At 41.4% G+C, this 144,179-nt stretch overlaps 4 protein-coding genes and 1 non-coding gene across 6 annotated transcripts; 2 read left to right on the plus strand and 3 right to left on the minus strand.

The window, feature by feature from the left end:
- Window positions 1-9,987: 9,987 nt before the first annotated feature.
- On the minus strand, window positions 9,988-35,773 carry LOC136399331 (zinc finger protein 420-like). The gene is made up of 5 exons (XM_066374389.1): window positions 35,658-35,773; window positions 31,116-31,331; window positions 20,761-20,887; window positions 15,266-15,339; window positions 9,988-12,708 (listed from the first exon to the last, which is right to left on the minus strand). Exons 2-5 carry the CDS (start codon window positions 31,128-31,130, stop codon window positions 10,513-10,515), a joined length of 2,412 nt encoding a protein of 803 aa, XP_066230486.1. The 5' UTR covers window positions 31,131-31,331; window positions 35,658-35,773; the 3' UTR covers window positions 9,988-10,512.
- Window positions 35,774-68,027: 32,254 nt separating this feature from the next.
- Window positions 68,028-90,008, plus strand: LOC136399341 (zinc finger protein 420-like). Its single transcript, XM_066374419.1, is given in 4 exon segments — window positions 68,028-68,136; window positions 79,457-79,598; window positions 84,571-84,644; window positions 86,533-90,008. Coding segments are annotated over 4 exon segments (1,932 nt in total). The 5' UTR covers window positions 68,028-68,121; the 3' UTR covers window positions 88,234-90,008.
- Window positions 68,098-107,839, plus strand: LOC136399330 (zinc finger protein 420-like). 2 transcript variants are annotated; one of them, XM_066374387.1, is made up of 4 exons: window positions 68,098-68,136; window positions 97,136-97,262; window positions 102,092-102,150; window positions 104,462-107,838. In XM_066374387.1, the coding sequence occupies exons 1-4, from the start codon at window positions 68,122-68,124 to the stop codon at window positions 106,748-106,750; spliced, it is 2,490 nt and encodes an 829-aa protein (XP_066230484.1). In that variant the 5' UTR covers window positions 68,098-68,121; the 3' UTR covers window positions 106,751-107,838. The 2 variants fall into 2 exon arrangements, with proteins under 2 accessions (XP_066230484.1, XP_066230485.1); XM_066374388.1 differs by lacking the exon at window positions 68,098-68,136 and adding an exon at window positions 104,054-104,110 and having other exon boundaries at window positions 97,245-97,262; window positions 104,462-107,839.
- On the minus strand, window positions 98,159-98,289 carry LOC136402057 (small nucleolar RNA SNORA63). Its single transcript, XR_010750954.1, has one exon. It is a non-coding gene; the product is annotated as a small nucleolar RNA SNORA63 (small nucleolar RNA).
- Window positions 107,840-127,117: 19,278 nt separating the features above from the next.
- Window positions 127,118-128,497, minus strand: LOC136397454 (transcription initiation factor TFIID subunit 9-like). Its single transcript, XM_066371949.1, has one exon. It carries the CDS (start codon window positions 128,103-128,105, stop codon window positions 127,320-127,322), a length of 786 nt encoding a protein of 261 aa, XP_066228046.1. The 5' UTR covers window positions 128,106-128,497; the 3' UTR covers window positions 127,118-127,319.
- Between the last annotated feature and the right edge of the window lie 15,682 nt (window positions 128,498-144,179).

Here is a 144,179-nt window from a genome sequence, read left to right on the forward strand (position 1 = left end):
GAGTGGGGGCTTTCTCGTGATAAATTCTCTCATCTTTTCTGTATTTGTGAATGTTTTTATATCTCCTTCATACTTGAAGGATAGCTTTGATGGGTATAGTATTCTTGGCTGAAAGTTCCTCTCTTTCAGGGCTTTAAATATTGGGGTCCACTCTCTTCTAGCTTGTAGAGTTTCTGCTGAGAAATCTGATGATAATCTAATAGGCCTTCCTTTATATGTTGTACTCTTCTTTTCCCTGGCTGCCTTGAGAATTTTTTCTTTGTCATTGGTTTGTGTCATCTTTATTATGATGTGCCTTGGAGTGGGTTTGTTGGGGTTAAGAAAACTCGGTGTTCTGTTTGCTTCTTGAATTTGAGGCTTTAGTTCTTTCTACAGGCTTGGGAAGTTCTCGTCTATTATTTGTTTGAGTATATTCTCCATTCCATTTTCTTTCTCTTTTCCCTCTGATATACCTATTATTCTTATGTTATTCTTTCTGATGGAGTCAGATAATTCCTGTAGGGCTTTCTCGTTTTTTATTATTTTTGAGTCTCTTTCTTCTTCTCTCTGTTGTGCCTCAAGTTGTTTGTCTTCTATTTCACTAATCCTATCTTCAATCTGGGTTGTTCTGCTAGCTAAGCTTGTTACCTCGTTTTTCAGCTCGTGAATTGAGTTTTTCATTTCTGTTTGATTTGTTTTTATAGTTTCAATTTCCTTGGTAATATATTCTTTGTGTTCATTGAGTTGTTTTCTGATCTCCCTATATTGCCTTTCTGTGTTTTCTTGTATATCTCTGAGTATTTTTAAGATTTCTATTTTAAATTCTCTGTCATTTAGCTCCAAGGCTTCCAATATGTTAAGTCTTTTCTCCATAGATTTTTCCACATCTATTTGTGTTACCTCTCTTTCTTTTGTATCCATAATATTCGATTTCCTCTTTCTTATTGGCATCTGAGGGTGGTCTTGTTGATAGCACACAGGCGCACTTCCTCGCGGCTTGAATGAACGTCCCTGCGGTAGCTTCCTCCACACCCTCGTCTCTCAGATTCAAGTGATAACAGTCCTTTTGCTTTCAGTTTGTGTGGAACTCCGTAATGCTCCGAAGATAAATTTTCCTGTTTCTAGTTGATAAGTTTGTTGTGATTTTGGGGAGATCTGTTGGACGCGCTGCTCATGGCGCCATTTTCGTGACGTCACTCCGCAAAGCTCTTTTTATTTAGAAAAAAAAGTTTTTTAGGTGGATTATGGTCTACACATTTTTATAACATTAGGTGAAATACAGTAAACCAGAAAAAAATTTCTCATGTCATTTAAATATCTTTATTATAATTATACTTGACAGTTTTTGAATGATTTGAATGCATTGTCTGTGAAAATTTTCTGCTGTATAATGTCATGGTGCAAAATTTTGCTGTTTGATGGTACACTCAGTTATAAAGTTTAGTTGATATAATAGGATTTTTGATCACTGGAACATTTATATAATTTTCAGAATTCGACAAATTAATTTTCTTGGTTTGCATTTTATTTTTTATTCAGTACTCTTTTGAACTAGTTTCAGATGTACAGTATAGTGGTTAGACCTTAATATACTTTATAAAATCTGACAGTATTCCCCATGATATTTCCAGGACCCAGTATGGATAATACAGTATTATTTACTATACTTTCCATGCTGTACTTTACACCCATGACTGTTCTGTTACTACCAATGTGTTCTTCTCAATGTTCCAAATTCTTGCTCTCCAACTCCCCTGCCCTCTGACACCCATCACTCTGTTTACTATATCTGTCTCTTTTTGTTTATTCATTTATATTGTTCTTTAGATTCCAAATATAATTGACATTACATGGTACATGTGTTTTTCTGCCAGTCTTATTTCTCTTAGCACAATACCTTCTAAGTGTATTCATGCTTCTGCATATGCTATGCTTTTCTTTATTATAATCCATTTATTTCTTTTATCTGTGGCAGAGACAGAGAGTCAGAGAGAGGGACAGATAGGGACAGACAGACAGGAAAGAAGAGAGATGAGAAATATCAATTCTTTGTTGTGGTTCCTTACTTGTTCATTGATTGATTTCTCATGTGCCTTGACCGGGGGGCTACAGCAGACCGAGTGACCCCTTGATGGAGCCAGCGACCTTGGGTCAAGCTGGTGAGCCTTACTCAAACCAGATGAGCCCGCACTCAAGCTGGTGACCTTGGGGTCTCAAACCTGGGTCTTCCACATCCCAGTCCTACGCTCTATCCACTGCGCAACCGCCCGGTCAGGCTCAGGATTTTAATGTAAATTACTTTTTGTACTTTACTTTTTGTTTTTTCCTTAAAATTCATAAATCGTTGACTGACCTGGTGGTGGCGCAGTGGATAAAGCATTAGACTTGGATGCAGTGAATCCATGTTTGAGACCCCGAGGTCACCAGGTTTAGCGTGGGCTCATCTGGTTTGAGCAAGGCTCACCAGCCCAAGGTCACTGGCTTGAGCAAGTGGTCACTTGGTCTTCTGTAGCCCCCTCCTCCGGTCAAAGCACATGTGAGACAGCATCAATGAACTGGGATGCCTCAGTGAAGCATTGATGTTTCTCATCTCTCCCTGTCTGTCCCTCTCTAGGACATTCTGTGTCATAAAAAAAACCCCACAAGCCCTGGCCGGTTGGCTCAGTGGTAGAGCGTCGGCCTAGCGTGCGGAGGACCCGGGTTCGATTCCCGGCCAGGACACACAGGAGAAGCGCCCATTTGCTTCTCCACCCCTCCGCCGTGCTTTCCTCTGTCTCTCTCTTCCCCTCCCACAGCCAAGGCTCCATTGGAGCAAAGATCGCCCGGGCGCTGGGGATGGCTCTGTGGCCTCTGCCCCAGGCGCTGGAGTGGCTCTGGTCGCAACATGGCGACGCCCAGGATGGGCAGAGCATCGCCCAGGATGGGCAGAGCATCGCCCCCTGGTGGGCAGAGCATCGCCCCTGGTGGGCGTGCCGGGTGGATCTCGGTCGGGCGCATGCTGGAGTCTGTCTGACTGTCTCTCCCTGTTTCCAGCTTTAGAAAAATGAAAAAAAAAACAAAACCCCACAAAAAAACCCCATAAATCTTTGTTAGAAAAAGTCACAATGCAGTTATTCTTTTTACTTTTTTTGTTTAATATAGAGCCTACTATAGTACTTCCTTGTTTCACTGGTCATTAAATGTTGAGTATATGAAATGCTCAGATTTTAAGAATGGTTTCTGCAGAATGTAGTGGCATTCAGAAATCACCTGTAAAATGCAGGTAATTTCAAAGATCACAGAAAGTTTCATTTCATTTAGTATATTCCATTTTTCCATTGGAGAATAACACTAGTACATCAATGTTTTAAAATTATTCTCTTTTGGTAAGCAATGTCCTCCAAGTATGGAGGAAAAGTATACATGTGTGTAAATTAGAACTCAATTGAACATGATAAAAAAAAAAAGGGTCACAAAAAATGGTTGCAGGAAAGACTGACATCTACTCAGGGTGGGATAAGACTTTCTGCTGCAGTTTCCCCTGAATCCAGGAAGAAAGGTCTGAAGACAGGTTTCCCTGAAGCCAGGGAGGATGTGACTACTGGATTGCCAGCTTAAGCTAATTATTTCAGAATGTGGTGACCCTTTCTTTTTCCCTAGAAGTCATGCATGAAGGACTGTTGTGTAATAATGTCCAGCCCAAATTTTTCCATAAATGTAGGTATGATCCAGAGAACTAGATCTCTAGAGAACTCTTTCTGGTTGATGCACATGGTATAAAGCTTCCAATTGTGGTAATGTGTCCCTCCATGGTTTTGTGAGATTTGTACATACTCATTATTCTTTTTTTCTTTGTCTATTGTTTTATTAGCTATTACAGTGGTACTTTGACACACGAGTTTACTTCGTTTCATGGCCGATTTTGAGACTCAATTTGCTTGTGTGGCAAATTGAATTTCCTCATTTAAATTAATGGGAACATAATTAATCCGTTCTGGCCCCCCAAAACCACACATATTTCTTGTTTTATATGCTTTTAAATAAGAAAATATACTGTATAAATAACAAACACACATATATATTTATATATATATATTGTAATAAGAGAGAATATAAAATAATAAACTGGCTTATAAAGTGTATTTATTCAATATAAAGTCAGGTGCAGATGCCGGCTGAGGGGAAGGAGACTGGAGGAGGGGATTTTCATTTCATGCGGCATTTACTTAACATACTTACTTGTGACACTCTTATTGCTACATTTGACTGCAAAATTTAACTTACACACATTATATGTATTTTTATTGCTATTTTTTACTTTGCTTAATCATTTTCTTCACTGACTTTTGGCTTTTTTGCCACACTTTTCTCACTTTCACTGAGAGGCCTTTTCAACAAAAACCTTTCCATGGAAGTTTGTTTCTTCCTCCCTTTCAGAACATTTCAATAAAGGTGTGAAGCAAGTGTTGTTACACAACTCCAATGTACAACCTCTTGCATGTTTTTCTGGGTGTGACTTTTCAATAAACTTTCATTTTTTCCCAGTTCCCCAACATTTCCTTAATCTCACTTGTATTGATTCCTTCATTCACCTCTGGCTCCTCCCCACTAATTTCTTGCAGAACCTTCGTACACTGCTGAGGGTGTAACCTGTAAAACTGAACGTTCAATAGCCTATCTAGTGGAGGGTGGTGGAAACTCATGATTCAAATATCTGTTCATGACTTAAAGCAAAAAATCCCACACGTGACTGCTCATCTCTGAAACTGCTCATGATTTAAAGTACTCATGTATCAAGGTAACACTGTACTCTAGAATCCAAGCTGATGGTTCTTCATCTGGTGCTGTTATGTAGCTTACTGTGTTGATTTTTTTTTCTTTATTCTACTTTAGGTTGCATAAGTTGAAAACCATTTTAATTTTGACTTTTTTTTTCTTTTGGCAAGAGAGACAGAGAGAGGGACAGATAGGAATAGAGAAAGGGAGAGATGAGAAGCATCAGTTCTTTCTTGTGGCACCTTAGTTGTTGATCGCTTTCTCATATGTGCCTTGACCAGGAGGCTAAAGTTCAGCCAGTGACCCCTTACTCAAGTAAATGACGTTGGGCTTCAAGCCAGTGATTTCTGGGGTCATGCCATTGGTCACAAGGTCATGATTATGCTCCCCTGCTGAAGCTGGTTGAGCCTGCACTCAAGCCAGTGACCTTGGGCTTTTGAAGCTGGGTCCTCTGTGTCCCAGTCTGATGCTTTATATATTGCATCACTACCTGGTCAGGCTTGACTTTTTAATTTTTATTAATCATAATAAATTCCCCCCCTCTAATCCATTCATAAATAATTGCAACTCTGTACCATGAGTCCTGCAAAGCACACCAAGTCATTTCCTAGTTTCTGCCAATGTGTTCATCTGAACACTAGGTGATGTCCTGTCATTGTGTTCCTCTTACATTTAAATGAGGTGAACACACATAGGGCAGTGCGGTCACTCTAACAGATGCTTTCATAATGAAGAGACTTGAATTCCAGGGGCAATGATGCTGTAGCACCAGGTAGGAGATGACTAAGACCCAGGGTGCCGAGTTTACATGAACACTTCCTGTAGAGCACTGACACCTGTTCTCCGGCTGCACAGCTGGCTCAACTCAGGAAAATCAAGTTTATTTTCCACTTCCTGTTTCTTCTAGAGTCTTTTTATTCTCAACTGCAGACATCACAGCCATTCTTCTCTGAAGTGCTATGGCCACAGCTTCTCACTTCTTTCTCTCCTTGCCCTGGGCATGTTAGCACTGGGGGTTTTGAATTGTAATTTGAAGTCTTTCTAATGCAATGATACATCAGAATTTTATGAATATTTTACATTATATATTTCATAAAGTATGTAGCACACAACTCATTTTATGCTGAACTCTCCAAATATAAATATGGATTTTTGGATGAAATGGCATTTATGTGTTGAGGTGATTTTCCTGCTCTCAATTTTTATCACAGTTCTGAAGATTTTCTAAATTTTACATTACTACCTTCTGCTTTACTAAAGTGTAACCAGGACAAGTTGAACAGGTTTGATTCTCAGTTATGATGGTAGCCAACTGTTGATCATTCTTTCTAGAGGAATTTGGAGATCATAGCAGCCTTTGGGTTGAAATAATTTTTTATCTCTATTTTTGAAAGAGATAGGAAAGGGGAGAGTTGAGAAGCACCAACAAGTAGCTGTGTTTCGTTGCTCATCGATTGTTTCTACAGTGGTACCTTGAGATACAAATTTAATTCGTTTTGTAACCGAGCTCATAAGTCAGTCAACTCGTATATCAAACTGCTGATACTGGACCCGTGCGCCAATGCGCCAACTAGCGGCAGATTCCCAAATCACTATTTGTATCTCAAAACTTCACTCAGATCTCGAACAAAAATACAGACCAAGTCACAGCTCGTATCTTAAAAAAAAAAAATCGTATGTTGGTCTGTTCGTATCTCAAGGTACCACTGTAATAGGTGTCATGATCTTTGAGAATGGAGCTGATGCAGTGATCTCTTGCTCAAATCAATGACCATGGGAACCTTGGGATCATGTTGATCTCACACTCAAATCAGTGACCTCAGGATTTTGATACTGAAACCTCACTATCCCAGGTTGCTGCCTACCCACTTGACCAGCAACTATCAGGTGAACCATTTTCATTAGTGTTTGGATGCAAGGTTATTGTCTATGTTCACTACATGGCCAGAGGTAGATCTACTGACACCTGTTGTGCCTTGAGTGTATTTCAAGTAATTGTCACCATTACCAGGAATTCCTAGGGGGAAGGTTTGAAAATAAAACAACAAAGTTTGTTAGCTCTTTCAGTATCCTGTCCTGCATCAGTTTAAGCTGCTCAATATTAGCTCCTATGCACATGCCCATCCTAAAAATCAACAGCATTATAGAAACCAGGTATCGAATACAGCTCTCTTCTGCTTCCTACACTCACTGTATGCAGTGTTCATATTTATATGTATCTAAAGATGTTTTGTGTCTTGTAGTCATTACCTGCTGGTAATTTTGTTACAGCACAAACTACAGGGCTTCAGCTTGATGGGAGTTGTTCAGTTTCCAGGTAGTCTAGTGTGGAATGTTGAGGTGTATTGATGCACATTGTTTATATGTTGACTTTTCTTGTGGTCATTAGGAAGACAAATGAAACTGTGTCTCTAGGTTTAGAGAGCATTCTGTATTATGTCTAGAATGTATATACTTTTGCTTTGGGGTGAAATACTTCAATTAATGCAAATTTATCTTGTATAATATGTCACTGGAGACAGCTGTTTACTTGTCGATTTTCTGTCTGGGAGATCTAGCCATTGATGTCAATTGAAAGTTAAAATCCCCTTCTATGACTATAATACTGTTTTTCAAAATGCCAAAAACTATATAACTTTTAATAATCTAAAATGAAAATAAATGCTTCACTTAAGACCCTGGTCGATTGGTTCAGTTGTAGAGCATCAGCCCTGTGTGTGGATGCCCCACATTGGACTCTCGGTCACGGTACACAAAAGGAACCATCCTCCTTCTCCACCCCTACCCCTCTCTTCTATCATTGTATATTACACTCCCTCAGTCATGACTCAGTTGGTTTGGTCACATCAGCCCCAGGCACTGAGTATATCTTTGTGGAGCCTCTTTCTCAGGCTCTAAAAATAGGTTGGTTGTGAGCATGGCCCTAGATGGGCAGAGCATAAGCCCCAGAGTTTGCCAGGTGGATCCCAGTGAGGGTGAATGTGGCAGTCTACCTATTTCCCCTTCTCTCACTTTGGAAAAAAGAAATGCTTCAATTAAATGTCATAGGGGCCTGATCAGGTGATGACACAGTGGAGAAAGCTTCGGCCTTGCATATAGAGGAACAAAGTTTGAAACCCTGCGGCCACTAGCTTGAGCATGGGATAGTGGACGGAACCCTATGGTCTCTGTCTTAAGCCTAGGGTCGCTGGTTTGCATCCAATGTCTCTGGATTTAGCGCAAGGGCTCAAGGTGTCACTCGCTCTGCTGTATCCTCCTCAGTGAAGGTACATGTGAGAAAGCAATTGATAAGCTAAGGTGCCACAAAAAGGAATTGATGCCTTTCATCTTTTTCCTTTCCTATCTTGTTTTCCCCTACCTGTCACTCTGTCCCTCTCTTGCAAAACTAAAAAATAGAAACAAAAAGTCACAGGTTCCTAAATAGATATGAGAACAAGAACTATCCATATGCTATGTACAAAAGACCCTCTCCAGATCAAAGGACAGGATGAAAGTAAAGGGGAAATGTTCTTTTACCGATTTGTGTAGGGCCTGTGGAACTTACTCTGCAGAGAATTGTGCTGCAGTGAGAGGTCTCATGGTGGACTGTGTACATAGAAAAGCCATGAGAATAACTGCTCATATTTAGAATCCTCATGTGGTCCAGGTGACGTTCAATGGAGTCAGCACCGAAAACAGTCTGTAGACACTCAGGAACTCAGTTTGAATGTGGTCAGGCAGGTCAGAGCAGGTGTGATGGGAAACTCAGTAAAGATGCTTCTGTTTTATGTGAACCACGTAAGAAGCAGATGGGCACTTTTCCTTTCTGTCCTGAGTCGTAATAAAACCCTAGACATTCACATGCCAGGTAGATATTCTAACACCAAGGCAACAAGCCAGGGCCGAGAATACTTTTAAAACCTTGATATAATGTTGTTATTCTCCAATAAAAAAATGAAATACACTAAACAAGATGAAACGTTGTGTGATCTCTGCAAAATTACGTGCATTTTCCAGTTGATTTCTCTATGCCACTACATTCCAAGGAAGTCAGTCTTAAACTCTCTAAGCAGGTCATATAAGTAACATTCTATGACCATAAAAAGAAGAAATAACTATAGTGGGTTCTTTATTAAAATAAAAGAGATAACTGCATAGTGAGTTTCTATAACCAAGAGTGGTGATTTGGGGGAAAGTTTAAGTATACAGACATGCAATGTATAGAAAATTATTCACCTTTAAATATGTGAGATTTCTACCTGTTAAGTAACTTTATCAGCTTTGTTGAATTACCTATGTTGATGCATTATTTCCCTACCCTAATGAAGACATGCACACACATTTCTTTACTTCTCAGTTCTCTCACTCCTACATTACATCTTCAGGTTACTAATATACGTAATGCATTTTTGTGTATCAAACCATGGAAATTTTTTACGTTGACTCATATAAAGAAAGATGTAAAATAATACACATAGGCTCAACAGTTAAAAAGAACTTCCTAATTATACTAGAGTGGATTCTTTTCAATTACTAGAATTTGTGAAGCAGAGCACTGTGATACAGGAGGGTGAGCAGCAGTTACAGAAGAGACCACAAGGCAGATAAAACAGACACATGGATGACTCACAAGCCCTGGAGGAACAGCACAGCCTGCCTGAGTCTACCCGTGGAGGCCATGGCAGAATGCCTGAAGAGAGAAGCAGGACCCAGAGCACAAGCCTTTAGTAGGATCCATCTGCAAACTCTTCAGCGTTCTAAAGTTAACTTTAGGTTGTTAAAAATAAAGCATAAAAAGCAACTACACAAAGAACACAGCTAAGGGTTAAACATGGTGAAAGCCAGAGGTGGGATAAATTCTATTGCTCACAGGGGTATCAAGTAAGTCAAGTATTTAAATACCATGTAAAGCTTTCCCATGTTTTTTATGTCTGTTACTCTTCTATACACTCTTAGCAGATGTTGATTAAGAAATCAGGACAAACACTTTGGAACATAAATTGCCTTTTAACACTTAATTCTCTGATGGTCAAAAAGGTTTTAAGAAAAGTTCAGCCTGACCTGTGGTGGTGCAGTGGATAAAGCATTGACCTGGAATGCTGAAGTTGCTGGTTCAAAACCCTGGGCTTGCCTGGTCAAGGCACATATGGGAGTTGAAGCTTCCTGCTCCTCCCCCCCTTCTCTCTCTCTCTCTCTCTCTCTCCCCCCCCTCTAAAAAAATGAATAAATAAATAAAAATAATTTAAAAAAAAAAAAGAAAAGTTCAATGTTTTGCCAAATTACTGACATTTTTACTGTTTCTCTCCGTCATGAATTCTGCGATGTGCAGCATGTTTTCAGTAAAGATAAAAGTCTTTGCCACATACTTCACATTTGCAAAGTGCTTCTCTGGTATGTATTCTCTTGTTTAGGAAGGTGAAAGCAGTCATTTCATGATTTGCCACAACCTACAAATTTGTAACGCTTCTCTTGATAACGAATTCTTGAATGTTTACTAAGATTCCCCTGCTAAGCAAAAACCTTAATACAATTCCTATAAATGTATGGTTTCTGTTCAGAATGAGGTTTAAGATGAGTGATGTTTCAGGACAGGCAAAAGGCTTTTCCACATTCTCTTCGTTAGTAACTCTTCTCTCCAGTTTGAGTCCTCTGATGTTGAATAAGGTATGAGGAGTAATTAAAGGCTGTGCCACATTCTGGGCATTGATAGAACTTCTCTCCGATGTGAACTCTTTGATGTTTAATAAGACTTGATGAAATCCTAAAGGCTTTGCCACATTCCCTACATTTCTATGGTTTCTACATCACATGAATTCTTTGATGTACAGTAAGGTTTGATTTCCGGATAAAGGTTTTGCCACATTCTAAACATTTATGAGACCTCTCTCCAGTATGAATTTTTTGATGCTCAGTAAGATTTGAGGAACGACTAAAGGCTTTCCCACACTCTATACATTTGTATGGTTTCTCTTCTGTGTGAGTTCTTTGATGTTTAGTAAGAATGGAGGGGTGAGTAAAAGCTTTACCACATTGACTGCATTTGTATGGTTTCTCTTCTGTGTGAGTTCTTTGATGTTTAGTAAGGATGGAGGGGTGAGTAAAAGCTTTACCACATTGACTGCATTTGTATGGTTTCTCTTTTGTGTGAGTTGCTTGATGTGTAGTAAGACCTGAGATTTGAGTAAAAGCTTTGCCACACTGATTGCATTTGTATGGTTTGTCTCTTGTGTGAGTTGTTTGATGTATAGTAAGACCTGAGAGTTGAGTAAAAGCTTTGCCACATTGACTGCATTTGTGTGGCTTCTCTCCTGTGTGAGTTCTTTGATGTACAGTAAGACCTGAGAGTTGAGTAAAAGCTTTGCCACAGTGTCTGCATTTGTATGGTTTCTCTCCTGTGTGAACTCTTTGATGTTTAGTAAGAGTTGAGGGGTGAGTAAAAGCTTTGCCACATTGTCTACATTTATATGGTTTCTCTCCTGTGTGAGTTCTTTGATGTATAATGAGAGTTGAGGAACATCTAAAAGCTTTGCCACATTGTTTGCATTCATATGGTTTCTCTCCTGTGTGAATTCTCTGATGTACAGTAAGACCTGAGGCTTGAGTATAAGCTTTATCACATTGTGTGCATTTGTATGGTTTCTCTCCTGTGTGAGTTCTTTGATGTGTAGTAAGAGATGAGGAACAGCTAAAGGCTTTGCCACAATCTAAACATTTATGAGACCTCTCTCCAGTATGAATTCTCTGATGTACAGTAAGAGTTGAGGAACAGCTAAAGGCTTTGCCACATTGTCTGCATTTGTATGGTTTCTCTCCTGTGTGAGTTCTTTGATGTTTAGTAAGGCCTGAGGGTTGACTAAAACCTTTGCCACATTGTCTGCATTTGTATGGTTTCTCTCCCATGTGAGTTCTTTGATGTGCAGTAAGAGTAGAGGAATCTTTAAAGGCTTTGCCACATTCTCTACATTTATATGGTTTTTCTCCTGTGTGAGTTCTTTTATGTACAGTAAGAGCTGAGGAACGATTAAAGGCTTTGCCACATTGCCTGCAATTGTACTGTCTCTCTCCTGTATGAATTCTTTGATGTTGAATAAGGTGTGATTTACGGATAAAGGTTTTGCCACATTCTAAACATTTAAAAGACCTCTCTCCAGTATGAATTTTCTGATGGTAAGTAAGTGTTGAGGAATGCCTAAAGGCTTTGCCACATTCGGTACATTTGTAGGGTTTCTCTCCTGTGTGAGTTCTTTGATGTGTAGTATGAGCAGAGAAACAGCTAAAGGCTTTACCACACTGTATGCATTTGTATGGTTTTTCTTTTTTGTGAGTTTCTTGATGTATAGCAAGAGCTGAAGAAAAGCTAAAGGCTGTGTCACATTCTCTGCATTTATACAGTTTCTCTCCCATGTGAATTCTTTGATGTATATTAAGCTTTGATTTCCCGGTAAAGGATTTGCCATGTTCTAAATATTTATGAGACCTCTGTCTAGTATGAATTTTCTGACAATTAAAAAGTGTTGAGAAATGGCTAAAGGCTTTGCCACACTGTCTGCATGTGTGAGGTCTCCGTTTGTTGTGAATATTTCTCTCATGTAAACTAAGACACGAATGACAATTAAATGTCTTACCAGATTTTTCATATTTATAAAGCTTTTCTATACTATTGTCTTTCTTAAATATATTCCTATCAAATATTTCACTGAAAGCTCTAGTACATAAATTATAAGTGTAAGCTTCCTCTTCAGTATGAATATTCTCTTCTTCAGTATGATCTGTAGATTGTTTAAAGGAGTTGACACATTTACTGTGTTCGTTTGTTATCTCTACAACATGAATAAGCTGATAAATATTAGAATGTAACATCTGGTCAAACACTTTTCCATGTTCATAATGGTTCTTGGGAAACGGAGTTTTCTCATTTTGACTACAAATTGATTCTTCTTTAATGGTTCTCCAATGTTCACTGCATTGATAACTTCTGTCTTCATTATGTATACTCTGGTAATTATCAAAGATAGATATACTTTTACTGAAAGGTATAATTCATTTAACATTTACATTTATTCCCAAACAACTACACTTTGATACCTATTAAACCATGTTTACTGTATAAGATTGGCTCCAAAATTAATGAATATTATAGATCTTGAAATGGAAAAACAAATTGAATGATTATTTACTCCAGAGATAACATAACTTCCTGACTTTTCCAGATTTACTTTTCAAAAACATGTAATAGTAAAAGTATAGTTTTTGGTCTTCTGGGCAAGCCCACAAACGGTTAATATTCTGATCATGTGGGACCACTGCTCCATGGCTCAGCAATGGAGCCATTTTTTTATTGCCTGGAGAAGAGACCACAGAGCCGTTCTCAGTTCCTGTGGGCAGCTCACTCGACTAATCCACTCATGGGTGTGTGAGGGGTAGAGAGAGAGAGAGAGAAGCAAGAGGGGGACACGTAAAGAAGATGGTTACTTTTCCTGTAGGCTATGACCCAGAATTGAACCCTCGACATCCACACTCTTGGCCACTCAAACACTGAGGAAATGAACCAGAGCCAATTTGCATTTTTAGAAACTAACTGATGACAATGTAGCTGATTTAAAGAGGGAGTTGTACAAATGTGTAATATTTTTTACCTGTTTAGAAAAAAACAAGTTAACCACAAATAATAGTCCTGCTCTGGCCAGATAGCTCAATTGGTTGGAGAAGCATCCTGAAGCACAGAAGTTGCTGCCTCGATTCCCAGCCAGGCCACATACAGGAGCAGATAGATGTTCCTGTCTCTCTCCACCTTTTTCTCCTCCTCTCTTTTGATAAAATCAATGCAATAAGTTGTTTTTTCTTTATTAAGAAGGGTAGGAAGAGATAGAAAACATTGATGTGCTCTTGTATGAACTTTGGGGAATCACACCAGCAATCTGCTCCAGGACAATCCTACAACCAACTGAGCTATCCAGGCGGGACTCAACTTCTTTTTTATTTTCAGAGAGACAGAGAGAGGCTGGGAAAGAGGAGTGAGAAGGGAAGCATTCACTGTTGCTCCAATATGTTGTCCATTCATTAGCTGCTTATCCTATGTGTCCTTATAAGTGATAAAATTCAGTGTTGTTGTTTCAGAACAATGCTCTAACCAACTGAGTGGTTAACAGGCCACAGAAGAATAAACACTTAAACAATTAATAATATTAATTGTCCCACCGTGGCCAATACCTTCCATTGGTTTCACTGTCATCCCACTATGCAAAGGTTGCAGGCTCAATCCCTGGTCAGGGCACATACTGGAAAAGATCAATATTTCTGATTGTCACTGTCTTCTCTCTCTCCTCATACCGCTCTCTCTAAATACAGTGGTATCTTGACATACGAACACTTTAAAGCAATTTAAAGCAAGTTGAGAGATGAGCAGTCACTCGTGGAATTTTTTGTTTTAAGTCACGAGCGGATATTTGAATTTTAAGTTTTTGCCACCCTTCACTAAATGGCCTGCTGAATGTTCTAGAAGGGAGAAAGAAACAAACTTTCATGGAAAGGTTTTTGTTGAAACGGCATCTACGTGAAAGTGTGGCAAAAAGCCAAAAGTCAGTGAAGAAATTGATAATAATTAAGCAAAGTTAAGAAAATAGCAATTAAATTTAGAAATATAGTTTCATATCATACATAGATGTAAGTTAAATTTTGCAATTAAATGTAGTGTTTAGTGTGTAGAGAGTAAGCTATGTTAAGCAACAGCATGAATTGAAAATCACCTACGACAGTCTCCTTCCCCTCTGCCAGCATCTTTGCCTGACCTTGAAGGTCAATACATTTCATGAACCAGCTTATATCTTTACATTCTTGTTTATTATGTGTGTGTGTGTGTGTGTGTGTGTGTGTGTGTGTGTGTGTATGTATGTATTTGTTATTAATAAAGAACAATTTCTTATTTAAAAGCATATACGTGGCCCTGGCTGGTTGGATCAGTGGTAGAGCATTGGCCTGGCATGTGGAAGTCCTGGGTTCAATTCCCGGTCAAGGCACACAAGAGAAGCAGCTATCTTCATCTCCACCCTTCCCTCTCTCTTTTCCATCTCTTCCCCTTCCACAGTCAAGGCTCCATTGTAGCAAAATTGGCCCGGGTGCTGAGGATGGCTCCATGGCCTTCGCCTCAGGTGCTAGAATGGCTCTGACCACAGTGGCGCAAGGCCCCAGATGGGCAGAGCATCGCCCCCTGGTGGGCATGCCGAGTGGATCCTGGTCGGGCACAAAAGGGAGTCTGTCTCTGCCTCCCTACTTCTCACTTCAGAAAAGTACAACAAAATAAAAACTAAAAAAAATTAAAGAATATACGTAAATCAAGAAATTCTTGCGGTTTTTGGAGGCCAGAACGGATTAATTTCATTCTCATTAATTTAAATGGGGAATTTGATTTGACACAAACTGAGTCACAAGATTGGTCATTAAACAAATTAAACTCATGTGCCAAAGTACCACTGTATATAAATAACAACAACAAAAAAATTACGGCAGGTTTTCATTACATTTACATGATGAAACCACACCTTCCATATCTTACCAATATTGTTTTAGAGAATAAATCCTCTATGCCTGGATTTTGTAACAAGGTCTGCTTGTCTTCAGATGGCATAGCTGAAAGATACAAAACATGACGTTTATGACACAAGGTAAATGAATATATCAGCAAGTATTGACAAAACTACATTTTAAGTACACGAAAGGCGGGTTAAGAGTTCAAGGTAGACTAAGAGACATGGACAAGAGTGTGGTAGTTATGGGGGGGAGGGAAGGAAGGAGAGGGGGAAGGGGAAGGGGAGGGGCACAAAGAAAACTAGATAGAAGTTGACAGGACAATCTGACTTTGGGTGATGGGTATGTAACATAATTGAATGACAAGATAAGCTGGACATGTTTACTTTGAATATATGTACCCTGATTTATTGATGTCACCCTATTAAAATTAATAAAACTTTAGGTATTAAAAAAAAAAGAGTTCAAGGTAACACCAAGAAAGGTAATAATCAAAATGTCACATCAGAGAGAAATAAAAACTTACATCTCATACTAACAATAGCTTCTGAAAAACCAAAGTGCACAAGGGAAATATGGTAAGAACATTTCCAAATACCAGTTTCAACTTAAGAAACACAGAAATGACAGTGCTGTATGTTCAATGAATTGGTTGCATAGCTGCTTCCTGAAAGATCATTTCTGTTTTGCATGATAGAGTGCCAAGAAAACGGCAGTACATGGTGAATGTACTGTAAAGGCCATTTTAAAAAAAGTAATGGTTCGCCTGACAAGGCGGTGGCGCAGCGGATAGAGCATCAGACTGGGATGCAGAGGGCCCAGGTTCGAGACCCCGAGGTCGCCAGCTTGAGCGGGGGTTCATCTGGTTTGAGCAAAAGCCCAGCAGCTTGAACCCAAGGTCGCTGGCTCCAGCAAGGGGTTACTTGGTCTGCTGAAGGCCTGCGGTCAAGGCACATATGAGAAAGCAATCAATGAACTACTAAGGTGTTGCAACACGCAATGAAAAACTAATAATTGATGCTTCTCATCTCTCTCCGTTCCTGTCTGTCTGTCCCTGTCTATCCCTCTCTCTGACTCACTCTGTCTCTGTAAAAAAAAAAAAAAGTAATGGTTCAAGCACACAGACTGCAGTACTGAAGACAGGTATCAAAAACAGAAACACCTTAAACTGGTGGTGCAGTGAATACAGTGTCAGCCTGGGATGCTGAGGTTCCAGGTCTCAATCCCTGAGGTCTCTGGCCTGAGCATGACCTCAGTTGCCTTGAGTGCAGGCTCAAAAGCTTAAGAGGAAGGACAACAGGCTTTAGCAGGTGGTGGCACAATTGTTGGCTGAGATGTTGAGGAACCAATTCAAAATCCCAAGGTCCCTGGCTAAAGTGCAGATATACCAGTTTATCTGTGGGGTCACTAGCTTAGGATTATCTATGCCCAGTAGGTCACTGGCATAGATATGACCCCATGGTCGCTGGCTTGTAGCCCAAGTTCACTGGCTGGAGCAAGGAGTCAGTGGCTCAGGTGGAGCTCCCTGTCAAGACACATATAAGAAAGCAATCAATGAACAACTAAGGAGCCCCAATAATGAGTTGATGTTTTTCTTTCTTTCTTTTTTTCTTTTCTTCAGAGACAGAAAGAGAGTCAGAGTGAGGGACAGATAGGGATAGACAGACAGGAACAAAGAGATGAGAAGCATCAATCATCAGTTTTTTGTTGCGACACCTTAGTTGTTCATTTACTGCCTTTCTCATACGTCCCTTGACCGCGGGCCTTCAGCAAACTGAGTAAATCACTGCTTGAGCCAGTGACCTTGGGTCCAAGCTGATGAGCTTTGCTAAAACCAGATGAGGCCCCACCCACTCAAGCTGGCAACCTCGGGGTCTCGAACCTGGGTCCTTTGCATCTTAGTCTGATGCTGTATCCACTGCGCCACTGCCTGGTCAGGCGATGTTTTTCTTATCACTCTCTTTCTGATTGTCCCTCTCTCTCTGTCACTAAAATAAATTAATTAATTAAAAATAAAACAATAATATCGAGGTCACCAGCTTGAGCATGGGATCGTCATGATTCTATGGTCACTAGATTAATTCGAAGTTTGCTGGCGTGAGCACGGTGTCACTGCCTCAAGTAAAGACCCTAAGTCAAGGCACATATAAGAAGTAGTGACTGAAAAACTAACTAAAGTGTCTCAACTACGAGTTGATCATTTTCATCTCTCTCCCTTGTTCTCTTAATGGGGGTGGGAAAATCATCTTAAAACAAACAAACAAAAAAATCAGGGTTATTGTAAAATGAAGAAAGAATATAAAAAATGAATATAAATGTTAAGAAATAAAAAGATAAGAAAGAATGAAACCATAGCATTTGCAGAAGCATGGATACATATACATAGAAGGTATTGTGCTAAGTGAAATAAGACTGTCAAAGAAACACATGTACCATTCGACGTCAATTATATTTGGAATCTAAAGAACAGTATAAATAAATAACCGGAAAGAGAGTCACAGGTTCAGTGAACAGAGTGACTACTGCCAGAGGGCAGGTAACTTGGAAGGCTGGGGCAGAAAGTAGAAGCACTTGAGAAGAACACATTAGTAGTTACAGAACAGTCATGGGATGTAAAGTGCAGCATGGGGACTATAGTAAATAATACTGTATTAACTATGCTGGGTCCCGGAAATATAACAGGGAACACTTTCAGATTTTATAAAGTATGTTAAGGTGTAACCACTATCCTGTACACTTGAAACTAGTTCAAAATAATACTGAATGGAAAATAAAAAGCAAATCAAGAACAAAAAACTGATCTTTAAAATTTTTAAAGTTATATACTGTATAAGTTTCAGTGATCAAAATCCTTTATTAACTATAATTTATAAGTGAATATACCCTCAAACAGCAATAATTTTTCATCATGACATTATACAGCAGAATAAATCATTAAAAAATAACTATCAAGTATAATTGTAATAAAGATATTTAAGTGACATGAGAAATTTTTCTGGTTTATGTATTTCAGCTACTCTTACAAAAATGTGTAGGCTGTAACCCACCTAAAAAAAATAACCTTCATTTCCAAAGAAAAAAAGTATTACAAAGTTCTGAAATATGGACAGACTAATGGAATCTTTAAACATTTCAGATTAAGCACACCATAAAAAGACACATGCTAAGAAAACAAATGAAAAATCTCATCATTGATTTTGCCTGAAATAAACTTGAATTAAGGAACAAAGCGCTTCCTAAATATTAAGTGCCCAATAATGCTGCATCCCACTTCTTACCAAAGGAGAACGATTCTGCATGTTATACCAGCACTTGTGAATCCAAAAGCACAAATATGGCATAAATCTCATCAAAAAGTAAAAACAGAAAAGGACACAGCCCCAGCAACTCTCAAGTGCACAAGAAAGAATTACAGAATGACGGTGATGAAAACAGGTACAGTGGGCACTTTTCCACCTCCTGGGCAAAACACTCTAAGGTCGCCTATGGCAGTAACTATTGAAGGACTCCATGAGATATGTAGAGACATGAATTACTCTAATGCGGACAATTAAAAAATAAGACTGGAAATATATTTTTCTTTTCTTTCAAGTTAAAGAAGGAAAGATAGACTTGTGCATGCATCTCAATGTGACGCACATGAAACCCCATCTGGAGCTGTTGTTTTATCCAACTGGGGCCACGGTCACAAGTCAGCTATTTTTAGTGCTGGAGGTAGAGACACCAGAGAGCTGTCTTCATCAGCCAAGATTAATACACTGGAACCAAACAAGAGATGGCTTTAGAAGGGAAAGAGAAAGAGAGTGAAAGAGGGAGAAGAGAGAGAGGAGTGAAGAGTGAAGAAGCAGATGGTCACTTCCCCTGTACGCCCTGAGTGGAATCCATCCCAGGACATGTGTATGCCAAGCTGACGCTCTCCCACTGAGACAAAGTGCTAGGGTCCAGACCAGAATTCTGTAACAAAAATTCATATTAAGCAAAAGAATATTTGAAATTAAAACAGAAATACATGCTCACACTTTGGTGAGATGATTTGTGTTTTGATGAAATCATTTAGCCTACACTCTGTAAGGTCTTGTGGGAAATGTCCATAGGATTAGAAATGATAAATCTGGCCTGACCACACAATGGCATAGTGGATAGATGTGAAACGGGGACATAGAAAACCCACTTTCAAAACACCAAGGTTGCCGGCTTGAGCGTGGGCTCACCAGCTTGAGTACAGGATTGCTGGCTTGAGCATAAGATCAAAGACAGGACCCCATGGTCACTGGCATGAGATAGGAATTACTCCCTGTGATGTAGCTCTCGACTAAGGCACATAAAAGAAAGCAATCAAAGACAACTACAGTGACACAACAAAAAACTGATGCTTCTTTTTTTTTTTTTTAATTTTTTACAGAGACAGAGAGTGAGTCAGAGAGAGGGATAGACAGGGACAGACAGACAGGAACTGAGAGAGATGAGAAGCATCAATCATTAGTTTTTCATTGCGCCTTGCAACACCTTAGTTGTTCATTGATTGCTTTCTTATACATGCCTTGACTGTGGGCCTTCAGCAGACCGAGTAACCCCTTGCTGGAGCCAGTGACCTTGGGTTCAAGCTGGTGGGCTCTTGCTCAAACCAGATGAGCCCACGCTCAAGCTGGCGACCTCAGGGTCTCGAACCTGGGTCCTCTGCATCCCAGTCCAACGCTCTATCCACTGCGCCACCACCTGGTCAGGCAAAACTGATGCTTCTTATCTCTCTCGCTTCCTGTCTCTCTGTCCGTGTCTATGTGTCTGTCACAAAAAAATAAAACAAAACACTCCAAATGAGAAAAAACAGCTTATCATGTAATTCCTCTGGTACGTGCACAGGTTTTCTGTGGTTCCCAAAGCTATGGAAGGGGCATCATCATGGCAGCTCTCAGTCCAAGAGGAAAACTTGGCCCCCACTGCTGATGTGATGATGGAGGTCACTAGAGCAAAAGCAGAGTCCTGAGAGGATGTGGGAACACGGGACATATTGGAGACCAGCTGTTCCTCTATGACAGCAACCAGAGTACACTTGGGCTTCTCACAGCCCTTTCCACTGCAGCAGCTTCCCAAACACACTGTAAGGTCTGGCTTCCTCCATGATCTTTAGGTCTCTTACCTGCCTCATCTGCTTCCTCATCCCACCTACCTGGGTGGAAGGATACGTCATTTTCCTTCACAGCTCCAATTCCTAATTCATTTTGTGCCCAGGTGAGAAGACATGGTACAAGATTACAATGTTCTAGAGAATAACTTCCCAAAATACGTGTTTTCTGATAACACCATAATTGTTCTAGAAACATGTAAGTTTTCATACACTGAGTTCTAATTAATGTGCATCATGAAGCCTTTGTTTCTACACCAGCACACCCCCATATTTGGTCCCTGATGGCAGAACTCTAAAATCTACCCTGCAAGGCAGGAGCTCCCATGTGATGTTCCCACTAATGAAGAAAACAAAAACCCACAGGTAGAGAATAAAGTCAGGAAGGAAGTCATCCTCACCCAGGGAGACCAGGTTCCTGCAGTTCTCCAACATCACATCCATGTACAGTTTCTGCTGAGCTGGGTCCAGGCTTTCCCACTCTTCCCGAGAGAAATCTACAGCCACATCCCTGAAGGTCAGTGGTTTCTGGAAGAAAAGACACATTAATAGAGGTCCATAGTGTCAGTTCATGATGCCATCCAACATGAAAACAGGGTTAGAAGTGGTCTTGTTCTAAGAGAAAATGATCCAGTAAGATCATTTTGCCCAGCAATATATATTTTTTCTGAGTGTGTGTGAGAAGAGGGTCAGACAAACTGATTTGACAGAGATGAGAAGCATCAACTGAAGATGTGGGGCTTTTAGTTGTTCATTCACTGCTTTCTGCTCTGTGCCTTGACCAGGTGGCTCTAGGTGAGCCAGTGACCCGTTGCTTAAGTCAGCCATCTTTGGGCTCCTGCCAGCACCCATGGGTTAACAAGTATAACCCCACTGTGAAGCCAGGGACCCTAGTTTGAAGTCAGTGACCTCGGGGCTTTGATTCTAATACCTGTGTCCCAGGCCAGTGTGCCTTATCTACTGTGCCACTACTTGGGTAGGCGACAATGCTCTTTCTCAAAAATTTTTTTGTTGTCCTTTGTTTTTTAATCTTTCACATAGAAATATTCTCTAACTTATTTTTTAACACTGAGTAATGACAATGCACATATCCAAAAATGCACTACGCAGACTTGACTTTACAAGAAGATTAATTTTAAAATTAAGGCATCACTGTGACCTGGTAGATCAGATGGATAGAGCATTCTCCTGATTTACCAATGTGGCAGGTTTGATTCCTGGTCAAGGCACATACAAGAAATCAACTAATATATAATAAATAAGTGCAACAAAAAGTTTATGTCTTTTCTCTCTCTGTCTCTAAAATTTATCAGTAGAATTAAGGTATCAACATAGGCATGTGGATTTGTCAGTGTTGTATGTGTATCACTCATGATCAGTTGTGTATATCATATTTGTCAGGTGGAAACGTCACAAGGTGGAAGTTTAAGTACTTCTTCATTTCTGACGTGGGCAACAGTGAACTGCACTTTCTAAAAATGCTGATTCTCATTGAGGAGTTCTGGGATGGGTCCTGTGTTTCCACACCTCTACCAAGCTCTCTTTTTACCAGTGACACCAATGTCTCCAGTCCACATGCCATACTCCTCAATAGCACAGAGAAAGAAAACAAAGAAAAATGCATACATAACTTCAAGCTAAAATTTTTTTTTCCATTTCAAGAAAAAAAATTTAATCTGGATGGCTAACATCAAGTGTTGACAAGAAAGGAAAGCAATCAGAACTCTCAGTCATTGCTGGTGGAAGTGCAGAGTGGAGCCACCAACTTTGGAATTCTCTGCAGATTCCAGCAATGGCTCCAGCAAACTCACTCCTAGGAATATGCTCCAAAGAAACACATGTTTATGCTTACCAGGAGTTATGCACAAGAAAGTTCATAGCACTGGAATGTATAATAGTGAGAAACTTAATACAGCCACCACAACAGTGAAGAGAAAAGGACTGCTGATCGACAGTATGACGTGGGTGAATCTCACAGACATGCTGAGCAAAACAGCAGACAGGAAAGAGCACATCTGTGTAATTCCATTTATATGAAATTCAAAACAGCAAAACTAATATGTGAGGATAAATATTGTCCTGCCTCTGAGAGGAGTCTATTATCAGACTTAATACCTGAGATCTGTGCACTTTGTTGAATAGAACTTATGCCTCAATAAAAATATAAAAGATATTTACTGTTTTCTTCTTTCTAGAATAACTCATTATCTATTCATTCTTCTCCTTCTCCTTCTCCTCCTCCTTCCTCTTTTCCTTCTTCTTCTTTAGAGAGAGAGGCAGGGAGAAACAAAGAGACTGTTCCTGTATGTGCCCTGACCAGGGATTGAACCAGTAGCCTCTGCACTTCAGGACAACACTCCAACCAACCGAGCTATCTGGCCAGGGCTGTCTGTCTTCTTTTGAAAAAGATTTAAGGTGTCTTACAAAGGTGTATGGTATTGAACTGTACTTATAAGTGAAGAATTCTGGGTGATTCTAAAATGAAGGCAGGAAAATGAAATGCAATGAGATGTGCAGGTAGTCCTCAGCACTAATGCCAAGCAGTTCTGCACTCTTTCTAGGGGTGAACTGAACAGAGCATCCTAGCAGTCAAGAGAAAGAAGAAACACCTCAATTCCACATCCAGAAACTGGTAGTCCAGCCGGTCAGAAGCACAGAGAGACCAGAGAGAAATTTCCCCTGTGCAGTCTCAGAAAAAGGCAACTATGCAATCAAACCTCTTTGTGCTGTTTAAACATCCTATTTGGGACCCCGGATCTCTGAGTTCCTTTTGGCTACATTTTCACTCCTATGCATGGCATATCCCCTCAGAGAACTTAGGGAGAGGCAGCAACCCTCTGACAGGCAAGGTCCCCCCTGGACCGTTCTGTGGGACCAGCACCAGACCCTGCTTACTTTCCTGGGTGTGGTTTGGGGGAAGCCCTGCTCATGACCGCTGGGTCTCTGTTCTTGGGGGTGCTTGGCTTGCCATCCTGGTTTCTAGACCCTGGGTGTGCCTCCTCAGCCTTTGCTTTGCCACGCAGCTGCTCTCCTTCCCTGTCGGTGCTCCTCGGTGGCCCAGTTCCTTCCACAGACACAGCTCTGCTTGGAGCAGCTCCGTGCGTGCTGGACTCATTCTGCTTTGGCATTTGCACTAAGGGATTTTTCCACTTTCTGGCTCCAGTTTTTGAGTTGAATCTGTATTTTGCCCCAGTAACTGGGTCTATGGCTTCACCATCAAAGACAGTGCTCATCTGGATGGTTTCCACCACAACTTCTCTATTTGCATTCTTCATTTCTCTGTTCTCCATCTCCTTCTCTCTGCACAAACTCTACACAAACTGGCTTCTCCTTCAGCACTCCACCATCTTGGCTGCTACTCCTCTCCTCCACGTGGCCTTTCTCTGCTCTCCTCCTAGAATGTCCAAGCTAAAATTTTAAAAGGATCTCTTGTTCTCAAGGAATAGGATGCATAGCAACCACAAATTTACTATACGTAATCTTAGAACTAGGTATTTCTTCTTTTTCCATGAGACTGCTTTGTGAAACAAACATACAGCGAAGAAAAGACATTGCGTTTTACTTGAAACCTTAATCTACAATTTCTCAAAAAACTGTACAAACACTGTCTAATACTCATAAGAAACCTCATAAACATCTCAAGACGTTTCCATAAGTGATAACAAAAACTTCTTAAGAAGAAAAAATAGCTCAAATCATGTTAACATGTTATGCACACAGGCATAATAGAAGAACTAGGTACAGTTTGATAGTGATAGACTCAGACCTGTGCTGGTGCAGTGGAAAGTGTCAACCTGGAAAAATGAGGTTGCCGGTTCAAGTCCCTAGCTTTCCTAATGAAGGCACAAATTGGAGTTTATGTTTTCTACTCCTACCTTTTCTCTCTCCCTACTTATTCATTCTTGCTTCCTCTCGTCTTTAAAATGAGTTAATAAAAATCTTAAAAATAAAGCAAAATAAAATGAAAGATATTGTGGTTCTGTAATTTCATAAATCACTTGTGAATGATACTCATTTTGTTTTTTTTTTCTCTGACACAGCGAGACAGAGAGAGGGACTGTCACGAAAAGAGAGGGAGGAAAAATATCAGTTCTTAGTTACGTCTCCTTAGTCGTTCATTGATTGTTTTCCCGTGTGTGCATTGACGAGAATGGGGGGGAACTACAGCAGAGCGAGCGACTCCATTGCTTACTGCTTGGGGCAAGCCAGCAACCTTGGGCTTCAAGCCAGAAAGCTTTGAGTTTAAGGAAGTGACCATGGGGTCATGTCTATGATTCCATGCTCAAGCTGGTGACGTCGGGGGTTTGAACCTGGGTCCTCTGGGTCTAGTCCAACGCTCTATCCACTGTGCCCCCTACTGGTCAGCTGATACTCGTTTTTAATAGACACAGTAGCAAGAACATCCATAATAACAGAAAAGAATTTAAAGGAATTGATTTTTTGTCTCTAATTTTTTGAAAAATTTTATACACATTTGTGGAGAGCTCTGCTGTGACACTGTAGGCACACAATATGAATAAGGAAATTATCTGAAAATGATCAGAAAAATAGTAATTTTTGCAAATGTCCATCTACATGTACGCTCCACATTCTGAACCTTAACACTCCCTAAAATGGCAAGATGTTCTCAGCAATCTAGTGAGCAAGTCTCTTCTAGCTGCTCTTCTCTGTCAGAACCTCCTCAGTTATTCTGACCTGTAGAAGGTGCATTTCCTTAATCCTGTCCCACAGAGGTGAAGCTGCAGCCATGTTAAACTGAAGCCTACATTCCCTTCTTACTGATTCTCAAGCCTCTGACTCATCCTCATAAGGATGTTGGACACAGTTACCGTCCCAACTTGATGTCACAAAGGAGATATTTCTTGTATTTGAAAGTGATTACAGAGTAATGGTGGGATGAGAGATACCCCTGATCTCTCCTTTTAAAATTACATCAAATTGAACAGCTTTAACACAGTAAAGTAACCCCAGCTGAGCTCACAGGGCACCTGCAAGATCCCCACACCAAATGAACTGAGTGAATGATGCACTGAAAATGGGAGTGGAAGATATAATGCCCCCAAGGTCAGCTGTGAATAGGAGAGGAACCAGCCTTACCAGTTTTTTGGTGGGTTTTTTTTTGCTGCTCTGTGGGAATGAATAAGGGCCATGTTGCCTGGGTCTTGTTTACTGTGAAATGAACAGTGAAGTCAGCAGTGCCTGAGTCTCCTTCAGATAGGAGAGGCAGAGAGGCAGAGAGGCAGAGAGGCAGAGGAGCAGGTGCTGAACTAAGGTGGGGAGAGGGGGCAGGCTGGGCTCAGGGTCCCAGCAACACTTTCTGTGGTCTGCCTGTGGCCTACTCTCAGCACCAAAACAAAGTGCAGCGCCCCAGCCTCCCAGATGACAACTCGCTCACCTCGCCCATGGGAAGAGTGGCAGTGCCAGACCCCACTTGCTAACTCTCCAGAGCTACTCTCTCCACTGAGAAACAGAGCTACTCCACATCAGGTCCCCTGGTTTCTTGAGACATGTGGAGGAGTGCCCAGAGACCTCAAATCGCCACTGCAAGAAACTTAAAACCACCAAGCCATAAAGCTGGACCTGTAAACCCTCACAACATACCACATACAGCAATGACTGCGGCCATGCCTACATCATTAACAGGAAGGTCACAGGAGTTCTTCCCAGGAATCTCAGAGCCAAAATTTGCAGTACAGCAACACCTACCACAAAATAATACTAATCTTGCCTGACCAGGCAGTGGCGCAGTGGATAGAGCATCAGACTGGGATGCCAAGGACACAGGTTCGAGACCCTGAGGTCACCAGCTTGAGTGTGGGCTGGTCAAGGCACATATGAGAAAGCAATCAAAAAACAACTAAGGTGTCACAATGTGCAATGAAAAACTAATGATTGATGCTTCTCATCTCTCCATTCCTATCTGTCTGTCCCTGTCTATCCCTCTCTCTGGCTCTCTCTCTGTCTCTGTAAAAAACAAACAAAAACTAACCTCATGAACTGAAAAAAAAAATTTATTTCTTTTCCTCATTTTATTTACTTTCATTTTACTTTTTTATCTCATTTGAATTTATCTTTAATTTTTATTCTTTTATTGCTGCTCTGTGGGAAAGAATAAGGGCCATGTTGCCTGGGTCTTGTTTACTGTGACATGAACAGTGAAGTCTGCAGTGCCTGAGCCTCCTTTAGATAGGAGAGGCAGAGAGGCAGAGGAGCAGGTGCTGAACTAAGGTGGGGAGAGGGGGTATTTATTTTTGTTTGTGATTTTTTTCTTTTTTTATATTTTTTCTTTTTTTCTGTGATTTTTTATTTTACTTATCAATATGTAAGTATCTGCCTGACTTGTGGTGGCACAGTGGATAAAGTGTCGACCTGGAAATACTGAGATCACCGGTTTGAAACCCTGGGCTTGCCTGGTCAAGGCACATATGGGAGTTGATGCTTCCAGCTCTTCCCCCCTTCTCTCTCTCTGTCTCTCCTCTGTCTCTCCTCTCTAAAATGAATAAAAAAAATTAAAATAAATAAAATATGTAAGTATCTAACATAATAAAGAGCATATATGAGAAACTATCAGCCAATATCATACTAAACGGAGAAAAACTGAAAGCTTTTAGAATAAAATCAGGAACAACACAAGGCTGCCCAGTCTCTTCACTCCTATTCAACACAGTGCTAGAAGTTTTAGCCAGAGCATCAGGGAAGAGAAAGAAAGAAAAGGGTTTCATATCGGGAAAGAAGAAGTAACAGTATCATTTTTCCAGATGATATGATCCTGTATATAGGACGCCCAACACCCTGCCAGTTGGCTCAGTGGTAGAGAGTTTGTCCAGCGTATAGATGTCCCGGTACAATTCCCTGTCAGTGCACACAGGAGATGCACCCATTTGCTTCTCTACTCTACCCCCTCACTCGCCCCTCTTTGCCTCCTGCAGCCATGGCTCGATTGAAGCCAGTTGGCACTAGGCACTGAAGACAGCTCCATGGTCTCTGCCTCAGGTGCTAAAAAATGTCTCCAGTTGCAATGAAGCAAGGTCCCCTGATGGGCAGAGCATCAGCTCCTAGTGGACTTGCCAGGTGCATCCTGGTCAGGGGCATCCATGGGTCTGTCTCTGCCTCCTCTCCTCTCACTGAAGAAAAAAGAAAGAAAACAAGAAAACCCCAAAAACTCCACCAAAAAAATATTGAAAAATATAAACCAATGCAATAAAGTTCCAGGATAGAAAGTCAACGTACAAAAGAATATTGCTCTCACATCTGCCAAAGATGAAACTTGAGAAAATGAACTGAAAAAAAAAAACTCCATTTACAGTTGCAACAACAAAAATAAATACCTTGGAATAAACTTAATAAACAATGTAAAGTTTCTGTATAGAGAAAACTACAAAGCATTATTAAAAGAAATTGAAAAGGACACTATGAAATGAAAAATTATTCCATGTTCATGGACTGGAAGGGTCAACATAGTAAAAATGGCCATATTACCCAAAGCAATATACAAATTTAATGCAATCCCCATCTACATCTCCAAGTCATTTTTTAAAGAAATGAAACAAAGAATCAACATGATTCTATGTACCCTTAAAAAAAAACCCTGAATAATAAAAGCTATCCTGAGAAAAAGAAAAACAAACCCAGAAGTATTTCAATACTTGACTTCAAATTATACTACCGCGCCATGATAATCAAAACAGATTTTTTAGGTAGAAAAATAGACCCACAGACCAATGGAAAAGAATTGTGAGCCAAAAAATAAAACTACATATATACATATGGACTAATCACCTTCACCAAAGGAGCCAAAACCACACAATGGAGAAAACAAAGCTTTTTCAAGGAATGGTGCTGGGAAAACTGAAAAGTCACATGCAATAGAATGAAACATTTTTGTCCCCCTGCACAGAAAGTAATTCAAAATAGATCAAAGAACTAAATGTAAGAGCTAAAACAGTAAATTACATAGAAGACAATATAGGTATTAAACTCATAGACCTTGGCCATACACAGCAATTTATGAATATGACCCCAATGGCAAGGGAAGTAAAGGTAAAAATAAGTGAATAAGACTGTATCAAACTAAAAAACTTCTACCCAGCAGAAGAAACAGACAACAGAACAAATAGGCAGCCAACGAAATGGGAGATGATACTTGCAAACAACAGTATTAGGGGTTAACATCCAAAATAAAAAAGACCTCAAAAAGCTCAGAAACAAAAAAGCGAACAACCCAATTAAAAAATAGGGAGAGGACCCTGGCCGGTTGGCTCAGTGGTAGAGCGTCGGCCTGGCGTGTAGGAGTCCTGGGTTTGATTCCCGGCCAGGGCACACAGGAGAAGCACCCATCTGCTTCTCCACCCCTCCCCCTCTCCTTCCTCTGTCTCTCTCTTCCCCTCCCGCAGCCAAGGCTCCACTGGAGCAAAGTTGGCCCGGACACTGAGGATGGCTCCATGGCCTCTGCCTCAGGTGCTAGAATGGCTCTGGTTGCAACAGAACTGCCTCCCAGATGGGCAGAGCATGGCCCCCTGGTGGGCGTGCCGGGTGGACCCCTGTCGGGAGCCTATGGGAGTCTGTCTGACTGCCTCCCCATTTCCAACTTCAGAAAAATACAAGAAAAAATAGGGAGAGGACCTGAACATATACTTCTAAAAAGACATACAAATGGCCAACAGATATATGAAAAGACGCTCATCTTCACTAACTAGTTGAGAAATGCAAATCAAAACTACAATGACATTAAACCTCACAATTGTTAGATTGCCTACTGTCAACAAGATAGGTAATAACAAATATTGGAGACGCTGTAGAGAAAAAGGAACCCTCATTCACTCCTAATAGGAATGTAAACTGTTACAGCCATTGTGGAAGAAAGTATGGAGATACTTCAAAACATAAAGAATAGAACTACCATGACCCAGCCATCTCTCTACTGGGTATCTACCCCAAAACTAAAAAATATTCATACATAAATATACATGCAGACCCAGGTCAATTGTTGCATAAGTCACAGTGACCAAGGCATGGAAACAAGCAAAATGTTTTTCAATAGAAGATAGGATAAAGATGATGTACAATGGAATACTACTGAGTCATAAGAAATGATAATAGCCTGACCAGGAAGTGGCGCAGTGGATAGAGCATCAAACTGGGACACAGAGGACCCAGGTTTGAAAACCTGAGGTTGCAGGCCTGAACACAGGCTCATCTGGTTTGAACACGGGGTCACTCGCTCTGCTGTAGCCCCGCAGTCAAGGCACGTATGAGAGAGTGGTCAATGAATAACTAATGTGCTGCAATGAAGAACTGATACTCTCATCTCTTTCTCTCCTGCCTGTCTGTCAGTATCTGTCTCTCTGTCTCTCTGTGTCTCTGTCACACACACACAAAAATAAATGATAATCTAGTGTCATTTACAACAACATGGGTGGACCCTGAGAACATTATGCTGAGTGAAATACGTGTATGAAACCTAAGAACTGTTTACAAACAGAGTTGGGATGTTAAACTGAAACTCAAGGACATAGAAAAAAGTGGTTACCAGGAGGGGAAGTGGGGAGAATAATAAGGGGAGGGGTGTGGTTAGGGTATAAAGAGGAAGGACAAATATAAGGCGAGGGAAAGTAATTGAACTCCGGGTGATAGGAATACAACATAATTCATAGTTCAAATGCTGTGAGGTGTTTTACTGAAACCTATGTCCTTTTTTTAAAAAAAAAAAACGAAGCTGGAAACGGGGAGAGACAGTTAGACTCCCGCATGCGCCTGACTGGGATCCACCCGGCACGCCCACCAGGGGGCAACGCTCTGCCCCTCCGGGGCGTCGCTCTGCCGTGACCAGAGCCACTCCAGCGTCTGGGGCAGAGGCCAAGGAGCCATCCCCAGCGCCCGGGCCATCCCTGCTCCAATGGAGCCTTGACTGCGGGAGGGGAAGAGAGAGACAGAGAGGAAGGAGGGGGGATGTGGAGAAGCAAATGGGCGCTTCTCCCATGTGCCCTGGCCGGGAATCGAACCTGGGTCCCCTGCACGCCAGGCCGACGCTCTACCGCTGAGCCAACCGGCCAGGGCCGAAACCTATGTCCTCTTATTGATCAATGTCACCCTACTAAATTAAACTGTCAAAATAATAATAAAAAAAGTGATTAATTCATGGTGGAAATTGTTCATGCCCTCAGAGAGCCTAAATGGAGAGAAGGCACAGAAGCCTCTGGGACAAAGAAGAAAAATATTTATATATAAGCTGATGACCCTGTCAATTGAGTAAAAAGAGCCTGGGCTCTGGCCGGGTAGCTCAGTAGGTTGGAGCACGGTCTTGAAGTGTAAAGGTTGCTGGTTTGATCCCTGCACAGGGCACATACAGGAACAGATCAGCATTCTCGCCTCTCTCTTGCTCTCTCACTGACTCTCTCTAAAATAAATAAAATAAACATTAAAAAAAAAAGAGAAAGAGCTAGTCTGGTGGCTCAGTTGATAAATCATCAACCTGGGATGCTGAGGTTGCTGGTTCAAAACCAGGGCTTACCCACTCAAGGTACATGAGGGAAACCCCTTCTAGAAGATGGTGCTTCCCATTTCTTCCCGCTCTTTCTGTGCTCCATTTTTCTCTCTCCTATCTAAAATCAATAAATAAAATTAAAAAAAAAAAGTAAATGGAAACAACCTCACTAGGCAGGAACATCAGAAATAGAGAATTAATGGTTGCGAGTCGTAAACCATTAAAGTTAAAAGGAAAAGCAAACACAGCCTCTGCCCAGGACACATCACTTACCTGAGAAGCAGCCATTCTGTCCTGGTCTGGTTCCTGCTTGTTTTCTCAGGCGACAATATGTTGAGAAGTCAAGTCTGCATTTAGAGAATGTGCCACCACAGGTGTCCTACACAGCCCTTTGTCCACTTCCACCACAGTCACAGACAGAAGGACCTAGAAATGCTGAAAAGGCCATACTCTCCTGTCCTTCCTCACTGGAGTCAGCCAAAAGTGCTCCTACAGGGAGACCACACTGTATTATTTTCCTGCCTTCACCTGTCTGTCCTCCCTCAGACGTCCACACATTCCCACAGCAATGAGAACGGGCGCTGCTCTCCTGAACGCCCAAACCCAACACAACACCCTGTCACCTCCCCTGACCATCCCTGCTCCCCACTCTCACTAATGCATCCCGGGTGCACTCTCCTCTCTGGAGCATGTCTGTGCCCCCCACTCACCTTTGCCTGTGTCTCTTCTAAGATTCCAGGATTCCTCTTTTGCTTCTGAAACCTGTTCCCTGAGCCCACTTCTATGATACTTCTGTCAGTTATTTTATTTGATGCGATAGAGGGGGGGACCGATACGTGCAGACAGTAAGGGAGAGAGATGAGAAGCATCAATTCTTCATTGTGGCACTTTGACTGTTCATTGATTGCTTTCTCATATGTGCCTTGATGGGGCAGGGGGGGTCTACAGCAGAGTGAATAACCCCTTGCTACACTCAGCAACCTTGGGCTTCAAGGCAGCAAACTTTGGGCTCCAGCCAGTGATCATAGGGTTATGTATTTGATCCCACACTCAAGCTGGCGACCCAGTGCTCAAGTGGGTGACCTCAGGGTTTCAAACCTAGGTCTTCTGCATCCCGGTCTGCAATTTTATCCACTGTGACAGCACCTGATCAGAATATTTCTGTGATTTCTAAATAAATTTTTTCGTACAAACAACAAAAAGAGAAAGCAAATACATCCAGGATCCTTCCTGCTAATCCCTAGGCTCACCCTGGAATCATCTGTAGCAGCTAATGAAAACAACAGTGCTACCTGACCTGCGGTGACACAGTGGATAAGGTGTCCACCGTGAGCACAGAGGTCGCTTGTTCAAAACCCTGGGCTTGCCTGATCAAGGAACAAATGAAAGTTGATGCCTCTTGCTCCTCCCTCAGTAATTGATTAAATAAAGAACTAAGTTGTGGTTCTGCAGGTCTGCAGTGGGGCCCATGATATGGCATCTTTATCTAAGTCCCTGGGAAGCAATCTTTCATAGTTTATGTGCTTTTCCCCTTAAAGCGACCTATAAAATTAAAAAATTCAGAATCCTGCTTTCTCAGAGAAGCCTCAAGCCCTAACAAGACTGTTAGAAACTCTACTGTACACACACCTCCCCAGTTGGGATGATTGCCAGCAGCTCTTAGTCACTCTGTTCATTACTAAGGCTAGGAAACAACTCAAAACTAAGGCGAAGAAAAAAGGCTGCTACATTAGGAATAAACTAAGGAGCTAAGGAAGACAACCAAGAACACCTCAACAAGGTGTTTCCGGTAGTCCAGTGTAGATAGGACCCTAACACTACAGCGGGATGGGAAGCCTTAAACACTTTTCACCAGTTTCTGTTAGCAGAGATCAAGGCAGCTGCTAAAAGCCCATAAATTTGTCTAAGGCGTCAGAAGATATTCAGGGTCCTCAAGAGACTTCTGCAACTTTCTTAAAGAGACTACCAAAAGCTTACAGGGTCTATATACCTCTAGCGTGAAGCGCCAGAAAATATTAGGGCAATTAACTTAGCCTTTATATCACAGTCAGTTTCAGACGTTAAAACAAAAGTGTACTACAAAAATTAGAAAACTTCCTGGGAATAAGCCTTTAAAAGGTAGAACCATCAGCTGCTAAAGAAAAAAGCTAAACATTTCACAAAGGACCTTGCCCCTCCCTCACTCACATCACCCTGTTTTGCCCCTCAGATGGCTGGCTAGCCAAAGACAGGTAAGATTCTTAAAGGCAGGAGCAACTTAAGACAGGCACAGTCGAAGAGGGGCCATCAGGAGAAGACTTCCAAACTAACGAAGGTAAGGCTCAAACCCTCACCCCAACAATGCAAAAGTCTGCTCCCCTAAAATCGTGGCTGTCACCTACTGTCCAAGGTACCAAAAGAGGGGGGAAATTCCCTAAAAGCTCAAGAAAAACCAAGCAGCTGATGCTACTACCAAGAAAGTAGCCCTACAACCAGTGGAGCCTTTAGAAAGTTTAGTAACTAGAAAAGGACAACTAAGCTTAAGAAAAAAACAGTTTAAAATGTCAAACAAAGGACTTTTCTTTCCTAAGCCCCAGTTGAAAAAAGCATAGTATCCAAGTGTTTAGTCTGTGCCCAAGTAAGTATTAAGCAAAATAGAGAAATTATAAAAATAGAAAAAGAGGAACTTTCCCAGGTAAACATTTAGAAATAAATTTTACTGAAGTAAAGCCCCCGGCACAGGGATATAAGTACCAATTAGTTTTTACTGACACCTTTTCAGGATAAATGGAAGCTGTCTCTACTAGAGATGAGACCACAGTAACAGTTGTTAAGAAATTACTACATAAAATTATTCCCAAATTTAGCTTGTCCATTAATATTAGGTCCAATAATGGGCCTGTATTTATATCCAAGGTCTCACAGCTAGTAGGAAAGGCACTCAATATTAATTAGAAATTACATTGTGCTTACAGACCTCAGTTTAGGACAAGTCAAAAAAATAAACCAAACTCTGAAAGAAGTCCTGATCAAATTCATTCTAAAAACTGGTGAAAACTGGACTAACTCCCCCTAATTGTATTAAAACCTAAATGCACCCCCTGCAAGGCAGGATTCACCCCATATAAAATTGTATCAGATAGGGCAACAACCCCTTCTCCCTAAGCTCCCTTAGAGACCCCCTTGGAGATGGTGCAAACAGATCCCACCAACCCTTGTAAGTTGACCCTGAGGACATGCCCTGCTCCAGCCACAAACCGGAAGCTGGCTAGTCTGTGAATACCTGAAGCCTGATTAATCTCACCTTAGGACTAGTTATAACTAAACTTTAAAAAAGGAAAAAAACTAGGGTCAGGAAAGGTCAAAACAAGTCATCATAAAATTTAATATATATGCCACTAAAGGTCATACAGGAGAGGGAGAACAACTCTACATAATAAATAAAAAATATATGTGCTTGTAGCTACCCCTGTAAAGTAACCTGTAAGTATTAGCTACTTAGGGAGAAGACACCTCCAAAAAGAAAGTATATTTTAAAGAAAAAATTGTTATAAAAGCTAAATATTTAAGGTTCATAAAAAACTAAAAATTTATGTTACAAAGGATTTATGCAAATTGTAAAGGTACAAAGAAAAAAAAACAAGTTTATAACAAAATAAGCCTCTATTATATATTCTAGTATATGTTATGCCTCAGGTTCATTTACATAGAGGAAATAGTTTTACAAAATAGGAAGGGACTAAACCTGCTGTTCCTTAAACAGGCAAGGCTTTGCGTAGCCCTCAGGGAAGCTGCTGCTTCTATGCCAACAGCTCAGGAGAAATTCAAGAAAGCTCATCACCAGTCCAGAAAATTTAGGCAAAAATTAGAGAAAAATCCAATTAATGGTTCCCCAAAGGACTTACACTCCCCTCCCTATAGAGGAAAATAAATCAAGGTTTTACACATATTATAAAAACCAGCGGGGAATGTGACAGGTGCCAAGAAACTAAAACTGTTAGTGTAAGCAAATGGCATTTCGTATGCCTTCTGTAATCACCACTTTACAATTTCTTATATTTTTCAGTGCAGACTTGCAAACTGAGCTAGAACCCAAGTCCCAACTGTCAGCAATAGTCAGGAAATTATGCAAAAGAAACTGATGAACTAATCGCAACTTCTGCTTCTGTGAAATGGCTTTTTGGCACTTGCTAAAACTTCCCTAACTGAATCCTGTAGCTTTTGCCTTTATAAACATTGAACACGGACCCCTAAGGACCGCATGATTTGAGCCTGTGAGCTCGATGCAACCAGCGGGTTCAATAAATCTCCCGTTTAAGGTCTCCTGTAACTCTAGTGTCTCTTTGGAACTCGGTGGTCACTTTACCACATTTTCCCTCTCCCCATTGCGGTCCCGTCCCCCCGCACCCCCACGTGGCCATCTCTTCATGGCCCCTCACTGACCTCTCCTCCCCTACGGTGTCTCTCTCCGTCCCGACCCCTCCCAGCCCCGCTCTGCGCGTCCCCGGGGCCCCTTCGCTGTCGCCGCTCCCACACAGCCCTCCGCGCGCGGGCCGGGGGCTCTTCTGGGGACCCCGCGTTCTCGCCTCGAATCCCCGCCCCATGGAGAGTGTGCTCTTCCTGAACTCGGGTCTCTTACTAAATGGGGGGGGGGGGTCTCAGAGCGGGACCGAGGCAAGAAACCCTACGGCAAGGGGGTCCCACGCCCGAAGACGGGGGCGGAGGAGGGGGGCACGGGCGGGGCGGCCTCAGAGTTTCCCCGAAACCGAGCGGAGCGCCTCACCCCCGCAGCGAAGCGGGCAGGCTCGGGGCTTCTCACCGGGACTCCGCACTCACCGCTGGGTGCTCAGGAGCGGGGCTCTCGGAGTCCACGGGGACCCTCAGGCTCCCCACGTGCAGGAATGGGAACGGGGAGGGTCAGGTTTAAACCGGGAAGCCCGTCACCGGATCCCGCGTGACATTCGCTATAGCGGCTGCCTGGTTTGTAAATTGGAACTGCGCGTGCGCCTCGCCTTTAAAGACCAATTGGTTACTGCCCAACTGAGCGCTTCGCTCAGCGAGTGGGGTTTTTTTTTTGTTTGTTTGTTTGTTTTTTGACAGAGACATTGTGAAAGTCAGTCAGGAAAAGCAGCGGCCTAGTCTGTGGCTCACTGCACCCTCGTGTTACATCCTAGCGAGAAAGACTACAGCAGACACAAAGTGAATTTTATAAGTTTTATTGCAGACCTGCACAGGGACTGCAGGCAACCCATGCAAGGGACCACTGCAGCCCCCCCTAACCTGTGCAGGGACTGCAGGCAACCCACGCCTCCGAAGAGACTGGAGCACTGCAGCCCCCCAAACCTGCGCAGGGACTGCAGGTAACCCACACAGGGGAACACTGCAGCCCCCCAAACCTGCGCAGGGACTGCAGGCAACCCACGCCTCCGAAGAGACTGGAGCACTGCAGCCCCGAGCTTCTAAAATGGCTCCTTTTTATAGGGTGGCTATCTAAGATGAACAAGCATCATACAGAAGCTGATGTGGCTGTTAGTCATTGGCTAGGGAGGTCGTGCGCAGTTACGGGGGGGGGGGGGTATTGCTCAGTGGAGAATTTCAAACATAAACTTCTGATAAGGGTCTCTGACTCAATGCAGGATGTTGCTGACTCATAAAATGCAGGATGTTGCTGAACTCTTTGTTTTCGGCATCACAGGGACCTTGTACACTCTTGGCAGCCCCAGCATGTCAGTATTCCCTGAATCTAACATTCCCCCATCTCTTCTGGGCATAAATAAAATCCTTGATTCTTCATCAGTGGGGAGAATGGCATAAGGCTGGGGCTCATGAGAACTTTCTACTTTAGCTGTAGCTATAAGCTAATTAGGTCAGGGGTCCTCCCTAGTATGTGCTGGCACGCTGATAGTGTGCCCTTAGTACTGCAAGCTTTACAGACTAATTTCTTTCTGCCTTCATTTTTCTTCTCTGTACTAACTTCTTACAACTTGCACAAACCTTCTGCAACTTATACAAACCTTCTGCAATTTACACAAACCTTCTGCAACTTACACAAACCTTCTGCAACTTACACAAACTTTCAACTTTTATGCACTTTCTTATCCAGGAATAACTGGCCTTCATAACAACTTACTTTTTCCTTTCCTTTTCAAAAGTACCTCTACACCTTATACCTTCTATTATTAAAACCATACAATTCCTTTCTAGTCAAAACTCTTGATTTTTAAAAACCTTGACCTTCAGCAAAGACTAAGTTAGTACTAAGTAATCCTCTTTTAAAGATTGCTTTTTGGAGGTGTCCCTTTCATAAGTAGCCTATTGGACACATGACCAATATTCACAGATTATTCTATAGTGGTAGCTATGAGCACATACATAATTTTCATTTACCTTGTAGCTTCTCTCTCAGCCAAGGGACTTACACTCCCTTTCTGTATGACTCATAGCAGTACATGCATCAAACCTTAAGATGACTTACTTGGCTTTCCTTTACCCTAGTTTCCCTCCCTCCCCAAAGTCTCCATGCGTGGACCAGTTAACTTCTGGTTTGTGGCTGAAGCAGGGCATGCTGTCCTTCTCAGGGTCAGCTTACAAGGGTTGGCGGGGTCAGTCTTCGCTGTCCACAAAGGTGTCTCTGCTGGGACTGCAAGCTTCAGCCGGCTGAGGTGGACCCAGGTGGGTATGCCTTCTACCTTGGCAGTAGTGGGAGTTGTCAGGATCATGGTGTCTGGACCCGTCTACGTGGGAGTCAGTCCTTGGGTGGTGTACTGTTAGAAGTGCCTCTTGGACAGTCTTTGAACAGTTTGCTGAGTAACCTATAAAACCTGCAAGTACTTAGGGAAAGGGTGTTACATTTCTACACTTTGCAGTTAAGAGTTTAAGTCCTAGTGACCACTGCTTCTAGCTAGAATTAGTAGCAGGTCCCAGCCTATAATAGGCATGGGGCATTGAGATAAGAGAAATAAAGGATACACTAAACATAAAGCAATAAAACCAGACTGTCAATACCCACAGTAGAGACCTTTGAGGGATAAATAAAACTTAAATATTCAAGCAAGGCATAGTAGATGGCCCTTGTGTTTACAAGAAATGAGATTAGCTTATGTGCTACTTGGAAGAAATACCTTAGGCTCGTGAACGATGTCCTTGGGCCTTCAGTGGCAATTCCCAGCACCCTGGGCAAGGTCAGGTCACAGGTAGCTGGAGCAGGGCTAGAAGAGACTGAACCCTCCCTCCATGGAGCAAGGGGGCAGCTTACCTTCTTATGTCCCTCTTTCCACAGCACAGGTGTGTCAACCGGTGGGACCGGGAAGGCTGGCAGGCTTCAGTCCAATGACCTTTCTTTCCACTCTGGAGCAGGGTCTTGATGACATGCTATGAAGCGCCTTAGGGCGCTGGAGCCAAAAGTTGGTATTTCCTGACTTCTTTTGGGCCTTATTTGCCTTTTCTGTTACTTCCTTGGTTATTATAGACCTTAAAAGCCATGCTCAGAAGATCTCACTGAGGGACTTGACTAAGAGAGCAAAATTGGGAATACAACAACAGATCCTTGGTACAAAAAGGAAGTCTTTGTACTTGACAGGCTATACAATTCTATTATGGCTAAAGCAGTGGGTTTAGAAGGGGCCGTATTCCCTAAATCTTCTCCTTGGGTCTGGCTCCAGATAGGAGGTGGGGATTCCCCGGAGCCAAAGCAGAAGAGGGCAGGGGCTGTAGCAAGGTGATGATAACCTCTAGCTTACTGCACTGTTATCTTTTGCCTCACTAAGTAGTGGCTCAGCCCTTGAGCCGGTGCCTAAGGAGGAGGGACAAGTGCCTGAAACTGTGAGAGGAGCCTGCCGCTTCTCCTGCAGCCAGCTGCAGCCTGGCTGCCTTTTCTTTCTCTACCTCTGCTGCTATACTGGGCTGCATACTGACTATGCCACCTGCCTGCAGGTGGGTGCTGGTGATAGTACGCTAAACTCTCTATGTTTTCTATGAGTCTAGCAATCCTTGGTTTGGCCAGTCTGCTCTTAACTTGGCCATTCTAGTAGCAGACAAACAAACCAAATATGCACACAAAACAAACAAAACTTCTAAACCAAAACCAAAGGGAGAAGGCAGCGTCCTGCGTTCCCCAACTGACCAGGTGGGGAGAAATCAGGTGGCGTCCCGGCTGCTCCACTACACCCTTTTCTAACCAGAGCTCTGTTTCCAAATATTCAAAGAGGAAGCTTCCTTACCAAACAGTCTCGAGACTCCAAATGTTTCAAATCAGCCAAATTCCGTTTCTAAACGGCAACTGCCGGAGGCTGGCCAGCTACCAACATCTGCTACAGCCCACTCCATGAGGAGGGGTCTTACACGGCCAATCTCGCTGGGGCCTCCATTTGTTACATCCTAGCGAGAAAGAGTACAGGAGACACAAAGTGAATTTTATAGGTTTTATTGCAGACCTGCACAGGGACTGCAGGCAACCCACGCCTCTGAAGAGACTGGAGCACTGCAGCCCCCCAAACCTGTGCAGGGACTGCAGGCAACCCACGCCTCTGAAGAGACTGGAGCACTGCAGCCCCGAGCTTCTAAAATGGCTCCTTTTTATAGGGTGGCTATCTAGGATGAGCAAGCATCATACAGAAGCTGATGTGGCTGTTAGTCATTGGCTAGGGAGGTCGTGTGCAGTTACGGGGGGGGGTATTGCTCAGTGGAGAATTTCAAACATAAACTTCTGATAAGGGTCTCTGACTCAATGCAGGATGTTGCTGACTCATAAAATGCAGGATGTTGCTGAACTCTTTGTTTTCGGCATCACAGGGACCTTGTACACTCTTGGCAGCCCCAGCATGTCAGTACTCCCTGAATCTAACACCTCGCATTTATGCATTCATTGCTTGCTTCTTGTATGTGCTCCATTGAATTAACCACAGCCCTAGTGGATCAGGAAGCCCCTAAGAAACTGAGCAATCCAGGCAGGGACTCATCATAATATTAACTCTGCGAGGAAAAATCTTACAAATTTTATTACCTTAGTGAAATTCCAAGACCTACAAAAAACCGGAACTGGTGAGAAAGGTGAAGGGGAGCCCACGATAGGGGCGTTATAGTCTCTCCCACCCCCACTGTCTCTACTCCTGATTGGTATTAATATCCCGCCCGAGCCTGACCAGGCGAAGGTGCAATGAGCATCAGACTGGGATGCTGAGGACCCAGGTTCCAAACCCCAAGGTCGCCAGCTTGATCCGGTGCTCCTCTGGCTTGAACAATGGGGTCATTCAGTCTGTTGTAGCCCCGGTCCCTCGGTGAAGGCACATATGAGAAAGCAATCAGTAAACAACTAAGGATCCGCAACGAAAAACGGATGCTTCTCATCTCTCTTCCATCAGGTCTGACTTTCACAGTGTCTCTGTCAAAAAAAAAAAAAAATCCCGCGCGCTGAGGGAAGTGCTCAGTTGGATGGTAACCCGCTGGCCTTTAGTGGGGATGCGCACGCGCAGTTGCTTACAGACCAGAAAAGTCAGGCTGGATCTGGGGGCAGTCTTACCGGTTTAAACCCGACCCTCCTGGTCCGCATTCTTGCACGCCAGGAGCCTGAGGGTCGCTGTGGACGAGAGCCCCCGCTTCCAAACCCCCAGCGGTGAGTGAAGAGTACCGGTGAGAGGCCCAGAGCCTGACCGCTTCGCTGCCGGGTGGAGGCTCCGTGACAGTTTCTCTTGAGGCCGCCTGCCCCTGTCCCCTGGTGTTGGGCGTGGGGCACGCCCTGCCCCGGGGTTTTCTGCCTGGGTCCCAAGGGGGCAGCTCCCTCCTCCCCCAGCTGTTTAAAATCCTGGGAGAGGGACCCCATTGCTGGGGACGGACACTGTGTGCCCCTCTCCCCACGTCCTGCCTCTCTCTGCCGGTAGAGCCTGGACTGCCCCTCCCACACCTGCAGACCCCCTCCTGAGACCCGCCCTCCCCAATTTAATAAGAGGCACATGGGTCCAGGAAGAGCACACTCTCCATGGGGCGGGGATTCCAGGTGAGAATGCAGGGTCCCCAGAAGAACTCCCCTCTGGGCGAGGGGCTGTGTGGGAGCTGCAACAGCGAAGGGGCCCCAGGGACAGAGAGAGACACGGGAGGGGGAGAAGTCAGTGAGGGGCCCTGAAGAGACAACAAAGTGGGGTTGCAGTGGAATGGGACCCAATGGGGAGAGTGACAGTAACTCGGGAAAGGACCTAGCGGGGGAGAGAGGGGAGAAACCTCGAGAGGGAGGGGCTTGTGGGTCAAGTAAGCTTTCAAATATCAGTGGTCCCCAATCTTTTCTGGGCCATGGACCGGTTTAATGTCAGAAAATATTTTCACGGACCAGCCTTTAGGGTGGGACAGATAAATGCACAAAATAAAATTATTCGACCGGCGTAAAAACTGGTATTTTTAATTTTTTTTTTTTTTTTTGTATTTTTCTGAAGCTGGAAACAGGGAGAGACAGTCAGACAGACTCCCGCATGCGCCCGACCGGGATCCACCCGGCAGGCCCACCAAGGGCGATGCTCTGCCCACCAGGGGGCAATGCTCTGCCCCTCCGGGGCATCGCTCTGCAGCAACCAGAGCCACTCTAGCGCCTGGGGCAGAGGCCAAGGAGCCATCCCCAGCGCCCGGGCCATCTTTGCTCCAATGGAACCTTGGCTGCGGGAAGGGAAGAGAGAGGTAGAGAGGAAGGAGGGGGGGGTGGAGAAGCAAATGGGCGCTTCTCCTATGTGCCCTGGCCGGGAATCGAACCCAGGTCCCCCGCATGCCAGGCTGACGCTCTACCGCTGAGCCAACCGGCCAGGGCAAAACTGGTATTTTTAAATATAATTGTCGAACTTATGATATTTATTGGGCTAAGTTAAAGGAGGAACAAGCATGTCATCATTATTGAGGCTGTATTTAAATTTGTTATTCAATTTGAATATGATAGGTTCAGGCTCACTACCAATCATGAACCTACGACATAAAAATAAACATGAATACACTGTGTATTAGAAGCGTCCTCTTAACATCACACCAAAAACATAACATGAGTAACATCCTCTCTGCCTCCAAACACTTTCCAGTCGCTATGGTAATGTTTAAACATGCCTTAAAAATAAGATACAACACAAAAACAAATATAAAGTGTATGAAAAATACAACTCACCATTGTTATGAATATTGTAAGGGTTATTTATTATGTTTTTATAGAACGAGAGATAGTAGCCTATCTCTTAACAACCATAATGCTAAATCAGTGGGAGCCCTGATTACAGAGCTTGTTTCTCTGTAACAAGACAGTCTCATCTAGGGGTAATGGGAGACAATGACTCCCGAAGTGTGTTGCTTATGTCCAGTCTATTCCATAATTTTGTTTTGGTTGCTGTCACTGCAGAAAATCCTGCTTCACACAAATAGGATGTCGGAAATGGCAACAGGGTTTTTAGTGCTTTTGTGGCAATCTCGGGGTATTCTGGCATGACTTTAATCCAGAACACCGGCAGAGTTGTAGTCTCGAACATACTTTTAAGGCCGCCGTCATTTGCGATCTCCAGAAGTTGATCCTCTTCTTGCATAGACACACTGGATTCACCTGGTTTGTTGATAAATGGATCGCGGATCCATTCTTTGGCAATTCGAGGGTCTTTGGTGGTTGGCAAGTAGCATTCAAACTCTTTTAAAAGCAAATATGGGCGATTGTGCACCAGCTGGGACAATGAAGGCTTGGGCTCAGTTTCTTCCAAAATTCCCACAAATGTTTGAAACATGTCAAATATACCCATTCACGCATCGTCCCCACAAATCAAGTTTGGCTTTAAATGCAGCTACTTTATCTGCCAACTTGAAGACAGTTGTCATTTTCCCCTGAAGTGACCGACTGAGTTCATTGAGGTTAAATATGTCGCACAAGTAGGCGAGTTTTGCGACCCATTCCTTGTCACTGAAATGTGCTGCTAGCGGTGACTTTTTTCCTGAGAGAAATCTGCAGCGGCTCAGTAATTCAAACACTCTGGCCAGGGACCTCCCTCAGGATAACCATCTTACTTCTGTGTATAAGAGAAGGTGTCTGTGCTCCGTGTTCATTTCCTCACAAAGCTGCTCAAACAGGCGCGAGTGAAGGGCGTGTGCTTTCATGTGGTTAATAACTTTAACGACATCATTCAATACGCTGTTAAGTTCCGGTGGTATACTTCGGCTAGCCAGCATTTCCCTGTGAATGACACAATGCATCGACTCGCATTCAGGTGCAACCTCCTTAATCCGAGTAGTTAAACCAGACATCCTTCTTGTCTTGGCAGCAGCTCCATCTGTGCATATGCTGACACAAAAAGACCATTTCAGTTTTCCTGATATGTAGTCATCCAGCAATTTAAATAGTTCTGCGGCTGTGGTTTTGGTTGGCAATGATAGTGCACATAACATATCCTCATGCACATCCTCTTGATAAAGATAACGCTGGTAAACATGTAGCATTGCCTTGTTGTCAATATCTGTAGATTCGTCAACTTGGAGAGCGTACCACGGTGATTTATTAATCCTTTCCAACAATTGTGATTCAATGTCCTCTGCTATTTCCTCAATGCGCCGTGTGACGGTGGTAGCCGAAAGAGGCATCTGTGCTATCTTTTTAGCCACAGCCTCTCCTAGAGTCCACAACAAATCTTTAGTGGCTGGAAGGATCAATTCTTCACCAATGGTGAATGGCTTCTTAGCCTTAGCAATACGATTAGCCACCAAGTATGATGCTCTCAGTGCACTCGCATTTGGTGTAGTGGCCACCAGTAATTGTTTCTGTCCTTCTTGTTCATGCTTTTTTCTTTCGAAATACTCAGAAGGCTTATCTTTTAAAGTAGGGTGCTTGGTCTCCAAGTGGCGAAGCAGTTTTGAAGACTTCATTGCCTCATTACTTAGCCAGTCACCACATATTATGCAAAGTGGCCTTGGTGCGCAAGACTCACCAGTTGCGATAAATCCAGACTTCAAGTAGGACTCCTGGTATTGACTGTTAACTGAGCCTTCTTTTTCTTCGAGATCGTAGGTTCTTCTTCTGTCTCCTCACTGGCCCTTTTCCACTTCACAAAAAAAGTATCGATGGGATTTTGTTTTTCACTCATTTTGCTAGTTTATGGGTTTAATTTTAGCGGCAACATATCACATGACCAAGACAAGCATCAAGAGTGAGTTTTAAGACGGATGTAACAGAGGGAATCTGGTCATTTTTAAAAAATAAAACATCGTTCAGACTTAAATATAAATAAAACAGAAATAATGTAAGTTATTTATTTTTCTCTGCGGACCGGCACCAAATGGCCCACGAACCGAAACTAGTCTGCAGCCCGGGGGTTGAGGACGACTGATATATATGTTTGCTTGCTAATAGCTTGCACTGGGTGAGGGGGACAGGCTGTAAGCAGGCAAGATCCTTATAGCTTAAGGCTGTTTTAAGACTAAGCCTTTCCCACCCTTTTAATACTAAGATCTTTTCAAAACTAAGCTTTTCCCCACACCCTTGACTGTTGCATGATGTGGGGTGGTGCATTCTCATGAAGAATCCCATTATGCCTCAGATAAGTGATTTTGTATCAGAAACTTCCTTGTTTGTATATTGGATTAAAGGTTTTGATTTCTACAGTATAAAATGGGGTAGAAGAGCCCATGCTGGGGAGAGCAGAGAAGGGCCACGTAGAGAGGAGAAGCACCAAGATGGTGGAGTGCTGAAGGAGAAGCCAGTTTGTGCAGAGAGAAGGAGATGGGGAACAGAGGTGAATAAAGCTGGTGAGGTAGAAACCTTTGATTCCAGGAAACTCAGATAAGTCAGTGGCTTTGGGAGCCTTGAATGGAAAGGGAACTGTTTTCCCACTGTGTGTATTTTCTCCCCCGCCCAGAGCAAGCTAGGATTAAAACTAATGGCCCACCAGTTCTTGGCTCCGTTGTTTCATTACCGTCTGTCCGAATCAAATCCGTATCTGCATGGGCCAGGTGGCTGTGATGGTGGCTGTGCCTACTGGCTTTACAGGGGCCCGGAGAGGGGCGCTCAGGGAGGGGGGGCTGGTGAGCAGAAGTGGGGATTAAGAAAAAAGAATTACTTTTTTTAGACTCAATGGATTTACCTATTGTATTACACATCTAACATGTAATTCCTTTTAAAAGGAATTGACTATCTGCTTTCTTGCAGTAGTTTTTAAATTTAAAATAAGCATTGCTGATATCTCATAGCCACAGAGTATAATTCTTTTTTTCCCACTGCTAAATGGGAAGCAGGAAGGCAGAAAGACACTACTGCATGTGTCTCCACTAGGATCAACCTTGCAAACCCACTAGGGGGCTGTAGCTGTGCAGTTGAACTATTTTAGTGTCTAGCTATTCTAGCACCTGGCATGAGGCCATGGAGCCATCCTCAGTGCCTGGGGCCACTTTGTTCCAATAAAGCCACGGCTGCAGGAGGGGAAGAGAAAAGAGTCAAGGGAGAGGGGAAGGGCTGGAGAAACAGATGGTCACTTAGCCTGAGTTCCATTACCAGGAATTGAACCCAGAACTTTCACACAATAAGCCAATGGTCTACTGCTGAGCCAAATGTCCAAGGCCATAACCAGAGCTTATAATTCTTTGCCAGATATGAGTGAGTCTCAAATTTTAAGTCTTTGATCCTAGAAATGAAAATCACCTACGCCAGTCTCCTTCCCCTCCGCCAGCATCTTTGCCTGACCTTGAAGGTAAATACATTTCATAAACCAGTTTATATCTTTACATTCTTGCTTATTATGGATTATACATAAATGCATATATATATATATATCTGTTATTAATAAAGTACAATTTCTTATTTAAAAGGATGTTCGTGGCCCTGGCTGGTTGGATCAGTGGTATATACATGGTGGTCCTGGGTGGTTGGATCAGTGGTGGAGCGTTGGCCTGGCATGTGGAAGTCCTGGGTTCGATTCCTGGTCAGGGCACACAGGAGAAGCACCTATCTGCTTCTCCACCTTTACCTCTCTCCTTTCCATCTCTCTCTTCCCCTTTTGCAGCCAAGGCTCCACTGGAACAAAATTGGCCCGGGTGCTGAGGATGGCTCCATGGCCCTCGCCTCAGGTGCTAGAATGGCTCTGACTGCAGCGGCTCAACGCCCCAGATGGGCAGAGCATCGGCCCCTGGTGGGCATGCCGGGTGGATCCCAGTTGGGCACAAGCGGGAGTTTGTCTCTGCCTCCCTGCTTCTCACTTCAGAAAAATACAACAAAATAAAAACTAAAAAAAAATAAAAGCATATACGTAAAACAAAAAATTCATGTGGTTTTTGTAGGCCGGAAGGAATTAATTTCATTCCCCTTAATTTAAATGGGGAAATTTGATTTGACATACAAGCAAACTGAGTCATGAGCATGGTCATTAAACAAATTAAACTCGTGTGTTAAGGCACACTGTATATAAATAACAACAAAAAATAATTGCAGCAGGTTAGTTCTGGACATATATTTTTTTTTATAGGGACAGAGAGGGAGTTAGAGAGAGGGATAGATAGGGACAGACAGACAAGAAGCATCAATCATCAGTTTTTCGTTGTGATACCTTAGTTGTTCATTGATTGCTTTCTCATATGTGCTTTGCCCTTGGGCCTTCAGCAGACTGAGTAACCCCTTGCTCGAGCCAGCGACCTTGGGTCCAAGTTGGTGAGCTTTTTGCTCAAGCCAGATGAGCCCGCACTCAAGCTGGCAACATTGGGGTCTCGAACCTTGTTCCTTCCGCATCCCAGTCCGACACTCTATCCACTGCACCATCGCCTGGTCAGGCAGTTCTGTACATATTAATATCCTTTTCTCTTATCATTCTTCCTAAATTTCTGAGGTTTTTATTACATTACATTATCAAAACTACACCTTCCATATCTTACCAGTATTGTTCTAGAGAATAAATCTTCTAGCCTGTGTTTTGTAACAAGGTCTGGTTGTCCTCGGATGGCATAGCTGAAAGATACAAAATATGACAGTTATGACACAAGGTAAATGGATATACCAGCAAGTAGTGACAAAATTACATTTTAAGTAAGACAAAGGCAGATTAAGAGTTCAAGGCAAGACCAAGAAAGGTAACAATCAAAAATGTCACATCAGAGGCATAAAAACTTACATCTAAGACTAATAATAGCTGCTGAAAAACCCAACCACACAAGGAAGATATGGTGAGAACATTTCTTTTTTTTTTTATTTTTTTTTATTCATTTTTAGAGAGGAGAGAGAGAGGGAGAGAGAGAGAGAGAGAGAAAGGGGGAGGAGCTGGAAGCATCAACTCCCATTTGTGCCTTGACCAGGCAAGCCCAGGTTTATGAACCGGCGACCTCAGCATTTTCAGGTCGACATTTTATCCACTGCGCCACCACAGGTCAGGCGAAGAACATTTCTAATTACCAGTTTCTTCATAAGAAACACAGAAATGACAGTGCTGTATGCTCAATGAACTGGTTGCCTTCCTGCTTCCTGAAAGATCGTTTTTGTTTTGAATGACCGAGTGCCAAGAGAATGGTGAATGTACTGTAAAGGTCATTTTAAAAAAAGTGAGTAATTGTTCAAGCACAGACTGCAGTACTGAAGATAGGTATCAAAACCAGAAACACCAAGACTAGTGGTGCAGCGAATACAGTGTCAGCCTGGGATGCTGAGGTACCAGGTCTCAATCCCTGAGGTCTCTGCCTGAGCATGAGCTCATTTGCCTTGAGTGCAGGCTCAAAAGCTTAAAAGCAAGGACACCAGGCCTTCGCAGGTGGTCGAACAATTAATTGAGTGTTGACTGAGATGCTGAGGAACCAATTCAAAATCCCAAGGTCGCCAGCTAAAGCGTGGTTACACCAGTTTATCTGTGGAGGTCACTGGCACAGATATGACCCATGGTCGCTGGCTTGAAGCCCAAGGTCACTGGCTGGAGCAAGGGGTCAGTGGCTCAGGTGGAGCTCCTCATCAAGGCATATATAACAAAGCAATCAATGAACAACCAACGAGCCCCAATTATGAGTTGATGCTTTTCTTCTCACTCTCTTTCCAACTGTCCCTCTTTCTCTCACTAAAATAAATTAATTAATTAAAAATAAAACAGAAACAATAATATCAAGGTCGCCAACTTGAGCATGGGATCGTCATGATTCTATGGTTACTAGCTTGATTCCAAGGTCGCTGGCTTGAGCAAGGTGTCACTGCTTCAACTGAAGACCCCAAGTCAAGGCACATATAAGAAGTAGTCACTGAACAACTAACTAAAGGGACTCAACTACGAGTTGAGGCTTTTTATCTGTCTCCTTTGATCTCGTACTCTCAGAAAAAAAAGGGGGAAGGGAGGGTCATCTTAAAACGAAAAAAAAAAAAGAATCAGGGTCATTGTAAAATGAAGAATATAAAAAATGTGAATATAAATGTTAAGAAAGAAAAGGATGATAAAAAAGAATGAAACCGTAGCATTTGCAAAAGCATGGGCACACATAGAACGTACTGTACTAAGTGAAATAAGACTGTCAGAGAAACACGTACCATCTGATGTCAATTATGTTTGGAATCTAAAGAACAATATAAATAAATAAACAACCAGAAAGAGAGTCACAAGTTCAGTGACCAGAGTGATGGCTGTCAGAGGGCAGGGGAGTTGGAAGACTAAGGGAAAAAGTAGAAGCACTGGAGAAGAACAAATGTTAGCTACAGAACAGCCATGGGATGTAAAGTGCAGCGTGGGGACTACAGTAAATAATACTGTGTTAACTATACTGGGTCCCGGAAATATAACGGGGAACACTTTCAGATTTTATAAAGTGTATTAAGGTGTAACTACTATCCTGTACATTTGAAACTAGTTCAAAATAATACTGAATGAAAAATAAAAAGCAAATAAAGAATGAGATTGATCTGTAGAATTTTGAAAATTATATAGAAGTTTCAGATATCAAAATCCTTCTTTATTAACTATAAGTGAGTGTACCTTCAAACAGCAATAATTTTTCATCATGACATTATACAGCAGAATAATTTCTTAGATAATGCATTCAAATCATTCAAAAATACCTATCAAGTATAATTGTAATAAAAATATTTGTGAAATGAGAAATTTCTCTGGTTTATGTATTTCAGCTACTAATCCACCTAAAAAAATAACCTTCATTTCTAAATAAAAAAAGCATTCCAAAAGTTCTGATTTATGGACCAACTAATGTAATCTTTAAACATTTCAGATTAAGCACACCATAAAAAAGACACATTAAGAAATGAAAAACCTCATCATTGATTTTGCCTGAAATAAACTTCAATTAAGGAACAAGGCCGCTTCCTAAATATGAAGTGCCCAATAATGCTGCATCCCAATTCTTACCAAAGGAGGCGATTCTGCATGTTGTACCAGCACTTGTGAATCCAAAAGCACAAATATGACAAAAATCTCATCAAAAAGTAAAAATAGAAAAAGACACAGCCCCAGCTGCTCTGAACTTCAAAAGAAAGAATTATAGAATGACAGTGATGATGAAAGCAGGTAGCAGTGGACACTTTTCTACCTGCTGGGCAAAATACTCAAAGGTCGCCAATGGCAGTAACTATTGAAGGACTCTATGAGATACACAGAGACATGAAATTACTCTAATGTGGACAATTAAAAAATAGATACTAGAAACACATTTTTCTTCATTTCCAAGTTAAAGAAGGAAAGATTGACAGACTCGTGCATGTACCTCGATGTGATGCACACAAAACCCCTTCTGGGGGTGTTGTTTTATCCATCTGGAGCCATGGTCACAACTCAGCTATTTTTAGTGCTGGAGGTGGAAACACGACAGAGCCGTCCTCAGCGCCCAGGGATAATACACTGGAACCAAAGAAGACATGGCTTCAGGAGGGAAAGAGAGAGAATGAAAGAGAGGAAGAGAGAGAAGGGTGAAGAGTGGAGAAGCAGATGGTCACTTCCCCTGTATGCCCCGAGTGGAATTGATCCCAGGACATGTATATGCCAAGCTGACGCTCTCCCACTGAGACAAAGTGCTAGGGCCCAGACCAGAATTCTGTAACAATAATTCATACTAAGCAAAAGAACATTTAGAATTAAAACAGAAATACATGCTCATACTTTGGTGAGATGATTTGTGTTTTGATGAAATCATTGACTCTGTAAAGTCTTGTGGGAAATGTCCATAGGATTAGAAATGATAAATCTGGCCTTACCACGCAGTGGCATAGTGGATAGACATGAAATGGGGACATAGAAAACCCATTTTCAAAACTCCAAAATTGCCAGCTTGAGCGTGGGCTCACCAGCTTGATTACAGGATTGCTGGCTTGAGGGTAAGATCAAAGACAGGAACCCATGGTCGCTGGCATGAGATAGGGATTACTCCCTGTGCTGTAGCTCCCCCCCCCCCCCCCACCAAGGCACATAAAAGAAAGCAATCAATGAACAACAAAGAAAAGTGGTGCAACAAAGAATTGATGATTCTTATCTCTCTCTCTTCCTGTTTCTCTGTCCGTTTCTATGTGTCTGTCACAAAAAATAAAAGAAAACAAAACACTCCAAATGAGAAAAAAACAGCTTATCATGTAATTCCTCAGGTAGGTGCACAGGTTTTCTGTGGTGCCCAAAGCTATGGAAGAGGAGTCAGATCATGGCAGCCCTCAGTCCAAGTGGAAGACTTGGACCCCACTGATAATGTGATGATGGAGGTCACTAGGGCAAAAGCAGAGTCCTGAGAGGATGTCGGAATACAGGACGTGTTGGAGACACATCAATGACAGCAACCAGAATACACCTGGGCCTCTCACAGCCCTTTCCACTGCAGCAGCTTCCCAACCACACTGTAAAGTCTGGCCTCCTCCGTGACCTTTAGATCTCATACCGGCCTCATCTGCTTCCTCATCCCACCTACCTGGGTGGAAGGATACTGTCATTTTCCTTCCCAGCTCCAATTTCTAATTCATTTCATGCCCAACTGAGAAGACATGGTACAGTATTACAATGTTCTGGAAAATAACCTTAAAAAATACTGTTTTCTGAAAACACCTTAATTGTTCTAGACAACATGTAAGTTTTCATACACTGAATTCTAATCAGCGAGCATCGTGAAGCCTTTGTTTCTACACCAGCACACCCCCATAATTGTTCCCTGATGGCAGAACTCTGAAATCTACCCTGCAAGGCAGAAGCTCCCACGTGATGTTCCCCCTAATGAAGGAAACAAAAGCTGCAGGGAGAGAATAAACTCAGGAAGGAAGTCATCCTCACCCAGGGAGACCAGGTTCCTGTAGTTCTCCAACATCACATCCACGTACAGTTTCCGCTGAGCTGGATCCAGGCATTCTCACTCCTCCTGAGAGAAATCTACAGCCACATCCCTGAAGGTCACACGCCTGAAGGTCAATGGTTTCTGGAAGAAAAGACACATTAACAGAGGTTTGCAGTCTGAGTTCATAATGCCATCCAACATGAAAACAGGGTTAGAACTGGTTTTGTCCTAAGAGAAAATGATCCAATAAGATCATTTTCGCCCAGCAATAGATATTTTTTCTGAGTGTGTGTCAGAGAGAAAGAGGGTCAAACAAACTGGTTTGAGAGAGATGAGAAGCATCAACTCAAGCTGTGGGACTTTTAGTTGCTCATCCACTGCTTTCTGATCTGTGCCTTGATGAGGTGGCTCTAGCTGAGCCAGTGACTTGTTGCTCAATCCAACTTTCTTTGGGCTCCTGTCAGCACCCATGGGGTAACGACTATAACCCCACACTCAAGCCAGGGACCCTGGGTTGAAGTCAGTAAATCTGAGACCTGTGTCCCAGGCCAGTGCCTTATCTACTGTGCCACTACCTGGGTTAGGCAGCAATGCTCTTCTCAAAAATTTTTTTGTCGTCTTTTCCTTTCCTTTTCCTTTTCCTTTTCCTTTTCCTTTTCCTTTCCCTTTCCCTTTCCTTTCCTTTTCTTTCTTTCTTTCTTTCTTTCGGTTGCAGAGACAGAGAGTCAGAGAGAGGGACAGATAGGGACAGACAGACAGGAAGGGAGAGAGATGAGAAACATCAGTTCTTCGTTGCGGCTACTTAGTTGTTCACTGCTTGATTTCTCGTTTGTGCCTTGACCGGGGGGCTACAGCAGACCGAGTGACCCCTTGCTCAAGCCAGCAACCTTGGGCTCACACTGGTGAGCCTTGCTCAAACTAGATGAGCTTGCGCTCAAGCTGGCAACCTTGGGGTCTTGAACCTGGGTCCTCCTCATCCCAGTCCGATACTCTATCAACTGTGCCACCGCCTGGTCAGGCTCGTCTTTTGTTTTTTCAATCTTTCACACAATAATATTCTCCAACACATGTCCAAAAATATACTACACAGACTTGATTTTTCAAGATGAATTTTAAAATTAAGGCATCACTGTGACCTGGTAGGTCAGATGGATAGAGCATTCTTCTGATATACCAATGTGGCAGGCTTGATTGCTGGTCAAGGCACATAGAAGAAATCAACCAATATATAATAAATAAGTGAAACAGCAAGTTTATGGCTTCTCTCTCTCTAAAATTTATCAATAGAATTAAGGTATCAACACAGGCATGTGAATTTGTCAGTGCTGTATGTGTATCACTCATTTTTAGTTGTATATATATATATATTAGTCAGGTGGAAAAGTCACAAGGTGGAAGTGTAAGTATTTCTTCAATTTTGATGTGGACAACAGTGAACTGCATTTTCTAAAAATGGTGATTCTCACTCAGGAGTTCTGGGATGGGGCCTGTGTTTCCACACCTCTTACATGCTCTCTTTTTATCAGTGACACCAATGTCTCCAGTCCACGTGCCACACTCCTGAATAGCGCAGAGAAAGAAAACACAAAGGAAAAACGCATACATGACTTCGAGCTAAAATTTTAAAAGGATTTCTTCTTCTCAAATAGGATGCATAGCAACCACAAATTTACTATACGTAATCTTAGAACTAGATATTTCTTCCCTTGCTGTGAGATTGCTTTGTGAAACAAACATACAGTGAAGAAAAGACCTTGCATTTTACTTGAAACTTAATCTATAATTTCTCAAAAAAACTGTACAAACACTGACCAATACTCATAAGAAACCTCATAAACATCACTAGAAGTTGCCATAGGTGATAATAACAAAAACTTCTTACAAAGAAAAAATAGCTCAAATCATGGTAACATGTTATGCACAAAGACATAATAGAAGAACTAGGTACAGTTTGAAAGTGATAGACTCAGACCTGTGCTGGTGCAGTGGAAAGTGTCTACCTGAAACACTGAGGTTGACGGTTCACAACCCTGGGCTTCCCTTATCAAGGCACATATTGGAGGTTATGCTTTCTGCTCCTACCCCTTCTCTCTACCTACTTATTCTGTCTTGCTCTCTCTCTCCTCTTTAAAATGAGTTAATAAAAATCTTAAAAATAAAGTAAAATAAAATGATAGAAAATAAAATGAAAGGTATTATGATTCTGTAGTTTCATGAAGCACTTGTGAATGATATCAGATAGGGCAATACCCCTCCTCCCTAAACTCCCTTAGAGATCCCCTCGGAGACGGTGCAACCAGATCACGCCAACCCTTTATATAGAGTGAATGCTGCCTAGTAGGGGGGTGCATTTAGGTTTTAGCAGAATTAGGGGGAGTAAAGTAGTCCAGTTTTCATTAGTTTTTAGAATGAATTTGGTCAGGACTTCTATCAGAGATCGGTTTAGTTTTTTTGACTTGTCCCAAATCCTGAGAAGAATGAAATGCCCTGCTCCAGCCACAAACTGGAAGCTGGCTGGTCTATAAATACCTGAAGCCTGATTAATCTCGCCTTAGGACTACTTAAAATTGAACTTTAAAAAAGGGGGAAAACTAGGGTCGGGAAAGGTCAAAACAAGTCATCTTAAAATTTAATATATATGCCGCTATAGGTCCTACAGGAGGCGGAGAACAACTCTACATAATAAATAAAAAATATATGTGCTTGTAGCTACCCCTGTAAAGTAACCTGTAAATATTAACTACTTAGGGTGAAGACACCTCCAAAAAGAAAGTATATTTTAAAGGAAAAATTGTTTAAAATGCTAAGTATTTAAAGTTCATAAAAATTTAAAAATTTATGTTACAAAGGATTTATGCAAATTGTAAAAGGTACAAAGAAAAAAAAAAAACAAGTTTAAAACAAAATAAGCTGGCCCTGGCCGGTTGGCTCAGTGGTAGAGCGTCGGCCTGGCGTGCAGAGGTCTCGGGTTCGATTCCCAGCCAGGGCACACAGGAGAAGCGCCCATCTGCTTCTCCACCACTCCCCCTCTCCTTCCTCTCTGTCTCTCTCTTCCCCTCCCGCAGCCAAGGCTCCTTTGGAGCAAGGATGGCCCGGGAGCTGGGGATGGCTCCTTGGCCTCTGCCCCAGGCGCTGGAGTGGCTCTGGTCGCAAAAGAGCGACGCCCCAGAGGGGCAGAGCATCGCCCCCTGGTGGGCAGATCGTCGCCCCCTGGTGGGCGTGCCGGGTGGATCCCGGTAGGGCGCATGTGGGAGTCTGTCTGACTGTCTCTCCCCATTTCCAGCTTCAGAGAAATTAAAAAAAAAACCCAAACAAACAAACAAACAAACAAAAATAAGCCTCTATTATATATTCTAGTATATGTTATACCTCAGGTTCATTTATATAGAGGAAATAGTTTTACAAAATAGGAAGGGACTAAACCTGCTGTTCCTTAAACAGGCAAGGCTTTGCGTAGCCCTCAGGGAAGTGTGACATTCGAATAAAAACTATAAAATACATTAATAGGCTTGGGAAAATAACTTAAAAAGAACTGGTCCAGTAAGCACAGCACATTCCCGGAATAGATGAGACCAGACACCCAGGATGAATAAGACAGATGAGTCCTAGAGATAGGGAAGTCGATAGACTCCCAGGATGACTAGGAGCTGATGAGTCCTTGAGATACGGAAGTCGTAAAAACTCCTAAGATAGTTAATGTGACCACATCCTAAGGGATAGATAGGGACATTTCCAGCTGGGGGCTTTCAACTGTATGACTGGTTACTAAGGCACATGACTAAAATTTGATTTGGAGGAGCCAATTGCTAAACGCCAAATTCGCTTCTGTATGAACTGCTTGCTTGCTACGCTATAAAAACCCCTAGATTGTAGGCGCTAGGGGTGGCCCTTGTGACTACCACTTGAGGGTCCACCCCTGCGCAGGTTTATTTTTTTTGTTTTGTTCTCTTTTTCTCTTGGCCATAAAAATTTGTCTGAAACTCTCCAAACGTCTCCAGTGTCTGTTTTACCCGGCGAGTGTAACATTTTATGGGGGCTCGTCCGGGATTACCCATTACGGGAATCTTGACTGGGGACAGGCGGAACAGCTGTTTGTGTTTGAGCTGGTGAGTATTTTGTTGTAGAATTTCTTGTTTTTGCAATCTGGCTCCGGAGCACTTACAGTCTGTGGTGGCAGACAGGACGCTGTCAGTGACCCGCCCAGACACTCGGGCCAAAGGGCAGGACGCTGCCGGCCGAGGTTTCTGTTTCTGTCTGAAATCGATCGATCGTTTCGAAGTAGTGAGCTCACTCGCGCCGCGCCGCGCTGCTGTCTGGTTGTTTGTTTAGCCTGAATGACTGTGTGGGAAATTTTGTGTATTGCATTGTTGTGTTTGGTGTTAATTTGTTTGCCAGTACAGTGTGATCAACGCTCATCCATCTAGATCACCCTGCTTATAGGGTGGGGAATCCTGTGTGTTGTCTTTGTAGGACTAGAAGCATACCTGGCTGAGAAGAACAAGCACCGCGAGATGGGACAGCAAGAATCTACTCTTAAATCCCCTCTTGATTGCATTTTAAGTAACTTCTCTGATTTTCAGAAGAGAGCTCAGGGTTATGGGGGACCTCCACCCGATCGAGAAACTCTCCGGACCTTAAGCCAAGTAGAGTGGCCATCTCTTAAGGTTGGATGGCCATCTGAAGGAACCTTTGATCTACCCATAGTTTTTGCAGTAAGAGCCATTATATATCAGGTGCCTCACCCAGACCAATATGTGTATATAGATGTTTGGATAGATATAGCTACAGACAAACCTGGGTACATTAAGAGGTGCATAAAAGCAAATCAAAAGATTAAGAGAGCTATTTGTGTGAGCGCTGCGGACATTAAGCCTCGCCCTCCCTCCGCTCCACCTGCACCTGAAAAAGAGCCTCCCAAATCGTATCCGGTCCTTTCTGATGTTACTGAGGATATAGCAGACCCTGTAAATTATCCTCCCCCTTATCAGAAGCCTAGGGAGCCAGATTCAACTGTGCCCGAGAATGTCCAGAGTCCTCCCCACACCCGGGGGGGAACCCCTTATGCTCAACCTTCCTTTGCCGGAGGTGCCCCAATGTTACCTCTTAGGGAGGTGTTGCCCCCACTAGATGAAGGATCACATGCACCATCCCGAATGATTTATATTCCTTTTTCTACTAGTGACATTTATAATTGGAAACATCAGACCCCGTCATTTTCAGAGAAACCTCAGGGGTTAATTTCTTTGCTTGAGACTGTTTTCAGGACCCATCAACCAACTTGGGATGATTGCCAGCAGCTTTTGCACTCTTTGTTCACAACGGAAGAAAGAACCCGCATCAGCCAAGAAGCTGAAAGAGTATTTAGGGAAGAGGGGGGCACTGAAAGGGAACTAGAGAGGACGCTCCCCAGAAGCCCCCCCAGTTGGGATCCAAACAATGACAGGGATAGGGAATCGCTTACCCAATATCGCCAGGCTCTATTAAGGGGAATAAGGGCAGCTGCTAAGAAACCAACCAACTTTAGTAAGGTAGGTGAGGTAACTCAGGGGAAGGATGAGTCCCCTGCTGCATATTTAGAGCGGCTAATGGAGGCCTACCGGGTTTATACCCCTATTGATCCTGAGGCAGAGGAAAATCGCAAGCTAATAAACATAACCTTTGTCACTCAGGCAGCCCCAGACATTAGAAAGAAGCTCCAGAAAATAGAAGGATTTGAGGGAAAGAATAGGAGTGAATTATTAGAAATAGCACAGAGAGTCTTTGTCAATCGTGATGACCCTGAGTTAGGGAGAACAGCTGTAAAACTACTCTTGGCACAGCAATCAAAAGGACAAAAAGGGAAACAGCAGCCCTTTAAGGGAAAGAAGGGAACTTTCCCGCAGAAGCAACTAGATAGAGACCAGTGTGCTTATTGCAAAGAGAAAGGTCACTGGAAGAAGGATTGCCCTAAGCTACAGGCCGTAAATCAGGAACAAGGCTCACAAGTTTTGCTCCAATTAGATTGACGGGGCCAAGGCTCCATTTCTGTTGGCCCCCAGGAGCCTATGGTCACACTGTCAATTGAGGGGAAACCAACTACCTTCCTAGTTGACACGGGGGCCACTTATTCCGTCCTAAAGAGACCACTTGGGACATTACAAAAGGAATCCACAAAGGTAATAGGGGTCACTGGCAAAGCTGTCTCATATCCTCGAGCCACTGCACGGATTACAGACCTGGCGCGAGGGACTATTACTCATTCATTCCTGATTATTCCAGACTGCCCTTACCCGCTGTTGGGACGAGATTTGTTGCAAAAATTTCAAGCAACAATAACCTTCAACCAGGAGAAGAATGCAGAAGGCAAGGTATTAGTGACTGTGCCAATATCAGAAGAATACCTGATTGCCTCCCTCCCGGAAGGTAAGAGCGGGTTTACGGGCATCCCTGAGGAAGTAAAGCAGCAGGTTCCTGGAGTTTGGGCAGAAAACAATCCTCCGGGATTGGCAATACATCAGCCGCCTGTAGTAGTGCTGTTGCGGAGCGATGCCAGCCCAGTACGCATCAGACAGTATCCTGTGCCTGCTCGGGCTAAACAGGGTATAGCACAGCACTTGAGGCGCTTATTAGAAGCTGGGATTCTCCGGGAATGCCAATCTGCCTGGAACACTCCTCTGCTGCCAGTACAAAAGCCTGGAACTCAGGACTATCGCCCAGTGCAGGACCTGCGTGAAGTGAATGCTCGGGTAGAGACCATACATCCTACTGTGCCAAACCCCTATACCCTATTAAGTTCATTGCCACCGACTCATGTTTTCTATTCAGTATTGGATTTGAAAGATGCCTTCTTTTGCATTCCATTAGCAAAGCAAAGTCAGGAAATGTTTGCCTTTGAGTGGAATGATCCTGAGAATGGACTTTCAGGCCAATACACTTGGACCAGGCTCCCTCAGGGTTTTAAGAATTCCCCAACCATATTTAATGAGGCTTTGTGCAAAGACTTACAGGAGTTTCGAGCCGGCCACTCTTCAATTGTACTGCTGCAGTATGTGGACGATCTCCTTATCGCAGCCCCAAACCAGGAGAGTTGCCAAGAAGCTACGTTAGAACTACTCCAAGAATTGCAACGGATGGGCTATCGAGTATCTGCTAAGAAGGCCCAAATTGTCACCCAAACCGTGAGTTACTTGGGGTATGACTTGAGGGGAGGACAACGTAGTTTGTCTAGCCAAAGAATTCAGACTATATTACAGATTCCTGAGCCTGTAAGTAAGAGGCAAGTACGAGAATTTTTAGGTGCTGTGGGATATTGCAGACTTTGGATACTGGGATTTGCAGAGCTGGCCAAACCTTTGCATGAGTTAACACGGGGAAAAGAGGAACAATTTGTATGGACAGAGGAGGCACGAGAGTCTTTTCAAAAACTTAAGGAGGCCCTAGTTGCAGCCCCGGCATTAACCCTGCCAGACTTGTCTAAGTTTTTTCAACTATTTGTGACTGAGAAGAAGGGCATTGCTCTAGGGGTCCTCTGTCAAGAACTGGGACCTTGGAAAAGACCAGTAGCCTATCTGTCCAGAAGACTAGATCCTGTGTCATCAGGATGGCCCAATTGTTTGAGAGCACTTGCTGCTACCTCCATCCTTGTTAAGGAGGCCAGTAAACTGACTCTGGGTCAAGACATTCAGGTCATTGGAGAGCACTATTTAGAACAAGTGCTGCGGGCTCCCCCGGATAGGTGGATCTCGAATGCCCGACTAACACAGTATCAGGCACAGTTGCTGAACCCCCCCGCAATACAATTTTTGAAAACAACGGCCTTGAATCCTGCTACATTGCTCCCGTTGCCAGACTCATCGGTGATCCATGACTGTAGACAAGTATTAGATACCATTACAGGAGCCAGACCAGATCTACGGGATCAGGCCTATGAGAAGGCAGATTTAACCCTGTTCACAGATGGAAGTAGCTATGTTCGGGATGGGCAAAGGTATGCTGGAACTGCGGTGACCACTCAAGATACTGTGTTATGGAAAAAGGCACTGCCTAAAGGCACATCTGCACAACGGGCTGAGCTTATCGGACTCACACAGGCCCTTAGAATTGCTGAAGGGAAAAGTGCCAACATCTATACAGACAGTAGATATGCCTTTGCCACTGCCCATGTACATGGCGCCATCTACCGGGAGCGTGGGTTGTTGACAACTGCAGGAAAAGAAATTAAAAATAAGGATGAAATTTTAGCTCTATTAGAAGCCATTTGGTTGCCTAAAAAGGTGGCAATAATACATTGCAAAGGACATCAAAAGGGGGATTCCCCTATAGTAAAAGGAAACCACTTTGCTGATCGAGCGGCACGGAATGCAGCAGAAGAGGAGGAACACACTAACCAACTGCTACTCATCCCACCCCCTACTTTACAAATAGAACCGAGGTATGAGCCAAAAGAAGAAGAGAAAGGTAAGCAACTAGGGGGTAAGAAAAGTAAACAGGGATGGATAGAATTACCAGACAGCAGAATATACCTACCACAAGGAGTGTTAAGACAAATAATTCAAGAAATACATAGCAGCTCCCACTTAGGACAACAAAAACTAGAACATCTAGTAAGAAAATATTATGAGGGAGCGGAAATCAGAGATATCATACACTCTGTTGTGTCTAGGTGTCAGGCCTGCGCCAAAGTAAATGCTGTCAATAAGAAATTACCTCCTCTCATCAGGCACCGAGGAAAAGCTCCTGGAGAACTGTGGGAAGTAGACTTTACCGAAATGACTCCAGGGAAATTAGGCTACAAATATTTGCTTGTTCTAATAGACACCTTTACTGGATGGACTGAGGCTTTTCCTACAAAAGGAGAAACTGCTTCAACAGTTTGTAAAATACTTTTAAGAGAAATCATTCCACGATATGGCATTCCCATTGCTGTAGGGTCAGATAATGGACCTGCTTTTGTGTCCAAAATATCACAGGAATTGGCAAAAAGATTAGGGATCAATTGGAAATTACACTGCATTTATCGGCCTCAAAGTTCAGGGCAAGTCGAGAGGATGAATAGGACCCTTAAAGAGACTATAATTAAGTTAAGAGAGGAGACTGGCAAAAATTGGGTAGAGCTACTCCCTTTTGCATTATATAGGGTTCGAAATACACCTTATACAGGAAAATGGACTCCTTATGAGTTAATGTATGGGCAACCAACTCCTTTGGTTCCACAAATAACAAGGGAAGAAATTGAGGGTTCTAATCAAAGTTTTCTAAAGTCCTTACAGGCATTACAACTGATACGTGCAGAAGTACGGGCGCTTAGAGACCAGCAGAAGGACCAACTCAAAGGACTTCCACTGCCAACTCCACCGGAGCCAGGACAATGGGTATGGATTCTTAACCACCGTCGCGGGAACCTTGACGCTCGGTGGCAAGGACCGTTCCAGGTACTGTTCAGCACGCCCACGGCTGTGAGGATAGCTGAAAAACCTTACTGGATTCATCTATCGCATGTAAAGTTAGCTCAAGAACCGAGCTTGAAGGAAGCAAAATGGAGAGTCGAAGCAGATCCCCACAATCCCTTAAAAGTGCGGTTCTTACCCGAATCGTAGCAATAGTTTTCTTTTGTATGTTGTTCAGTATTAAACCAGTACCAGCTTTCCAAGAAACCCTGAATCATCCAGAGAATTTATGGGTGGCTTTAGCACGCACCCTAAATGTCTCATCGTTTTGCCTTGAACAGGATAGTCATACTCATTTCATGCTAGGAAAATGTCTACGCCCGGTATGTAAACCGGCAGCTGATATAAGGAATTTAACTTTCTTCTCCAGTATCCCCAATAAGACTGTAACTTATCTAGATTTAGCAAACTGGGGAAAAGCTTCTTATCAGTTGCCAAGCCATGCCTTACAGATTCATACTCCCCATAGCATTATTGTACCCAATGATACTTGTGTTCTTTTTGTTAATTGTAGTAAAAATTGTAAGACAATCCCTGGTTTTTTACCCTGTAATAATACTATCAAATACCCTTCCATTTATGGCTATGTTACCTTGCCTACTGGATGGTTTTTTACCTGTAATTCTATGACGTATAATTATATTCCCCCTAATCTTACTGACACCACTTGTTGTTTATCTAGGATTGCTACTTTCTTACCTAACAAGAATGATTTGTTACTTCTAGAGCACAATACTACTCTTCGCAGCAGGCGTGCTGCCTCCCTCCCTGTAGGACCTAAATGTCATGATGAAGTACGATTATTGTCAGAAGCTGAAGGATATGCCATAATTTTAAGTGTTGTAGGGAATCTGGTATGGGGTGCTTACAATCATAGACAAATCCAGCATTTAGCTTGTAACTTAGCTAAAAGCATCAACGAAACATCTCAAGCATTGACTCTTTTAAATAATGAACAGCAGCAATTACGTCAAGCTATTTTAGATAATCGGGCAGCTATTGATTATCTATTATTATTTCACCACCAGGGTTGTGAAAAAGTGAAAGGGATGTGTTGTTTTAATTTAACTGATAACAGCAATGAAATCCAGGATAAAATAGATAAGATAAAACAATTAGCAGAGCATATTCAGCAAAATAATGACAATTTAGATTGGTTCACCTCTATATTCAAACTGTCACCTTGGCTAACTACATTGATAACTACACTAGCAGGACCATTGTTAATACTGTTGTTGGCCCTCATTATTGGACCCGTAATCCTTAACAAGTTATTTGCTTTTATCAAAGAAAGAATAGAAACAGTTAAAATAATGGTTTTATCTCAGCCGTACCAACGTCTTAGTGCAGCCGAAGAATCTTCGTTATAGTTAAGGATTTAACTAGGACAAAGAAGAGGAGGAAATGTGACATTCGAATAAAAACTATAAAATACATTAATAGGCTTGGGAAAATAACTTAAAAAGAACTGGTCCAGTAAGCACAGCACATTCCCGGAATAGATGAGACCAGACACCCAGGATGAATAAGACAGATGAGTCCTAGAGATAGGGAAGTCGATAGACTCCCAGGATGACTAGGAGCTGATGAGTCCTTGAGATACGGAAGTCGTAAAAACTCCTAAGATAGTTAATGTGACCACATCCTAAGGGATAGATAGGGACATTTCCAGCTGGGGGCTTTCAACTGTATGACTGGTTACTAAGGCACATGACTAAAATTTGATTTGGAGGAGCCAATTGCTAAACGCCAAATTCGCTTCTGTATGAACTGCTTGCTTGCTACGCTATAAAAACCCCTAGATTGTAGGCGCTAGGGGTGGCCCTTGTGACTACCACTTGAGGGTCCACCCCTGCGCAGGTTTATTTTTTTTGTTTTGTTCTCTTTTTCTCTTGGCCATAAAAATTTGTCTGAAACTCTCCAAACGTCTCCAGTGTCTGTTTTACCCGGCGAGTGTAACAGGAAGCTGCTGCTTCTATGCCAACAGCTCAGGAGAAATTCAAGAAAGCTCATCACCAGTCCAGAAAAACTTAGGCAAAAATGAGAGAAAAATCCAATTAATGGTTCCCCAAAGGACTTACACTCCCCTCTCTATACAGGAAAATAAGTCAAGGTTTGACACATAGTATAAACACCAGCGGGGAATGTGACAGGTGCCAAGAAACTAAAACTGTTAGTGTAAGCAAATGGCATTTCGTATGCCTTCTGTAATCACCACTTTACAATTTCTTATATTTTTCAGTGCAGACTTGCAAACTGAGCTAGTACCCAAGTCCCAACTGTCAGCAATAGTCAGGAAACTCTGCAAAAGAAACTGTTTGATGAACTAACTGCAACTTCTGCTTCTGTGAAATGTCTTTTTGGCATTTGCTAAAACTTCCCTAACTGAATCCTGTAGCTTTAGCCTTTATAAACCCTGAACACGGACCCCTAAGGGCCGCCATGTTTGAGCCTGTGAGCTCGATGCAACCAGCCGGTTTAATAAATCTCCCCTTCAAATTTTCCTGGAACTCTAGTGTCTCTTTGGAACTCGGTGGTCACTTGACCACATTCTCCCTCTCCACGTCGCGGTCCCGTCCCCCCCGCACCTCCACGTTGCCGTCTCTTCATGGCTCCTCACTGACCTCTCCTCCCCTCCCGTGTCTCTCTCCGTCCCCTGACCCCTCCCAGCCCCGCTCTGCGCGTCCCCGGGGCCCCTTCGCTGTCGCCGCTCCCACACAGCCCTCCCCGCGCGGGGCTGGGGGCTATTCTGGGGACCCCGCGTTCTCGTCCCAAATCCACACCCCATAGAGAGTGTGCTCTTCCTGGACCCGGGCCTCTCATTAAATTGGGTGGGGTCTCGGGGGGAGGGGGGGGGGGCTGCCCGGCTGGGGAGCGAGGCAGGAAACCCCGAGGCAGGGCGTCCTCAGAGTTTCCCTGGAAACCGACACGAAGCCCCCACCCGGCAGCGAAGCGGGCGGGCTCGGGGCCTCTCACCGGGACTCCGCACTCACCGCTGGGGGCTCGGGAGCGGGGCTCTCGGCGTCCGCAGCGACCCTCAGGCTCCCCGCGTGCAGGAATGGGGACAGAGAGGGTCGGGTTTAAACCCAGAAGACCGGCTCCAGATCCCGCGTGATCCTCGCTACAGCCGGTTCCTGTTCTGTTAGGAACTGTGCGTGCGCATCGCCTCTAAAGGCCAGCGGGTTACGGACCCATTGAGCGCTTCCCTCAGGGCGTGGCGTGGGATTTTTTTTTCTTTTTCTTTTTTTTTTTGACTGAGACAGTTGGAGAGTCAGACAGGAAGGACAGCGTCCTAATCTGACGCTCACTGCGCCGTCGCATTTATGCATTCATTGCTTGCTTCTTGTATGAGCTCCATCCCATTACCCACAGCCCTTAGTGGATCAGGAGGACACTAATAAACTGAGCAACCCCGGCAGGGACTCGTCATAATATTAACTTTGTGAGGAAAAATCTTAGATATTTTATTACCTTAGTGAAATTCCAAGACCTACAAAAAACTTAACTGGTGAGAAGTGTGGAGGGGAGCCCACTACAGGGACATTTTGGTCCCACCCATTCCCTCTCCCTCCCCCGCTGTCTCAACTCCTGATTGGTCAATATTAACATCCGCCCGTGCCTGACCGGAGCATGGTGCAGGGAGCGTCAAACTGGGACGCTGAGGACACAAGTTCGAAACCCCTAAGTGTCCAGCTTGAGCGCGCGCTCCTCTGGCTTGAGCAATGGGGTCACTCGGTCTGTTGTAGCCCCCCGGGTGAAGGCACATATGAGAAAGCAATCAGTGAACAACAAAAATGCCGCAACGAAAAATTGATGCTTCTCATCTCCCTTCCTGACTGACTCTCACAGTGTCGTTGTCAAAAAAAAAAAAAAGAAAAGAAAGAAAGAAAGAAAGAAAGAAAGAAAGAAAGAAAGAAAGAAAGAAAGAAAGAAAGAAAGAAGAAAAAGAAAAAGAAAAATCCCGCGCGCAGAGGGAGTCTATCAGTTGGTCCGTAACCCGCTAGGCTTTAGAGACGATGCGCAAGCGCAGTTCGTTACAGACCAGGAAGCGGCTGTAGCGAAGGTCACACGGGATCTGGAGCCGGTCTTCCGGGTTTAAACCTGACCCTCCCGTCCTCATTCGTCCACGCGGGGAGCCTGAGGGTCGCTGCGGACGCCGAGAGCCCCGCTCCCGAGCCCCCAGCGGTGAGTGCGGAGTCCCGGTGAGAGGCCCCGAGCCTGCCCGCTTCGCTGCCGGGTTGGGGCTCCGCGTCGGTTTCCGGGGAAACTCAGGGCGCCCGGCCGTCGGGCGTGGGACGCGCGTGCCGCGGGGTTTCTTGCCTCGGTCCGAGAGGGCAGCGCCCCTGCCCCTCCCCCCCTCTCCGGCTTCTCTCGATCCGTAGAACCCGGACTGCCCCCCCTGCCCCGGCCTGAGGACCTGCGGACCCCCTTCTGAGACCCCACCGCATTTAGTAAGAGGCCCGGGTCCAGGAAGAGCACACTCTCCATGGCATGGGGATTCGGGGCGAGAACGCGGGGTCCCCAGAAGAGCCCCCGGCCCCGCGCGGGGAGGGCTGTGTGGGAGCGGCGACAGCGAAGGAACCCCGGGGACGCGCAGAGCGGGGCTGGGAGGGGTCAGGGGACGGAGAGGGACTCAGGAGGGGAGGGGAGGAGAGGTCAGTCAGGGACCATAAAGAGACGAAAACTAGGGGTGCGGGGGGGGGTCGGGACCGCGACGGGCAGAGTGACAGTAACCGGGGAATGGAGCGCAGGGAATAAATGGAACTCCGAGAAGAGGGAGGGGCCCGGAGAGAAGGGCGCTCAGGGAAGGAGGCTGCTGAGCAGAAGTAGGGGAGGAGAAAAAGATTTTTTTTTTTGGCCCAGTGGATTTACCTTTTTTATTACACATTTGGCATTTAATTCATTAAAAGAAAAGAACCTATTGAGGTCAATCTTAGTCTGTTGAATGTCTGCTTTCTTGCAGTAGTTATTAATTTTAAAAATAAGCATTGGTGATATCTCAGAATCACAGCTTATAATTGTTTTATTTTTCCTCACAAGTGAGAAGCAGGGAGGCAGAAAGACACTACTGCATGCACCCCCACCGGTATCTACCCACCTTGCTGGCCCACTAGGGGTGCTCTGCCCATCAGGGGCTGTTGCTCTGTAGTCAGCTATTTTAGTGTCAAGCATTCTAGCACCTGAGGTGAGGCCATGGAGGCATCCTCAGTGCCTGGGGCCACCTTGCTCCAATAAAGCCATGGCTGCAGGAGAGGTTGAGAAAGGTAGAATGAATGGAGAGGTGGAGGAGTGCAGAAGGAGATGGTTACTTATCCTCTGTGCCCTTACCAGAAATCGAACCCAGGATTTCCACACATCGTGTGGACGCTTTACTGCTGAACCAACTGGCCAAGGCCGTAAACAAAGCTTGTAATTCTTTGCCAAGTATGAGGCAGTCTCAACTTTTTAAGTCCTTGATGCTAGAAGTCGTTACATTAAAAAAGATTCCATATAGTTTTTCTTTGAAATATATAAATATTTTGTTAACTTTAAATTCTGAGCCCTGCATCCCTTCTAGTGTCTATCATATGTTGAAACAGCCACTGGTATTTAGTCAACTATATTAGGCTGTTTCACTGTGCACTTGGTAAGGATGTCTGATCTTAGCTGTGAGAGCCTTGTCTTGAGTTCATCAAATTTTCAGCAGGTTTTTTTTTCTTGTGATTTGTTGAATTAGTAACTGAAAGGGTGAAACTGCGCTCATAATATCTGGAAGTGTGAGTTGTGCTGGGTCTGAAGCCTATCAGCCAGTGCTGCTGAAAACAGCTCTGAGGGAGCAATGCAGGCACCGCTGAGACCTAGAAAAAGATGTCATTATCATGGGCCCCACTGCAGACCTGCAGAACCACCACCTCAAGTGGAGCCCTCATCCCCAAGGGATCTGCATGCTTATTGAAGCTAAACCATTCCCCTCTGGGGTCCTATTAGATGGCTCGATTATTAAGAAAGGATATCACCTGCACCATCCCCCTCAAACTTGGAGATCTGCTGTGGGTGGAGCAGCATACTTGTTCTGTTTAGTTTTTTATTTTTCAATTTAGAGAGTAGCCAGGGAAAGAGACAGAGAGAAGGAAGGGAGGAGCAGGAAGCATCAACTCCAACATATCTCTTGATCAGGCAAGCCCAGGGTTTTGAACCAGCGACCTCAGTGTTCCAGGTCTGCACTTTCTCCACTGCACCACCGCAGGTCACGTGGCATTGTTGTTTTTATGAGCTGCTCCAGGTGATTCCAGGGTGAGCCCAGGGATTAGCAGCAAGGATCCTGGAAGCATATGCTTTCTGTTTTTGTTTTTCATACGATAAATTTTATTTAGAAGTCACAGAATTATCCTGTCCAGGTGGTGTCACAGTGGATAAAACGTTGGACTGGGACGCAGAGGACCCATGTTTGAAATCCTGAGGTCACCAGCTTGAGCGCTAGATCGCCCGGCTTGAATGTGGGATCATAGACATGACCCCATGGTCCTGGCTGGAGCACAAAGATCACTGCCTTGAAGCCCTAGGTCAGTGGCTTGAGGCCAGGGTCACTGGCTTGAGCAAGAGGTCATTCACTCTGCAATAGCATTCCCCTTTTCCCCATCAAGGCACATATGAGAAAGCAGTCAATGAACAGCCAAAGAGCCACAATTAAGAATTGATGCTTCTCGCCCTGGCCGGTTGGCTAAGCGGTAGAGCGTCGGCCTGGCGTGCGGGGGACCTGGGTTCGATTCCCGGCCAGGGCACATAGGAGAAGCGCCCATTTGCTTCTCCACCACCCCCCCTTCCTCTCTGTCTCTCTCTTCCCCTCCCGCAGCCAAGGCTCCATTGGAGTAAAGATGGCCCGGGCGCTGGGGATGGCTCCTTGGTCTCTGCCCCAGGCGCTTGAGTGGTTCTGGTCATGGCAGAGCGACGCCCCAGAGGGGCAGAGCATCGCCCCCTGGTGGGCAGAGCGCCCCCCCTGGTGGGCGTGCCGGGTGGATCCCAGTCGGGCGCATGCGGGAGTCTGTCTGACTGTCTCTCCCCGTTTCCAGCTTCAGAAAAATACAAAAAAAAATAAATAAATAAAATAAATAAATAATAAATAAATAAATAAAAAGAATTGATGCTTCTCATCTCTGTCCTTTCCCATCTGTCTGCACATATCTGTCCCCCTTTCTGCAGCATCGAAAAAAATAAGTCACAGAAGTAGAAGTGGGCTCAGGGCTCAGAGCCAAAAGAAGAACCCTGGAATCTTAGAAGAGAAACAGGCAAAGGTGAGTGGGGAGGCACAGACATGCTCCAGAGAGGAGACTGTACCCGGGATGCATTCGTGAGAGTGAGGAGCAGGCATGGTCAAGGGAGGTTAGGGCGTTCAGGAGAGCAGTGCCCATTCTCATTGCTGTGGAATGTGTGGACGTCTGAGGGAGGACAGACAGGTGAAGACAGGAAAAAAATACAGTTTGTTCTCCCTGTAGGAGCACTTGTGGCTGACTCCAGTGAGGACGGACAGGAGAGTGTGGCCTTTTCAGCATTTCCAGGTCCTTCTGTCTGTGAGTGCGGTGGAAGTGGATAGAGGGGCTGTGTGGACACCTGTGGTAGCACATTCTGAAAATGCAGACCTGACTCCTCAACATATTGTCCCCTGAGAAAACAAGCAGGAGCAGGACCAGGACAGAATGGCTGCTTCTCAGGTAAGCGATGTGTCCTGGGCAAAGGCTGTGTTTGCTTTTCCTCCTAACTTCAGTTGATTTAGGACCTGCAACCTCTGATTCTTTACTGGTAGTGTCCCTGCCTAGTGACGTTGTTTCCATTTGCTTAGTTTTTTAAATTTTATTTATTGATTTTAAATAGTAGATGGAAAGATGGAGGCAGAGAAAGCGGGGGGAGGAGTGGGGAGCATCAGCTCGTTGAAGGGATTTCCCTTATGTGCCTTGACTGGGTCAGCCCTGGGTTTCAAATCAGCAACCTCAGCATTCCAGCTTGATGATTTATCGTATGTACCACCACTGTCAGCTCTTTCTCTTTTTCATTCTTTTTTTTAATGTTTATTTTATTGATTTTAGAGAGAGATGAGAACATTGATCTGTTCCTGTATGTTCCCTGGGCAAGCGACCTTGGGTCCAAGCTGGTGAGCTTTGCTCAAACCAGATGAGCCCATGCTCAAGCTGGTGACCTTAGGGTCCTCTGCATCCCAGTCTGATGCTCTATCCACTGCGCCACCACCTGGTCAGGCGCAATATACTTTTGTATGTTGATTTTATATCATTCGACTTTATCGTGTTGTTGTATAGTTGCTAATTTATTTTGGTGGGGTCTGGGGTTTTCTTATTTCTTTCTTTCTTCTTCAGTGAGCGGAGGGAAGGCAAAGACAGACTCCCGCATGCCCCTGACCAGATATACCTGGCAAGCCCACCAGGAAGCCATGCTCTGCCCATCTGGGGTCCTTGCTCTGTTGTAACCAGAGCCATTTCTTAGCACCTGAGGCAGAGACCATGGAGCCATCCTCAGTGCCTAGTGCCAACTCGCTCCAATTGAGCCATGGCTGCAGGAGGCAAAGAGGGGGTAGTGAGAGAGTGTAGGGTGGAGAAGCAGATGGGCGCATCTCTTGTGTGTCCTGACAGGGAATTGAACCGGGACTGCCATACATTGGACGAATGCTCTACCACTGAGCCAACTGGCCAGGGCGTTGGGTGTCCTATATACAGGGTCATCTGGAAAAATGATAACATTACTTGTTCTTTCCCATATTAATGCCTTTTCTTTCTTTCTCTTCCCTGATGCTCTGGCTGAAACTTCCAGCACTATGTTGAATAGAAGTGAAGAGACTGGCAGCCTTGTGTTGTTCCTGATTTTAGTGGAAAAGCTTTCAGTTTTTCTTCATTTAGTAGGAAATTAGCTGATGGTTTGTCATATATGGCCTTTATTATGTTGAGGTACTTCTATTCCAATTTTATTGAGTGTTTTAAACATAAAAGGAAGTTGTATCTTACTGAATGGCTTTTCTGCATCTATTGATAGGATCATATGATTTTTCTTTGTTTTCTTGATGTGGTGTGTTATGTTAAACGACTTATGTATATTAAACCATCTTTGTGCTTCTGGAATGAATCCCACTTCATCAAAATGTATTATTTTTTAAAAATTTTTTAATTTATTTTCAAGAGGAGAGAGAAAGTGAGAGAGAGAGAGAGAGAGAGAGAGAAAGAGAGAGAGAGAAAGGGGGGAGGAGCAGGAAGCTTCAACTCCCATATGTGCCTTAGACCAGGCAAGTACAGGCAGGGTATTGAACCGGTGACCTCAGCATTTCAGGTTGGTGCTTTATCCACTGCGCCACCACAAGTCAGGCCAATGTATTATTTTTTTAATGTGTTGTTGTATTCGAGTTGCTAGTATTTTGTTTAGGCTTTTTGCATCAGTATTCATTAGAGATAATGGTCTGTTGTTTTCTGTTTATTTTTGTACTGTCTTGTCAGGTTTTGGTAACATGATATTGTTGACCACATAAAATGTGTTAAGGAGTAATGCTTCTTCTGTTCTTTGGAGAATTCGAGATGCATAGGAACCAAATCTTTGACTGTTTGGTAGAATTCCCTAGTATAGTCATCTGGTTCTGGACTTTTATTTTTGGAAATCATGGTTTTTTGGGGGGAGGGGCACGTAGACAGAAAGAGTGACAGATATGGAAAGACAGGAAGGGAGAGAGATAAGAAGCATCAGTTCTTTGTTGAGGCTTCTTCGTTGTTCATTGATTGCTTTCTTATATGTGCATTGACCAGGGGCACTAGAGCAGAGCTAGTGACCCCTTGCTCAAGCCAGCGACTGTGGGATCATGTCTAGCAACTAGCATGAGTAACCCTAAGCAAAGTAACCCTATGCTTAAGCTCATCACCTCCTGATCAAGTTGGATGAGCCCATGCTCCAACCAGTAACCTCAGGGATTCGAACCTGTGCCCTCTGCATCCCAGTCCAGCCTTCTATCCAGTGTGCCACCGCTGTCGGGCTTTTGGGTGGTTTCTGATACTTGTTTGTAATTCCTCCCTCTTTATGGGTCTATTTAGGTTTTCTACTTGTGACTCAGTCTAGGAAGATTGTATTTGTAGGAATTTATCCATTTCATCTAGGTTGTTTAATTTGATGGCATAAAATTTTTTATGGTATTGTACTATGATCTTTTGTATATCTGATTTTTGAGGTAATTTCTCATCTTTCATTTTAGATTTGTTTACTATGAGTCATTTCTCTTTTTACCTTCATGAGTCTAGCCAATGGTTTCTCAATTATATTGATCTTTTATAAACTGAGCTGTTTGTTGTATTTGTTTTTTCTATACATTTTCTATTCTGTATTTCTTTTAGTTCTGCTTTAATTGATACTAATTTACTTCTTCCATTTTTTTTTATTCTTTTCCTAGTTACTTAAGGTGTCATGTTAGGTTGTCTACTTGGGATCTTTTATGTTTCTTCATATGAGACTGTAATGATAGAAACGTTCCTGTTACATATACTTTATTATTTTTGTGTGTGACAGAGACAGAGAGAAGGACAGATAGGGACAGACAGACAGAAAGGGAGAGAGATGAGATTGCATCGGTTCTTCATTGCAGCACCTTAGTTGTTCATTGATTGCTTTGTCATATGTGTCTGGACCAGGGAGCTACAACAGACCAAGTGACCCCTTGCTCAAGCCAGTGACCTTTGGTTCAAGCCAGTATCCATGCTCATACCAGATGACCCTGTTCTCAAGCCAGCAACCTCGGGGTTTTGAATATGGGTCCTCTGCGTCCCAGTCTGATGCTCTATCTGCTGTACCACCACCTGGTCAGGTATCTTATTGCTACTTTTGCAGCATCCCTTAAATTTTCATGTCAAATTGTTGCTTTCTTTTTTCTATATGTACCTTTTTCGTGTGTGTGTGTGTGTGTGTGAGACAGAGACAGACAGGGTCAAATAGGGACAGACAGACAGGAAAGGAGAGAGATGAGAAGCATCAATTCTCTGTTGTAGTTACTTAGTTGTTCATTGATTGCTTTCTCATATGTGCCTCTATGGGGAGCTACAGCAGAGCAAGTGACCCGTTCTTCTAGCCAGTGATTTTTGGGCAGAAGCCCATGACTGACTATAGGGTCATGTCTATGATCCCATCAGTGCTCAAGTCAGCAAACCCCCACTCAAGCTGGCAACCTTGGGGTTTGAAACCTGGGTCGTCTGCGTCCCAGTCCAAATCTCTTATCTACTGCACCACCACCTGGTCACACCTTGTATTGTTCTTTCTGATAGAGGCAGTCAGTTCTTCTAGATCTCTCATTTTTTTTATTTTTTTATTCATGAGTCTTCTCTGTGTAGCATCTCTAGTTGCCTGTTTTTGGTGTTACTTATTCTCTTTTTTTTTCTGGCCTGTTTTATTAGCTAAACTTGCTACCTTATTTTTCAGTTTATGTATTGAGTTCTTCATCTCTGGTTCTTTTTGAAAGTTCAAATCTCTTTTATGAAGTACTGTTTTTGTTCATTAATTTGTTTCTCAGCTCAATAAAGAGCTTATTGTTTTCATGGAAATTATTGAGTTTTTTTATATCATCAGTTTTAAATTCTCTTCTATGTCCTGGGTTTCCATGTAGTTGAGATTTCTTTATGGAGATTTTTAATTACTTATCTGAATTACGTCTCTTTCTTGTGTGTCCATGGTATTTGATTTTTTCTACCTTGATGGCATTTGAGAGTGATATTGTTAAGAACTCTAACAAGAAACAACTAAAAAATGGGAAATAATAACTGAAAAAAAATTCATGAAAAATATAAAAATTATATATACAATGATAAGTATAATGAAAAACCACAGGAAAGGAGGAGAAGCATAGAAAAGGAAAAAAGAAATCACAAAGAAAAATAATAAAATATAAAAGTTTAAGATAATAAAATTTAAAAGAGAAAGAGAAGAAAAGGATAAGAGAAATGAAAGTAAATAAAATGGAGAAAAGAAATAAAAGGAAATTTTTTTTTCAGGTTTTTGTGGTTACTACTTTTTTTCCAATACGTGTTTCTCTACTGCAAGTTTTGGCTCTGAGATTCTTGGGAAGATCTTCCCTGAGACCTCACTGTTAATGATGCAGGCAGGGCCGCAGTCATGGGTGGATGTGGCGTGTAGTGAGGGTTTTACAGCTTCAGGTTTATAACTTTACGGTTTTGTGGCTTTAATGTCCTAGCAGTGGCGATTTGATGTCTCTTGGAGCTCCTCCCCACATGTCAAGAAACCAGGAGACCCAATGTGGAGTAGCTCTATTTCTCAGTGGAGAGAGTGGCTCTGGAGAGCTAGCTGTGGGTTCTGCCACTGCCATTCTTCCTACCCACGAGGTGAGCGAGTTGGCACCTGAGAGACTGGGGCGCTGCACTTTGTTTTGTTGCAGAGTGTGGAGGGCAGGCAAACCACGGGAATTGTGGCCGAGACCCTGAGCTCAGCCCGTCCCCTCACTCCCCCTTAGTTCAGCACCTCCTCTGCCCCTCAGCCTCTCCGCTCCTCCTATCTGAAGGAGGCTCAGGCACTGTGGGCTTGATTCTTCATGGTAAATAAGACCCAGGCAGCATGGCCCTTCCTCTTCCCCACAGAGCAGCAAAGAAAAAGAAAAAACCTGGTCAGGTGGTTTCTCTCCTCTTCAGAGCTGAGCATGAGTGCGTTTTATCTTCTGCCCCCTTTTCAACCCGCCACACCTTCAGTCCATTTGGTATGGAGATCTTTCAGGTGCACTGTAAACCCAGCTGGGGTTATTTTTGTAGTTGTTCAATTTGTTGAAATTTCATTTGGAGTTATCAGGGTTATCTCTCATGTCGCCATTACTCACTAATCACTTTCTGATACTAGAAATATCCCCTTTGTAACATCAACTGGAAGGACAACTGTGTCCATCATCCTTATAAGGATGGATCAGAGGCTCAAGCATCAGTAAGAAGGGAAAGTAGGCTTTAGTTTCATGTGGCTCTAGCATCACTTCTGTGGGTCTGGATTAAGGAAATGTACCTTCTATGGGTCAGAATAGCTGAGGAAGTTCTGACAGAGAAGAGCAGCTAGAAGAGACCTGCTCACTAGATTGCTGAGAACGTCTTTATTTTAAAGGAGTGTGAAAGAACAGAACGTGGAGGATGCATGTGGATGGGTAGTTGCAGAAATTAACTGTTTTTATGATTATTTCCAAATTTCATTATTTATATTGTGTTCCTACGATGTCATAACAGAGCTCTCGATGAATGTGTATAAAAATTTTCAAAGAAATTAGAGACAACGAATCAGTTGCTTTAAAATGTTTTCTATTATTATGGATGTTCTTCTTGCTTCTGTGTTTATTAAAAACGAGTATTACCTGACCCGGTGGTGGCACAGTAGATAGAGCATTGGACTGGGACACAGAGGACCCTGTTCAAATCCCCGATGTCACCAGCTTGATCGTGCGATCATAAACATGACCCCATGGTGTCTTGCTTAAAGACAAAGTTCTCTGGTTTGAAGCCCAAGGTTGGTTGCTAGCTTGCCTCATGGAGTAAGTGGGGGTCACTCGTTCTGCTGTAGTTTCCCCCTACTCTCGACAATGCACATATGAGAAAGCAGTCAATGAAAAAGTAAGGAGATGGAACTAAGGACAGATGTTTCTCATCTCTTTTCCTGGTGATCCCTGTCTCTCTCTCTCTCTCTCTCTGTCTCTTTCTGTCACAAAAAAAAAAAAATAATAAGTATTATTCACAAGTGATTCGTGAAACTACAGAATCACATATCTTTCATTTTATTTTCAAGATTATTATTAATTCATTTTAAAGAGGAGAGATCGACCAAGACAGTATAAATAGGAAGAGAGAAGGAGCAGAAAGCATGAACTCCAATATTGCCTTGATTAGGGAAGCCTAGGGTTTTGAACCGGCAACCTCAGTGTTCCAGGTTGACACTTTTTCTTCTGCACCACCACAGGTCAGGCTCTATCACTTTCAAACTGTACCTAGTTCTGTGTATAATGTGTTAACGTTATTTGAGCTATTTTTTCTTCTTGCTTAAGTTTATATTATTACCTGACCTGTGGTGGCACAGTGGATAAAATGTCAATCTGGAATGCTGTAGTTGCCAGTTCGGAACCCCGGGCTTGCCTGGTCAAGGCACATATGGGAGTTGATGCTTTCTGCTTCTCCCCCTTATTTCTATCTCTCTCTGTCTCTTTTCTGTCTCTCCTCTCTAAAAAATGAATAAATAAATAAATAAAAAATGATAAAAAGTTTATTATCCGTTATAGAAACTTCTATAGATGTTTACAAGTTTTCCTAGTAGTATGGGCTAGTCTTTGTACAATTTTTTGAAAAATTATAGGTTACATTTGAAGTAAAACTCAAGGTCCATCATTCACTGTATTGTTTGTTCCAAAAAGCAGTCTCACGGCAAAGGAAGAAATATCTTGTTCTAAGATTACGTATAATAAATTTTTAGTTGCTATGAATCCTAATCCTTGAGATCAAGAAATTCCAGCCCTGGCTGGTTGGCTCAGCGGTAGAGCGTCGGCCTGGTGTGCAGGGGACCCGGGTTCGATTCCTGGCCAGGACACATAGGAGAAGCGCCCATTTGCTTCTCCACCCCCCCCTCCTTCCTCTCTGTCTCTCTCTTCCCCTCCCGCAGCCAAGGCTCCATCGGAGTAAAGATGGCCCGGGCGCTGGGGATGGCTCCTTGGCCTCTGCCCCAGGTGCTAGAGTGGCTCTGGTCGCGGCAGAGCGACACCCCGGAGGGGCAGAGCATCGCCCCTGGTGGGCGTGCCGGGTGGATCCCGGTTGGGTGCATGCGGGAGTCTGTCTGACTGTCTCTCCCCGTTTCCAGCTTCAGAAAAATACAAAAAAAAAAAAAAAATTCCATTCAAATTTTAGGTCAAAGTCATGTATGTATTTTCCTTTGTGTTTTCTTTCTCTGTGCTTTTCAGGAGTGTGGCACGTGGACTGGAGACATTGGTGTCACCGGTAAAAAGAGAGTTTGGTAGATGTGTGGAAACACAGGCCCCATCTCCACACTTGATTGAGAATGAGCAATTTTAGAAAACAGGAGTTCACTGTTGTCCATGTCAAAAGTGAAGAAGTACTTACACTGCCAAGTTGCTGTGACTTTTTCACCTGACAGATATACACAACTCATCATGACTGATACAAATACAGCACTGACAAATCCACATGCCTGTGTTGATGCCTTAATTCTGTTGATAAATTTTTGAGAGAGAGAGAGAGGGAAATGCCATAAACTTGCTATTTCACTTCTTAATAATTAATTGGTTGATTTCTTGAATATGCCTTGACCAGGAATTGAACCTGCCACATTGGTATATCAGGAGAAAGCTCCTGGTGTGGGTGAAAGAGAACATTTTCCTACCAGGTCATGGTGATGCCATACAGTGGTACCTTGAGATACGAGTTTAGTTTGTTCTATAACCAAGCTCGTAAGTCAGTCAACTCGTATATCAAACAAATTTCTCCCATTTAAAATAACTGAAATAGATTTAATTCATTCCAGCCCTGTGAAACATTCCCAAACCATCCTAAATTATGAAAAAAGACATGTTTTTAACTAAGAAACACACATGTATACATTACAAATGTATAACAAAATATATGAAATAAAAGAAAAAAGTGTTATTTAGTACTGTATTCTAACCTTGGACACAGACGAGTGCGGCTAATGGAGGTGAATGGCAGAGGAGGAGGGAGGGAGGAAGGGATGCAGGCACTGTAGACACAAAAACTAAAACTGCACTTCTTAACACTAAATGTAAACTAAAACTGCATTTTCTTTACTTTAAACAGAACTAAAACTGTATTTTCTTTACTTAAAATGAAACCACAAAAACTTAATTGTAAAAAAATGCACTTTTTTAACTTTAAACTTAACCTAAGCTTAACGTTATGTATTTTTCATTTAATCATCGCCTGTTTTTGCCATTTGGATGTACTTTCAGTACTTTCACTTGCAGGACTTTTGAATAAAAATCTATCCAAAGAGGTTTGCTTTTGCCTTCCTTTTAAAATGGTACAGAAATGTGACAAACAAGTGTCATTAAGAAGTGCTGAAGCACGACCAGTTGAAACTTTTTCTGGGTGTTTCTTTTCAATGAAACTTGAAAGCTTCTCCCACATTGCCAGCATGTCTTTAATTTCACTTGTAGAAATCACTTCCTCTGACTCTACCTCCTCCTCACTACTGATCTCCTACAGAAGCTCCGTATGTTGCATCATCTGTAGCTCCTTCAACTCCTCAGTTGAGAGTTCCTCCTCATGTTCCTGGACGAACTCGTTTACGTCACCCTCATCTACCTCCAGACCCATAGACTTTCCAAGGGGCACAATCTCCTCCAACGCTTCTACCTCGGTCTCGGTCTCTGGTTCGAATCCTTTGAAGTCCTTGTCTGCAACAACATCAGGCCATAACTTTTTTCATGCCGAGTGAAAGGTTCTTGTAACCTCTTGCCATGCCTAGTCAATAATGCATAAACATATCATGATGTAGTGATCTTTCTAAAAGTCTTGAAGGGTTAGAATTGTATTCTCAGTCACCTCAAAGCAGCTGAGGAGTACATCACACGTTTTGCTGTGCTTATTGCAAAGGAAGGCTACATCCCCCAACAGGTGTTGAACTGTGATGATACAGGATTGTTTTAGGAAAAAATGCCCTGGAGGACTTTCATCAAAGCAGTGGCGGAACAAGTGCTTACAGTGTAAAGCTTTTTTTTTTTTTTTTACAGAGGCAGAGAAAGACAGGGACATACAGACAGGAACGGAGAGAGATGAGAAGCATCAATCATTAGCTTTCCGTTGCACGTTGCGACTTCTTAGTTGTTCATTGATTGCTTTCTCATATGTACCTTGACCGAGGGCCTACAGCAGACCGAGTAACCCCTTGCTAGAGCCAGCGACCTTGGGTCCAAGCTGGTGAGCTTTTTGCTCAAGCCAGATGAGCCCGCGCTCAAGCTGGCGACCTCGGGGTCTCGAACCTGGGTCCTTCCGCATCCCAGTCCGACGCTCTATCCACTGCACCACCCCCTGGTCAGGCAAGTGTAAAGCTTTTTAAAGTTGGAAATGACCTGCTGATCCATAGGTTGCAAGATTGAAGTCGTGTTGGGTGGGAAGTAGAGGACTTTCACGAATTTGAACTCATCAAGAATGTCTTCTTCAAGACCAGGTTGGTGGGCTGGAGCATTATCAAGGATTAGTAATGCTTTCATTGGGAGTTTAGTTTCTTGAAGATATTTCTTCAATGTCGGACCAAAGATGAAATTTACCTATTCAATAAAAAACTGCCACGTAACCCATCCCCTAGCATTGGCGTGCCACATAACCTGCAGGTTTTTTTTAAGACTTGTGAGTCGTAAAGGCTCGAGGATTTTCAGAATGATACACTAGCAGTGGCTTTACTTTACTAGCATTTCCACACAATGCAAGGGTCATATGGTCCTTCATGGGTTTATGGCCTGGCAGCTTCTTCTCCTCTGCGGTGATGAAAGTCCTCCTGGGGCATTTTTTTCGAAAACAATCCTGTTTCATCACAGTTCAACACCTGTTGGGGGATGTAGCCTTTGCAATAAGCACAGCAAAACGTGTGATGTACTTCTCAGCTGCCTTAATGTCAGCACTCACAGCTTCATCATGCCTTACCACCAAGTGGATGCCAGATCTCTTTTTGAAATTTACAAACCAGCTGTGACTTCCTTAAATGTATCTTCTGCTGCATCTTTTGAGATTGATGGTTCTTTCTTTTTCAAATCGCTGTAAATAATATGTGCCTTTTCGCATATTACAGTCTCTGTCACTGTATCTCCTGCCAACTTTTTCTCTTTCACCCACACCAGCAGAAGCTTTTTCATTTCTTCATGGATATTTGTCCTTAAATGGGAAAAAATTATAGTTCCTTTCACTGGATTGTACTTTTGATGGCATCCTTTTGTTTAAGGATGGTACAAATTGTAGATGTATTGCGGTCATACAGCCTTGCCAGTTCAATCACTCGTACACCACACATTCATGTTTTTCTATTATTTCTTGCTTCTATGGACATCATTCTCTTCTTCTTCTTGCCACTGTCCTTTACACTCATATTATTTGGCCCCATGGTAGCACACAAAAAAAGTTAGTAAAAAATGCAAAAATGATGCAAGAATGAGTACAGCGCACGAGATTCAGCTTGATTCTGCAGGTATCACGTGAAACAATGAGATGCTGGTGTTGTTCTGCCGATTATGGACCTGTGCACCAACGTGCCAACTAGTGGCAGCTTCCTGAATCACAGCTCGTATGGGAATTTTGCTTGGATCTCGAACAAAAATATGCACCGAGTCGCAGCTCATATCTTAAAAAATTTGTATGTTGGTTTGCTTGTATTTCAAGATACCACTGTAATTTTAAAATTCATCTTGTAAAGTTAAGTCTGTGTAATGGATTTATGGAAATGTGTAATCCTTATTACTCAGTGTTAGAAAATAAGTTTGAGAATATTACTGTGTGAAAGATTAAGAAAACAAAAGATAAAACACTTTTTGCAAAAGAATATTGCTGCCTGACAAGGTATTGGCACAGTAGATAAGACACTGACCTGGGACACTGAGGACCCAGATTCAAAGCCACAAGATCAGTGACTTCAACCCAGGGTCCCCCGATTGAGCGTTGGTTTATAGACATTACCCCGTTTTTGCTGTCAGGATCTCAAAGGTTTTTGACTTAAGCAATGAGTCACTGGCTCAGCTAGAGCCACCTGGTCAAAGTACAGATCAGAAGGCAGTGAATGAACAACTAAAAGTCCCACAGCTTGAGTTGAAGTCCCACATCTTCTCATTTCTCTCAAACCAGTTTGTGTGGCCCTCTTTCTCACACCCACTCAGGAAAAATATATATTGCTGGGTAAAAATGATCTTACTGAATTATTTTCTCTTAGGACAAAACCACTTCTAACTCTGTTTCCATGTTGGATGGCATTGTGAACTGAGACCGTGGAACTTTGTTAATGTGTCTTTTCTTCCAGAAACCATTGACCTTCAGGGATGTGACCTTCAGGGATGTGACTGTAGATTTCTCTCGGGAGGAGTGGGAATGCCTGAACCCAGCTCAGCGGAAACTGTACGTGGATGTGATGTTGGAGAACTACAGGAACCTGGTCTCCCTGGGTGAGGATGACTTCCTTCCTCAGTTTATTCTCTACCAGCAGCTTTTTCTTCTGTTCTCTAGGGTGAACATCACGTAGGAGCTTCTACCTTGCAGGGTAGATTTTACAGTTCTCCCATCAGGGACCAAATATGGGGGTTTGGTGGCGTAGAAACAAAGGCTTCATGATGCATATTGATTAGAACTCAGTGTGTGAAAACTTATGTGGTGTCTATAATGATTAAAGTGCAATCAGAAAACACGTATTCTGGAAAGCTGTTTTTTAGAACATTGTAATATTGTATCATGTCTTCTTACCTGGGCACAAAATGAATTAGAAATTGAGCTGGGAAGGAAAATGACAGTATCCTTCCATTGAGATAAGTGGGAGGAGGAAGCAGATGAGGCACGTAAGAGATCTAAATGTAATGGTGGAAGCCAGACCTTACAGTGTGGTTGGGAAGCTGCTGCAGTGGAAAGGGGTCTGAGAGGCCCAGGTTTATTCTGGTTGCTGTCAGAGAGGGACAGCTCGTCTCCAACATGTCCCATATTCCAGCATCCTCTCAGGACTCTGCTTTTGCTCTAGCGACCTCTGTCTTCACATTAGCAGTGGGGTCCAAGTCTTCCCCGTGGACTGAGGGCTGCCATGATGATTCTTCTTCTATAGCTTTGGGCATCACAGAAAACCTGTGTTTGTATCCGAGAAATCACATGATAAGCTGTTTTCTCACTTGTAGTTTGTTTGTTTTTGTTTTTACAGGGACAGATAGAGAGTCAGAGAGAGGGATAGACAGACAGGAACAGAGAGAGATGAGAAGCATCAATTATCAGTTTTTTGTTATGACACCTTAGTTGTTCATTGATTGCTTTCTTATATGTGCCTTTACCGTGGGCCTTCAGCAGACCAAGTAACCCTTGCTCGAGCCAGCGACCTTGGGTCCAAGCTGGTGAGCTTTTTGCTCAAGCCAGATGAGCTCATGCTCAAGCTGGCGACCTCAGGGTCTCTAACCTGGGTCTTCGCATCCCAGTCCCACGCTCTATCTACTGCGCCACCGCCTGGTCAGGCTCATTTGTAGTTTTTGATGGAAGTGGTTGAGATCTTCAGATTGGATCCAGAAATTTCAGGAATTCTGGGCACGATGCCATGTTTTCAGAATTATTTCCTTACCTCCCTCCCTGTCTGTCTCCCTGCCTCCTTTCCTTCCTTCTTTCCTTCCTTCTTTCCTTCCTTCTTTCCTTCCTTCTTTCCTTCCTTCCTTCCTTCCTTCCTTCCTTCCTTCCTTCCTTCCTTCCTTCCTTCCTTCCTTCCTTCCCCTTCCTTCCTTCCTTCCTTCCTTCCTTCCTTCCTTCCTTCCTTCCTTCCTTCCTTCCTTCCTTTATTTCTTCCTCTTTTTTCCCTCCTCCCTCCCTTTCTCCCTTCCTTTCCTTTTCTTTCTTTCAACAGAGAGAGATAGACAGAAAGAGAGAGACATAAGAAGCATTATTTGTTTTTTGCTGCACTTGTTCATTGACTACTTTCATTTATGTGCCTTGATCTGGGGCTACAGCAGAGTCAGTGACCCCTTGCTCAAGCCAGCAACCCTGGGTCATGTCTATGATTCCATGCCCAAGCCAGCAATCCCGTGCTCAAGTTGTTGAGCCACTTTCGATTGGGTACCTTTGGGTTTTGAACACAAGTCTTCTGTGTCCCCATTCAACATTCTGTGCTCTGCTCCACTGCCACATCAGGCCAGATTTATCATTTCGAATATAATGGAGGATTCCCACAAGACTGTACAGAGTGAAGACTTAATGATTTCATTACAACATAAAGCATCTCCCCAAAGTGTGAAGATCTAATTCTGTTTTAGTTCAAAATGTTCTTTTGCTTAGTATGGATTATCGTTACAAATTTCTGGTCTGGTCCCTGGCCCTTTGTTTCAGTGGGAGAGTGTTCGCTTGGAATATAGATGTCCTGGGTTCGATTCCACTCAGGAGATACAGGGGAAGTGACCATCTGCTTTTCCTCTCTTTACACTTCTCTGTTTTCCTCTGTCTCTTTCACTTTTTCTCCTTTTTCCTCCTGAAATCATGTCTCATTTGTTTCCAGTTTGTTATCCCTGGGTGCCTACGATGGCTCTGTGGTGTTTCCACCTCAAGCACTAAAAACAGCTCAGTTGTGACCATTGCCCTGGGTGGATAAAACAACAGCTCCAGGCAAGGGTTTTCCTGTGCATCACATCGAGGTGCATGCATGAATCTCTCTACCCCCCTTTAACTTGGAACAAAATAAAAATATATTTCCAGTCTGTTATTTTTAATTTTTAACATTAGAATAATTTCATGTCTCTATGTATCTCATGGAGTCCTTCAATAGTTACTGCCACAGGTGACCTTAGATTATTGCACAGTAGGTGGGAAAGTGTCCATTGTTACCTGCTTTCATTATCACTGTCATTCTGTCATTCGTTCTTGCGCAGTTGGGAGCTGCCCAGGACTCTGACTTTCTCTTTCTCTGTTTTTACTTTTTGATTAGATTTTTGTCATTTTTTGACTTTTGAATTCACAACTGCTTTTATAACATGCAGAATTGTTCTCCTTTGGTAAGAAGTGGGATACAGCATTATTGGACAGTTCATATTTAGGAAGTAGCTTTGTTCCTTAATTCAAGTTTATTTCAGGAAAAAGCAATGATGAGGTTTTTCGTTTGTCAGCATGTTTTTTTATTATGATGTGCTTAATCTGAAATATTTAAAGATTAGTCTGTCCATATTTTACAACTTTCTAATGCTTTCTTTATTTAGAAAAAATGGTGTTTTTTTTAGGTGGATTATGGCCTACACATTTTTATATCATTAGGTGAAATACAGTAAGCCAGAAAAAATTTCTCATGTCACTTAAATATCTTTATTATAATTATACTTGATAGTTATTTTTGAATGATTTAAATATATTGTCTAAAAATTTTTCTATACAATGTCATGATGAAAACTTTTGCTGTTTGATGGTACACTGAGTTATAAATTATGGTTAATATAAAAGGATTTTTGATCACTGGAACATTTATTTAATTTTCAAAATTTGACAGATTAATTTTCTTGGTTTGCATTTTATTTTTTATTCAGTACTATTTTGTACTAGTTTCAGATGTACAGGAGAGTGGTTAGACCCTAATATACTTTATAAAATCTGACAGTATTCCCCATGATGTTTCAGGGACCCAGCATGGATAATACAGCATGGATAATATTACTATACTTTCCATGCTGGACTTTATATCCCACGACCACATTCTGTTACTACCAGTGTATTCTTCTAAAGTGTTTCAACTTTTTTTTTTTTTTTTAAGATTTTATTTATTCATTTTAGAGAGAGGGGACAGAGAGAGAGAGGCCAAGAGAGAGAAGGGAGGGAGGAGCAGAAAGCATCAACTCCCATATGTGCCTTGACCAGGCAAGCCCAGGGTTTTTGAACTGGCGACCTCAGCATTCCAGGTCAATGCTTTTACCCACTGCACCAACACAGGTCAGGCTAAAGTGTTTCAACTTTTTGACCCAGTCTTCCAACTCCTCTGCCCTCTGACAGCCATCATTCTGTTCACTATATCTGTGAGTTTCTTTCTGGTTGTTTATTCATGTAGATTGTTCTTTAGATTCCAAATATAATTGACATTATATGGTATATGTGTTTTTCTGCCAATCTTATTTCACTTAGCACAATACCTTCTATGTGTGTTATGCTTCTGCAAATGCTTTGGTTTCATTCTTTATCTCATCATCCATTGATTTCTTAACATGTCTATTTTTATTCATGATTGTTTTATTTTACAATGACCCTGATTCTCTTTTCTTCATTTGAAAATTACCCTCCCTCCCTTTTTTTTTTAACTGAGAGTGAGAGAATGCAAGGGAGATGACACACATCAACTTCTAATTGAGTCACTTTAATTTGTTGTTCAGTGACTATTTCTTATGTGTGCCTTGATGGGGGTTTTCAGCTGAGGCAGTGACCACTTACTCAAGCTGGCAACTTTGGGATCAAGTTAGTAACCATGGAATAATGAGAATCCCATGCTCAAGCTGGCAACCTTGATACTAATTTTCCTTTTTTATTTTGTATATTTTTTTAGTGAGAGAAAGAGGGACAGCAGAAAGGGAGACAGATGAAAAGCATCAACTCATAGTTGGGACATCTTAGTTGTTTATTGATTGCTTTCTTACATGTACTCAGGAGTCATCTGAGACACTGACTCCTTGATCAAGCCAGTGACTTTGGCCTTCAAGCCAGCAACCCTTGTGCTTAAGCCAGTGATCCCACTGTTAAACTGGTGTGCCTACACTTGAGCCAGCAACCTTGTGGTTTTGGACCTGGGTCCTCAACATCTCAGCTGTCAATATTTACGGTGCCATTACTTGGTCAGGCCTGCTGTCTTTGCTCTTAAACTTTTGAGCCTACGCTAAAAAAGGTAAATGAGATGCTCTGGCCAGAGACCTCAGGGATGAGACCTGGTACCTCAGCATCTCAGGCTGACACCCTGTCCACCACACCACCACTGGTCATGCTTTTTATGTTTTTGATATCTGTCATCAGTACTGCAGTCTCTGTGTGCTTGAACAATTACTCACTTTTTAAAAATTGGACTTTACAGTACATTCCACATGTACTACCATTCTCTTGGCACTCTGTCATGCAAAACAGAAATCTTTTGGAAGCAGTGAAGCATCCAGTTCATTGAGCATACAGTACTGTCTTTTCTATGTTTCTTGAGAAGAAACTGGTAATTGGGAAATTTCTTTTATCACCTTTGTGTGCTTGAGTGTTTCAGCAGATATTGTTAATAATGGAAGTAAGTTTTTATTCCTCTTTGATGTGACTTTTCTCATTGTTACCTTTCTTGGTCTTGCTTTGAACTCTTAACCTACCTTTGATGTACTTAAAATGTAATTTTGTCAATACTTGCTGGTATGACCATTTACCTTGTGTCATAACTATGAATATTTATTTTGTATCTTTCAGCTGTGCCATCTGAAGACAACCAGACCTTGTTACAAAATCCAGGGATAGCAAATTTCTTCTCTAAAACAGTACTGGTAAGACATGGAAAATGTGGTCTTGGTCATGTAAACTTAATGGAAGCCTCAGAAATTTTGGAAGAGTGGTGAGAAGAGAGGATATTAATATGGACAGAACTAACCTGCTGCAAATGATTTTTGTTATTTATATATTTTGAGAGAGATGGAGACAGTGCCAGAAACATTGATCTCTTTCTGAATATGCCCTGATGTGGGATTGAACCAGAGACCTTTACATACTGGGATGACAATGAAACCAATGGATGGTTTTGGCCATGGTGGGACCATTATAATCATTAATTAAGTGTTTATTTCACTCTGGCCTGTTAAGCACTCAGTTGGTTAAAAGTGTCATACTGAAACAACAAGGTTGTGGATTTAATTGCTGGTAAGGCCACACAGGAGAAGCAGCCATTGAGTGGTCAACAGGGTTGGGCAAAAAATGAATTCTTCCCTTGTTCCTCTCTCTCTCCTTGTGTCTTTCTGTCTCTCTGAAAATAAAAAGCAAACTGAGTTCTGCCTCAATAGGTCGGTTAGTTGGAGACTTCTCAGGGAGCACAGACATTGTTGATCTGATTCCCTTGTCAAGACTCATACAGGAGCAGTTTAATTTTCCTGTCTATATATCCCTTCCTTTCTCAAAAAAACAAACAAACAAACCAAAAACTTATTGCATTGATTATATCAAAAGAGAAAAAATGGAGAGACAGGAACATAAATTTGTTCCTATATGTGTCCTAGCTGAGAATCAAACCAGCAACCTCTGTGCTTCAGGATGATGCTCCCAAACAACTTAGCTATCTGGTCAGGGCAGGACTATTATTTGTGTTTAAGTCTCTGTGGTCTCTTCTTCAGGCACTAAAAAATTGGCTCCGTTACTGAGCAATACAGCACCATCCCCACATGGACAGAACATTGCCCCTTGTTGGGCTTGTCAGGTCGATTCCCATCAGGGTGCATGTGGGACTCTCTCTCTGCTTCCAATAACATAAAATAAAATAAAATGAAAATTATTATTATTATTATTATTATTTGTATTTTTCTGAAGCTGGAAACGGGGATAGACAGTCAGACAGACTCCCGCATGCGCCCAACCGGGATCCACCCGGCACACCCACCAGGGGGCGACGCTCTGCCCACCAGGGGGCGATGCTCTGCCCCTCTGGGGCATCACTCTGTCGTGACCAGAGCCACTCTAGCACCTGGGGCAGAGGCCAAGGAGCCATCCCCAGCGCCCAGGCCATCTTTGCTCCAATGGAGCCTCGCTGCGGGAGGGGAAGAGAGAGACAGAGAGGAAGGAGAGGGGGAGGGGCACAGAAGCAGATGGGCGCTTCTCCTGTGTGCCCTGGCCGGGAATCGAACCCGGGACTTCTGCACGCCAGGCCAACGCTCTACCACTGAGCCAACCGGCCAGGGCCTAAAAATTATTTTAGAAAATGAAAATAAAAAACTATTGTTAGCCTGACCTGAGGTGGCTCAGTGGATAAAGAGTTGACCTAGAAATGCTGAGGTGGCCAGTTCAAAACCCTGGGCCTGCCTGGTCAAGGCACATATGGGAGTTGATGCTTCCTGCTTCTTCTCTTCTCTCTCTCTCGCCCTCTTTCTCTGCTCTAAAATGAATACAAAAAATTTGAAAACAAACCAAAAAAACCTAATCATTATTATTACATATTTTGGAAAAAATAATGAAAAGCTACAAACTTATGTAATCTTTGGAGTAAATTATTAGTGGAGTTGATTTTCAAATGCTTTTAATTTCAATGTCTATAACATTAATTTTGGAGCAAATTTTGTACAGTCAACATGGTTCAATATGTATAACAGAGTAGTTATTTGGGAATTAGTGTATATGTTAAGTAAAATTATACCTTTCACTAAAAGCATATCTATCTTTGACGATTACCAGAGTACACATAATGAAGACAGAAGTTATCAATGCAATAAACATTGGAAAAACTTTAAACAAGAATCAGTTCGTAATCAAAATGAGAAAACTCCATTTCCAGAGAACCATTATGAACAAGGAAAAGTGTTTGACCAGAGAGCACCTGCTAATCATCAAGTTATTCATGTTGTGGAGACAACAAATGAACAAAGTAAATGTGTCAAGTCTTTTAAGCAATCTTCAAGTCATTCAGAAGATGAGAATATTCATACTAAGGAGGAAGCTTACACTTATAATTTATGTACCAGAGCTTGCAGTAAAATATTCAATGTAAATATACTTAAGAAAGCACATAGTGGGGAAAAACTTGATAAATTTGAAAAATCTGGAAAGACAGTTTATTTGCATTCATGTCTTAATTTACATGAGAGAAATATTCATGCCAAAGAGAGACCTCACAAATGCAGACAGCTTGACAAAGCCTTTAGCCATTCCTCAACTCTTACTAGACATCAAAGAAATCACACAGGAGAGAAACCTTACAAATGCAGACAGTGTGCCAAAGCCTTTAATAGTTCATCAAGTCTTACAAAACATCAGAAAATTCATACTGGACCGAGTTCTTATAAATGTTTAGATTGTGGCAAAACCTTTATCCGAAAGTCAAAGCTTACTGTACATCAAAGAATTCACACAGGAGAGAAACCATACAAATGTGAAAAATGTGGCAAAGCCTTTAACCAATCCTCAACTCTTACTAACCATCAGAGAATTCACATGGAAGAGAAGCCATACAAATGTAGAGAATGTGACAATGCCTTTAAGATTTCCTCAGCTGTTATTATACATCAACGAAGTCACACAGGAGAGAAACCATACATATGTAGACAATGTGGCAAAGCTTTTACTCAACCCTCAAACCTTACCATACATCAAAGAATTCATACTGGAGAGAAACCATACAAATGCAGACAATGTGGCAAAGCCTTTACCCAAGCTTCAACTCTTACTACACATCAAAGAAGTCACACAGGAGAGAAACCGTACAAATGTAAAGAATGTGGGAAAGCTTTCAGCAATTCCTCAACTTTTAATAACCATAAGAGAATTCATACTGGAGAGAGGTCTTATAAATGTTTAGAGTGTGGCCAAACCTTTATCCGAAAGTCAAAGCTTACTGTACATCAAAGAATTCACACGGGAGAGAAACCATATAATTGTAGAGAATGTGGCAAAGCTTTTAGCCGTTCCTATACTCTTACTGCACATCAGAGAATTCATACTGGAGAGAAGTCTCATAAATGTTTAGAATGTGGCAAAGCCTTTAGCTGTTCCTCAACTCTAACTATACATCAAAGAACTCACACAGGAGATAAGCCGTACAAATGCAGACAATGTGGCAAAGGCTTTAGGCAATCCTCAGCTCTTACTAAACATCAAAGAATTCATAATGGAGAGAGGTTTCATAAATGTTTAGAATGTGGCAAAGCCTTTAGCTGCCCCTCAACTCTTACTATACATCAAGGAACTCACATAGAAGAGGAACCATAGAAGTGCAGACAATGTAGCAAATCTTTTACTCAACTTTCAAGTCTTATTAAACATCAAAGAAGTCACAGAGGACTGAAACCGTAGAAATGCAGCAAAACTGGTAAAGCCTTTAATTTCTTACCTCTTACTAAACATCAAAGTCACAAAGGAGAAATCATACAATTTAGATAATGGGCAAAGCCTTGAGCTTTTTCTGAACTATTAACCATCAGAGGATGATGGGAGATCCTATAAATGTTTAAAATGTGGTAAAACCGTTATCTGGAAGTTAAGTCTTACTGTACGTCAAAGAATTCATATGGAAAAGACTATACAGATGTAGAGTATGTGGGAAACTTAGAATGTCATCTTTAACTAATAATCTGAGAATTCATACTGTAGATAAGCTTTACAAATAAACAGAATGTGGCAAAACCTTTGGCCAGTCCTGAAACCGTACTCATCACCAAAGGGTTCAAACTGTACTGAAACTTTACATTTGTAGGGAATTTAAGAAGGTATTTGCTTGGCAGGAGAATCTTACTAAACATTAAAGAATTAATTCTCAAGAGAAGCCTTACCAATATGGAAGTTTGGCAAAACTTTAAATGACTGATCTCATCTTCCTTAACAAGAGAATACATATAAGAGAGGCAACTTGCAAATGTGTAATATGCGATGAAGTTTTTTACCTGTGCTGAAAACTTGCTCAACATTGCAGAATTCATGATGAAGACAAACAGTAAAAATGTCAGTGATTTGCCACAACATTTAACCTTTCTTCAGGCCCTATTGAGCATCAAACCTTCAAATGTAATTTATGTTTCAAAGTTTTTGTCCTTATCCATATCCTACTCAACATTTGCTAAGACTGGAAAGAAGAGTAGCAGACATAAAACAGGAGAGCTTTACACAGTATGGTTACCTTGCTCAACGCCTATGTGAATAACAAAATTTCTCACCTCAGGGCTTTCACAATGTATCGCCCTTGGATAAGTTCTCTGCGTAACTTACCAATACCTCACTTTTTTGGCTTATTTTTAACAATCTAAATTTAGGTTGAAAACCACGAGGAGCCTGCACATGGATTCTATTAAAGTCACGTGCTCTCAGTCTTGCTACTCTCTTCTGGCATTCTGCCATGGCCTCCATGCAGAAAAAGTCATGCTGGCTTTTCCCGCCAGGGCTTGTGAGTTATAAGCTTGTCTGTTTCTATCTCCATTGTGATCTCCTGTGTAACTGCTGCTCACCCTTCAATATTATCGCTCTGTTTCATAAATTTTGCTAATTGAAAAAAATCGAGTCTAGTATAATTAGGGAGTTCTTTTTAACTTATGATCTTATATATATTATTTCACTTATCTGTTTCCTGATCAAGCCCACTCAAATTTACATGGTTTGATAAACTAAAATACAATATGTGCATTAATAATCTGAAGATGTACAAATGAAAGGACAGGAAAACTGTGTGTTCACATCTTCAGTAGAATAGGGACATAAGGCATCAATATGTAATTTTTAAAGAGCTGATAAGTTACTAGCCAAGTAGACAATTCTGGGGATTTTAATGTGAATGATTTTCTGTACTTTTGTATTTTTCCTTTTTTCTCTTAAAACTCATAAATCTTGATTATAGAAAGTCACAATGTAATTATTATTAATATAAAACCTACCGTAATATTTCTTTTTTCATTGGTCATGATATGTTAATAACATAATCTGTTCCGATTTTAAGAATGGTTTCTGTGGAATGTAGTGGCATGCAGAAATCGCCTGGAAAATGCAGGTAATTTCACAGAGATCATACAAAGCTTCATATTTGTTTAGTATATTCCATTTTTCCATTGGAGAATAATACTAGTATATTAATGTTATAAAGTTATTCTTACTTTTTGTAAATGATGTCCTTCAAATGTGGATGAAAAATATATAAATGTGTAAATTTGAACTCAATTGAACATGAACAATAAAGGTCACAAAAATGGTTGCAGGAATGACTGTCATTTACTCAGGGTGGGATAAAACTTTCTGCTGCAGTTTTCCCTGAATCCTGAATAATGATCTTAAGAAAGATTTCAATGAAGCCAGGGAGGATGTTCTTACTACTTGATTGCCAGCCTAAGTTAATTATTTCAGAATGTGGTGATCTTTCTTCCTAGAAGCTGTGCATGAAGGACTGTCATGTAATAATCTTCAGCCTCAGATTTTTTATAAATATACATAAGGACCCTGGCCGGTTGTCTCAGCGGTAGAGCATCGGCCTGGCATGTGGAAGTGCTGGGTTTGATTCAGGGCATACAGGAGAAGCACCCATCTGCTTCTTCAGCCCTCCTCTTTTCTCTCTGCCTCTTGTTTCAAACCAACACTGCTAGTAATTCCAGGTCCTGAGTGGGAGTGGTGCGGAATTAAGAAAATACACTTTAAAAATAAAATGATGGGTTCAGAAGTGATCTACAAAGCTGCTAGTAAAAACAGAGCATGCTTGAAAACCACTCCCTCCTTTATTTCTAGGGCAAAGTGAGGCCATTAGCAAATCAGAGATTTCTGGTCACAGTTCCAAGGCAACCCAAGAATTTTACCAAGTGCAGAAAACCCCCACCATACATAACATCTTAAATACACAAAACAAAGAATAGAAGAAACTTGCTTCTCATCTTTCTGGGGACATGGGGGTAGGATGACCATAAACCATCTAGCATTACAGCTATCATGGAGGTGTGGGGAAGGGCTTAGCCTTTTGCAGTTTGATCAGGCAAGCGAGGTGGGGGTTGAGCAGACTGTCAGCCTACAGCCAGTTCCCCACTCCTCTTTCCCCCCCAAATCTAAACTGCAAAAACCCTGTTGGCTTTTTGGTTCCAAACATATCCCCCTTTTCTTTTTTTTTTTTACTTTAATTCCTGTGCTGTGATTGATATTGAACTGATTTCCAATGTTCTGATTTGGAGGCAGACTGGAAAAATATGAAATAAACACAATTAAAATAGCCACTAGTAACAAATGCCAAAGCAAGTGTCTTAATACAATGAAGGGATTAAAGCCTTTTAGATTATCAAGCAAATTCTTAGCTAATACAGCAGGATCTAAAATAAAATCTTTGCAGTTTTGACTGTCCTTGATATGTTAATGTAATTCACCAAATCCATGTTGACACCATCACCGCTCCACATTATTTGTAAATGAAACCCAACCCCACTTCAGTCTGAGAACTGTCCCTAGGAGCAGGAGTCACATTCATATAAAGTCCACATGGCACTGGAACTGTTGTCACATCTCCACACTCTGCAGCTAGCGTCCAAGTCCCAATGACCACTGCTTCTAGCACATTAAACTTTTGTCTCAAACTTAATGTCAATACTGGATTTCTGGAAATGATTCAGGTAGACTTGAAGGGCCATCTGTAGCGTGTGCAGAGATGGAGCTTTTGTTTTCTTTAACCTGGAGAGATGAAACCAGGGGGCCTTTCCCTGGTGTTTGCAGCTCTGCGGTGGTGAGAACCTTGGGATACACTATGCTGGGGATACAGGTAAATTCATAACAGAAGTGTGCAAAGGAGAGAGGCTCTGAATTTGGAGAGTATGTCCTAGCCTAAAATAGGCATGGGGCATTGAGGCAGTAGAAAAGAGTGTGTAAAGGAGACCCTATATATTAAACAAGGCAGTGAATTTGTGAAAAACGGGAAGGAAAATAAGACTGTCAACACACACCAGAGATTTTCTAGAGATGAGCATAACCTGAATATTCAGGCAAGGCAGAGTAAGTGGCCCTCTTGTCTATAAGAAATGAGATAGGCTTATCTGCTACTTGGATGATTACCCTAAGTTTGTCCACAGTGACGTGAGATGAGGCCAACAGCCCTGGGCATTTTCAGTCTTCAGTGGCAAATCCCAGCAGGCTCGGCAAGGTTAGGTCAGAGGTGACTGGGGTAGAGCTGGAAGAGACTGAACCCTCCCTTCCAAGAGCGGGGGGCAGCCTACCTTCCAGTGTTCCTTTTTCCCACAGCGAGGGCCTGGCCCTAGCGGGGGCCAAGAAGCCAAACAGGTTTTAGCCCAATAACCTTTCCACTCTTGAAGCAGGCCCCTGATGGGAGTCTTATGAGGCCACTTTGGGATGTTGGAGCCTTTAAGGGTGTATGCCAAGAGCTGGTATTTTGCCTGATCTCTTTGGGCTCTCTTTTTTCTGTTCCTCTCGGTCATTATAGACCTTATAAGCTATTCTCAGGAGATCTCGCTGAGGGGTTTGAGGATCCTTCCTTGCCTATATAAACTTTTTGCATATATCTAGAGCTGAATGGAAAAAGGACAGCATTATCAGCCAAATCAAATAAGAGGGTAGGAATTTGCAGGAGAAAGGTTGGGCATGAGCTAAGAGAACTAGATAGATGAAACTGTGTCGTAGACTGCAAGTGGCAAAAAGTCTTTGTAAATTCAAGGCTTAGGACTTAGCAAAAGGCTCAGTTCTCCCACCTCCATATCGGCTATGAAGCTGAGTATTTGTACTCACTTCACTTGCTTGCTTAAGTTCCTGGAAGCAATTTACATGCCCTTCCTCTCACCCTTTGTTTGTTCAGATGTTGGTTGATTTCACTTATGCATGATGGGGGGATTCCTGTTTATGCCTTGGGAGAGTTCCTGTTTTAGCCTCAGATGTGAGACTTTGTATCAAAGACTTCCTTATTTGCATATGGCTATATAATAAAGCAAACTGGGGCTATGGGGCAATCGGATATTGCCATCAGCATTGAAGAGGCTTCCTGATCCCATCCTCTTTTTTCAACGAGTCTATTTTCATAATTCTGCACTATTCTCCCACAAGACCCAGAATTTCTAGCCGTGCTGGTCCACGGCAAGTGGCGCCCGAATAGGGACTTGAGTACGAGGAAACTAAAGTAAAGGTGACAGAACTCCCCAAGTGTGCAAAGTGAGTAAAGAAAGTTTTGGGGGAGAGTATAGTTGGGAGTAATAAATTATGGGACAATTAGGATCAAAAGTAGGGGACCTTTTTGTAAGAATAGTTATGCAGCTAGAATGCTTTTTGCGATATGTTCAAGATATGTGCTCCCAGTTCCCAGAGGAGGGAATGGTTATTTCTGCTACAGGGGAGCAAGTAGGTAAAGTTCTGAGAAGGCAGTGGTGTGAGGAGACTACGGCAGGAGGAATGAAAGTGGCAGTCTCTCTGGCAGTTGGTGCTGTACTTTATGGCTTGGGGGCCAAGGAACATAGGACAGTGTAGCTGCCTCTGGTTCTCTCCCACTACTTAGACTGCTGCTCAGCTGAAGTTGAGATAGGGGAGAAATCTCAGCATAGTCAACCTGAACTGCTGGTTACAGCAACTATAGAATTTGAGAATGGATAGGAGACTCGGGTATTAGGAAAGTTACAGCTTTTCCTGTTATGGTCTGATTTTCTTTAATGTTTTAACTACAAACTTCTGAACTATCATTTTGTTTTTTTCTTATTCTTTGCCTGGAAATTGAGGCAGGGGACCTGTGTTGGATCTGACTATAGAAAATATCCCAGTAGCTGCTGAGAAAATTTTCTTGGGGAAATTTTGTTTAGTCCCATCCTTCAGTCCCTCTGTCAGAAAATGCCCTAAGATCAGGCAGGCATCTTTCTAATCTGGTTGTGCTCTGAAATCCCGGATTTCTCTCTGGTTTGGTTCGTCTAATTCTTGTTTCTCTTTAGTCTTTGTTTAATATTTCTAAAATGTATCTGTTTTTAGGCCTGAATTAAGTTTTTGCATGCAAAAATTGGAAATGCCGGTTCTAATATTGAAAAAATAAAATGATTTTAGAACTTTTATGGAGCACTCATATAAATTTAAATAGAATAGAATGTAGATTCTTAAGACTTACAAATTTGGTTAGTACATTGTGAGGTGTGTTCAGAGTTAGGAGCCAAATAGCAATTTAAGTATTAGGGTTAATCAAAGTTATATGTTATACTTCTGTTTTTGTGCAGAAATTGTCTTGTTTATGTGTAAGGCTATACTCAGGTAGGTAAAACAAAGAAATTGAACAAAGTTAAGCATGGCTCTCATAAGTCATTTCAAGAATTTGTCTCAAGCTACTTCAGACACTTAGAAGAATAGTATAAGGATGCTACTTCTGCTTCTCAGGCCACATCCTGCAAAAGGGGCCCTGAGAGAATTGAGGGTTTGGCTCCTCTGATTTTTGCTATTGGATTCAAAAAAATAACTCAGAAATGCCCTGAAATGAAACTGACAATATAAGGGCATAAATTTAAAGAACATTTAGATACTGAAGCTGATGTATCTGTTATTGCTAAGCTACATTGGCCTCCTTCCTGGCCCACTCATGCAGCAGCCACAGAATTACAAGGTATAGGGAAGAGTAAATCTCCTCAATAAAGCTCTAATTTTCTACATTGGGAAGATAAAGAAGGTCATTCTGGACTTTTTCAGCCTTATATGATCCCTGGATTACCAGTTAATTTGTGGGGTAGAGATGTTTTGAAATATATGGGAGCTTTGATTGTCAGTCCTAAAAGTTTAGGCAATACTCAAGTGCTTAATCAGAAATTTTGCCCACTAAGGGACTAGGAAAATAACAGCAGGGAATTCTCACCCCCATAGAAGTGGCACCCAATACCAGAAGGCATGGATTAGGATATCAAAATTTAACATAGGGGCCCCGGTAGCTCCTGCTACCCCAATAATGCATTGTGCAGACCCAATTACTCGGAAATCAGATAATCCTGTATGGGTAGACCAATGACCCCTTTCTCAGGAGAAACATAAAGCAGATGCTCAATTGGTACAAGAGCAATTACACCTTGGGCACATTGAACCTTCTAATGTAGCGCATGGAGTATGCCTATATTTGTTATTTTAAAAAATCAGTTAATGAGACTATTACAAGATTTGAGAGCAATAAATAAGACTAGAAATTATGGGTCCTCTCCAGCTAGAACTCCCTTTTTTTACTGCCATTCCATGGAATTTTCACCTTGTAATTATTGACTTGAAGGATTGCTTTTTTACTATTCCTTGAAGCCCTCATGATTGTAAGCGTTTTATATTCAGTGTTCCTTCACTTAATTTCCAGGGTCCAATGGAGCGATACCAGTGGAGAATTTTGCCTCAAGGTATGGCTAACAGTCTTCCCTTTTGCCAAAAATATGTTTCTCAAGCTATCGCTCCAGTATGAAGGCAGCACCCTGATATATATAATTCATTACATGGATAATATTCTTATTGCTCATCCAGATAAAGACACTGTGTTGACCATTTTGCAACAACTAGAATATTCTTTGAAAGAATCAGGACTTTATATAGCTCCTGAAAAAGTACAGCAATCTTTACCTTTCTCTTATTTAGAAAAAATTATTGAGGGACAACAAATTGGTCCACAGAAATTAGAAATCAGAACAGATCATTTGCAAACTTTAAACAATTTCCAGAAATTATTAAGAGATATTAATTGGCTTAGACCTTCCTTGAAATTAACTACTGGAAAACTGAAGCCATTTGCTTCACAGAGGCGTCACACAGCAAACTAAGCTATATCTTGTTCTAAGATTATTATGTATTGTAAATTTGTGGTTGCCGTGCATCATATTCATTGAGAACAAAAAATTCCATTAATGGGCCCTGGCTGGTTGGCTCAGTGATAGAGTGTCGGCCCGGCGTGTGGAAGTCCCGGGTTCGATTACTGGCCAGGGCACACAGGAGAAGCGCCCATCTTCTTCTCCACCCTTCCCTCTCTCCTTCCTCTCTCTCTCTTCCTGTCTCACAGCCATGGCTCCACTGGAGCAAAGTTGGCCTGGGAGCTGAGGATGGCTTTATGGCCTCCAACTCGGGTGCTTAGAATGGCTCCAGTTGCAATGGAGGAACACACTACATGGGCAGAGCATCGCCCTCTGATAGGCATGCTTGGTGGATCCCAGTCAGGCGCATGAGGCAATTTGTCTGCCTGCCTCCCCACTTCTTACTTCAGAAAAATACAATAAAGGAAAATAAAAAAAAATTTAAAAAGGTTTTAGCTCACAGTCATGTATGCATTTTCCCTTGTATTTTCTTTGTGCTATTCAGGAGTGTGGCACGTGGACTGGGGACATTGGTGTCACTGGTAAAATGAGAGCTTGTTAGCTGTGTGGAAACACAGGCCCCATCCCAGAACTCCTGAGTGAGAATCAGCATTTTTAGAAAACAGCAGTTCACTGTTGTCCACGTCAGAATTAAAGAAGTACTTACACTTCCAGCTCATGACTTTTCCACCTGACAAATATACACAAGTGATCATGAGTGATACACATACAGCATTGACAAATTCACGACTGTGTTGATACCTTAATTCTATTGATAAATTTTAGAGATAGAGGGAAAAGACAAAGACTTGCTGTTTCACTTATTTATTAATTAATTGGTTGATATTTTGTATGCGCCTTGACCAGGAATTGAACGTGCCACATTGGAAATCAGGAGAATGGTCTATCCACCTCACATACCAGGTCACGGTGATGCCTTAATTTTAAAATTCACCCTTTTGGAAAGTCAAGTCTGTGTAGTGCGTTTATGGACATGTGTAATCCTAGTTCCTCTGTGTTAGGAAATAAGGCAGAAAATATTACTGTGTGAAAGATTGCGGAAACAAAAGACAAAATATTTTATGGAAAGATTATTGCTGTCTGACCAGGTAGTGGCACAGTAGTTAATTAAGGCACTGAACTGGGACACTGAGGATCCAGCTTCAAAGCTCTGGGTCACTGACCTAAACCCAGGCTCTCTGGCTTGAGCATGGGGTTATAGACAGTACCCCCTGGATGCTGGCATGAGTCCAAAGGTTTCTGGCTTGAGCAACGGGTCACTGGCTTGGCTAGAGCCACCTGGTCAAGGCACATATTAGAAAGCAATGAACAACTAAAAGTCTCATAACTTAAGTTGATGTTTCTCAACTCAATCCAGTTTGTGTGACCCTCTTTCTCACACACACTCAGAAAATACATATATTTTTGGCTGAAAATGATCTTACTGGATCACTTTGTATTAGGACAAAACCAATTCTAACCCTGTTTTCATGTTGGATGCCATTATGAACTCAGACTTCGGACCTCTGTTAATGTTTCTTTTCTTCCAGAAACTATTGACATACAGGGATGTGGCTGTAGATTTCTCTCAGGAGGAGTGGGAAAGCCTGGACCAAGCTCAGCAGAAACTGTACGTGGATGTGATGTTGGAGAACTACTGGAACCTGGTCTCCCTGGGTGAGGATGATGTTCTTCTTGAGCTTATTCTGTCCCTGCAGCTTTTGTTTCCTTCACTGGGGGGAACGTAACGTGGGAGCTTCTTCCCTGCAGGGTAATTTTATAGTTCTGCCATCCAGGAATAAATATGGGGGTTTGGTGGTGTAGAAACAAAGGCTTCATGATGCACATTGATTAGATCTCAGTTTGTGAAAACTTACATGATTCTAGAATGTTTAAGACGTTTTCAGAAAACAATGTTTTGGAAAGTTATTTTCTAGAAAATTGTAATATTGTACCATGTTTTCTCACATGGGCACAAAGTGAATTAGAAATTTGTGCTGTGAAAGAAAGTGAAGAGTATCCTTGCACCCAGGTAGGTGGGATGAGGAGGCAGATGACACAGGTGAGAGATCTAAAGGTCACGGAGGAAGCCAGACTTTACAGTGTGGTTGGGAAGCTGCTGCAGTGGAAAGAGCTGTGAGAGGCCCAGGTGTATTCTGGTTTCTGTCAGAGAGGGACAGTTTGTCTCTAACACATTCTGTGTTCTGGCATCCTCTGAGGAGTCTGATTTTGCCCTAGTGACCTCCATCATTACATTAGCAGTCAGGTCTAAGTCTTCCCCTTGGACTGAGAGCTGCCATGATAACTCCTTTTCAATGAATTTGTGCACCACAGAAAACATTTTTCTGTTCCTGAGGAATTATGTTATTATTTTTTTCTCATTTCAAGTGTTTTGTTTGTTTTTGTGACAGACACATAGACAGCGGCAGAGAGACACGAAGGGAGAGGGAAAAGAATCATCAGTTCTTGGTTGTTGCACCTTATATGGTCATTTGTTGCTTTCTTTTATGTGCCTTGATTGGGGGGCTACCGCGGAGAGAGTAATTTCTTTTTTTTTTTTTTTTTTTTTTCACATGTATGAGACCAAGCGTACCTGGCTGCTAAAGAGTATAGCAGACAGGTATAGTGAAGAAACAACTTTATTTTGAGCAGGGGGAACGACAACACAGCACTTAACAGCTATATTGTAGTCTGAATCCTGCTATGGAGAGAGTAGTTTCTTGCTCATGCCAGCGACCATGGGGTCATTCATGTCCATGAACTTCTGCTGAAGGTAGCAATCCCGTGCCCAAGCTGGTGATCCCACGCTCAAGCTGCAACCTTGGGGTGTTAAACGTGGGTCCTCTGTGTCCCCATTTGACGTCTATTCACTTCGCCACTGCCTGATCAGCTCAGATTTATCATTTCTAATCCTATGGACGTTTCCTACAAGACCATATAGATTGTAGACTCAGTGATTTCATCACAACACAAAGCATCTCGCCAATGTATGAAGATCTAATTCTGTTTCAATTCAAAATGTTCCTTTGCTTAGTATGAATTATTGTTACAAATTTCTGGTCTGGGCCCTAGCACTTTGTCTCAGTGGGAGAGCGTCAGCTTGGCATGTACATGTCCTGGGATCGATTCCACTCAGGGCGTACAGGGGAAGTGACCATCTGCTTCTCCATTCTTCCCCTATCTCTTTCTTCTTTCTTTCACACTCTCTCTCTTTTTTCCTGAAGCCATATCTTGTTTGGTTCCAGTGTATTACCCCTGGGCACTGACGATGGCTGTGTGGTTTCTCTATCTCCAGCACTAAAAATAGCTCAACTGGGACTATGTCCCCAGATGGGTAAAACAACAGGCCCAGATGGGGTTTCATATGCATCAGATTGAGGTGCATGCATGGGTTTATCTTTCTTTAACTTGAAAATGAAGAAATATTTTCAGTCTGTATTTTTTAATTGTCTACATAAGAGTAATTTCATGTCTGTGTATCTCATAGAGTCCTTCAATACTTACTGTCATAGGAGACCTTAGTTTATTGCACAGCAAGTAGGAAAGTGTCCACTGTTACCTGCTTTCATCATCACTGTCATTCTGTAATTTTTTCTTGTGCAGTTCAGAGCTGCCTGGGATTGTGACTTTTTCTGTTTTCACTTATTGATGAAATTTTTGTCATATTTGTGCTTTTGGATTCACAAGCCCTGGTACAACATGCAGAATTGTTCTCCTTTTGGTAAGAAGTGTGATACAGCATTATTGGGTACTTTATATTTAAGAACTGCGTTGTTCCTTAATTCAAGTTTATTTTAGGCAAAAGCAGTGATTTTTTTGTGTGCTTTCTTAGTATGTTTCCTTCTTGTGTGCTTAATCTGAAATGTTTAAAGACTAGAGTAGTCTGTCCATATTTCAGAACTTTGTAATGCTTTTTTTATTTAGAAATGAAAGTTGTTTTTTAGGTGGATTACAGCCTACACACGTAAGTGTAGTTGAAATAACAGCAAATGAGAAAAACTGTTTCATATCATTTAAATATCTTCATTACAATTATACGTGATATTATTTTTGAATGACTTGAATGCATTGTCTAAGAATTTTTTCTACTGTATAATGTCATGGTGCAAACATTTTGTGGTTTGAGAGTACACTCAGTTATAAATTATAGCTAATATAGAAGGATTTTTGATCAGTGAAATGTTTATATAATTTTCAAAATTCTGCAGATTAATTTTCTGTTATTTATTTGCATTTTCTTTTTCATTCAGTATTATTTTGAACTACTTTCAGATGTAGATGATAGTGGTTAAACCTTCATGTACTTTATAAAAACTACAAGTATTCCTCGTGATATTTCGAGGACCCAGCATAGTTAACACAGTATTATTTACTATAGTCCTCATGGTGCACTTTACGTCCCACGACCGTCTGTAACTACCAGTGTGTTCTTCTGAAGTGTTTCAAATTTTAGTCCCAGTCTTTCATCTCCTCTGGCAGCCATCACTCTGTTCACTGTACCTGTGAGTGTCTTTCTGGTTGTTTATTCATTTATATTGTTCTTTAGATTACAAATATAACTGACATCAAATGGTACATGTGTTTCTGTGTCAACTTTATTTCCCTTACAGTGGACGGCAAACTGCGCCTCGCGAGCCACATGCAGCTTGGGCCCCTTGAGTGTGGCTCTTCCACAAAATACCACGTTTTGGACGCTACCTCGATAAGAAATGTACCTACCTATATAGTTTAAGTTTAAAAAATTTGGCTCTCAAAAGAAATTTTAATCGTTGTACTGTTATTTGGCTCTATTGACTAATGAGTTTGCCGACCACTTCTTTAACATAGTACCTTCTATGTGTGTCCATATTTATGCAAATGCTAAAGATTCATTCTTTTTTATCAACATTTTATTTTATTTTACTTTTTTTAGTGGCGGAGACAGAGTCAGGGAGAGGGACAGATAGGGATAGACAGGAAGGGAGAGAGATGAGAAACATCAATTTTTTGTTACGGTTTCTTAGTTGTTTTTGGATTGGTTTCTCATATGTGCCTTGATAGGGGGCTACAGCTGATCGAGTGTCCCCTTGCTCAAGGCAGCAACCTTGGGCTCACACTGGTGAGCCTTGCTCAAACCAGATGAGCCCACGTTCAAGCTGGCGACCTTAGGGTCTCAAACCTGGGTCCTCCACATCCCAGTCTGATGCTCTATCCACTGCGCCACTGCCTGGTCAGGCTCATTGTTTTATTTCTTAACATTTATATTCACATTCTTGATATTTTTTCTTTATTTTACAATGACCCTGATCCTTTTTGTATTTTAAGATGACCCTCTCTCTTTTTTACTGAGAGTGAGAGTGATCAAGGGAGACAGGTAAGAGGCTTCAACTCATATTTGAGTCATGTTAGTTGTTCAGTGCCTACTTCTTATATTTGCCTTGACTGAGGGTCTTCAGCTGAGGCAGTGATGCCTTGCTGAAGCTGGCAAGCTTACAATCAAGCTAGTAAGCATACAATTATGATGATCCCATGCTTCAACTGATGACCTTAATATTACATTTCTTTTTCTGTCTTCTATTTTTTTGTGTGTGTGAGAGAGAGAGGGACAGTCAGAGAGTCTGAAGAAAAGTATTAACTCATAGTTGGAACATGTTAGCTGTTCATTGATTATTTTCTTATATGGGCCTTGATGGGGAGCTCCACCTAAGCCATTCACTCTTTACTCAAGCCAGTGACCTTGAGCTTCTGGCCAGTGACAATGTGGTCATATTTATGCTAGTGACCTACTGGACATCGATATTCCTAAGCCAGTGGCCCCACTGTTCATCTGGTATGCCCACACTTTAGCCAGTAACCTTGGGGTTTTGGACCTGGTTCCTCAACATCTCAACTGACACTCAATTAATTGTGCCACCACCTGGTCAGGCCTGGTGTCCTTGCTCTTAAACTTTGGAGTCTGCACTCAAGGCAAATGTCATGCTCAGGACAGAGACCTCAGGGATTGAGACCTGGTACCTCATTATCCTAGGTTGAAAATTTATTTACTGGACCACCAAGCATGCTGTTTCTGTTTTTGATATCTGTCCTCAGTACTGCAGTCTGTGCTTGAACAGTTACTCACTTTTTAAAAAATGGCCTTTACAGTACATTCACCATGTACTGCCTTTCTCTTTGCACTCTGTCTTGCAAAACAGAATGATCTTTTAGGAAGCAGTGAAGCAACCAGTTCAGTGAACATACATTACTGTCATTTCTGTTTCATAAGAAGAAACTGGTAATTGAAAATGTTCTTTTCCTATTGCCCGTGTGTGCTTCAGTGTTTCCGCAGATATTGTCAGTAATAAATGTAAGTTTTTATTCCTCTCTGTTGTGACTCTTTTTCATTTTTACCTTTCTTGGTTTTGCCTTGAATTCTTAACCTGCCTTTCGTGTACTTAAAATGTAATTTTGTCAATACTTGCTGGTATATCCATTTACCTTGTGTCATAATTGTCATGTTTTGTATCTTTCATCTATGCCATCTGAAGACAACCAGACCTTGTTACAAAATCCAGGAAATGAAGATTTCTTCTCTAAAACAATACTGGTAAGATATGGAAGGTGTGATTTTGATGATGTGAACCTAATGAAAGCCTCAGAAATTTAAGAAGAGTGCTGAGAATAAAGGATATTAATGTGGACAGAACTAACCTGCCACAATTTTTTTGTTGTTGTTATTTATATATTAAAAGAGAAATGGGAGGAGAGAGGGAGACATTGACAGAAAAATTGATTTTTTTTTTTTGTATTTTTTTTCCTGAATCTGGAAACGGGGAGGCAGTCAGACAGACTCCCGCATGTGCCCAACCGGGATCCACTCGGCACACCCACCAGGGGGTGATGCTCTGCCCATCCGGGGCGTCACTCTGTCGCGACCAGAGCCACTCTAGCACCTGGGGCAGAGGCCAAGGAGCCATCCCCAGCGCCCGGGCCATCTTTTGCTCCAATGGAGCCTTGGCTGCGGGAGGGGAAGACAGACAGAGAGGAAGGAGAGGGGGAGGGGTGGAGAAGCAGATGGGCGCCTCTCCTATGTGCCCTGGCCGGGAATCGAAGCCAGGACTCCTGCACGCCAGGCCGACGCTCTACCACTGAGCCAACTGGCCTGGGCCAAAAAATTGATATTTTCCTGTATGTGGCTTGACCAGAGACTGAGCCTGAGACCTTTGCATACTGGGATGACAGTGAAACCAATGGATGGTATTGACCATGGTGGGACCATTATTATTATTATTATTATTGATATCTTTCCAAAGTGAGAAGTGGGCAGAGGGAGAAAGACAGACTGCTGCATGTGCCCAACCAGGAATCACCCGGCATGCCTACCAGGGGCTTATGCTTGGCTTCTCTGGGGCATTCCTCCACTGTAATAAGAGTCATTCTAGCGCCTGAGGCAGAAGCCATTGAGCCATTCTTAAATCCCAGGCCAGCTTTGCTCTAGTGGAGTCTTGACTGCAGGAGAGAAAGAAATAGAGAGAAAGGATAGGGGGAAGAATGGAGAAGCATATGGCCCCTTCTCCTCTGTGCCCTGGCCGAGGATCAAACTCTGGACTTCCACATGCCGAGCCCATGCTTTATGGTTGAGCCAACCCGCCAGGGCCATTATTATTATTAATTATTTAAGTGTTTATTCCACTCTGGCCTGTTAAGCTCTCAGTTTGTTAAAAGCATCATACTGAAACAAGGTTGTGGATGTAATCGCTTCTAGGGGCACAAGGGAGAAGCTGCCAATGAATGGACAGCAGGGTTGGGCAACAAATGATTGCTTCCCTTCTTGTATCTATTTCTCTCCCTTCATCTCTGACTCTCAGAATATAAAAAAAACTCAGTTCTGCCTGGATAGGTCAGTTAGTTGATGAGTTGTCCTGGAGCATGGACACTGCTGGTCTGATTCCCCAGTGGGGGCTCATATAAGAAGAAATCAATGTTTTGTCTCTTTCTCCCTGCCTTTCTCAAAAAAGAAAAAAAGCTTGTTGTATTGACTATATCAAAAGAAAGGAACAGAAAAAGGTTAGAGAGACAGGAACATACATATTTTTTTTTATGTGCCCTGGCTGGGAATCAAACCAGCAACCTCTGTGCTTCAGGATGATGCTTCACCCAATTGACCTATTTGGCTGTGACAGGACTATTATTTCTGGTTAAGTCTATGTTGTCAATAGTTCAAAATATTCCACATTAGTGAAGCTTCCTCTTTAAGTCAGCTACATTGCCTATCAGTTAGTTTATAAAAGGGCAGATTGGCTCCAGCCGGTTTTCTTTGTGGTAGAGTTGCTAAGAGTATGGATGTCCCAGGTTTGATTCTGGGCCAGGACTTACAAGAAAACCAACCTTTTGCTTATTTACCCATCCCCCTCTTGCTTCTCTTTCTCTTCCAAAATCACAGCCATGGCTGTATTGCTTTAGTGAGTTGTCCTCGAGCACTGAGGATAGCTATGTGGTTTATTCTCCAGGCACTAAAATAATTCCATCGCTGACCAATGGAGCAACATCCCCATTGCCCCTTGCAGGTCAGTTCTGGTCAGGGTGCATGTGGGACTGTCTCTCTGACTCCTATATTCCCACTAAAAAAAATAATTAAAAACTGATGATAAAAAGTATTCTTTACTACTACATATTTTTGGAAAGGAAATCAGGAAAAGCTATTAACTTATGTAATCTTTAGAGAAAATAATCATTGGATTTGTTTTCAAATGTTTTCCATTTCAATGTCTATAATATTCATTAACTTTGGAGAAAATTTTGTACAGCTAACATGGTTTAATATAGGTCTCACAGTGTAGATATTTGAGAATAAGTGTAAATATTAAAATGAAATTATACCTTTCACTAAAAGCATACCTATTTTTGATGATTACCAGAGTACACATAATGAAGACAGATGTTACCATTGCAATGAACATGGGAAAAGCTTTCAAAAAGAATCAGTTCGTAATCAAAATGAGAAAACTTTATTTCCAGAGAACCATTATGAACAAGGAAGAGTGTCTGACCAGATGTCGCGTTCTAATAATCATCAGGTTCTTCATATTCTGGAGAAGACAAATGAACAAACTAAATGTGTTGAATCTTTCAAGCAATCTTCAAATCATAATGACAATGAGAATATTCATACTAAAAATGAAGCTTACAATTATAATTCATGTAAGAGTGCTTTCAGTTTAATTTCCCATGTAAATACACTTAAGAAAGTCCATACTGAAGAAACACTTTATAAATGTAAAGAACGTGATAAAACACTTAATTGGAATGCATATCTTACTTTATATGAGAGATATATTGACGCCGAAGTGAGAATTTACAAATGCAGAGAATGTGGAAAAGCCTTTGTACGATCCTCAGCTCTTACCTATCATCAGAAAATTCATACCAAAGAGAGGTCTCACCAATGTTTAGAATGTGGCAAAACCTTTCTCCGGAAATCACACCTTATTGTACATCAAAGAATTCACACGGGAGAGGAACCGTACAATTGCAGACAATGTGGAAAAGCATTTAAGGATACCTGTACTCTTACTGTACATCAGAGAATTCATACAGGAGTAAAACCATACAAATGTAGACAATGTGGCAAAGGCTTTTACCAATCCTCAGCTCTTACTGTGCATATAAGAACTCATACAGGAGAGAAACCTTACAAATGTAGAGAATGTGGCAAAGCCTTTGCAATAGCCTCAGCTCTTACCTACCATCAGAAAATTCATACCGGAGAGAGGTCTCACCAATGTTTAGAATGTGGCAAAACCTTTACTCGTAAATCAAGCTTTATTCAACATCAAAGAATTCACACAGGAGAGAGACCATACAATTGCATACAATGTGGAAAAGCATTTAATGATAACTCTACTCTTACTGTACATCAGAGAATTCATACAGGAGTAAAACCATACAAATGTAGACAATGTGGCAAAGCCTTTCGCAATTCCTCAGCTGTTACTGTGCATGAAAGAACTCACACAAGAGAGAAACCATACAAATGTGGAGAATATGGCAAAGCCTTTATACGATCCTCAATTCTTTCTGACCATCAGACAATTCATACTGGAGAGAGGTCTCATAAATGTTTAGAATGTGGCAAAACCTTTATCCGGAAATCACACCTTATTGTACATCAAAGAATTCACACAGGTGAAAAACCATACAATTGCAGACAATGTGGAAAAGCATTTAGAGATAACTCTATTCTTACTGTACATCAAAGAATTCACACAGGAGTGAGACCATACAAATGTAGACTTTGTGGCAAAGCCTTTTACCTATTCTCAGCTCTTACTGTGCATGAAAGAACTCACACAGGAGAGAAACCTTACAAATGTAGAGAATGTGGCAAAGGCTTTATACAATCCTCAAATCTTACTGACCATCAGAAAATTCATACTGGAGAGAGGTCTCACCAATGTTTAGAATGTGGCAAAACCTTTAGTCGTAAATCAAACCTTACACAACATCAAAGAATTCACACAGGAGAGAGACCATACAATAGCATACAATGTGGAAAAACATTTAATGATACCTCTACTCTTACTGTACATCAGAGTATTCATACAGTAGTAAAACCACACAAATGTAGAGAATGTGGTGAAGCCTTTAGTTATTTCTCAGATCTTACTATACATCAAAGAATTCACACAGGAGAGAAACCATACAAATGTGAAGAATGTGGCAAAGCCTTTATACCATCCTCAACTGTTACTGACCATCAGACAGTTCATACTGGAGAGAGGTCTCACAGATGTTTAGAATGTGGCAAAACGTTTATCCAGAAATTACACCTTACTGTACGTAAAAGAATTCACAGAGGGGAAAAACCACATAAATGTAGAGAATGTGGCAAAGCCTTTAATTATTTCTCTGATCTTACTATACATCAAAGAACTCACACAGGAGAGAAACCATACAAATGTAGAGAATGTGACAAAGCCTTTAGCCGTTCCTCAGTTCTTAATAGACATCAAAGAACTCACACAGGAGAGAAACCATACAAATGTAAAGTATGTAGCAAAGCCTTTAGCCAATCCTCAACTCTTACCTACCATCAGGAAATTCATACTGGAGAGAGGTCTCACCAATGTTTAGAATGTGGCAAGACCTTTATTCATAAATCAAACCTTACTCAACATCAAAAAGTTCATAGAGGAGAGAGACTATAGAATTGCAGACAATGAGGAAAAGCATTTAATGATACTTCTCTTATTGTACATCGAAGAATTCATACTGGAGTAAAATCATACAAATGAAGATAATGTGGCAAAGCCTTTAGACAGTTCTCTGCTCTTACTGTGCATCAAAGAACTCACACAGGAGAGAAACCATACAAATGTAGAGAATGCGGCAAAGCCTTTAGCTGCTCCACAGCTTTTACTAAACATCAAAGAATGCACACAGGAGAGAAACCTTAGAAAAGTACAGAATGTGGCAAAGCTTTTCGTGACTTCTCAGCTCTTAGTATGCATCAAAAAAAATCATAAGAAAAAAACCATACAACTGTAGAGAATGTGGCGAATACTTTAGTCGTTCCTCAACTATTACCATTAGAAAATTCATACCGGACATAGATCTCACCAATGTTTAGAATGTGGCAAAACCTTTTTTTGTAAATCAAACATTACTCAACATCAAAGAATTCACACAGGAGAGAGACCATACAGTTGCAGGCAATGTGTCAAGGATTTAACTATTCCTCAGCTCTTGCTAAGCATTGAAAAACTTACACAGGAGAGAAACAATACAAATGTGAAGCATGTGGAAATGCTTTCAACCATGCCTTGCCTCTTGCTAACTTCGCAAAATTTATGCTGAAGAAAGGTCTCATAAATGTTTAGAGTGTGGCAAAACCTTAACCCAGATGTTATACTTTTTTGTACATCAAAGAAATTACACCAGAGAGAAAGTATACAAAATGCAGACAATGTGGCAATGCCTTTTGAAATTCATCAGCTCTAAATAATCATCAGAAAATTTATACTGGAGAGAGGTCTTGTTGGGCAAATAAGTTTGTAAAATCTGTATTTTCTGGTTTTGCTCACTTTTATTGTTAAAAATGGCACTGGTCACGTGAATGGCCATCACCCAGGTGATATAGCTAATTATCTTTATGCTTGGGAAGGGGCTTAGTTATGCTAATATGTGTTGGAGGAGGGATTGTCATGCCAAAAATTTTAAACAGGATCTAGGAGGCGCTTTTAGAGGAGACCACGTTGTTGCAGGGCAGACTGGTCGCATGGAGGTTGGAGAGATGGAGGCCTGCTGATGAGGATTTGGAGTGAGGGGCTTTGTAAGCTCCACTGAACTGGTGATGGCCTTCATTTCTAGAAAAACTCAGATGTGTTGGTAGATTTGTGAGCACTGAAAGAGTGGCTTTTGTTTTCCGTGTGCTTGTTTTTACTCACCAGAGTGTGAGGCTAGAAATAAAGAAAATGGCCTACCAGTTCTTGGCTCCGTTGTTTCATTACAGTCTATCTGGAATCTAATGTGAACCTGCACGGGCCTGGTGGTGGCTTTGAAGCCCACAACCACTGGACTTACAGGTCTCATGTTTAGAATGTGGCAAAACCTTTAGGTGAAAGTCACAGTTAATTATACATCAGAGGATTCACATGGGAAAGAAAATCATACAAATATAGAGAATTGTGAAGCTTTTTGAAGATCACCAAATCTTATTCAGCATTCAAGAATACATACTGGTGAGAAGACACGTAAATGTGAAGAATGTGACAAAGCCGTTAGGTTTTTCTCCAACCTTACTGAACATTGGAAATTTCATATTGGTGAGAAGCTCTTTATATTTTAATCTTTTTATTTTTTGCTATTTTTCTGAAGTAAGTCGTGGGTAGACAGACTCCGTGTGTGCCCAACCAGGATTCACCTGGCATGCCCACTAGGGGTTGATCCTCTGCCCATCCTGGACATTGCTCCTTTGCAACTGAAGCCATTGTAGCTGCTGAGGTGGAAGCTATAGATCTATTCTCAGCACCTGGGCCAACTTTGCCCCCATGGAGCATTGGCTGCAGTAGAGAGAGAGAGAAAGGAGAGCAGAAAGGGTGGAGAAGAGATGGGTGCTTCTCCTGTGTACCCTGGCTGGGAATCAAACCCAGAACTTCCATACACTGGGCCAGTGCTCAATTGCTGAGCCAACCAGCCATGGTCGGTGAACCCTTTAATTGTAGAGAACGTGGAAAAGCCATTGTCCATTTCTCAGTTTTTAATGAACATCAGAGACTTCGTATTGGAGAGAAGCTCTATCATTGTGAATCTGGCACAGTCTTTCATTCACTCATGCATTTCTTTTCTTTGCTTCCTATGTGTGACCTGTCTGTGGATTAAACTTGTCACTTACTTGTTTCAGGATGACAGTGGTAACAAACCGAGCTAACTAACCAGAGCCAATCTTGAAATCTTTCAGAATCTAAATATTTGCATCTATTTTAGAATGAGAAAAGAGAAAGATACATGTCCAAATTTTGCACCAATTATTTAAATACAGTAATACTTTGGTTTTAATTTACTTTAGTTATTATTGATTTACATTTTTGTTGATTTCTTCAGCGAAAATTTATCTTGGATATTGTTGACGTGCCCACATGACCTTGCTGCTAATTTTGTGAAAATATGGCGAGCCACACTTTCCGCTGGTCAGTGTGGCATCATTTCTTGTTTGAGCGTCACCCCTCAGTGTATAGTCAAACAATTCCATTGCTTGTGATTTTGTGCTTTTTATTATTGATTGTGAGTGCTAATACTACAATTACATGTATGTGATTAATATGTACAGTAATTGGATTTAAATTGATTTATATGGAAATAATTTCCTTGGGTTTTGTCTGATTTGGATTTAGTTGATTTTCAGATGGAATATCTATGAAAATGAAAGTATCCGTGTAGTTTTTTCTCTCGTAAATGTTTCTTTCACTCACTCATACATTTTAAAAGCAACAAAACTTCCCATAAACAAAATGAATTCTTAGCATTCACTGAAAATTGGTGTTTCCCCAGTTGTTCTGAGTTTGATAAAGTGTTGTAGCTGCCTCGTATTTCTTCGCTGTTAACATGAGTGTTAGCTTTCAGTTGGTTCCTTTAGATCCAGAGCTCCTTTAAAGTTCAAATTCCCATCACCCATCTTCCCACTAGGGCTCAAAACAGAACATTCTCATCCTCCACATTGAAGTTGTAGTTATTTTGCCTGATATTCTCTTACATTTTGACCTTTGTTTTAAAATGTACCAAAAAGTTTACCTTTGCAGAAATGTCACGGAAAGCTTGTATTGAGGAGGGACCTGACCATTACACAAGTTTAATTCACTATGGTTGTTTGTAAAAGCCTAGCCACAGGCTTAGAAATGCCCGGTCCCAGCTAGTCCTTGGACATTCCTGACATCTTGGAAGCCTTTAAAATTTTCCCTGGACACCAAAGAGGACCACTCTCATTAACCTGTACTACCTCACAATGAACTTGTTTTTCTGCAACAGAATTTCTCTCCTGCTCATTGTCAGGTCAGTGACCAGGCCACAAACCGTGATATGCTGATTTGAGTACGTCAAGGTGCAGGCAACCCCAATCCAGCAAGTGTCAGCTGTAACCCCTATATCTAATGCTGCCCCCCACACCTTGGGTCTGACTCCCTTTGCTAGTCTCAGCCTGCTTGCTTCAAGGCACTTTTAAAATAAACTTTCCTTTTGAAACATTCTAACGTCGAGGTTTTGGTTCATCCTGTGGTTTCTGCTTTTCATCGAGTGTATCTACTGAATGTCTTGTGCCACTATGTCTGACTGAAATACAACACAGTACTGTATGAAAGTTTCTTTTTCATGACAGAGGGATAGATAGGAAGGGAAAGATGACTAGCATAGATTCTGTGATTGCTTTCTCATATGTACCTTAGCCAGGTGCTACAGCAGCCTGAGTGACCCTTTGCTCAACCCAGGGTCCTCGGGCTCAACCTGGTGAGCCATGCTTAAATCAGATGAGCCCATGCTCAAGGTGGCTTGTGGTTTCGAACCTGGGTCCTCCAGGTCCCAGGCCGACGCTGTATCCACTGCACCACTGCCTGGTTAGCCCTATACAGTACTGTATGGTCTCTATTATCTGCATTATACAGATCCTCAAATCTGTTGCCAATCTTATATAGTTTTAAAAAGATATTTAGGAACCAACACATGAAATGATTTGACAAAAGTATTCCATTGAACTTTCAGTTCTGTCAGAAAGAACCACAGACATTAAAACTATTACAAATAATGTGAGCATATAATCATGTTATAAATCTCTCAGAAATGATTTTTTGTTTTCACAACAGGAGAGAATCTTTTTTAGTATGAAACCCAACCTTTGCAATGAATATAGAAATGTATTGATCCATTTTTTCAAGGTTTTATTTATTTTAGAGCAGTGGTTCCCAACCTTTTTTGGGCCACGACCGGTTTAATGTCAGAAAATATTTTCACGGACTGGCCTTTAGGGTTGGTCGGATAAATGTATCACGTGACCGAGACAAGTGTCAAGAGTGAGTCTTAGACAGATGTAACAGTGGGAATCTGGTCATTTAAAAAAAAAAAAAAAACATCAGACAAGTATAAATAAAATGGAAATAATGTAAGTGATTTATTTCTCTGTGGACCAGCACCAAATGGCCCATGGAACGGTACTGGTCCACGGCCTGGGGGTTGGGTAACACTGTTATATAGATAGAGAGATATAACACTGATATAGATAGAGAGAATGGAAGGAGAAGCAGGGAACATCCACTCTGATATGTGCCTTGACCAGGCAAGCTCAAGGTTTCAAACTAGCTTTCATACCATAGTGTTACCAGGTCAATGCTTGACCTACTGTGCCACCACAGATTAGGCCAATTCTTCATTAATAACCAAACATCACAGTTATACAACTTAGAGAAACACTACAAATATAATCAGTTTGTCAGGGCTTTCAGCAGAAAATCTTTTCACACAGTATCTGGAATACCCACTGGGGAAAGTAGTAATATATAATGAGTGAGGTGATGGATTTATTCTAGATTCCTATATATCAGCGGTTCTCAACCCGTGGGTCGTGACCCCTTTGGGGTCGCCTAAAGCCATTGGAAAATACATAATGCATATCAGGTATTTACATTTCGAATCATAACTGGAGCAAAATTACAGTTATGAAGTGGCCACCAAAATTATTTTTTGGTTTGGGGTCACTGCAACATGAGAAACTATTGCAGGGTCCCGGCATTAGAAAGGTTGAGAACCACTGCTATGTATTACTAAAAAAATTAAGCATCATCCGAAGAACGTCTTTGTTTTAATTGAGATTTGAATATAAAGGTTTCATTATGTTTAGAAAGAGACAGAAATCCATTTGATGTTCCATTTAATTATACATTCAGTGGTGGATTCTCGTAAGCCCTGACCCAGTTTCAAACCCACTACGTTGGCATATTGGGAGGATGGTCAACCCACTGAGCAACTTGATCAGAAATATCTTAAGAAAAATCTTACAAAAAATATATGTGTTGCCCAACACTCAGTCGTTGGGGCATTATCAATATGTTTCTCAGTGTTTATTGTCATCAAAGCGAGGTGGGGATGGTGACCTATAGAAAACATGGATTTGTGTTCCCTTCAATTCTACATTCATAGCTTGCTTCCTAAATGTGCCCTCTCAGGTATTAGTGCAACCTTCTTATATCAGGATGACACTCGAACCAACTGAGCTTTGGGGGAAAAAATCTTACAAATTTTCTGAGTAATGACATTTAAGCCTTACTAAATATTCCCTTAGTCAAATTCAATGACCAAGAAAATAGGTGCATTCAGTGAGGAACAAGGAGGAGGAAAGGCCAGAACATAACCGTTTTTGGCCCCTCCCATTTTACTGCTGTCTCCATTCCTGACTTGTCAGTATTAAGTCCTCCACCCACTGGTTGAAGCCCTCAGCCACCCTTTTGAACCTGCGGGATTTAGAGGCAGTGCACACGTGCAGGTTGTTACCGATTCGGATGTGGCTGTAGGAAGATTACGTGGGACCTGGAGACAGTCTTCCCGCCCCCCATTCCTCCACGCTGGAGCGTGAGGGTCTCTGCGGGTGTCGAGGGCCATGCTCCCGAGCCCCCAGCAGTGAGTGCGGAGTCCCAGTGAGAGGCTCCGAGCCCGCCCTTTTTGCTGCCAAGAGGGCGCTCAGCGTTGGTTTCCAGGAGAAACTGAGGCTGCCCCACCCGTGCCCCCCCTGCCATCGGGCGTGAGACACCCCCTGCTGTGGGGTTTCCTGCCTCTGTCCGAAATGGGCTGCACCCCTCTGAGACCCTCAACCCATTTAATAAGAGGTCCAGGAAGAGCACACTTTCCATGGGGTGGGGATTTGGGACTGGAACGCGGGGTCCCCAAAAGAGCTTTTACTCAACCTTCAACTCTTACTAAATATCAAAGAGAGAGTAATGGCGGGGTAGGAAGCGCTACCGATAAATCTCCCACAAAACTCAACAAGATCTTCAACCAGAAACAGAAAAACCTATACTTGGAGCTTCCAGATGCTTCGCAATACACCCAAAGATATGATTGAGTGAAAAATTGGCTAAATATATAACCAAACCCCGAAGGAAATAGGGAGTAAGAAATGCTCCACCTTCCTCACTAACCTAAACAGGGCGGCTTTCTCTGGTAACTGTGAATATAGAAACTGAGGCAGGCAAAGGGGGTGAATAGATTCAGGCCGCGACAGAAACGGCCGAACCAGGCTGTGGCACGGAGATCCAAGCCGAGGAAAATCTGATCCTGTGGCAACCCGGGCAATACAAGCTAACACTTGCGCCAAACCCAAACAAAGAAAGACAAGCGGAGCGGCCATTTTACCCGGTCTCCTGGTCGGCGCGCAGTTAGTGGGCGAGAGATTTCTTCCTAGGCCCTGAGAGTGGGTGCCCGTGTTGCCCCACGGAGAGGCAGGGTCAGAGGCCTTTCTGTGGGCCGAGGGCAGAGTCTCTGGGCAGCCCCAGCACCCTGGGAAAGCCACGCATGGGAGGGAGTGAGAACTAATTCCAACGGTGGAGATTTTCCATGCTGGAGGGTGTTTCACTCAGAGGGAAACGCGGCCGGTCTCATATCCTGGTTTGCGCGCGCAGATAAGGAGTGAGAGATTCCTCCGAGTGCCTCGGCAGTGTGCGCCCGTGTTATCGCACAGAGGGGCAGAGTCAGGGACCTTTGTGTGGGCCGCCCCAGCGCCTTGCAAAAGCCGCGCACGGGGACGGAGCGAGACTCAATTCCAACGCTGCAACTTTTCCCTGCGGTTGGGGGTTTCTTTTTTTTTTTTTTTTTTTTTTTTTTTTCATTTCTGAAGCTGGAAACGGGGAGAGACAGTCAGACAGACTCCCGCATGTGCCCGACCGGGATCCACCCGGCACGCCCACCAGGGGGATGCTCTGCCCACCAGGGGGCGATGCTCTGCCCATCCTGGGCGTCGCCATATTGCGACCAGAGCCACTCTAGCGCCTGAGGCAGAGGCCAAGGAGCCATCCCCAGCGCCCGGGCCATCTTTGCTCCAATGGAGCCTTGGCTGCGGGAGGGGAAGAGAGAGACAGAGAGGAAAGCGCGGCGGAGGGGTGGAGAAGAAAATGGGCGCTTCTCCTATGTGCCCTGGCCGGGAATCGAACCCGGGTCCTCCGCACGCTAGGCCGACGCTCTACCGCTGAGCCAACCGGCCAGGGCCGCGGTTGGGGGTTTCACTCAGAGCGTGAGACTGCTGGCCGGATATCCTGGTCGCAGACAGTGAGTGAGAGTTTCCTCCAAGCGCCCCGGAAGTGGGTGCCCGCTTGTGTTACTGGACAGAGTGGCAGAGCCAGAGGTCTTTGAGTGGGCGGAAAGCCCGCCTGATTGTGCTAGCAGTTCTGACTGTCTGAGCCTTACCCAGAGCCCTGTGCTGAGTGGAAATAGAGTGGGGAGTTGCCAGCTCTTTGAGCCTCTTACTATCCAGGCAGAGGCAGCAGCAACCCCATAGCTGGATTATCAGGCTACTAATTGAGGAAGGAAAGACTAGGAGACAGGCTCCAGGAACACGGACTCTCTCACTGTCGGAGCCTATAAATGCTAATGAGCTTCGACTGCCAACGAGACTAAAGCACAATACATGACATTGCCATAGAGACTTATCAACTGCAAACATCTACCTGAGCGTGCCAAAGGGGCAGAACCCGGGGTACAGAGTCACCGACCAGGAAGAGGGAGAGAAAAGAAAAAGCAAGAAGATAACCTCTCAAAATCAAGAATAATCTGCAGACTTTATAACCTATCCCATTTTATTATATGTGTTCGTTTGTTTCTCTTATATTCATTCTTGATACTTTTTTTTCCTCCTCCAATTTGGCCGATTAACTCTCTACCAGTCTTACTCTCTCCTCTCCTTGAACTACACTACCCATAAGTGTTACATCTCCCATTATCTTTTCTCTTCTCTTCCTTTCTCTCTATGAGGGTTGCACTCCAAAACCCTTAACTCTCTCTCTCTCTCCTTTCTTTTTTCTTCTTTTAGTGGTTCCCTCTTTTTTTCTCTCTCTCTCTTTCTTTTCTCCCTCTATATTAGTTTCTTCCTTTCTCCTTTACATCTCCTCTCATTCAAACCTCAATAACAAACAAACTATCTTATCTGGGACTCAAACTTATGTTTGCGGCATTTTGGGGGGGGTTTACTTCACCTTTTTAACTCACTAGTAGTGCTCCCATCCCTGGCTCTCCATATTATCTAGTTCTTGTTCCACTAAATACAATAGTAATTTTTTAATTTGTCCCCCCATTTTTCCGTTTTCCTCTTATTCCTCTCATCATAACTCCTAGAAAACCAACACCTAAAAGCAAATCATTTTATTCTTGACCCAAATTTTTTCCTTATTTGCTTTTTGTGGGTCCATACGCTCTTTTTTTTTCTTTTTCTTTTTTTTTTTTTTTGCCTCTTTATTACTTTTCCCCAATTCAGGCCCTCCATCACAGGCATTGTTTGTTATAATTCACAGTCCACCACAAGATTTTCTCAAGAAAGAGGGGAGAGGAGAGGGGAGGAAAAAAGGAGGGGGGGAAATAAATTCATTTTTTTAAAATTTTAATTTTATTTTATTTTTCTTTATTTCATTATTAATTTTTTTTTAAAAAACAACTCTTTTCGATTTTTTATTTATTTTTTATTATTTTTTTTAACTTTTTATTCTTTATTAAATCGCATTAATACTATCAACAAAACCACCCTCAGATGCCATTAAGGAAGAGAAAATCGAATATCATGGATACAAAAGAAAGAGAGGTAACACAGCTAGATGAGGAAAAATCTATGGAGAAAAAATTTAATATATTGGAAACCTTGGAGCTAAATGACAGAGAATTCAAGATAGAAATCCTAAAAATCCTCCCAGATATACAAGAAAATACAGAAAGGCAATTTAGGGAGCTCAGAAAACAACTCAATGAACACAAAGAATATATGTCCAAGGAAATTGAAACTATAAAAACAAATCAAACAGAGATGAAAAACTCAATTCAGGAGCTGAAAAATGAAGTAACAAGCTTAGCTAATAGAACAGATCAGATAGAAGAGAGTATTAGTGAAATAGAAGACAAACAACTTGAGGCACAACAGAGAGAAGAAGAAAGAGACTCAAAAATTAAAAAAAATGAGATAGCCCTACAAGAATTATCTGACTCCATCAAAAAGAATAACATAAGAATAATAGGTATATCAGAGGGAGAAGAGAGAGAAAATGGAATGGAGAACATACTCAAACAAATAATAGATGAGAAATTCCCAAGCCTGTGGAAAGAACTAAAGCCTCAAGTTCAAGAAGCAAACAGAACTCCAAGTTTTCTTAACCCAACAAACCTACTCCAAGGCATATCATAATGAAATTGACACAAACCAACAGCAAAGAAAAAATTCTCAAGGCAGCCAGCGAAAAGAAGAATACAACATATAAAGGAAGGCCCATTAGATTATCATCAGATTTCTCAGCAGAAACTCTACAAGCTAGAAGAGAGTGGACCCCAATATTTAAAGTCCTGAAAGAGAGGAACTTTCAGCCACGAATACTATACCCATCAAAGTTATCCTTCAAATATGAAGGAGAAATAAAAACATTCACAGATACAGAAAAGATGAGGGAATTTATCATCAGAAAACCCCCACTCCAGGAATTACTAAAGGAGGTTCTCCAATCAGATACAAAGAACAAAAAAAAAAAAAGAGCCACAAGTAAAAGCTCCAAGAAGAACACAATAAAACCAAATTTAAACTGTGACAACAACAAAAAGAAAGAGGGGGAGAAGATGAAGATTAACAGTAGCAAAGGACGATGGAGTGCAAAAGTACTCACAAAATAGTTCGCTACAATGAACAGGGTAGGGACTCTTTTCATTACTCAAAGGTAACCACCATTGAAAAAAACCACCACAGAAGCACATGAGATAAAAAAGATAGCAACAGAGGAAAGAAGTATGGAATACAACCAAATAAAAACAAAAGATAGAAAAACAAAAGAGAAGGATCAAACAAGACACAAAACTAACAGAAAGCAAGATATAAAATGGCAATAGGGAACTCACAAGTATCAATAATTACACTAAATGTAAACGGATTAAACTCATCAATAAAAAGGCACAGAGTAGCAGAATGGATTAAAAAAGAAAATGCAACTGTATGCTGCCTACAGGAAACTCATCTAAGTAACAAGGATAAAAACAAATTCAAAGTGAAAGGCTAGAAAACAATACTCCAAGCAAATAACATCCAAAAAAAAGCAGGTGTAGCAATACTCATATCGGATAATGCTGACTACAAGACAGGAAAAGTACTCAGAGACAAAAATGGCCATTTCATAATGGCTAAGGGGACACTGAATCAAGAAGACATAACAATTCTTAATATATATGCACCAAACCAAGGAGCACCAAAATATATAAGACAGCTACTTATTGATCTTAAAACAAAAACTGACAAAAATACAATCATACTTGGAGACCTCAATACACCGCTGACGGCTCTAGATCGGTCATCCAAACAGAGAATCAACAAAGACATAGTGGCCTTAAACAAAACACTAGAGCACCTGGATATGATAGACATCTACAGGATATTTCATCCCAAAGTGACTGAGTATACATTTTTCTCCAGTGTACATGGATCATTCTCAAGAATTGACCATATGTTGGGCCACAAAAACAACATCAGCAAATTCAGAAAAATTGAAGTTGTACCAAGCATATTTTCTGATCATAAAGCCTTGAAACTAGAATTCAACTGCAAAAAAGAGGAAAAAAATCCCACAAAAATGTGGAAACTAAACAACATACTTTTAAAAAATGAATGGGTCAAAGAAGAAATAAGTGCAGAGATCAAAAGATATATACAAACTAATGAAAATGACAATACGACATATCAGAATCTATGGGATGCAGCAAAAGCAGTGATAAGAAGGAAGTTCATATCACTTCAGGCATATATGAACAAACAAGAGAGAGCCCAAGTGAACCACTTAACTTCCCACCTTAAGGAACTAGAAAAAGAAGAACAAAGACAACCCAAAACCAGCCGAAGAAAGGAGATAATAAAAATCAGAGCAGAAATATATGAATCAGAGAACAGAAAAACTATAGAAAAAATTAATAGAACAAGGAGCTGGTTCTTTGAAAAGATTAACAAAATTGACAAACCCTTGGCAAGACTTACCAAGGAAAAAAGAGAAAGAACTCATATAAACAAAATCCAAAATGGAAGAGGAGAAATCACCACGGACACCGTAGATATACAAAGAATTATTGTAGAATACTATGAAAAACTTTATGCCACTAAATTCAACAACCTAGAAGAAATGGATAAATTCCTAGAAAAATACAACCTTCCTAGACTGAGTCAAGAAGAAGCAGAAAGCCTAAACAGACCTATCAGTAGAGAAGAAATAGAAAAAACCATTAAAAACCTCCCCAAAAATAAAAGTCCAGGCCCTGACGGCTATACCAGCGAATTTTATCAAACATTCAAAGAAGACTTGGTTCCTATTCTACTCAAAGTCTTCCAAAAAATTGAAGAAGAAGCAATACTTCCAAACACATTTTATGAGGCCAACATAACCCTCATACCAAAACCAGGCAAGGATGGCACAAAAAAAGAAAACTACAGACCAATATCTCTAATGAATACAGATGCTAAAATACTAAACAAAATACTAGCAAATCGAATACAACAACATATTAAAAAAATAATACATCATGATCAAGTGGGATTCATCCCAGAATCTCAAGGATGGTTCAACATACGTAAAACGGTTAACGTAATACACCATATCAACAAAACAAAGAACAAAAACCACATGATCTTATCAATAGACGCAGAAAAGGCTTTCGATAAAATACAACACAATTTTATGTTTAAGACTCTCAACAAAATGGGTATAGAAGGAAAATATCTCAACATGATAAAGGCCATATATGATAAACCATCAGCTAACATCATATTAATTGGCACTAAACTGAAGGCTTTCCCCCTTAAATCAGGAACAAGACAGGGTTGTCCACTCTCTCCACTCTTATTTAATGTGGTACTAGAGGTTCTAGCCAGAACAATCAGACAAGACAAAGAAATAAAAGGCATCCATATCGGAAAAGAAGAAATAAAGGTATCACTTTTTGCAGATGATATGATCCTATACATCGAAAACCCCAAAGAATCCACAAAAAGACTACTAGAAACAATAAGCCAATACAGTAAGGTCGCAGGATACAAAATTAACATACAGAAGTCAATAGCCTTTCTATATGCCAACAATGAAACAACTGAGAAGGAACTCAAAAGAATAATCGCCCTCATGATTGCAACAAAAAAAATAAAATACTTGGGAATTAACATAACAAAGAATGTAAAGGACTTATATAATGAAAACTATAAACCATTGTTAAGAGAAATCGAAAAAGATATAATGAGATGGAAGAATATACCTTGTTCTTGGCTAGGAAGAATAAATATAATCAAGATGGCTATATTACCCAAAGCAATATACAAATTTAATGCAATTCCCATCAAACTTCCAATGACATTTTTTAAAGAAATAGAGCAAAAAATCATCAGCTTTATATGGAACTATAAAAAACCCCGAATAGCCAAAGCAATCCTAAAGAAAAAGAATGAAGCTGGGGGCATTACAATACCTGACTTCAAACTCTATTATAGGGCCACGACAATCAAAACAGCATGGTATTGGCAGAAAAATAGACACTCAGACCAATGGAACAGAATAGAAAGTCCAGAAATAAAACCACATATATATAGTCAAATAATTTTTGATAAAGGGGCCAACAACACACAATGGAGAAAAGAAAGCCTCTTCAATAAATGGTGCTGGGAAAACTGGAAAGCCACATGCAAAAGAATGAAACTGGACTACAGTCTCTCCCCCTGTACAAAAATTAACTCAAAATGGATCAAAGATCTAAACATAAGACCTGAAACAATTAAGTACATAGAAGAAGACATAGGTACTCAACTCATGGACCTGGGTTTTAAAGAGCATTTTATGAATTTGACTCCAATGGCAAGAGAAGTGAAGGCAAAAATTAATGAATGAGAGTACATCAGACTAAGAAGTTTTTGCTCAGCAAGAGAAACTGATAACAAAATAAACAGAAAGCCAACTAAATGGGAAATGATATTTTCAAACAACAGCTCAGATAAGGGCCTAATATCCAAAATATACAAAGAACTCATAAAACTCAACAACAAACAAACAAACAATCCAATAAAAAAATGGGAAGAGGATATGAATAGACACTTCTCCCAGGAAGAAATACAAATGGCCAACAGATATATGAAAAGATGCTCATCTTCTTTAGCTATTAGAGAAATGCAAATCAAAATGGCAATGAGATACCACCTCACACCTGTTCGATTAGCTGTTATTAGCAAGTCAGGTAATAGCAAATGTTGGAGAGGCTGTGGAGAAAAAGGAACCCTCATACACTGTTGGTGGGAATGTAAAGTAGTACAACCATTATGGAAGAAAGTATGGTGCTTCCTCAAAAAACTGAAAATAGAACTACCTTATGACCCAGCAATCCCTCTACTGGGTATATATCCCAAAAACTCAGAAACATTGATACGTAAAGACACATGCAGCCCCATGTTTATTGCAGCATTGTTCACAGTGGCCAGGACATGGAAACAACCAAAAAGCCCGTCAATAGATGACTGGATAAAGAAGATGTGGCACATATACACTATGGAATACTACTCAGCCATAAGAAATGATGACATCGGAACATTTACAGCAAAATGGTGGGATCTTGATAACATGATACGAAGCGAAATAAGTAAATCAGAAAAAAACAGGAACTGTATTATTCCATACGTAGGTGGGACATAATAGTGAAACTAAGAGACATTGATAAGAGTGTGGTGGTTATGGGGGGGAGGGGGGAATGGGAGAGGGATAGGGGGTGGGGAGGGGCACAAAGAAAACAAGATAGAAGGTGACAGAGGACAATCTGACTTTGGGTGGTGGGTATGCAACATAATTGAATGACAAGATAACCTGGACTTGTTATCTTTGAATATATGTATCCTGATTTATTGATGTCACCCCATTAAAAGAATAAAATTATTATAAAAAAAATATCAAAGAAATCACACAGGAGACAAATCATACACTTTATAGAATGTAGCAAAGCATTTAGCTTTTTCTCAAGACTTACCATCAGAGAATTCATACTGAATAGAGGTCTTATAAATGTTTAGAATGTGGTTAAACCTTTATCCAGAACTTGTCTTAACCGTGCCTTTAAGAATTCATATGGGAGAGAAACTATACAAATGTAGAGTCTGTGACAAAGATTTTAGAATGTCATCTTACCTTACTAATAATCAGAGAATTGATACTGGAGATAAGCTTTACAAATAAAGAGAATGTGGCAAAGCCTTTGACCAGTCCTGAAAGCTTACTCTTCACCAAAGAGTTCAAACTGAATGCAAACCTCATATTTGTAGGGAGTTTAAGAAATTATTTGCTTGGCAGTGGAATCTTATTAAACAATAGAAAATTCATTTTCAAGAGAAGGCTTGTGAATATGGAGGTGTGCAAAATCTTAAATGACTGGCCTCACCTTCCTTAACAAGAGAATACATATGAGGGAGGCACTAGCAAATGTAACATCTATGATGAAGTTTTTTACCTGTGCTCAAAACTTGCTCAACATTGCAAACTTCATGATACAGACAAACTTTAAAGTGTCAGAGATTTGGCATAACAGTTAAGCTTCATCAAGTCTTATTGAGCATCAGACAATTAAACCTTCAGATGTAATTCATGTTCCAAAGTTTGTCCTTATCCATATCCTACTCAACATCTGCTTATACTGGATAGAAGAGGAGGAGACAAAAAGAACATGGGAAAGCCTTACACAGTATGGTAACCTTACTCAACACCCTGTGAGGAACAGCTTTCACCATGTTTCGCCCTTAGATAAGTTATCTGCATAATTTACCAAATCCTCAATCTTTTGGCTTATTTTTAACAATCTAAATTTAGTCTGAAAATCATGAGGATTCTGCAGATGGATAATTAAAGGCTCTGAGTCCTGCTATGCCCTTTTGGCATTCTTCCATGGCCTCCGTGAGGAACTACAGTAATGCTGGCTTTTCCCTCCAGATGTGTGAGTTAAAACATCTGTTTCCATCTCCTTTGTGATCTCCTGTGTAGGTGCTGCTCACCCTCCAATATTACCGGGCTCTGCTTCACGAGTTTTACTAATTGAAAAAACTCTAGTCTACTATTAGGAAGCTCTTTTTAACTTCTAACCTTATATATATTGTTTCACATGTCAGTTTTCTGACCAAGCCCACTTGTATACACAAAAATACAGTATGTTCATTAATAACGTGAAGACGCAATGTAGGAATAAAAGTACAGAAAATTGTGCACATCTTCACTAGAATAGGGAACTTATGCATTAATATATAATTTTTAAAAGCTGATAAGTTACTAGCCACATAGGCATCTTTTAGAATTCTAATGTGAATGACTTTGTATTTTTTTTTACGTTTTTTCTTTAAAATTCATAAATCTTTGCCTGACCTGGAGGTGGCGCAGTGGATAAAGCATTAGACTAGGATGCAGAGAACTCAGGTTTGAGACCCCGAGGTCACCAGGTTTAGAGTGGGCTCATCTGGTTTGAGCAAGGCTCACCAGCCCAAGGTCGCTGGCTTGAGCAAGGGTTCACTTGGTCTGCTGTAGCCCCCAGTCAAGTCACATGTGAGAAAGCAATCAATGAATTGGGATGCCGCAGTAAAGAATTGATGCTTCTCATCTCTCCCTGTCTGTCCCTCTCTCTGACATTGTGTCACAAAAAAACACACAAAAAATATTTGTTATAGAAAGTTACAATGCAGTTATTCTTTTTACTTATTTTGTTTAATACAAAGCCTAGTATAGTACTTCCTTGTTTCATTGGTCATTAAACGTTGAGTAGATGAACTGCTCAGATTTTAAGAATGGTTTCTGCAGAATGTAGAGGCATTCAGAAATCACCTGTAAAATGCGGGTAATTTCAGAGATCACAGAAAGTTTCATTTTGTTTAGTGTATTCCATTTTTCCATTGGAGAATAACATTAGTATATCAATGTTTTAAAATTATTCTGTTTTGGTAAGCGATGTCTTGCAAGTATGGAGGAAAAGTATACATGTGTGTAAAATAGAACTCAATTGAACATGAAAAAAAAGTCACAAAAAATAGTTACAAGAGAGACTTTGACATTTACTCAGGGTGGGATAAGACTTTCTGCTGCAGTTTCCCCTGAAATCAGGATGAACAGTCTGAAGACAGGTTTCCCTGAAGCCAGGGAGGATGTTACTACTTGATTGCCAGTTTAAGTTAATTATTTCAGAATGTGGTGACCTTTTTTTTCCCTAGAAGTCATGCATGAAGAACTGTTGTGTCATAACGTCCAGCCCAAATTTTTCTATAAATGTAGGTATGGTTCTTCAGTCTCCGGAGAACTCTTCCTGGTTGATGCACATGGTGTGAAGCTTCACATCGTGGTAATGTGTCCCTCCATTGTTTGGTGAGATTTGTACATACACATTATTCTCTTTTCCTTAGTCTGTTGTTTTATTAGCTATTACAGTGGTACATTGACACAGGAGTTTACTTCGTTTCACGGCCGATCTTGAGTTTCAATTTAGTTGAGTGCCAAATCTAATTTTATTAAATTAATGGGAATGTAATTAATCCATTATGGCCCCCCCAAACCACACAAATTTCTTCTCATATGCTTTTAAATAAGAAAATGTACTTAATACACACACACATATACACACATAATAAGAGAGAATGTAAAGAAATAAACTGGTTTATGAAGTGTATTTATCTTCAAGGTCAGGCGCAGATGCTGGCCGTGGGGAAGGAGACTTGCTGAGGAAATTCTCATTTCATGTGCTATCACTTAGCACAACTTACACTCAATGCTACATTTGATTGCAAAATTTTACTTACACGCTACATATGATATGTAACTTTATTGCTTTTTACTTTGCTTAATCATCATTTTCTTCACTGACTTTTGGCTTTTTCACCATACTTTTCTCGCTTTCACTGAGAGGCCGTTTCAACAAAAACCTTTCCATGGAAGTTTATTTCTTCCTCCAATGCCGAACATTTTGATAATGTGTGAAGGAAGTGTTGTTATAAAGCTCCAACGCACAACTTGTTGCACGCTTTTCTGGGTGTGACTTTTTAATAAACTTTAATTTATTTCCAGTTTCCCAACATTTCCTTAATCTTACTTGTATTGATTCCTTCATCCACCTCTGGCTCCTTCCTGCTGAATTCTTGCAGAACTTTTGTACACCGCTGAGGGTGTAACCTGTAAAACTGAACGTTCAACAGGCTATCTAATGGAGGGTGGTGGAAACTCATGATTCAAATATTTGTTCGTGACCTAAAGCGAAAAATCCCACACGTGACTGCTCATTTCTCAAATTGCTCAAGATTTAAAGTGCTCGTGTATCAAGGTACCACAGTACTATAGAATCCAGGCTGATGTTTCTTCATCAGGTGATGTTATGTAGCTTACTGTGTTGATAGTTTTTCTTTATTCTACTTTGGTTGCATAAGTTGAAAACCATTTTTTTTTATTTTTGGCTAGAGATACAGAGAGAAGGACAGAGGAATAGAGAGAAAGGGAGAGAGATGAGAATCATTCTTTTTTGTGGTACCTTAGTTGTTGATCGCTTTCTCATATGTTCCTTTACCAGGAGGCTAAAGTTCAACCAGTGACCCCTTGCCCAAGTCAGTGACCTTGGGCTTTAAGCCAGCAATTTCTGGGGTAATGCCAGTGGTCATGTGTATGATCACATGCTTAAGCTGGATGAGCCTGCACTCAAGCTGGTGAATTTGGGTTTTTGAAGCTGGGTCTCCATGTCCCAATCTGATGCTTTATGTACTGCATCACTACCTGGTCAGGCTTGACTTGATTATTTTTAATTGTTAATAATCATAATAAATTTCCCCTCTCTAATCCATCCATAAATAATTGCAACTCTGTACCGTGAGTCCTGCAAAGCATACCAGTCATTTCTTAGTCTCTGCCATCTGTTCATCTGAACACTAGGTGACGTCCTGTCATTGTGTTCCTCTTCCGTTTAAATGAACACACTTAGGACAATGCAGTCACTCTAACAGGTGCTTCATAATGAAGAGACTTGAATCCCAGGGGCAATGATGCTGTAGGACCAGGTGGTAGATGACTAAGACCCTTGTCAACTGGTTCAGTTGTAGAGCACTGGCCCTGTGTGTGGATGTCCCACATTGCATTCTCAGTCAGGGTATACAAGAGAAGCAACCACCTACTTCTCCACCCCTACCCCTCTCTTCTATTACTTGTTTCTTACACTCCCTCAGTCATGACTCAGTTAGTTTGGTCACATTAGTCCCAGGCACTGAGTATGTTTTTTTGGAGTCTCTTTCTCAGGCTCTAAAAATAGGTTGTTTGCGAGCATAGCCCCAGATGGGCAGAGCATCAGCCCCAGAGAGTTTGCCAGGTGAATTCCAGTGAGTGAATGTGGCAGTCTACCTATTTCTCCTTCTCTCACTTTGGAAAAAAGAAATGCTTTAATTAAAATCACAGGGGCCTGTCCGGGTGATGATGCACTGGAAAAAGTTTTGGCCTTGCATATAGAGGAACCAAATTTGAAACCCCATGGTCACTAACTTGAGCATAGGATAGTGGATAGAAACTCATGGTCTCTGGCTTAAGCCTTGGGTTGCTTGTTGGCACTCAATGTCACTGGATTCAGCCCAAGGGCTCAAGTTGTCACTGGCTCTGCTGTATCCTTCTCAGTGAAGGTACATGTGAGAAAGCAATTGATGAGCTAAGGTGCCACAATAAGGAATTGATGCCTTTCATCTTTTTCCTTTCCTATCTTGCTTTTCCCTACCTGACCCTCTCTCTGTCTCTTGCAAAAGTGAAAAATGGAAACAGAAAAGTCACGGGGTACCTGAATGGATATGAGAAGAAATATACATATGCTGTGTACAAGAGACCTACTCCAAATCAAACGACAGGATGAAAGTAAAGGAAAAATGTTATTTCACCAATTTGTGTAGACCCCGCGGAATGTACTCTGCAGAGAATTGTGCTGCAGTGAGAGGTCTCATGGTGGACTGTGTACATAGAAAAGCCATGAGAGTAACTCTGCTCATATTTTGCATCCTCATGTGGTTCAGGTGACGTTCAGTGGAGTCATCATTGAAAACAGTCTGCAGACACTCAGGAATTCATTTTGAATATGGTCAGGCAGGTCAGAGCAGGTGTGATGGAAAATTCATTAAAGATACTTCTGTTTTATAGTGAATGACTTGAGAAGCTGATGGGCACTTTTCCTTTCTGTCCTGAGTCATAATAAAACCCTAGACATTCACATGCCGGGCAGATATTTTACCACTGAGGCAACAAGCCAGGGCCGAGAATACTTTTAAAACCTTGATATAATGTTGTTATTCTTCAATTAAAAAAATGAAATAACACTAAACAAGATGAAACTTTGTGTGATCTCTGCAAAATTACCTACATTTTCCAGTTGATTTCTCTATGCCACTACATTCCAAGGAAGCCAGTCTTAAAAGCTCTAAGCAGGTCATATTGTTTTTGTAAGTCAGGGGGCGCAGAGAGAGAGAGACCAGTAGACAAAATCATCGTTGACTAGCAAAGGACCACCACTTGCTCAGGCAAATGGTGCCGAATTTGTGCTGTGTCCTATTTTTATTCACAAGATTTCAAAAAGCTTGTTTACTTAGAAATTGGCATAGCATCAAGCATAACCTTTACTTAAAGATACATGGAATACATCTGCATGATAGCTTAATAACTATAATATCAAAAGGCATTAATTGCTATTGCTTCTATGGTTCCCACAACATTCCTCTCTTTATCTCAAGTGATTACCTTGAAAGGAATAGAAATCTTATGAGAATTTTTTTTGTTTGTTTGTTTGTTTTTTTTATGAATGACAATTTTATTTCTTACACTTAAAGGCCAATGAAAATCATTATGAATTCTATTAAAGAAAATACAAAATCTCAATGAAAAACTATGGTACCTGTATTGACTCATTGAGTATTATTTAAGTTTTCTAAAACACAACTTGAAAACAACCAGTATGCATGTTTAATCTCAGTGTAGTGGAGACAAGATCAAGTGTACATGTTACATGCATCAGGCTAGATTACAAGTTATCATAGTCATCTTCATCATCGTCGTCATCTTCACGTTTTCTTTTCAGCACACTTGATGATTCATTGACAGTGTTTTGTGATGACACCATATTAGTGGTAATGAGAATGTTTTTGGACCCAATTAACGACGGATTAATCAGAACATTCTGAACTGTTGATGTTGCAGGAATTGATGCTTTTACAGATGGGGACTGTGAAGTGGGCATCTGTACTGTAAACCTTTGCCCTGTGAGGGACATTGGAGTCCCTACTTTAGTTGAAACTGACATGGTTTGTGGGGTTGGTGTGCCAAGTGTTGGAGTACTTGGTCTGCTAGTAACTGAACTAACACTTAACCGTGGATCTGTTATTCTTCCTGCTGAAGTAGGTGCCTTTTTTTGTAAAGACTTAAGTCTATAGTTTGGAGCAGTCAAGCAATATCTATCAGGTGGCAATCTAGGGTCTGAATATGGCTTGATCAATGGCAAAGGGGTTTGATTTCTTTGCCGTGCAATGTCTAATAAAAAATCTCTTGGGGGAGGAGAGGTAAAAGACTGGTCAGCACGACACTGGATTGCCAATCGCACATCATCTGCATCGACAGTAGCTTTCTTAGCATGGCTTGAATAAATTTTTGCATCATCTAGAATTGTGGTCACATATCGGAAGGCAAACTCCAACATCTGATTTATAACTCTTGGCTCATATTCTGTAATCCCCATATCCTTCAGGATTTGTGCCATCATCTGTGCACCTTTTGGCATGCTCTTGGGAGAAGCCATCTTGCCAGAATCCATGATATCCAGTGATCAGACTTCTCAAGCTAAATCACCCACATTAATGTATTTCAGTCCTGATTTTGATGCAAGTTCTTTGCCTAGTGTGGTTTCTCCAACCCCTGGTGTACCGGTGATCAGAATATTCGGAAGCAACATGGTCCTCAAGGCGATGGCTCTGGAAACCTCTGCACAGGGGTCCTGAAATCTTATGAGAATGTTTTACTGAGTAAAAAGCCCAGCAACTGCCTTCCATCACATAGACCTGTTTCAGTGACTCACCTTCGAGTCACAAAACAATTCTCTTGGCAAAACATTCTTTTCTTGTTGGCTGTATTCCCATCTAAGGCCATGCAATGGAGTATTCCACTACATTTCTCCTTTTTTGTTTATGCTGAATGTTATGAAGCACAATAGAAAACAGCCTTCTGTCGTTCATCGCTTATTTCTTGTTTTGATTCGTTGACAGACTATATAAAAGAAAACATAGAATTAATACTTTTATAAAAAATCCCACAGTGGACCTCCAAAATCCTTTAATATATTCAATAGGATTTAATTGTGACAAGTTATCCATTAATCCCTTCAATATAGATTGACATGTTAGAATTTCTATTTTTTTTTGAAAAGCTTCATGAATATGTCTTTGTAATTTAATGATTTCTTTAGTCATATTATCATGATTTAACAAATGCTTTTTAACATTTTCCTAAGGGAAATATGTATGATTTTAAGGAATAGGGGTAACACAAGAAGTAGTTACATTCTAATCACATCTTATCTTAATTTGTCTTTGCAGGCTAACAGTTTGATCTTTTACATAATCATAGTCTGTTCTAAATCATTAATGTTAGTATTAATATTATTTATATGTTATTGAGAAGTCCATGGTTGTTCAGAATCTTTATTCCATTTTTGTACAAAGTTCAAAGTCTGAATACTTTGATGTAATGCAACTCCAGATACAGCAGCCGCTGTGGTTACAGCTATTAGTCCTATAATGGTAGCGCCAATCGTCCAACCAGTCTCATGGTTCACTTCCAGGACTTAATAAGATGTTGTGACAGCATCATAGAAGGAGAACCCTGCCACATTCGATGCATCTGTACTTGTATCCAGACTCCTGTTCGGTTTCTTAAAATGTAAAGACTTTGACTATTTTTATTTAAAAAAATAGAAGAATGAATACATGTATAAAAAGCACACTTATTGCAAGTTATTGAATAATTTTCAGCTGTCTATTTGGTTTCACCTATAATAAACATATAAGGAAATCTAACACAAGCAGATATGAAATGTGTTGTTTCATTTTTCTTAAAGATTAACATAATATGATTAGGAGGATAATTTCTCCAGATTTTTCCTTTCTACACTGACATATGTTTAAGTGCTGTGGCTACTTTCTACAAATGATATTGTATAGGACCAAATTTTATATGTGGAGCTTGAGGTGACATCCCTCCTCTATGCCATATGATAGTATGATTACCTTGACCACCAGCTATAATTAAACCATTGTTCTTATGCCACCTTAAATCAGCACCCTGCCCTTTAACTTGGGCGGAGCTATGATGGCTTTAATCTATGATGTTTTATGTACAGATGCATTACTTTTAAATCTATATCCTTGTAACAAACGTGTTTTTTTATCTCCTTTACTGTTATCTTTGACAATAGAGAGCCAAGCTTGAGCTTCTATGTTTAAACAATGTGGCTCATGTCCTATACATATAGGTAATTCCTCAACTCCTATTGTATAATTTTCTAATTTCATGCCTTCTTCTGAAGGTGCTAAGGGACCTCTATTATTAAAAGGTCCTGGAAGCCAAGTAGAGCCATTAACAAAAATAGAAAAGGCACTATTTTCCTAATTAATAGCTCTACTTAATGGAGGATTTGGGACATATGCCTTATAATTAAAATTTTCAGCTCTACTTACCAAATTGTTACCAAAGCAATTATTGCTAAAAACAGGTTAGTAGCATTTTCTTTTTTTCTAGTAGCTTGTAGCATTTTTTTTTTTACCATTAAAGGTCAGTTTCTTAAGTTGACCCCAACTTGGTATTTTAGCCTTTTCAATACCAAGCAGCAGCACCTTTAAGATTCTTCTTTTGAAATTCATTTCTTCCATCTTAGCAATGGGCAGATATAAAAGAATCTATTGTTCTTATTCATGTTTAGTTTAATTCTGTGAGCAGGACTCCAAAGGACTTCACCAGATTCTGCAATGACACTCTTCCCCAATGTTGCATTACACTAGGTACCTATTGATCCAACTCACTTTTATAATGTATAGGTTGATTAATCTTAGAACTGTTATTTTTTTGTCCAGTGTCTGCAGCAGTCAAATTATCTTCTTCTGTATTTAAGAAATTTAAAGTAAATAAAGCTTTGTGTAACATAATTCTAGGGGATAATCTTCCTTTTCTCTCCCTTTTGTTTAAGTAACATTTTTCATAGTGCAATTACTGCGTTCAATAATCGCTAGTCCTTGTGGATTATATGGAATTCTAGTAGTATGTTTAATATTCTAAAATGCTAAGAATTGTTGAAATTTAGCAGATGTATAGGCAAGACTATTGTCAGTTTTAATTGCTTTAGGAATGCCTATAACATTAAAAGCTTCAATAAGATGTTGAATGACACAATCAGCCTTTTCTCTAGGCAAAGGTGTGGCCTATCGAAAGGAAGAATAAATATTAATAGAACTGTACATAAGAGAGTTTTATAAAAGAAGAAATATGAGCAATATCTATTTGCTACAGGTTATTTCTATGTTTTCCTCTAGGATTTATTCCTCTCAGTAATGGAGGAGCATTCATAATACTATACTGAGGACAGTTTCTAACAATATTCTGAGCTTGTTGCCTGGTCATTTTAAATTTTTGCATTAAACCTTTTCTATTTGTATGAGTCTTTGCATGAAACTTAGTAGCTATTTCTATTGATCCAATGAGTAATTGATTAACTTTATTATTTGTAGTAGACATCGATCCTGGTAAAGCTGTATGAGAATGAATGTGCATTATATCGACAGGCGAATTTTGTTTTTACAATAAAAGTTGTAACTCTTGAAACAATTTGTGCAATCTAGAACTATCATTTGAAATATAAACAGTTTCTATAAGTTCAACTCTATGTTCTACATATTTTGAATCAGTAACAATGTTAATAGGACAAGATCTTTGAATTTTGTCTTTGGCTATAATTAAACTATACTGATTTAAGGTTTCAGAAGCATTTTTAAGGATGACTGAAAGTTCAGCATTTTTTTACAAGCTATTAATATGTCATATAATGGATAATTAAAGATTGAGGATATTTCTGATGAGTTTTTTTCTAAATGTTGATTTACATAATGATACAGTGTCGGGCTATTCAAAATTGCTTATGGAAGTAATATAAATTTAGTAAGAATAGTTCTGCTTATAGACACAACAGCTAGCATTGCTAGAAACAAAGTCAAAGATGTTTCTTAAAGTTTGAGTCTTAATTTAAACATTTTTTGCCTCCTGGGTAAATTTATTTAATTGTCAAATCTCCCTTTTTTCTATTTCCGACTTCTGCCAAGGCGTCAATCTTCTGTAAGGTATCTACTAGTCTCCCGTATCTCTGGAGATAAGAGCAAATCCTCATCCCTACATTTTGCCTACATTGCTGTTGTAAATTAGCAAACTGTCCATCTAAAAAGTCCATTTTGTGTAATATTAATAAGAGGGTTAGCATTAGCATTTTGATTAGCTTGAATAGAAGCCTGATTCTCCTACTAAGTCATAAATTGTAACTTTCACTTTTGAAAGAACAGCCCGAGTTAACATTTCTAAATTTTTTGAAATAAAACATTCAGAGTCCATGTAGGAGGATAGCAGTTCTTGCATATAAAGACAGTTAGTCGTATACTGGGAGCAAGCCATTTTTAACTCTTTAAGAGCTTTGACAGAAATTTGGTCATAGTGAGTATAAAAAACTCCTTGTCAGAAAGTTTAGACTGTAATTTTAAAAGTTGCTTTTTTAGCCTGACCTGTGGTGGCGCAGTGGATAAAGCGTCAACCTGGAAATGCTGAGGTTGCCGGTTCGATACCCTGGGCTTGCCTGGTCAAGGCACATATGGGAGTTGATGCTTCCAGCTCCTCCCCCTTCTCTCTCTCTGTCTCTTTTCTCTCTCTCTCTCTCTGTCTCTCCCTCTCCCCTCTAAAATGAATAAATAAATAAATAAGTTTCTCTTTTAATTATTTATAAGATAAATGTTTTCCTTTATCAGAGGTCAAATGACCCTTGTTATTTTCCTATTGTAAAAAATATCTTAGAGCTTTGTTAGGGACTTTGCCTAAGCCATGCAGCTTAGTGACTACTGCCTAAGTGGGCTAAAAATAAAACTAATGTTGCTAGTAATAACAGATGCATTAGCTTCTATATCTAAGTCTTTTGTATAGTTAAGTCTATTATAGGGCATCAGAGGAACTAAATTCCCGCTTTCCTCAAGTGCTTCCTTTTTCAGTATGTTGCCTTACAAGCAACCAACTGTCTGAAGCAGCTTGAGATAATTTCTTAAAATGACTTAATTTTACTTAATTCCTTACTTTTACAAATTTGAGCATATTTTACACACAAACGACAATTTTCAACACAGAAATACAAGTATAACATATAACTTTAATCCTAATAATTAAATTCTTATTTGATTTCAAATTTTGAATATACCTTACAATGTATTAATCAAATTAGCAACTCTTAAGGATCCGTATTCTATATTTTAAATTAAAATGAGTGTAATTTTAAAGCAAAAAATATATGGATGAAACTTTTTCAATATAAAAGCTGGCATTTTTTAATCCTTGCATGTAAACATTTAATTCAGGCCTTAAAAATCACATTTTAGACAACATCAAAAAAACAAAAACAAAACCAAACTAAACAGAAATTAGAATCTGACAAACCAGACTAAACAAACCAAAGAGAAACCTGGGATTTCAGAGCACAGTGAGACTAGAAAGATGCCTGCCTGATTTTAATCTGGGCATTTTCTGACAAAGGGATGGACAATGGATGAGACTAAACAAAATTTCCCCAAGAAAATTCTCTTGGCAGCTTCTGGGATATTTTCTATAGTCAGATCCAACACATGTCCCCCGACTCAGTTTCCAGGCAAAGAATAAGAAAGGAACGAAATGGGCCCTGGCCGGTTGGCTCAGTGGTAGAGCATCGGCCTGGCGTGCAGAGGTCCCAGATTCGATTCCCAGCCAGGGCACACAGGAGAAGTGCCCATCTGCTTCTCCACCCCTCCCCCTCTCCTTCCTCTCTGTCTCTCTCTTCCCCTCCCGCAGCAAGGCTCCATTGGAGCAAAGATGGCCCGGGCACTGGGGATGGCTTCTTGGCCTCTGCCCCAGGCGCTAGAGTGGCTCTGGTCGCAGCAAAGTGACGCCCTGGAGGGGCAGAGCGTCGCCCCCTGGTGGGCATGCCGGGTGGATCCCGGTCAGGCGCATGCGGGAGTCTGTCTGACTGTCTCTCCCCGTTTCCAGCTTCAGAAAAATACAAAAAAAAAAAGAAAAAAAAGAAAAAGAAAAAAATGATAGCTCAAAGGACCATAGCAAAACACCAAAGAAACTCAGTATTCATTTATTTTATTATTACAAAGACTAGAGAATTCTAAGGACTTCATGATTCTTCTATATGTCCTAATTCTAATTGAATTTTAACAACTGATGTAAAGCTGCAAGCTTTTTTCTTCCTTGTGTTCAACTCCAGTGATTTGCATCCAGGCTTTAAGACAAACGATCTAATCTGAGTTATAACAGCATCAGTATAACCAGTGTGTTGTCCCACAGTTGCATAAGCGCCAATGCTGATGAGCAGTTCAAAAGTAGCTCCCAGGGGATTATTTCTGGCATTCATGCAAGATATTTGAGGAGCCTCCTCTCTCCACCAAGATTTGAATTGTAAATATTGTCCTGGTTCTAAAACCATACCAGCAAGTAAATCCCAATCCAAAGGAATCATTAAATGATCATTATAATAGGAAGAGATAAGGCCTTGAATGTATGGGGACTGAGGTCCATACATAGCAACAGATTGAATAGCTTTAAGAAAATAAATTCAATTTGGTCGAATTGAACATTATGCCTCCCTCAAGATAATTAGGAGGAAAAGGCTGTTGAATAATTGGAAAAATAGATGCAGAAAAATTACTAGAATTAGATTCTAAATCATCATGACGCACAAGCACCTGTTGCATTTCACAGATTTCAGGGAATTGAAAAATCCTTCCTCTGCTAGTACCAATTACCTTTTGACCTTGAATTGGAGGAGCTGTAGGCTCACATATATCTTGCTTTTGAACAGGATAAGCAGTATGCTGATTTCCAATCTACTGTTGTTCCAGTGTAAATTGTAATTTTTTTTTAATTTTTAAATTAATTTTTAGAGAGAAGAGAGAATGAGAGAGAGAGAGAGAGAGAAGGAGGAAGGAGGAGCAGGAAGCATCAACTCCCATATGTGCCTTGACCGGGCAAGCCCAGGGTTTTGAACCAGCGAACTCAGCGTTTTTAGGTCAATGCTTTATCCACTGCGACACCACCGGTCAGGCGTTTTGTATTTTATTTAATAAATGTTTTAGACAGGCAACATCATCCATAGGGGCTCCCTCATTTTTTAAGAAAGAGAGATGAAAGCCTGTAGACGGCTGAATTACATCAACATTATCAGTACCTTCAGAAGCAGAGACAGTATTATCCAAATCATTATTCTGTTATTCTGTGCTGAATCAAATTCTTCAGGCTCATTATAAATAACCTCACTCAATACTTTAACACAATCTCTATCTCATTGCAAAAGGCCAAGGGCTGTAGCAATAAGATTATAAGCAGCCCACATTTTAGCATCAAGCGGATCTTTGTGCTGATGAGCATGGCATAAAGATTTTCCTACTTCTTGACAAACATTCAAATTCAATTGATTATGTTGTTCAGGAGTATACCAATAACAGTGTTTCTGAATAAGATTTAAAAGACGTAACAAACCTTGTCTTTTATTTGAATCCCTTATCCTCTTGAGAAGGATTTTAAAACTTGTACATAGTCATCTAATAATAAATGGGAATTCCTCATGACTTTGGTAGTTTTCCCAAAAGTTCGCATACACAGTGCGACCAACTTACCCTTTCGGTGTTCCGCCTGTTCCTAATCTCTTATTAAGGCCCCACTTTGGGCGCCAAATATTGTTGTGAGTCAGGGGCACAGAGAGAGATCAACAGACAAAATCATCATTAACTAGCAAAGGACCACCGCTCGCTCAGGAAAATGGTGCTGAGTTTGCGCTGTCCTATTTTTATTCAGAAGATTTCAAAAAGCTTGTTTACTTAGAAATTGGCATAGCATCAAGCATAACCTTTACTTAAGGATACATGGAATACATCTGCATGATAGCTTAATAACAATATAATATCAAAAGGCATTAGTTGCTATTGCTTCTATGGTTCCCACAACATTCCTCTCTTTATCTCAAGGGATAACCTTGGAAGATACAGAAGTCTTATGAGAATGTGTTACTGAGAAAAAAGCCCAGCAACTGCCTTCAGTCATATAGACTTCTTTCAGTGCCCTGCCTTCGAGTCACAAAAAATTCTCTTGGCAAAACATTCTTTTTTTGTTGGCTGTGTTCCCATCCAGAGCCATGCAATGGATTATTCCACTACATTATATACGTAACATTTCATGACCATAAAAAAAGAAATAACTATAGTGGGTTCTTTATTAAAATAAAAGAGATGACTGCATAATGAGTTTCTATAACCAAGATTGGTTATTTTGGAGAAAAAGTTAAGTATACACAAATGCAATATATAGAAAATCATTCACATTAGAAATATGTGAGATTGCTACCTATCAAGTAACTTTATCAGCTTTGTTGAATTACCTATGTTGATGCATTATTTCCCTACCCTAATGAAGACATGCACACACATTTCTTTATTTCTCAGTCCTCTCACTCCTACATTACATCTTCAGGTTACTAATGTACATAATGCATTTTTGTGTATCAAACCATGGAAATTTTTTACGTTGACTCAAATAAAAAAAGATATAAAATAATACACATAGGCTCAGCAGTTAAAAAGAACTTCCTAATTATACTAGAGTGAATTATTTTCAATTACTACAATTTGTGAAGCAGAGCACTGTGGTACTGGAGGGTGAGCAGCAGTTACAGAAGAGACCACAAAGCAGATAAAAACAAACACATGATTAACTCAGAGGCCCTGGAAGAATAGCACAACCTGCCTGAGTCTACCCGTGGAGGCCACGGGACAATGCCAAAAGAGAGAAGCAGGACCCACAGCACAAGCATATAATAGGATCCATCTGCAAACTCTTCAGCGTTCTAAAGTTAACTTTAGGTTGTTAATAATAAAGTATAAAAAGCAACTATTTGGTAAGTTACACAAAGAACACAGCTAAGGGTGAAACATGGTGAAAACCATGAGCTGGGATAAATTCTATCGCTCATAGGGGTGTCAAGTAAGGCTTGCATACCATGTAATGCTTTTTCATGTTCTTTATGTCTGTTATTCTTCTATCCAGTCTTAGCAGATGTTGACTAAGACAAAAATTAGGACAAAGATTTGGAACATAAATTGCCTTTTAAGGCTTAATGTTTTGATGCTTAGAGGTTTTAACAAAAGGTAAATATTTTGCCAAGTTACTGACATATTTACTGTTTCTCTCCATCATGAATTCTGCGATGTGCACCAAGTTTTCATTAAAGAAAGTCTTTGCCACATACTTCACATTTGCAAGGTGCCTCTCTGGTATGTATTTTTTTGTTTAGGAAGGTGAAAGCAGTCATTTCAGGATTTGCCACAACCTGCAAATTTGTTAGGCTTCTCTTGATAAGGAATTCTTGAATGTTTACTAAGATTCCCCTGCCAAGCAAAAACCTTGGCCTAACCTGTGGTGGCGCAGTGGATAAAGCGTCGACCTGGAAATGCTGAGGTTGCCGGGTCGAAACCCTGGGCTTGCCTGGTCAAGGCACATATGGGAGTTGATGCTTCCAGCTCCTCCCCCCTGTCTCTCTCTCTGCTCTCTCTCTGTCTCTCTCTCTCCTCTCTAAAATGAATTTTAAAAACCCTTAATATAATCCCTATAAATGTACGGTTTCTGTTCAGAATGAGGTTTAAAATGAGTGATGTTTCAGGACAGGCAAAAGGTTTTTCCACATTGTTAGTAACTCTTCTTTCCAGTATGAGTCCTCTGATGTCGAGTAAGGTGTGAGGAGAAATTAAAGGCTGTGCCACATTCTGGGCATTGATAGAGGTTCTCTACAATGTGAACCCTTTGATGTTTAATAAGACTTGATGAAGTTCTAAAGGCTTGGCCACATTCTCTATATTTCTATGGTTTCTCTCTGATGTGAATTCTTTGCTGTACAGTAAGGTTTGATTTTTGGATAAAGGTTTTTCCACATTGTAACCATTTATGAGACCTCTCTCCAGTATGAATTTTCTAATGCTCAGTAAGATTTGAGGAATGACTAAAGGCTTTGCCACATTCTCAACATTTGTATGGTTTCTCTCCTGTGTGAGTTTTTTGATATATAGTAAGATCAGAGAAAGACCTAAAGGCTTTGTCACATTCTCTGCATTTTTTTGTTATCTTTTTTTTCCATTTATAAATAAATTTTTATTTTAGTGGGGTGACATCAATAAATCAGGATACATATATTCAAAGAAAACATGTCCAGGTTATCTTGTCATTCAATTCTGTTGCAAACCCATCACCCAAAGAGAGATTGTCTTCCGTCACCTTCTAACTAGTTTTCTTTGTACCCCTCCCCCGACCCCTCCCCCTCTCCTTCCTTCCCTTCCCCCACCCCCTGTAACCACCACACTCTTGTCCATATCTCTTAGTCTCAATTTTATGTCCCACCAATGTATGGAATCCTGCAGTTCTTTTTTTATGATTTAATTATTTCACTCCATATAATGTTATCATTTTGTTGTAAGTGATCCTATGTCATCATTTCTTATGGCTGAATAGTATACCATGGTGTATATGTGCTACATCTTCTTTATTTAGTCTTCTAATTTTTTTTACAGTGATTAAAGCCTTTAAGCAAACTCTTGGCCAATACAACAAGAATCCATAAAAGTGTCCTTAATATGTTCACCAAGTCCAAGTTGGCCCCAACACCATGCCAAATCTCTGAAAAATGCAACCCAACCCCAGTTCAGTCTGTTAGGAGCTGTCACAAGGAGCAGGAGTCCAGGAAAAGTCCACACCCAGGAAAAGTCTGCCTGGCACTGGAATTGTTGTCACAATTCTATACTTTGCAGCTCACGTCCATGTCCCAATGACCGCTGCTTCTAGCTGGTAATGATTCAGGTAGACTGGAAAAGCCATCTTCAGCATGTGTGGATATGGAGTTTTTTAACTATGTCAGGCTAGACATAGTTAAGTGGCCCTTGAGCAAATGAGATCAGTTTACCTGCTTCTTGGAAGAAATACCCTAGGCTCGTCCACAGTGTCATAGATGGGGCTGACGGCCCTGGGCACCTTCAGCCTTCAGTGGCAAACCCCAGCATTCTGGGCAAGGGTAGGTCATAGGTGGCTGAATCAGTGCTGGAAGAGACTGAACCCTCCCTTAGAGGAGCGATGGGGAAGCCTACCTTTCAGTGTCCCTGTTTCCTCACAGCAGAGGCATGTAAGTCTAGCAGGCTTTAGCTCAATGAACCTTCCTGTCCAATATTGAAGCAGGACCCAGATGGCATCCTATGAGACCCTTTTGGGGTGTTGGTGCCTTTAAGGGCGTATCCTAAAAGCTGGTAGTTCCCCTGATCTCTATTGGGCTTTTTCTGCCTCTAGGTATCTTAAAAGCCATGCTCAGAAGATCTCGCTGAGGGGTTTGAGGATCTCCATCCGCCTATATAAATCTTTTTCATATATCTGGAGCTATTTGGAAAAAGACAAAACAGTGTTATTAGCTGGATCAAATAAAGAAGGTAGTAGTTTGCAGGTGAAAAAGATTTGGCGTTTCCTGTTCATCAGCATTCAAAAGAAATTTAAAAAAAATTTTAAGTAAAAAGCATGATATGGTAGACCCATAGGAGTTCCAGAATATGACTACCCCCCTAATTTTTTTTATTTGACCTTAAAATATTTGCTGGGTACACTTTAATAATACCTTAACTTTAAAGATTGTAAGAATGACAAAATACAGTAAATGATTTTGCTCTATATGCAGGGGCATTTTCAGTTTAACCAGTTTAGGAAATCCAATAATAGAACAATTCAGAAAAATACAAAAAAAAAGGAAGAAAAGAAAAAGGGGGGGGGCATTCCCTTGTGCTAAAGTTCCAGGGAGCATGGAGTGAGCTCGAGTATCTCCTATGAAACATGTAGCTCTATGTTGACATACAAGTCTTTGAAGAAGGAGGAACTGCTGAAATAGTTCATCAGCATTTGTCCCTAAGACAGCAGTCTTTATAGTGGAAACACCATAAGTAAATTGTTGCTGTCTGTATATAGATTAAAGGGGCATATGGCAAATGCTGAAAAGCCATGATAATGGCATATAATTCTAGACTTTGAGCTGATTTTAAGTTGACAGTTTCAGTATAAAGTTGTCCGTTGATTTGCAAGAGCGATTTGCTTTTTAGTGGAAGTTTCCCAGAGCCATTGTTGTTGATCCTTTGAAAAAAGGAACAATAATTTTGAGACTCAAAGCCTATAAGATGTAAGGGTCGCTTATGCCGCTTGATAATCCAGGAGGCAACAAGATCAAAATATGGAAGTGTATTCCATGGGACATTCTCTGCATTTATATGGTTTCTCTCCTGTGTGAATTCTTTGATGTAAAGTAAGAGATGAAGAACAGTTAAAGGCTTTGCCACAATCTAAACATTTGTGAGACCTCTCTCTCGTAAGAGTGGAAGGGTGAGTAAAAGCTTTACCACATTAACTACATTTGTATGGTTTCTCTTTTGTGTGAGCTGCTTGATGTATAGTAAGACCTGAGATTTGAGTAAAAGCTTTGCCATATTGACTGCATTTGTATAGTTTCTCTCTTGTGTGAATTGCTTTATGTATAGTAAGACCTGAGAGTTCACCCTGGCCGGTTGGCTCAGTGGTAGAGCATTGGCCTGGCGTGCAGAAGTCCCGGGTTCGATTCCCGGCCAGGGCACACAGGAGAAGTGCCCATCTGCTTCTCCACCCCTCCCCCTCTCCTTCCTCTCTGTCTCTCTCTTCCCCTCCCACAACCAAGGCTCCATTGGAGCAAAGATGGCCCGGGCGCTGGGGATGGCTCCTTGGCCTCTGCCCCAGGCGCTAGAGTGGCTCTGGTCGCGACAGAGCGACGCCCCGGAGCGGCAGGGCAGAGCATCACCCCCTGGTGGGCAGAGAGTCGCCCCTGGTGGGCATGCCGGATGGATCCCGGTCAGGCACATGCGGGAGTCTGTCTGTCTCTCCCCGTTTCCAGCTTCAGAAAAATACAAAATACAAACAAACAAACAAACAAACAAAAGACCTGAGAGTTGAGTAAAAGCTTAGCCACATTGTCTGCATTTGTGTGGCTTCTCTCCTGTGTGAGTTCGTTGATGTACAGTAAGAGATGAAGAACAGTTAAAGGCTTTGCCACAATCTAAACATTTGTGAGACCTCTCTCTCATATGAATTCTCTGATGTACAGTAAGACCTGAGAGAAGACTAAAACCTTTGCCACATTATCTGCTTTTGTATGGTTTCTTTCCTATGTGAGTTCTTGGATATACATTAACAGTGCAGGAATCTTTAAAAGCTTTGCCACATTCTCTACATTTATATGATTTTTCTCCTGTGTGAGTTCTTTTATGTACAGTAAGAACTGAGGAACGAGTAAAAACTTTCCTACATTGCCTGCAATTGTATTGTCTCTCACCTGTATGAATTCTTTGATTTTGAATAAGGTGTGATTTACAGATTAAGGTTTTGCCACATTCTAAACATTTAAAAGACCTCTCTCCAGTATGAATTTTCTGATGGTAAGTAAATTTGAGGAATGCCTAAAGGCTTTGCCACATTCTGTACATTTGTATGGTTTCTCTTTTGTGTGAGTTTCTTGCTGTATAGTAAGAGCTGAAAAGCTAAAGGCTGTGTCACGTTCTTTGCATTTAAACAGTTTTTCTCCCGTGAGAATACTTTGATGTATATTAAGCTTTGATTTCTGGGTAAAGGATTTGCCACATTCTGAATATTTATGAGCTCTCTCTCCAGTATGAATTTTCTGATAGTTAAAAAGAGTTGAGGAATGGCTAAAGGATTTGCCACACTGTTTGCATGTGTGAGGACTCCCTTTGATGTGAATATTTTTCTCATGTAAACTAAGACACAAATGCCAATTAAATGTCTTACCAGATTTTTCATATTTATAAAGCTTTTCTATACTATTGTCTTTCTTAAATATATTCACATTGAATATTTCACTGAAAGCTCTAGTACATAAATTATAAGTGTAAGCTTCCTCCTCAGTATGAATATTCTTTTCTTCAGTATGATGTGTTGATTGTTTAAAGGACTTGACACATTTACTTTGTTCGTTTGTTATCTCCAGAACATGAATAAGCTGATGAATATTAGAATGTAACATCTGGTCAGACACGTTTCCATGTTCATAAGGTTCTTGGGAAATGGAGTTTTTTCATTCTGATTACAAATTGATTTTTTTTAAAGGTTCTCCAATGTTCACTGCATTGATAACTTCTGTCTTCATTATGTATACTCTGGTAATCATCAAAGATAGATATGCTTTTACTGAAAGGTCTAATTCATTTAACATTTACATTTATTCCCAAACAACTACAGTGTAATACCTGTTAAACCATGTTTACTGTACAAAATTGACTCCAAGCCTGACTAGGTGGTAGTGCCATGGATAGAGTGTCGGACTGGTATGCGGAAGGACCCAGGTTCAAGACCCCCGCGGTTGCCAGCTTGAGCGCGGGCTCATCTGGCTTGAGCAAAAAGCTCACTAGCTTGGACCAAGGTCACTGGCTCGAGCAGGGGGTTACTCAGCCTGCTGAAGGCCCACAGTCATGGCACATATGAGAAAGCAATCAATAAACAACTACAGTGTTGCAACAAAAAACTGATGATTGACTTTACAAGATGATGAATTTTAAAATTAAGGCATCACTGTGACTTGATAAGCCAGATGGATAGAGCATTTTCCTGATATACCAATGTGGCCGGTTTGATTCCTGCACAAGACACATTCAAGAAATCAACCAATATATAATAAAGAAGTGCAACAGAAAGTTTATGGCTTCTCTCTCTCTCAAAGTTATCAATAGAATTAAGATATCAACATATGCATGTGGATTTGTCAGTGCAGTGTTTCTATCATTCATAATTAATTGTGTATATTTGTCCAGTGGAAAAGTCACAAGGTGGAAGTGTAAGTACTTCTTCAATTCTGATGTGGATAACAGCGAACTGTGTTTTCTAAAAATGCTGATTCTCACTCAGGAGTTCCGGGATGGGGCCTATATTTCCACACCTCTAAAAAGCTTTTTTATCAGTTACACAAATGTCTCCAGTCCAGGTGCCACACTCCTGAATAACACAGAGAGAGAAAACAAAAGAAAATGCATACATAACTTCAAGCAAAAATTATAAAAAGATTTCTTGTTCTCAAAGATTAGGATTCATAGCAACCACAAATTTACTTTACGTAATTTTAGAACTAAATATTCTTTTTCTGTGAGACTGCTTTGTAAAACAAACATACATTGAAGAAAAGATCTTGCGTTTTACTTGAAACTTAATCTACAATTTCTCAAAAAAATGTACAAACACTGGCTAATAATCATAAGAAACCTCATAAACATATCTAGAAGTTTCCATAAGTGATAATAAGAAAAACTTAAGAAGAAAAAATATTTCAAATAATATTAAAATGTTATGCAGAAAGACAATAGAAGAACTAGGTACAGTTTGAAACTGATAGACTGAGACCTGTGGTGGTGCAGTAGAAAAAGTGTCAACCTGGAAAACTGAGGTTACTGGTTCAAAATGCTAGGCTTTTGCCTAACCAGGCGGTGGCGCAGTGGATAGAGCTTCAGACTGGGATGCAAAAGACCAGGTTTGAGACCCCGAGGTTGCCAGCTTGAGTGCGGGCTTATCTGGTTTTAGCAAAGCTCACGAGCTTGGACCCAAGGTTGGTGGTTCAAGCAAGGGGTTACTCGGTCTGCTGAAGGCCTGCAGTCAAGGCACATATGAGAAAATAATCAATGAAGAACTAAGGTGTTGCAACAAAAAACTGATAATTGATGCTTCTCATCTCTCTTTGTTCCTGACTGATTATCCCTATCTATCCCTCTCTCTGACTCTCTCTCTGTCTCTGTAAAAAAAAACCCCCACAACAAACCAAAAACCCTAGGCTTCCCTAATAAAGGCACAAATTGGAGTTTATGCTTTCTACTCCTACCTCTTTTCCCTACTTTTTCTTTCTTGCTCTCATCTTTTTTTTTTTATAATAATTTTATTTTTTTAATGGGGTGACATCAATAAATCAGGATACATATATTCAAAGATAACAAGTCCAGGTTATCTTGTCATTCAATTATGTTGCATACCCATCACCCAAAGTAAGATTGTCCTCTGTCACCTTCTATCTTGTTTTCTTTTTGCCCCTCCCCCTCCCCCTTTCCCTCTCCCATTCCCCCTTCCCCTCCGTAACCACCACACTCTTATCAATGTCTCTTAGTTTCACTTTTATGTCCCACCTAGGTATGGAATAATGCAGTTCCTGGTTTTTTCTGATTTACTTATTTCGCTTCGTATCATGTTATCAAGATCCCACCATTTTGCTGTAAATGTTCCGATGTCATCATTTCTTATGGCTGAGTAGTATTCCATAGTGTATATGTGCCACATCTTCTTTATCCAGTCATCTATTGACGGGCTTTTCGGTTGTTTCCATGTCCTGGCCACTGTGAACAATGCTGCAATAAACATGGGGCTGCATGTGTCTTTACGTATCAATGTTTCTGAGTTTTTGGGGTATATACCCAGTAGAGGGATTGCTGGGTCATAAGGTAGTTCTATTTTCAGTTTTTTGAGGAAGCAC

This window comes from Saccopteryx leptura, chromosome 3, assembly GCF_036850995.1.
Source record: "Saccopteryx leptura isolate mSacLep1 chromosome 3, mSacLep1_pri_phased_curated, whole genome shotgun sequence".
Lineage (NCBI taxonomy): Eukaryota > Metazoa > Chordata > Mammalia > Chiroptera > Emballonuridae > Saccopteryx > Saccopteryx leptura.

Coding starts and splice junctions, on each gene's coding strand:
- LOC136399331 (XM_066374389.1), bottom strand. Junction 15,340..20,760: donor CAGGAACCTGGTCTCCCTGG/GTGAGGATGACT, acceptor TGTATCTTTCAG/CTATGCCATCTGAAGACAAG. Junction 12,709..15,265: donor TATTCTCTAAAACAATATTG/GTAAGATATGGA, acceptor GATAATTACCAG/AGTATACATAATGAAGACAG.
- LOC136399330 (XM_066374387.1), top strand. Junction 97,263..102,091: donor CTGGAACCTGGTCTCCCTGG/GTGAGGATGATG, acceptor TGCCATCTGAAG/ACAACCAGACCTTGTTACAA. Junction 102,151..104,461: donor TCTTCTCTAAAACAATACTG/GTAAGATATGGA, acceptor GATGATTACCAG/AGTACACATAATGAAGACAG.
- LOC136397454 (XM_066371949.1), bottom strand. CDS start 128,105: ATGGATTCTGGCAAGATGGCTTCTCCCAAGAGCATGCCAAAAGGTGCA.